The 136,075-nt window shown below is 42.0% G+C and overlaps 2 protein-coding genes and 2 long non-coding RNA genes across 7 annotated transcripts; 1 reads left to right on the top strand and 3 right to left on the bottom strand.

The window, feature by feature from the left end:
- Positions 1-766: 766 nt before the first annotated feature.
- On the bottom strand, positions 767-53,150 carry LOC103277779 (inactive dipeptidyl peptidase 10). Of its 2 annotated transcripts, none has more exons than XM_062970936.1 (26): positions 52,874-53,150; positions 41,216-41,330; positions 39,962-40,057; positions 37,769-37,863; positions 35,943-36,017; positions 34,157-34,209; positions 29,961-30,042; positions 28,539-28,659; positions 26,898-27,055; positions 25,290-25,387; positions 21,105-21,228; positions 18,689-18,727; positions 17,351-17,455; positions 17,011-17,102; positions 16,871-16,918; positions 13,514-13,632; positions 12,834-12,881; positions 11,570-11,668; positions 8,841-8,907; positions 7,948-8,142; positions 5,455-5,509; positions 4,205-4,304; positions 3,718-3,776; positions 1,868-1,940; positions 1,525-1,598; positions 767-1,368 (listed from the first exon to the last, which is right to left on the bottom strand). In XM_062970936.1, the coding sequence occupies exons 1-26, from the start codon at positions 52,907-52,909 to the stop codon at positions 1,228-1,230; spliced, it is 2,367 nt and encodes a 788-aa protein (XP_062827006.1). In that variant the 5' UTR covers positions 52,910-53,150; the 3' UTR covers positions 767-1,227. The 2 variants fall into 2 exon arrangements, with proteins under 2 accessions (XP_062827006.1, XP_062827005.1); XM_062970935.1 differs by having other exon boundaries at positions 17,351-17,458.
- LOC134296313 (uncharacterized) lies at positions 30,357-31,154 on the bottom strand. The gene is made up of 2 exons (XR_010003013.1): positions 30,969-31,154; positions 30,357-30,834 (listed from the first exon to the last, which is right to left on the bottom strand). It is a non-coding gene; the product is annotated as an uncharacterized LOC134296313 (long non-coding RNA).
- LOC134296314 (uncharacterized) lies at positions 32,305-33,061 on the top strand. The gene is made up of 2 exons (XR_010003015.1): positions 32,305-32,449; positions 32,584-33,061. It is a non-coding gene; the product is annotated as an uncharacterized LOC134296314 (long non-coding RNA).
- Positions 53,151-58,965: 5,815 nt separating the features above from the next.
- Positions 58,966-101,335, bottom strand: pan2 (poly(A) specific ribonuclease subunit PAN2). Of its 3 annotated transcripts, none has more exons than XM_008103995.3 (26): positions 101,228-101,335; positions 93,548-93,830; positions 91,896-92,065; positions 91,341-91,461; positions 90,291-90,368; positions 89,009-89,276; positions 88,447-88,789; positions 87,709-87,805; positions 86,847-86,966; positions 86,157-86,276; positions 85,931-86,059; positions 77,416-77,615; positions 75,787-75,926; positions 74,786-74,889; positions 74,392-74,490; positions 73,569-73,645; positions 71,871-72,012; positions 70,039-70,176; positions 69,765-69,824; positions 69,151-69,241; positions 65,463-65,620; positions 65,197-65,340; positions 61,504-61,683; positions 60,724-60,817; positions 60,122-60,319; positions 58,966-59,599 (listed from the first exon to the last, which is right to left on the bottom strand). In XM_008103995.3, exons 2-26 carry the CDS (start codon positions 93,815-93,817, stop codon positions 59,565-59,567), a joined length of 3,576 nt encoding a protein of 1,191 aa, XP_008102202.2. In that variant the 5' UTR covers positions 93,818-93,830; positions 101,228-101,335; the 3' UTR covers positions 58,966-59,564. The 3 variants fall into 3 exon arrangements, with proteins under 3 accessions (XP_008102202.2, XP_008102201.2, XP_003216988.2); XM_008103994.3 differs by having other exon boundaries at positions 75,787-75,929; XM_003216940.4 differs by having other exon boundaries at positions 75,787-75,929; positions 101,224-101,328.
- Positions 101,336-136,075: the final 34,740 nt, after the last annotated feature.

Consider the following 136,075-nt stretch of genomic DNA (forward strand, 5'->3'; position numbering starts at 1 on the left):
AATAAATACTTTTGAATATATATTTTTGGCTCTGCAATCCTGTGCCATTCAATGCAACAGAAGCTTATCTCAGCTCACCACATGTTAAGTTTCTGCTTGTTATGAAGTGTGCTTCTAGCACTCTGCTATATTTTGGTGGAACCCCAAGAAAGGGTTATGTTTTGAGTCTAACTGCTCGTAGATGCACAGCATTTTTAAACAGAGGCTGGATGGCCATTTGTCGGGGGTGTTTTGAATGCGATTTTCCTGCTGCTTGGAAGGGGGTTGGACTGGATGGCCCATGAGGTCTCTTCCAACTTTAGAAGTCTATGATTCTAAAGGAGCCTGGCAACCTTACTACTCCTTGCTTGTGGGACACAGTGTAGGAAAGAAAGATTTCTCCTTGAGGTCCTTGACAGGTCCAGTCAACAGATGCAGGGTTGAAGGAAGCAAGAAGGAAAAATCACCTATATTCAAAGCTGAGAAAAATGGATGAGGAATCTGGAACATGTGGACCTCAATGCCTTTCTCAGAAAAGCTAAATTTTACAACAGATATAGATACCATGAATGAGCAATTTGCATGTAAGTGCTTACATTATGTTACTTGTTCAGCTATCGCTCGTCACTTGGTTGAGCAAAGGAATGTGCAAAACACATGGCAAACGGAGGAGAAAACACAAACATACCTTGCCCACCAGAAATCCTGGGCAGTCCTACTCTGGGATTTTCCACAGACATTGTATGTAAACAAACAAGTTCTACAAACATGGGTTTTTGAAAAAATATGAATGTGGCAATATGCTGGATATTTTAATTCTACAATCAGTGCCCAATTGTGTGCTTTAACACAGTACCCACAGTAGTGCAAAATACAACCAAGACATGTCAGTACAGCAGGGGAAAAGCCATGGAAGATTGGCACTGGTTTGTCGCTCACATCCAGAGCCGGTCCAACAATGAGGCGAATTAAGCGGTCGCTTCAGGCACAAAACATACGGCGCAATCGAGACTGCTTTTTCTGTTGATTTGTTGTAAAACATGATGTTTTGGTGCTTAATTTGTAAAATCTTAATGCAATTTGATGTTTAATAGGCTTTTCCTTAATCCCTCCTTATTATCCAACATTTTCGCTTATCCAACACTTTTATTTTTCAGTGATTGGTTTGAAGGGGGGGGGGGGCGCCAAAATTCGGTACTTGAAAAGTACCTAGGGCTGGCTCTGCACACATCCCATATTGAGGAGCCACTAGGAATCCTCATCTTCATCTGTTAGCAAGTGATGATGTTTTGAATCCTCAAAGCAACTCTTAAAGAAGGAGTAGAGCGTCTGGCGAAGGTGATGCTTGCTCTGTTTTGAAACAAACACATGGCCTTCATCTGGATAGATCTGAGGGGAAAACACATCTTTGGTTAGGAGACCAAACCCAAGGAAGCCCTGCAGCTATGCCTCGGAGTTTCTCACCACTTACAGAAGTCAAGTGAGCAGGGGAAGGGGGGTTTCCAATTTTATCAAACCTATTTCTTCCTTTCCAATATTTCTTACCTGAGTGGTGTAGTTGGACCCTGCAGCTAGAAGCTGGACAAGAAGTTCAGCTGTATGTTGAAAATGAACTGTGGCTGCCAGAAGAAAGGGGGAAAATATGAGATGGCTAACACAACAAAGTATGGTCTGTGTGGTGGGAGGTAAACTACCTCTGTCCTTCCACACAGAAAAACAGAGAAGCATATTTATTTGTATCATTCATTCATATCCTCCTCTGGTGCCCAAACTTATCACACACACTCCCGCAATTTCGGAGATACCAACACTGGCATGATGCTATTGGTTGTGTGAGGGTGAATGAATGAGCCAAATGAGGATCAGCGCCTCTCTGTACAGTACTCACCATCACCAGTTCCATGCACAAGCAGGAATTTTCTCTCCTTGAGGCGGGCAGCTTCCTCCAAAACAGAGGCCACCTGGGAGGTGGAATGGAAAGAGGGAAGTATAAAGGAAGTGAGGAAAAGCAAATACCCCCACTTGCCTTTGGCTCTGCTCCCTGGGATTTTAACAGCAGCCTGACATGATGCAACAAGTTATACACTTTTTCCCATCATTCCAACTCAATTGAGGAAGAGGTCCCTTTTGATTCATGGCTTTAGAGTCAAGCTGCAGTTGAGTGCACAGGAACAGAAAAGTGAGGATGGGCTTAAAAAGAACTTAAAATCATAGAATCCTAGAGTTGGAAGAGATCTCGTGGACCATCCAGTCCAACCCCCTGCCAAGAAGCAGGAAAATCTCTTTCAAAGCACCCCCAACAGATGGCCATCCAGATTCTGCTTAAAAGCCCCCAAAGAAGGAGCCTCTACCACACTCCAGGGCAGAGAGTTCCACTGCTGAACAGTGCTCACAGTGAGGATGTTCTTCCTGATGTTCAGGTGGAATCTCCTTTCCTGTTGTTTGAATTCTTTGTTCCGCTTCCTAGTCTCCAGGGCAGTAGAAACAAGCTTGGTCCCTCCTCCCTATGACTTCTCCTCACATCTTGATACATGGCTATCATGTCTCCTATCAACCTTCTCTTCTGCAGGCTAAACATGTCCAGCTCTTTCAGCTGTCCTCATAGGGCTTGTTCTCCAGACCCTTGATCATTTTAGTCTCCCTCCTCTGGATGCTTTCCAGCTTGTCAACATCTCCCTTCAATTGCGGTGCCCAGAATTGGACACAGTGTGCTTCCAAGTGTGGTCTGACCAAGGCAGAATAGAGGAGTGGCATTATTTCCCTGGATCTAGACACTATACACTATACTGGAATCTGAACTTTGGACATCTTCTGTTTCTTCTCTCTCTCAAATAATGGGATCATATACTTTAGAGGCCATTGTGGCAAGCAGTTTGGGTGTTGGGCTACAACCCTGGAAAGCTTGGTTTGAATTCCTGCTCAGCCCTAAAAACCCACTGGGTGGCCTTGGACAAGTCACACACTCTTGGCTTGAGGGGGAAAAAACACCTGATGGGTCACCTTTGGGTTGCCATTACTGGGAAATGACTTGATGGCACACAAAAACAAAATGGAGCAAATATGGGTGACTTCCATCTCTTTTTGTTGGTGAGGTATTAAATATAAAAATAATAACCACTAAATAAATCTTTACAGTGCTAATAATTTAGGATTAATATTTTCTGCAAGTTAAGAGGCAAGTTGTATTGTTTCAGGTTGGAAATGAAAGGAATGCCATCAGCTTAATATTATTATACAGTACAGTCTCACTTATCCAACATAAATGGGCCAGCGAAAATGTTGGATAATAAGGAGAGATTAAGGAAAAGCCTATTAAATGTCAAATTACATTGATTTTACAAATTAAGCACCAAAACATCATGTTTTACAATAAACTGACAGAAAAAGCAGCGTAATACATGGTAACATTATGTAGTAATTACTGTATTTACGAATTTAGCACCAAAACATCACAATGTATTGAAAACATTGACTACAAACATATTGACTACTAAAAGGCAGACTGCATTGTATAATCCAGAACATTGGATAAGTGAATGTTGGATAAGTGAGACTCTACTGTATTCATATTGTCTTCACCAGCTGATACTGTTGCAGCAGAAATGTAGACTAGATTAGAGGCACCCAATTTGTGGTCAGGAGAAAAGGGCTTTCTGCTCCTGTTCCTTCAGAAAGCAAATGGGAAAGAGGAAGGGACCAAGAATCTGGAGACTTCTTTTGATAGCCATTTTTCCCTACCGTGTAGGCTGCTTCCTCCCGGGCTGGCGTTCCAAGGTAGCGTTCAGAGAAGGTGGCAGCTATGGCAGCAAACAGAAAGGAAGGGGTTGTTTTTTAGAGCTTCCCTGTTACAGTCATACAAAGCATAGCTGTATGTAAGAAAGGGAAGCTGGAGAATGTTCAATTTTGGACTTGATGATCTTATGGATTCTCTTCATTTATTAATGAGCATACTCCTTGTTTACTCTGCTGAATGGGACCCTGGATCCTCCAAATCCTTCACTTATGGTGGCACAATACAGAAAGCCCCAAAAGGGCTTAGATCCCAATCCCAAGGCAACCAAAGATGTTGTTCCCTCACCATTCCCTCCATTTCTCGTAGTGGTTCTAAATAAAGCAATATAGTAGTAGAATTTAAATAGACAGTAAAATCTACCCATCTGGGTTATCTTGGTACAGAATTCCAATTCCATTTAAAAAAATAATATGTGTCCTGGCAGTTACTTACTGTGGAAACGGAAACTGGTGATGGGTGCCACTGTTGCGCCACATTTAAAGAGATTTTCTGCTGCCGCCAGGAGCTTCAGTGCCAAAAAACCTCCATAGGCCTTTAAAAACAATTTATAATATGCTATTAATTTTTTGAATATTAAAAAAAACATTATTTTCAATATGGCATACAATGCTCTGAAATGAAACTCTTCAATTTCTCTTAAAGCTGGATCTACACTGCCCTATATCCCAAGATCCGATCCCAGATTATCAGCTTTGAAATTTCATAGAATCATAGAATAGTAGAGTTGGAAGAGACCTCATGGGCCATCCAGTCCAACCCCCCCCCCCCCCCCCCGCCAAGAAGCAGGAAATCGCATTCAAAGCACCCCCGACAGATGGCCATCCAGCCTCTGCTTAAAAGCCTCCAAGGAAGGAGCCTCCACCACAGCCCGGGGGAGAGAGTTCCACTGTCGAACAGCTCTCACAGTGAGGAAGTTCTTCCTGATGTTCAGGTGGAATCTCCTTTCCTGTAGTTTGAAATTTATTCCATGACTCTACATTGTCAAATAATCTGGGATAAGTAGATAATCTGGGATCAGATCCTGGGATATAGGGCGGTGTAGATCCAGCCTTAGTGCTTTCTTTCCCCCCAGTATTGCTGCTTTGTCCCAGTCAGGGATCTCAGTTGGATGAAGTTCCAGGCAAAGCAAAAGGTTCCAGTTTGGAACGTAGTTAATTCTTGTGGACTTTGAAAAAAAATTCCCCAAAAATAACTAGAGGGCCACATCTTGCTCACCCTTGGATTAGGTACTTTGACTTCAGAGTTATCATATATCTTGTACGTACTTGTAATCTCTTTTGAGGGTACTGTACTGGAAGATCTTCCATTTCAAAGTCACAATGTCTGGTGCCATTTTCTGTCAACAGAGCTCTGGCTGGCTGACTACTATCTTGTCTGAAAAGGACAATGTACCATTTCTTTCTCCAAATAAGGTCTCTGTGTTAAATGTAACTGGATGTGTGACTGGCAATGCCAGGTTTCCATGCTCAACTGATTTGAAAAGTTTATCATAGGCAAGATGGGCTGCCTGGTCCCAGAATGAAAGAACCCTCTAGATGTGGCTGGGCTATAAGTCACAACAGCTAGCAAAAGCATGGTGAGGAACGCTGAGAGTTGTAGTCCAACAGCAACAGGGAGAGTGCATCTTTCCAACCCTTGCTATAAAGAAAATACAGAAACGATTCCTTCGTCATAGAATTTACCTTTCCATAGACTGCTGTGCGCCTCTGATCCACATAAGGAAGTTGTAACAGCCATCTGTGGTGGGGCACAAATAGCATCAGGAGGACTTGTTAGTATCTCATCATGATTTCATACTCAGATTTTCCACATACCACCCAAGAGTTAGCGGCTCTCAAACTGTCTCATTTTGCTAAAAAAAAAAATCTAGAGAAGTCCAGTCACCCTCATGTTGTTGGACTACAATTCCCATCTCCCCTTACTATTGAGGGACCAGGTAAGGATGGAAAATACAGTCCAATGATAAGGGTATGTACCTTTCATTTTTTAAGTTTATTAGTATAAAAGTGCAGCAAATCAATGTGCCTGAGGCATGCTTTCTCTCTCACTCTCATTGCAACCTCTCCCCACTTCTCCAATTCTTTCCAATCTTTGTTATTATATCACAAAGGCAAGGAAGGCCTGAGACTCCTGTAATGGATCATCATCAGACACAATGTCTCAGTTTCTTCATCTGAAAACCCTCCCTCAAGTAACAGTAGGAAACTTCATTAAGGACACAGAGGGCCCAGCCTGACAGCCCTTAATGCGGGACTTCCTGCATCAAAAAGGGAGCTGTCCAGACAACGTTTCTGGAAACCATGAATTAATTTGGCACAAACCAGAAAAACCCTGGTTTGTGGCGAATTAATTTGATAGTGGGTTTATTCCGCATCTTCCAGAAAGGCACGGGATAACCTACTAGTTCCACTGTCTGGACTGCATGGGCTTTCTGGGGTGTGTGTGGACAGGCACCCAAGAACATTCACACTTTTTAAATGCGAATATTCCTGGGATAAATGCCTGTCTGAAAGCACCCAGAGAAATGACCAAAAATTAAAACCAGGCAACTGTGGTGGCTCTAAAAGTCATTACAGGCTTTCCTCTTGGAGCTTCATAGACTACCAAGGAATGGAAAAATAAAGAAGTGGACAGAAATCCCCTTCCAATTTTGAAAGTGGGTGCTTTTCTTCATTTTAAACAATACCAAGGTCTAAATTGGCAACCTGTTTAAAATGTTAACTGCCAGTCCAGGGGAGAAAATAGAACCCATGCCATTTGAATCGGGCACTTTCTTGTACATGGTGTCATCCTCAGTATCAAAAAGGGCGGACAGCCTCAGGGTGGGACATATGAGGGGCATTCATTAAAGATTTCTCCTGCCCCACTTCTGTTTATCACAGGATGCTGAAATTGCACATATGTAATGATTTAAGTCTCTATAGGTTTCATGCCAATTTACAGCTCAGAAGTGATAATGGTCTTGATTTTACAGGTGCTGAAGTGGTGTGAGATTTGATAATGGACCCAGTGGAATACAGAGTGATCATCAAGTTCCTTTACTTGGAAGGCCGCACACCAAAGGAAACGTTCTATAAAATGAAAGAGGTTTATGGTGATGATTCCCCATCATATGATGTAGTCAAGAACTGGTATCATCATTTCAAATGTGGTCAGACTTTGGTGCAAATAGTTCCAATTCCAGGGCAACCTCACTCTGCTATTGATGAACACACCATCCAGCAAGTTGAGGTCACCATTTTGGAAAATTGTTGTGTAACCATTCACCACCTAGCCCAAAATGTCAAGATTAGTGTGGGGTCCATGGAAAAAAATCATCCAAGACCATCTTCACATGAATAAGGTATCTGTTCGCTGGGTTTGCCGGCTGCTTGCACCTTTCCAGAAGCAGGAACAAGTCGAATGCTCTCAGGCTCTATTGACGATGTGCCATGGAAAACAGGAGGACTTTTTCAACAAGCTGGTGACACAGGATGAAAGCTGGGTCCATCACTATGATCCTGAGACTAAAGACAAGTCGATGCAATGGAAGCATCATGACTCACCGCCTCCAATGAAGGCTCGTGTCCAACACTCGGCAGGCAAGATCATGCTCACAGTATTTTGGGACCAGCACAGAGTAGTATTGATGGATTTCTTAGCAAAGGGTACCATGATCACTGGGGCATACTATGCTTCACTGCTGTGGAAATTGAAGGAGGCCATCAAAAGTGGCATGCTCACCAAAGGTGTCCGCCTTCTGCAAGACATTGCACCAGTTTACAACTCACATGTTGCCTAAATGGAAGCATGCTCCTGTGGCTTTGAAATTCTACCGCATTCCCCTTATTCACCTGACCTCACACCATCAGACTTCCACCTCTTTCCAAGAATGAAGTTATTTTTGAAAGACAAGCATTTTTCAGATGATGAGATTCTGATTTCCAAAGTCATAACGTGATTTTTGGAGCAACCCGTCAACTTCTGCAAGCAAGGTGTTTACAGTTGCTTAAAAAGATGGGAGAAGTGTTGTGTCACCTATGGAGAGAAGGACTAATAACTTGCCAAGTGTAATTGCTCTCAGTCCACAGGAAGTGGGTCAGGGGAAATCTTTAATGAATGCCCCTTGTATTAGTCCCTTGGACCAGCACTGCCATGCTGTGGCAACATGCAAACAGCACCTAAGGAGGACTTACTGCATCAATGCTATGTGGTCTTTCAAGTCCAAGGAGCCCAAATGGTGGCTGGCCTCATGCAAGAGCTTGAGCCCTTGGTTTCCAGAGCCCCGGCCATCAAAACGGACCACCACTGCACCCAAATAGCTGGAGAGGACCGTATCCCAATCGAGGTGGAATTCCTCAGTAGCCAACTGGCCTCCTAGGACTTCTGGCCTGTAAAAAAAGACAATCAGAGACTAGAATAAAGACTGAAGTCAGCCATTGATATGTCTGCACCTGAAATGGGAATTAACTATGCACACCCTCTTCATTACAGGCCTGGAGCTTTTATTTTTAATTTCATTTTTCCAGAGATGGACACCGGAAGCAAAGAATCAATAAATTATATGTATTATTCTGAGTTGTTGTATTCAGTGGTTCCAAATGTGTGGGTCCCCAGGTGTTTTGGCCTACAACTCCCAGAAATCCTAGCCAGTTTACCAGCTGATAGGATTTCTGGGAGTGGAAGGCCAAAACATCTGGGGACCCACAGGTTGAGAACCACTGTATTAGAAGGAGGAGGTGGACTAAACTGCCTCTTGATTTGGCATGTGTAGAAATCTCGTTGAGTTCAGTAGTGAAGCATCAAAGGAAATTTCCCCTTGTATCTTGAGATGTGAGCATTTGATGAGGTAAAACTGCTTTATTCATGCTCCATTCAGGTACAAGTAGCACCGCTGTTTGCAGGTTTTGGAGGAATGGATTTGGGGTTTCCTCATTTCCCTTCCTTCCTTGACCACCTTTGGATGGAGCAATCCAGAACTCAATTAGCTGGCTATCTTGCCTGCCAACAGGTTATGGACATGCAGCTGCAGGGGGTGGGATGAGGGCACAAGGGCCGGCAAGGCGAAGGAGTCAGGAAGCTCACTCACAGCATCAGCAGCAATGGGCAGAAGGTGCACTGTTGAGGTGGTGGCAGAGTCACACGCACAGGCAGGTCTGGGTTGTGGGAGAAAGGAGGAAAAGAACGGTCATTGTTGAATACGGGATGATCACCCACTAAGATTTTACCAATTTATCTTTGTGTTAGTGTTTCACAGGTGCCTACCCCTGTCTTAGTTCAAGTATGTTTAAGCCTCTGTGAATACCAACCATAAGTTGATGAAGCAGCCCTAACACATCTACTGGCCACTGCCCTTTATCATCACCTTGTGTTTCTGCACAGCTACTTCTCCAACAACAAAGGCATGGATACATCTCCATTTTATAAGCAGAATCATAGAGTTGGAAGAGACAGCAGGGGCCATCAAGTCCAACCCCCTGCCATGCAGAAAAGGCACAATCAAGGTACTCATGACAAATGGCCATCCAGCCTCTATTTAAAGACCTCCTAAGAAGGAGCTTCTGCCACACTCCAAGGCAGTGAGTTCCACTGTTTAACAGGTCTTACTGTCAGGAAGTTCTTCCTAATGTTCAGGTGGAATCTCCTTTCCTGTAATTTTAACCCAGCCAAAAACAAGCCTGATCCCTCTTCCTTCTTGTTAATACTGTATTATTATTTTATTGTATGACACAGCAAACAAGATAGATATGCTGGATTTCGTTTCACAAAATCACAAGTCGAAAACTTCCCAAGTGTCTAGGACTGTGTGATGTATTTTCGGATGATGCGCGCAGATCCCAGTAGGGTGGCCTTTTGCAGTTGACAGATCGTAATTTTGTCAATGTCTATTGTTTCCAAATGCCGGCTGAGATCTTTTGGCACGGCACCCAGTGTGCCCATCACCACCGGGACCACCTGCACTGGTTTCTGCCAGAGTCTTTGAAGTTCAATCTTGAGGTCCTGATAGCAGCTGAGTTTTTCCTGTTGTTTTTTGTCAATGCGACTGTCACCTGGGATGGCAACATCAATGGTCCAAACCTTTTTCTTTTCCACAACTGTGATGTCTGGTGTGTTGTGTTCCAGCTGTTGTATTGGACCACGCGTCAGACACTTCCCAAATATCTAGGGCTGTGTGATGTATCGGCGAATAATGCGTGATGATCCCAGTAAGGTGGCCTTCTGCAGCTGGCAGGTGGTAATTCTGTCAGCGCCAATTGTGTTCAAGTGCAGGCCAAGGTCTTTAGGCACTGCACCCAGTGTGCCGATCACCACTGGGACCACCTTGACTGGCTTGTGCCAGAGTCTTTGCAGTTCAATCTTTAAGTCCTCATATTGTGTCAGCTTTTCCAGTTGTTTCTCTTCAATTCTGCTGTCCCCTGGGATTGCAACATCGACAATCCATTCTTTGTTTTTTAACATGATTGTGAGGTCAGGAGTATTGTGCTCCAAAACCCTGTCTGTTTGAATTCGGAAGTCCCAGAGTAGCTTGACATGTTCATTCTCTGTAACTTTTTCTGGCTTGTGATCCCACCAGTTCTTTGTCGCAGGTAGATGGTACTTGTGGCACAAGTTCCAATGAATCATCTGAGCAATGGTGTTATGCCTCTGCTTGTAGTCTGTCTATTATTATTATTTTGTTTATTTATATCCCGCTTTTTCTCTCTAAACGGAGACTCAAAGCAGCTCACAACTTCAGGAGTGAAGGGCCTCTCCTGAAGATCTCAGGGCCAGGGCAGGTTTGAAGGTCTTCAGCCTTCTCTGCCAGGAGCCCCCAGTGGTGCAATGGGTTAAACCATTGTATCAGCTGCACTGCTGACTTGAGAGTTGGGTTGCTGACCTGAAGGTTGCCAGTTCAAATTCGGCGAGAGTGTGGATGAGCTCCCTCTGTCAGCTACAGCTCCTCATGCAGGGCCATGAGAGAAGCCTCCCACAAGGATGGTAAAATATCAAATGTCCTTGCAGACGGCCATTTCTTTCACACCAGAAACGACTTGCAGTTTCTCAAGTCATTCCTGACCCAAAAAAAGCCTTCTCTGCCAAAAGATGCTGATGTCTCAACAAACTACAAATCCCAGGAGAGCAGAGCCATGGCAATTACATTAGACAAGGCTTCCCTCAAACAGGAGCTCCAGAGCTCCCTTTTTGCTTTGGGCATCAACTCTCCTGTTTGGGTTTTGCAAATCCAAGACTGGTAGCTTCCTTGACTGAATCAGTCCAATTATTATGTGGTCTTCTTTTTTCCCCTACAGTCTTTTACTTTGCATTCGTCTCCAATGAATCACATTGTCTCATGATACTTCTGCAATCTAATAACCACAATCACCTCTGGTTCCAACGAGAGTTTGGGCTTGATTTCCTGCAGGAGGCACTTAGTTATCCTTTTGGCAGTCCATGGTATCTGCAGAACTCTCCACCAGAACCACATTTTAAATTCATCAATTTCCTTCTTGTCAGCTTTCTTCACTGTCCAACTTTCCCACGCCAGATATAAATTGTAAATATTTTGGCTTGAATGAGTCTGACCTTGGTTTTTAATTATATGCCTTTGAACTTGGCATTGAATATCCTATTCAAATTATCCCATCAACATAAAAATATATAAGAGTAAACCTGAAGACCTGTTCACATACATGACATTGCTTCAGGCTTGAATGTTATTAGTCTTATATTTTTACACTGCTCTGTGTATGATATCTAATTTGTATTATTTTAACTTGTCCAGGCACAGGACTAATCACAAAGTGTGTGTGTAAGATGAGACAGTGTTTGCATTCTCACCAAAACCAGCCAGCCGGTAAGTCCGGAATTCCACCAAAGGAGTCTCCTTATGAAGAAGTCCATCTTGCAAAGATTGGTTCTCTTCCAGGAGAAGGAAGTCTGTGCTCAGTTGGGAGGAAGAAGGGATAAGACTGAAATGACTACACTATGCAATAAAATTTGAATTTTTTTTCTGTTCCTGGTTTGAAAGTATTATTTCCTGTTTAATTGTGCAGTACAGTAGAGTCTCACTTATCCAACATAAACGGGCCGGCAGAACGTTGGATAAGCGAATATGTTGGATAATAAGGCGGGATTAAGGAAAAGCCTATTACACATCAAATTAGGTTATGATTTTACAAATTAAACACCAAAACATCACGTTTAACAACAAATTTGACAGAAAGAGTAGTTCAATACGCAGTAATGCTATGTAGTAATTACTGTATCTACGAATTTAGCAGCAAAATATCACGATGTATTGAAAGCATTCACTACAAAAATGCGTTGGATAATCCAGAACGTTGGATAAGCGAGTGTTGGATTAGTGAGACTCTACTGTACTTACTTTGGAAGTAGTTGTTCAACTCCAGAAACTTCGTTTTTGTGGCTGCCACAAACTATATTGAATTAGTTGAGACTATGAGATATTCATTGAAAAGCTATAGCACAAGGTGCTGCAGGATATCCCGCAAAAGCAAAGTTTTTGCAGTTTAATAAACTTTCCCCATGTTTTTATGATAGAACCAATTAGGAAATGACATTCATTACCCAGGAACAAAAATCATGCTGCAACATATTAATTTTATAGAGAAGCACATGGCAAAGTTAACTGAAATCAATACTTCCATTTATTATTTAAGTGGAAGACAAACTTGTCAATAGCTACTTCCTGACTTTCAGCCCTGCAGGTTATGAATTTTGACTGTCCTTTATTTCTGTTTTAAAAGACTGGCAATATCAGAATGATTAAATATGTCTGAAACAGAAATATATAACGTTTCACCGTATATTCACTTTTTCCCCGTGTCAGGAGCAACCTTTTACTACTACTCATTGAGCACCAACGTTTAAACGGGAGTTATTTATTTATTTATTTAAAACATTTCTATTCCACCCTTCTCACCCCGTAGGGAACACAGGGCCGAGCACAACATATATACGGCAAACATTCAATGCCGGAACATAAAATAAACCATAAATATACATAAACACTAAAATCAGTTATCTTCGCATTAAAACCATTATTTAAAATCATCCTTCTTTCTTTGGTACTAATACTCACCATGGGGATTTGCTGTGCAGTGAACAGAAACTTGAGGAATTGCAGGTCCTATTGAAAACCAGAAGGAAAGGAATGGAGGAGAAAACCCACATCAGAATGCAAACTGTTGGCCAGATATGCTCTTGAAAATTCCTTAATCATTTTGATATCCACAAGCATGTGGACAATTTCAACAGAAAGGAGGAAACCATGAAAATGAACAAAATCTGGCTCCCAGTTTTTAAAAAAAATCTAAAATCTGAACAGTAAATAAAGAACAACTCAGAAAACAGGAAATCCAGATAAGAAGCAATCAGGGCCAGCTTATGCCTCCCAACAAAGGATTCCCCAAGCAGGAAGAAGCCAGGCTTTGACGCTGCAAGGCTATTATATGCTAGTCAAGGTGGCCAATTGCAACATTCACATTTGCCTCAAACAAACAAGAGTTCTTTCTCCCACCCGGGACTTTCCACAGATATATAAATCTCATTTGCCTGGTTTCCAACAGACCTTGCAAACCTCTGAAGATGCCTGCCATAGATATGGGTGAAATATCAGGAGAGAATGCTTCTGGAACATGGCCATAGAGCCCGGAAAACATACAGCAACCCATTTTGATATTCCTTTTGTTAATTTTTTTAACAGAAATAGACATCAATGTATGATTCAGCATAGATATGTGTGCTGGCAAAACAACCCACCTTTGCAGAACAGTACAAAATGTTTCCTCTTGGGGCTGAAAAGGACATCTACAAAGGAGCAGCCGTGGCGCAAGGCACAGGTCACACAGGTGCGATTGGAGGTGCTGTCAAGGTCCACACTACTCAAGAAGAGGAGGAAGAGGAGAAGAAAAGGAAGCCCACATCAAGACTGCCCTCCTTTGTTTAAGGCCCTCCTATGTGGTGCCTGGATCACGAATACACTGGCCCCATCTACACAGGTGCTAAAATCTAGATGGAATCTGGCCCAAGGCTTCCCCTGGAGGAGAGGAATTTTTTTCTTGTCAGGAGTGACTTGAGAAACTGCAAGTTGCTTCTGGTGTGAGAGAATTGGCCGTTTGTAAGGATGTTGCCCAGGGGATGCCCAAATGTTTTTGATGTTTTACCATCCTTGCAGGAGGCTTCTCTCATGTCCCCGCATGGGGAGCTGGAGCTAACAGAGGGAGCTCATCCGTACTCTCCCCGGATTCAAACTGGTGACCTTCAGGTGATCAACCCAACCTTCAAGTCAGCAGTGCTGCCAGTACAAGGGTTTAACCCAGGGGTCCCCAAACTAAGGCCCGGGGGCTGGATGCGGCCCTCCAAGGTCATTTACCTGGCCCCCGCCCTCAGTTTTATAATATAATATTTTATATCAGTTTTAAGAATATAATACATTGTATATACATATAATATTGATAATAATATTATGTTATACAATATAATACTAATAATAACACCATATAATAATATTAATTATATGTTATATATTACATATTATATAATAGCATAGTGGTATAGTTCAATATAGTAATATATAATGCTAATATTGTGCTCTGCTAATAATATATTATATGATATATTGCCCTGGTGGTGGCGCAGTGTGTTAAAGCACTGAGCTGCTGAACTTGCATACCGAAAGGTCCTAGGTTCAAATCCCAGGAGCAGAATGAGCACCCGCTATTAGCCCCAGCTCCTGCCAACCTAGCAGTTCGAAAACATGCCAATGTGAGTAGATCAATAGGTACCGCTCCGGCGGGAAGGTAACGGCGCTCCATGCAGTCATGCCGGCCACATGACCTTGGAGGTGTCTACGGACAACGCCGGCTCTTCGGCTTAGAAATTGAGATGAGCACCAACCCCCAGAGTCGGTCACGACTGGACTTAACGTCAGGGGAAAACCTTTACCTTTAACCTATGTACATACAGCTGCTCTGAGTCCCCTTCGGGGTGAGAAGGTTGGGATATAAATGTAGTAAATAAATAATTAATTTTAGACTTAGGCTTGGCCAAAGTCTGAAATGACTTGAAGACACACAACAACAACAATCCTAATTAACTTGACTTTCTCATTGGCCAGTAGAAGGCCTACACTTTCCATTGAAATCATGGTAGGTTTATGTTGGTAAAAATTGTTTTAATTTTAAAATATTGTATTGTTCTTTCGTTGTTGTTGTTGTTGCACTACAAATAAGACATGTGCAATATGCATAGGAATTTGATTGTCTTTTTTTTCAAACGATAATTCGGCCCCTCAACAGTCTGAAGGATTATGGACCAGCCCTCTGCTTCAAAAGTTTGAGGACCCCTGGTTTAACCCATTACGCCACAGTGGACTCTAAAGGAGAGGATGATAGAGGAGGATGCAATTCCCTTTTAATGTCAATGGGTGTCAGCACAGTATCATTTACTTTACATCGCATCCCAGCATATTTCCTTCTCTGAAATAGGGCCCTGCACAGCCATGTAACCTATGTATCAAGGCAGATAATCCACAAAATCTGCTTTGAACTGGATTATCTGAGTCTACACTGCCATATAATCCTGTTTAATATGGATTTTATACAGCTGTGTGGAAGGGCCCATAGATGCTGTTTCTTGATGGCTGCTGCTGCTGCTGCTTCTTCTTCTTCGTCTTCTTCTTCTTCGTCTTCTTCTTCTTTGTCTTCTTCTTCTTTCCCTGATAACAACTACCTATCCATATCACACAAGGAAGGACTAACGTAAAGATGTGATTCCCTCCTATGCGCAGGTGGCAAGAGACTGGTGGTCAAATCTCATTCAGCCATGAGCGGAGTCCCTTTATGCAAGGCACTAATTCTCCAGCCTGTTTTCCCGTCTGCAAAAAGGGAGTTAGTCACAGAATCTTACTTCAGGTTGAAATTACAGTAGAGTCTCACTTATCCAAGACTCGCTTATCCAAGGTTCTGGATTATCCAATGCATTTTTGTACTCAATGTTTTCAATATATTGTGATATTTTGGTGCTAAATTCGTAAATACAGTAATTACAACATAACATTACTGGGTATTGAACTACTTTTTCTGTCAAATTTCTTGTATAACATGATGTTTTGGTGCTTAATTTGTAAAATCATAACCTAATTTAACGTTTAATAGGCTTTTCCTTAATCCCTCCTTATTATCCAAGATATTCACTTATCCAAGGTTCTGCCGGCCCATTTAGCTTGGATAAGTGAGACTCTACTGTATTGGGATTGCCAATCTTTTTTGTCAAGCACTTCTAAACTTGAAATTCGACAGTGAATTAATTCTTCTAGTGGCACCAGTTATGAAACTAAAACATCATCATCCACACCCAAAAGAAAGGGCCTGTGGCATGAGGAAACTCAAATGTTTGCCAAGTTTCCCTTTTTAGTCAAAGTTTTGGGAGAGACAAAGAGGGCAGGAAGGAATCAAAAAGCCCACTGAGGAATGTAATGGCTAAGGCACATTAGGGGGCCGGGCTGTGGCGCAGCTGTTGAGCAGCTGCCTTAAATCACTCTGACCATGAGGTCATGAGTTCGAGACCAGCCCGTGGCGGGGTGAGCACCCGTCAATTAAAAATAAAAAATAGCCCCTGCTCGTTGCTGACCTAGCAACCCGAAAGATACTTGCATCTATCAAGTAGGAGATAAGGTACCACTAAAGTGGGGAGGCAAGATTAACTAATTTACGACCTGGAATGAGGAAGTGCCGTCAGTGTGGATGATGAAGCAGCTGCTCCCCCCTGTGGCCAGAATCGAACATCCCCTCAGAAGAATGTTAACTTGCCTCTGTGTGTGTCTCTCAGTCTCTGTTTGATGTGTTTATGGGCATTGAATGTTTGCCCTTTGTGTGTTATAATGTGATCCGCCCTGAGTCCCCTTCGGGGTGAGAAGGGCGGAATATAAATACTGTAAATAAAATAAATAAAATAAATGTGGCGGTAGCAAATGGAATATTCCCAAAAATTGCATGCTTGGTTCATCGGCTGCAATCCTGATTAGAGACAACACACCACAACATTTTGATGCAGGTCCCATTCATGCGTTATATAAATTCCAAGTTCAATTCATAGGATGTGAACCAAAGAACTCACCTGTACAGATGTCTAGAGCTGGGTCTGTCTTCGGAACTCAGGAAATACCTAGGAACAAGAATGGGATCAGTCAGGAGCTGTTGGAGGAGCTGATCCAAAGCAAATGGGGAGGATTGATCATGGTCTTAGTGAATACTCACAGGCGCCTGCTGTGCTCATCATATGCCAGGATCCTGGTGACATCCCAGTTCCCAGAGGTCAGGAGACGCACACTGCTCTCTTTGCGGCTGGACTGGCGGGTGGTGGTGGTGAAGAAAAGGAATACGTTGAGACTTGCAATGTGTGTTCCCCAGAAAGTATGGGTGAGGTGGGCTTGGTTATTGCCACCCTCTTCTTTCTTAAACTGGCTCTGCTCCTGTGACTTTAGCAGTAGGGTCCAACTACATTTCTAAGCCATGGAAAGATTTGCCAGTTGCACTTCTGTGGAAGGAAGGGGGGAAGCTGCTGCTGACTCTGTGCAGCCAAGGGTGACTCACTCACCTGTGTAGAAAGCATTGTAATGTGGTAAAAATCCCCACGGGTGCCTTGCTTCACTGGCACAGGGAGAAACAGGGTTTCAGCATCTTCAGAAAAGACAGGCACTCCCTGCTGAGAGTACAAGAGAAAACCATGCTAACGGAACTAGGGGCTCTTTGATTGTAGGTGAACTATAAATCCCAGCAACTACAACTCCCAAATGTCAAGGTCTATTTTCCCTAAATCCCATCAGTGCTCTCTGGATGTAGGTGAACTACAACTCCCAAACTCAAGGTCAAGTCCCACCAAACCCTTCCAGTATTTCCTGTTGGTCATGGGAGTTCTGTGTGCCAAGCTTGGTTCAATTTCATCATTGGTGGAGTTCAGAATGCTCTTTGATTGTAGGCGAACTATACATCCCAGCAACTACAACTCCCAAATCACAAAATCATTCCCCTCTCCAACCCAACCAGTATTCAAATTTGGGCGTATCGGGTATTTGTGCCAAATTTGGTCCCGTGAATGAAAATACATCCTGCATATCAGATATTTACATTGCAATTCATAACAGTAGCAAAATGACAGTTACGAAGTAGCAACAAAAATAATTTTATGGTTGCGGGTCATCACAACATGAGGAACTGTATTAAGGGGTTGTGGCATTAGGAAGGATGGGAACCACTGCCTTAGAGGTTCTCATTCATGGAGTTGCCATAAATCGAAGCCAACTTCATGGCAAATAACAACAACACTAATACTAAGATACCCATTAATAGATAGGTTGCAGGAGCTATTGAAATCCTATATGAGGCACCAGAAATCTCTCTACAAAGAGGCATAAACATTTAGGTTAATCAATACTGCAATTTAGAAGTCATTTCTCAAATTGTCAAGTACTTGGCATAATCACCCCAGTGCCTGCAACACTTCTTGGCCACTAGTACAGGAAGTTGGGAACATGTTTGCTTCTAACCTTAAGAGTCCCAATAGAGCTGCCAAGGCCAGGCTGAACAGAATTAAGAGGCTGATCACATCACTTGTTGTTGAAAAAGGTCAAAGCCCTTTTTCTTATGAGTCTCAATGACAGCAGGCCAGAGAATCCAATAGGATTCCAGTTCTTACCTCTTGAACCTTGAACTAGCTGACCTCCATTATGAAAATAATAATTACTCTTGAGTGATTCATGTATGCCATAACATTCAAAATGAGTTTTGATCTACTGGGGGGAAAACACTTAATTAAAAACTAATTGATGCATTGATCATTTGGCTGACAGATGAACAATTTCCTGAACTGGAATGTAGGAAGATAACTGATTTGAATGAGTATAACAAAGGTGATGGAAGATATAAACCGTGTTACCTTCATATCCACCCAGATGTCCGATGTCAGTTTGTATTTCTAAGAAAAGAGGAAGTTATTAAAGCAATTCCTCCAGGAGAAAGAAAACAGGAAAAACAACACAATGGCACTGCATACAAAACACCACACAGAAAATGCCATACTGTTTTTGTTAAGCCTTGAATGACCATCTTTCAGGCCCATACAATGGCTACAGCCCAGTTTCACTGGAAGTGGAGAAAGCCTACAAATAGTGTAAGCTGTCAGAATCAGACAACTAGTTTGTGTTAAGTGTGAGAATATTAAAAATAGAGATAAAAAAGATAACTCTTCTTTGTTGAGAATCTCCACAGTTCAGGACTTCTCTATGCTAGAACTTCTATTGCTTTTTTCTAGTCAATATTATTGTTTTCTGTACTGAAATTATTATTTCATAATTTCTTCACAAATGAAATCAATGAATATTTCTTTCAATACTCTGCATAACCCAGTACAGTAGAGTCTCACTTATCCAAGCTAAACGGGCTGGCAGAACCTTGGATAAGCGAATATCTTGGATAATAAGGAGGGATTAAGGAAAAACCTATTAAACATCAAATTAGGTTATGATTTTACAAATTAAGCACCAAAACATCATGTTATACAACAAATTTGACAGAAAAAGTCATTCAATACACAGTAATGTTATGTTGTAATTACTGTATTTACGAATTTAGCACCAAAATATCATGATATATTGAAAATATTGACTACAAAAATGACTTGGATAATCCAGAACCTTGGATAAGTGAGTCTTTGATAAGTGAGACTCTACTGTATTTTAGATACTGACAGGCAAGAACTTCCAGGTTTTTGAGCAGAGATTGAACCCGGGGGCCTTTTGCATGCACAGTGTGTCTGTTTATCACTGAACTACACACTAACCTGGATTAAGTGTTTTTCCGAGTATGCTTTCTGACCTAGAAGTCCCTTCCTTCATGAGTTTTCTCTGTTACTTCACATTAAGGTTGCCAAGTCAAAATTATCCCAGAACTGATATTTTGGGACCAAAACCTGAGATATAGGGACAATCCCCTCTGATGTTACAGGAGGATCGCCCTGCTGACATTACAAGGAACAACCTAGTGTAGTGTCAACCAACATAATACCTAAAGCATCAAGTACAGTTACATAAATCATATCATTCAAATAAAAAAACACTAAAGACTTTATCACTGGAGGCTGCTAAAGCACAATTACGGCAGGATAAAATCACCTGTTGATGGAGTTGATCACATTATATTGTGGGTGACTTGTGATCGCATTGTACTTGAATTATGATTGGATGATTTCTTTTCATTGATAGGAAAACCTATTAATGTGGTGGTTCTCAACCTGTGGGTTCCCTGGTGTTTTGGTCTAAATTCCCAGAAATCCCAGCCAGTTTACAAGCTGTTGGGATTTCTGTGAGTTGAAGGCCAAAACATCTGGGGACCCACAGGTTGAGAACCACTGCATTAATGAATCCAATATCACTGTTGCTTGGCAATTCTTCCATGTGCAATACTTTCCTTCTGCTGCAGTCGCGATATTGTGAAGTGGAGAAAGATCTTGTGGGAATGATGAAACTGCACCGCTGCACAATTGTGCCAAAATAGAGGGTGAGCAAAGTAGAATAATAGGAAATAAACATGCTGGGTAGGCCAAACGTGAGTAGGAAGTGAGGCCATGCGGAAAATGGATTACAAGAATTCACATCCACGAAGTGCCAGCACCACACAACTATGCCAAGAGGTGAAAGAGAGTGTTCCAATAATGGTATAGGGTTGTTGTATGTTTTCTGGGCTGTATGGCCATGTTCTAGAAGTATTCTCTCCTGACGTTTCGCCCACATCTATGGCAGGCAACCTCAGAGGTTGTGAGGTATGGAGAAACTCAGCAAGGAAGGTTTATATATATCTGTGGAAAGTCCAGGGTGAGAGAAGAACTCTTTGTCAGTTGGAGGCCAGTGTGAATGTTGTGGTTAATCACCTTAATTAGCATTGAATAGCTTCATCTCCTGGCTTCTTCCTGCCTGGGGGCATCCTTTGTTCAGATATGGGCGAAATGTCAGGAGAGAATACTTCTAGAACATGGCCATACAGCCCGGAAAACATACAACAACCCTGTGATCCCGGCCATGAAAGCCTTCGACAACACAATAATGGTATACTTCTGTTTGCTTAAAAAACATTAATGTAATGAGGCAACAGGCTAGTGTGATAAAGTCCTTAGTAAAAGTCCTTCTCCTTCCCCCATAGTATGTAGACCCATAGTATGGGGGAAAGAGGAGCAATCTCAGCACTGGCATCCTGAGATTCCTCCTCCTCCCCCTGAGGAAATCCAAGCAACTTGCTCTTTCTCTAGCTTTCACTCTCTCTCATGCCTATCTCCTTGCTACCTTGTAACTCCAACATACCTCAGTACAAGTTCCTGCAGCAGCTTCACAAAGGCTCAACACAGACATGTTCTGAGGCCTGTTTAACCATCGCACAGCCAGCTGGGAATGAGTCACCCATTTTACCATAGTGATGTAGTATTCCCTGAGGAGTAAAAGGGCATGAGTGAGTGTGTGAAATACAAAGGTGGGTTAGAAGAGAAGCTCAAAAGAACCTTCATCTATCTAAATTATTTGGACAGCAGTTACTCAGGGTATCAACTTAGAAAAAATGCAAAGCAAAGATACAGAATGTGGCACGATGCCTGGCTTGGCAGCAGTACGTGTGAAAAGATCTTGGAGTCCTTGTGGACAAGTAAAATGTGGGCTAGACAAAACTACGGTTAGGTGGATCTGTAATTGGCTAAGCGAACGAACCCAAAGGGTGCTCACCAATGCGTCGTCTTCATCATGGAAAGAAGTGACAAGTGGAGTGCCACAGGGCTCCGTCCTGGGCCCAGTTCTGTTCAGCATCTTTATTAACGACTTAGACGAAGGGTTAGAAGGCACAATCATCAAGTTTGCAGATGACACCAAACTGGGAGGGATAGCTAACACTCCAGAAGACAGGAGCAGAATTCAAAACGATCTTGACAGACTAGAGAGATGGGCCGAAACTAACAAAATGAAGTTCAACAGGGACAAATGCAAGATACTTCACTTCGGCAGAAAAAATGGAAATCAAAGATACAGAATGGGGGACGCCTGGCTTGACAGCAGTGTGTGCGAAAAAGACCTTGGAGTCCTCGTGGACAACAAGTTAAACATGAGCCAACAATGTGATGCGGCAGCTAAAAAAGCCAATGGGATTCTGGCCTGCATCAATAGGGGAATAGCGTCTAGATCCAGGGAAGTTATGCTCCCCCTCTATTCTGCCTTGGTCAGACCACACCTGGAATACTGTGTCCAATTTTGGGCACCACAGTTGAAGGGAGATGTTGACAAGCTGGAAAGCGTCCAGAGGAGGGCGACTAAAATGATTAAGGGTCTGGAGAACAAGCCCTATGAGGAGCGGCTTAAAGAGCTGGGCATGTTTAGCCTGCAGAAGAGAAGGCTGAGAGGAGACATGATAGCCATGTACAAATACGTGAAGGGAAGTCATAGGGAGGAGGGAGCAAGCTTGTTTTCTGCTGCCCCGCAGACTAGGACACGGAACAATGGCTTCAAACTACAGGAAAGGAGATTCCACCTGAACATCAGGAAGAACTTCCTCACTGTGAGGGCTGTTCGACAGTGGAACTCTCTCCCCGGGGCCGTGGTGGAGGCTCCTTCCTTGGAGGCTTTTAAGCAGAGGCTGGATGGCCATCTGTCGGGGGTGCTTTGAATGCGATTTCCTGCTTCTTAGCAGGGGGTTGGACTAGATGGCCCATGTGGTCTCTTCCAACTCTACTATTCTATGATTCTATGATTCTAAGTTAAACAGGAGCAGAGCTGTAGCCAAGAGGGGGAGGTTAGGTGTTCAACCCGCCCCCCTGAAATTTGTCATTTTTTTTTAACTGGTTTATTCATGAATTTTGACTGATCAACCAAATCCCCATGAGTGTCCACTGAAGTTTATCTGTCTTGAGTGTCCACTGAAGTTTATTGATGGAGCCTGATTTCTAAATTATTTTGTGTTATGAAACTACTCTTCATGATTCGCTAAAAAAAAGTCCCCTCCCCCATTTTTTTTCTGGCTATGGCCCTGAACATGAGCAAACAATGTGATGCAGCAACTAAAAAAGCCAATGGGATTTTTGTCTGCATAAATAGGAGCCTAGTGTCTAGATCCAGAGAAATCATGCCCCCCCCCCCGTTCTGCCTTGATCAGACCACATCTGGAATACTATGTCCAATTCTGGGCACCGCAATTGAAAGGAGATGTTGACAAGCTGGAATGTGTCCAGAAGAGGGTGACTAAAATAATCAATGGCCTGGAGAACAAGCCCTATGAGGAGTGGCTTAGAGAACTGGGCATGTTTAGCCTGCGGAAGAGAAGACTGAGAGGAGACATGATGAGGGCCATGTATAACTATGTGAGGGGAAGTCATAGGGAGGAGGGAGCAAGCTTGTTTTCTGCTGCCCTGGACATGGAACAATGACTTCAAATTACAGGAAAGGAGATTCCACCTGAACATTAGGAATAACTTCCTCACTGTGAGAGCTGTTCAGCAGTGGAACTCTCTGCCCCAGTGTGTGGTAGAGGCTCCTTCATTGGAGGTTTTTAAGCAGAGGCTACACGGCCATCTGTCGAGGGTGCTTTGAATGAGGTTTTCCTGCTTCTTGCAGGGGGTTGGATTGGATGGCCCACAAAGTCTCTTCCGACTCTAGGATTCTATGATTCTATCCAGAATTTCTAACATTTCTTACTCTGTGCCTTTCTGGTGGGTGGCAGGCAGGATCTGCCTCTGATCTTGCACATTCTTCCCAGCAGAAAATGAGGAGATGCACCACATGCTCTTATATGTCATTACCCACTGTGAACGTTTGCTACCACTTAACATAGTATATTGTAGATGGAGTAAGCTTGTCTTCTAATGCTCCAGAGACAATATGGAGAAACGGATTAAAAATGTAGGAAAACTGATTCTACCTGAATATTAGGAAGAACTTTCTGACAGTAAGGCCGTTCAATAGTGAAAAATACTACCTTATAGTGTGGTGGGATTTCTTTCTCTGGAGGTTTTTTTTAGCAGAGGCTGCGGTGCTTTGATTACCGTATATATTCGAGTATAAGCCGACCCGAATATAAGCCGAGGCACCTAATTTTACCACAAAAAAACTGGGGAAACATTGACTCCAGTATAAGCCGAGGGTGGTAAATTTCAGAAATAAAAATAGATACCAATAAAATTACATTAATTGAGGCATCAGTAGGTTAAATGTTTTTGAATATTTACATAAGGCTCAAATTTAAGATAAGACTGTCCAGCTCTCATTAAATCATTATTCTCATCTTCTTCAATGAAAATGTGCATATGTATCCTTTTAATAATAATAGAGTAAAATAATACATGTAATAATAATAAAAATAATAATAAATACAGGAAAATAATACATATAATAATAAATAGAGTAAAATAATAAATGTAATAATAATAATAAGATCAGAGTGAAGTAGTAAATGTATTAATAATAATAAAATAGAGTAAAATAAATGTAATAGTAGCAACAATAATAGAGAAAAATAATAAATGTAATAATACCAATAATAATAGAGAAAAATAATAAATTACCATATATTCTTGGGTATAAGCTGACCCAAATATAAGCCAACTAGGACCCTCACCCGAGTATAAGCCGAGGGGGGCTTTTTCAGTATTAAAAAAAGGCTGAAAAACTAGGCTTATACTCAAGTATATACAGTATATGTTTTGTACTATAGAATGAGGTTGGAGTGGGTGGTCCTTGAGTCTCTTACAACTCTATAATCATATAATCCCACAATTCTATAAGAATATGAAATGCTTTCCCTACCTGTGGTTGGTTTTCTTAGCATTTTCAAAGTCACATTGATTTAGAGAATGGGATATTTATTTCACACAGAGACACAGACACAGTTTGAAAAAGCAACTAGACCTTGTTTTCTGGCTCCAGTGGATGCTACACAGCAGGAAAACCATTGCACCCCCTAAAGCTTTCTTCTCCTTATTTACTTTCTTTATATCCCATGCTTCTCCCAACACAGCACTCAAGGCTGGCCACATCAGTTTAGATTTCGACTCCTGCCATCCCTTATTATTATTGCTATAGTTCTATTTACAGTAGAGTCTCACTTATCCAACATTCTGGATTATCCAACGCATTTTTGTAGTCAATGTTTTCAATGCATTGTGATATTTTGGTGCTAAATTCGTAAATACAGTAATTACTACATAGTATTAATGTGTAATGAACTACTTTTTCTGTCAAATTTGTTGTATAATGATGTTTTGGTGCTTAATTTGTAAAATCATAACCTATTTTGATGTTTAATAGGCTTTTTCTTAATCTCTCCTTATTATTCAACATATTCACTTATCCAACATTTTGCTGGCCTGTTTATGTTGGATAAGTGAGACTCTACTGTATTTATATCCCATCTTTTTCCCATTTCGGTATTTATATCTGCTTACAATAATTTAAAAAGACGTCACTTAAAAAAAACACCAAATAGAATAGTTAAAGATAGAAACTGTCCCAGTTCACCTTCCCTGGAGGGGTTCAGGAGGGAGGAGCTCCAATGAGCGAAGCAGCCCAGAAAGATTCACCACGAAAAGCCGAACAGATGGGACGGGTTGGCCAGCCTGCGCAGAAAAAAGAAAACAACAGGAAAAAGAGGAAGCCAAGAAGATAGAAGGAAAATAAAGGCAAAACCTCAGGGTTTTAAAAACTGTCAAGGCAAAATAACATGAACTGTAATTAAAGCTTTAAAAATCACAAACAGTTAAGCCAGTGGTAGAACAGAAATCATATCCCTGTAGGGCTTTTTTGCTCAAACTGAGAAATATCACCAGATTATGTAAAACAGTTAACTGAGGCAGGGAGCCTATAGGGCAGCCACTCCCAAAACAATGATTTCCAGGTTCCTCAACTACATCTTCTCCAGGTACCATTACCAGTGATTATGGGGTTTAACACATCTAAAGAGCACATGCCTGATTATGGCTATGATAAGGGTCTGTTGAATTTGATACAACAGTGCTATGGAATTTGAAGAGGCACAAATTCGGGGCGGAAGGGGGAAAAGTGCTGCAAGGAAGGCATGTCAAGTAAATCCTTGTTGTGATCGCTTTCCATCTGGACATCAATGCACTCATTGTGAAAGACCATGTGGATCCTGAACAGTCACTTATGGACTCACTGCCAAAACTCTACCCTTGGAAGACAATCATATTCAGCCACGAGGGCTCCCAATGATGATGATGATGTTATACTGGATATGGATCAGCCCTCTTGGTGAGGTGTAAAGAAATGCAATTTTGGCAGTCCTGAATTAGATACAGAAAGGATATGTTGCTGGGAGTGGCAGTAGGATATGATCCTTGTATCCATGGGGAATATATTCTTGGACTTTGCATGGATATGGAAAACTGTGGATAACAGTTAACCCTATTGAAATGAAGAACTTCAGGCTCAAAAATGCCACAGAGTTGCACTGGAGGACCTTGAAAACACCTAGAGAAGAATATTTTGTCAAACATGGATAAATGAAGCCATGGGTACCTATCCCACAGATACGGGGGCTGTATTGTAGTGTAAAGATTATTAATAGTTCAAATGGTACAATTGCTCCAGGGCCCTTGCTGGCTGAGGGAGCCCAATGTCAAAAAGGAGGCATTGTCTGTGAAGAGCAAGTCTGGACAGGACTAGCCAATCACAATTGAGAAAATGTTATGTTTAGGAAGAAAGAGGTGGAAGGGATTTTTGGAGCTTGACTATGGAAATAGTGCAGAGATTTCATGTCCAATTTATTTGCTACATGACAAATCTTCTAAGAAGCACTTTTCCCCTACATAAACATCTCTAAAAATGGTGCGTGTCAGAATTGCAGGTATATCTTATGTATTTTTGTTGGTGGTGGTGGTACGGAAATTAGGGTGCTTTCCTGGTTCAATGGTATCTTACAATTGAAGAAATACAGTACTTCTTTCCTCTGCTATTCCTGTTGATCAAACATGCAGCATAAAAGGGCCCCTGATTTTGGAACGGCTCCAGGGCCCCAACCACATAAATCTGGACTTTCCTAGAAAGTGCACTTGTGAGAGATGTACAACCTCTTCTTTCCAGTTGGGTGGAAATGGGGGTTGGACCTACCTTCGGGTACGGGTAGTGCTGGCTGGCTGGGTAGTTTCCTCCCAGGAAGCGGGGCAGCTCCATCTTGGGAACCATGGAGTCATTGATGCTAAGATAAGCCAGCCAAACGCCATCAGGGGGGGAACACCAGTGCGCAGAGGCTGATTGCAGGATCTCCTCTTGGGAAGAAAGGGACACCCAGCATGAAAGCCATGTGGGAACCTCTCTGCTGAAATTCACCCACCCACTCATCCTAGGTAGATATACAGGATGGTCAGGCTGGAGAAAGGAACTCACTGGACAGTTTTTCTGTTGGTGGAGGTCTGGGGGACTTTGTACATTTCTCTGAGATTCTCTTCTGGATTCTAACATAAACTCTCTATCCAGCTAATTTATCCAGAGTTTTATATCTCTACAGACAGACCTTCTGCCTTAGGTTTTGTGCTGGAAGAAAGATAAGGTAACGGTAAAGATAAAGGTTTTCCCCTGACATTAAGTCTAGTCATGTCCGACTCTGGGGGTTGGTGCTCATCTCCATTTCTAAGCCGAAGAGCCACCGTTGTCTGTAGACACCTCCAAGGTCATGTGGCCAGCATGAATGCATGGAGCACTGTTACCTGCTGGAGTGGTACCTATTGATCTACTCACATTTACATGTTTTGAACTGCTAGGATGGCAGAAGCTGAGGCTAAGAGCGGGAGCTCACTCCACTCCCCGGATTCGAACTGGCGATCTTTTGGTCAGCAAGTTCAGCAGCTCAGCGGTTTAACCCGCTGTGTCACCAGTGGCTCCCGGAAGAAAGGTAGATATACTGAATAAATAAAAAAAATCTGCCATTGCTCCATCAATCTAATTATGGGATTGTTCAATAAACTCCAGCTATATAACTGTCTAATGTTGTATCTTTCAAGATTTCACAGATGAAAACCAGAAGACATTTGGCTAAGCCAGATCAGTGTCAAGATGACAAATTTTATTTCTGAGGAAGAACAGACAAGCTAGGAGAGGCCCAAGCATCATGTTTTTGCCTGGGTCCACAGGGAAGACTAAGATCCTACCAATTCCTCTCTTTGATGGGCTAATTGAGTGCAAACAACTTTTGCATTTTGAACTTAATTTGCAGCAGGTGAATCTTAGGACAAAGTGGCAGGATGAGAGAGAAGTAGGGAAAGTTTACAAATCAGTTGAAAAAGTGAGATTCTCCCTACCAAATGTGGACAATTGGAGGGTATTGGATGCTATTCATTACACTACAGAACATCTTATTTAACTATAATTAAACCAAATGAAACCTTGGCTCATGTATTGCTGAGTTCTTAAGAAACCTGCAGAAAGTATAAATTGACCCTGACTGGAGCAGTTCTGCTTCTTTTAACCACCACTTCAGATACACAGAGTTAAGGAGAGAGGAATCAAAGTGAGGTTTCTTCTATTACAATGTTCATTCGTGCTTTTTCTTATTAGAAATGACACATCACTTCTAGGACAAGCTTCCCTCAACTTGATGTCATCCCAATGTGTTAGAGTACGATCCTCATTATCCTCAGGCAGCATGGACATTTGGAGGTCACCTAAGCATCTTGAGGAAAGCTGCCCTAGATTGTTGTCTCAAGGTACCTGGCAAAATTAACATGGTCCCACATTTTTTTTGGTCTCATTCACCTTCATATAACCAGTCAGAAATCCCATTGAAGATAACTCCTTGGCGCCCAGATGAAGTGATCCGCTTGGCCCGACTGGTGACACCAGGTTGATAGTAAATGTCATTATCCAAAACAAATACCTAGGAATAGACAAAAGTCAGTACTATGAATGGATCAGCTCATCTGGATCATCTCCTTTTCCCAGACAATTGCTTCGCCAGGAAACTAATTCTTCAGTGTAGGAGAGCTCAAAGAATTTTTTTTTCTTCTCCAGTCATTTAGACCACTGCTTCTTAAACTGTGGGCCCCAACCCCAAATGGGGTCCTCTTTACTCAATGCTGGATTCATGAAAAAATTGGCAACAATAACACTTTTCCAAATGCCACCCAGTAGTTGTTTTAGACATTTATATAAATCTATAAGCAACAACGTGCAGCGTTTACAGTGAACTCTGCAGAAAATGCTTCAGCTGTTCTTCATAAAAAGGAAAATCAGTCTGTTTCGTGAGGCTTGCAAATGCTGATCTATCAATAAATGTTTGGTTTGTATACCTATACACTGGGATTGCATAAAAATGTCTTGGGCAGAAAGGGTTCACGGATGGAAAAGATTTAACAAGTTCTGATCTATTTGTAATAAAAAAAATAACATTTTCCAATCCTCTTCAAGACAAGGCTTGGAAAATGCTGTTTTAGGACAACAATTACCAGAATTCTAGGAGATATACTCCAAATTCTAGGAGATGTAGTCCAAAAATGTAATTATGTCAACCTCTGCCTCAGGGATGTATGGTCCCCCCCCCCCCAAAAAAAAATAAAATAAAGGCAAAGACATTCACTCAGTTATAGCAACTGAAGAGAAAAAAGGTAGGCTCAAGCACCAGAAAATATTTAAATAAAAATGGAGATAAGCGATAAAATATAAATATGACAAACATAACGGCTACATAACATGGGTATACTCTTTAATTTACTCATGCTGTTTATTGTTTGTTTTGTCAGTCTAATCACCTTGCAGTGAAATATTTACTGTTGCCATGCTTTCCTTTTGAAGCAGTTCCAAGCTGTATTATAGTGTCAGTATAGAAACACTTTCAGTTGCTTAGAAATGCCTAATGTACAGAGCACAGGGCTCACCAGAGAAGCCTTTGCCCAATGTCTCCTTGAACCTGGAGCCAGCCAGATGTCTAGAAGAAAGCAGTTGGCCAAAATGGATATCCCAGCCATCAATAAATAATTACAGCAGGCCCTCAGTATCCAGGACTGCCTGATAAGAACAGTGTGCTGGGTTTACTGGTTTGGGGAGAAAGCTCTCTCAGCTACTGGCTCTCTACAGGAACTTACAGGCTAAAGGTTTTTTAAAATGACTAATTAACCAGAGTAAGCTCCAGGTCAAGACAGCCTGTCTTAATAGAATGTAAAAAATGGAATGGATACCTACTAACTGATTATCCCGGGCTCCCCAGGCTGCATATTGTAGATGTGTTGTGTCTGCTTTAGGCAGGTCTGGGAGGCTGGTTTCTCTTGAAGAGAAAATAAATATTAGGCCACTTCCTTGCAAAAGAATTACTTGAAAGCATAGCAATCGGAATCAATATACTAGGACATCTTATGCTGCCCTCTGCTCCACTTTAATCAAGGCTCTATGGATCTGAGTTACATGTGAATGAGAAAGAGGAAAGGGGTAAAGAGGGAGGAGAAACAAACAAGGGATGTATATTTCTATCTGGCTAGAAATGAATCTTGCTATAAGAATGGGGTATATATATATATATATATATATATATATATATATATATATATGAAAAACAACAACTTAAATGTATATACTCTCGTGTAGGTTTTAGCGTGTGTATTGTGGTATGCTAGTATATAGAGTATTTTCTTTACAGTCCCAACCGGGTACTAACTTATTGTGAAACATATAAAGCAAAACACACATAAACCTCCAACTGAAAACAGTCCACAATTATGGTATATATACAATTATACAACCTTATTGAGTAACATATAAAGTAAAGCATACATCAAACTCAACGGAAAACAGTCCACAGCTGTTGTGTGTATGTAGAACAAAACTATGCAACGCGGTCTTAACAAGTAATCCCGGGTACACTGCCTCGTTTCGGGAAGTCCTTCTTCAGGTTGTTGTTATTTATGTAAGGTCTTAAATAGTCTTTTGATGTATGGTATTTTTCTTCTTACTGAGATTCTCAGAATCTTCTGCGGTATGTTGTGGATTTATTGCTGTCTCTTTAATCTTAATTACTTGCTTGGTCCTGCTTCAGTTCAAGGCTTTTCAATGTAGTCAATTTCTAAACATAAACATAGGTACATACTAATAATAACTATGATGGTTATACCAAAATAGATATGTATAAACACCCCATATGTTTTCCAATTCTTAATCTAGTACATAAAAGAGTTTACAAAAATACAATTGACTTACACGTCGTTACTCTTGCAGGGCTCTGTGTTTTTTCTCAAGTTGCAAGTGCCCTATGGCTTGCATGGTGAACTGAAATACTCAATTCACTAAAGATAACAGGTGAAATCAATCCTATCATTCAGTCCTTTGGGGAATACAGAGTTTAATTTAAAGGTCAAGAAAGACTCCCTTTGTAGAAGAAGTTTTTTATTGTCTCCAATTGTATCAGACCGGAAAATTGAGAAGATGTCATCAATGTATCGTCCATAATAGATCATGTCGGGAGATCTAGATTGTATGTGCTGTTGTAAATGAATTTTGTCTCAAGGTAGGCAACAAATAGGTTGGCAATAGATCTCCCCTGACATGATCCGGTCTGATACTGCAGCATCACATTTTAGAACATGGATTAATACCATACATGACCACATTAAATTTACAGATACATGTGACCGTAATAAGATCAATTTTTTAGATGTGTGTGTATTCAGGAAATCAAATAGACTTTACGTCAAAAACTACACCAAACCTACTGATAGAAACTCCTTATTACACTTTAACAGTTTCCACCATCACTCTTTGAAATCTAACTTACCATACAATCAACTATTAAGATTAAAACGCAACACCAGCCTACAGGAAGACTTCGAATTTATCATAGACCCCTTCAAACAGGCACTGAAGATGAGGGGATACCCTGAAAGAATTGTAGACTCAGCAGTCAAAAGAGCTCAAAGGGTCAATAGAAGTGTCCTACTACAAGAACAAACTAAGCCTAGTAAGGATCGTATCATCTGGCCACTTACACTCACACCACTATCATCCAAAATTAAGAATATCGTCAATAGACATTGGCATCTAATACACGAGATCCACGGCTGTGAAAAACCACCTATGGTAGCCCACAAAAGATCTAGAAATTTCAGAAACTTTCTAGTACATGCAGATCTCATTACTCCCACTACTACAGTAAGCCTAAACAAAAAAGGACATTATCCATGTGGCCATTGTAACTGTTGTAAGCAATCCCTAAGAACTCAAGATGATATATACCCCATACTCCATCTTCACATCACATTAAGACACTTTACTACATGTGCATCTGAAAATGTCATATATTTGATTATATGTCCATGTAAATTGTTATATGTAGGGATGACCTCTAGGGCATTGAGAACACGGATACAAGAACACAAATCCAGAATCAGGAATGGATGCACAGACTCTACTCTATACACACATTTTCAAGAAAAAGCTCATTCTGATGAGAGTTTTAAGTTCTTTGTAATAGAGAAGGTAAAACCCATTGGAGACAATAAAAGACTTCTACAAAGGGAGTCTTTCTGGACCTTTAAATTAAACTCTGTATTCCCCAAAGGACTGAATGATAGGATTGATTTCACCTGTTATCTTTAGTGAATTGAGTATTTCAGTTCACCATGCAAGCCATAGGGCACTTGCAACTTGAGAAAAAACACAGAGCCCTGCAAGAGTAACGACGTGTAAGTCAATTGTATTTTTGTAAACTCTTTTATGTACTAAATTAAGAATTGGAAAACATATGAGGTGTTTATACATATCTATTTTGGTATAACCATCATAGTTACTATTAGTATGTACCTATGTTTATGTTTAGAAATTGACTACATTGAAAAGCCTTGAACTGAAGCAGGACCAAGCAAGTAATTAAGATTAAAGAGACAGCAATAAATCCACAACATACCGCAGAAGATTCTGAGAATCTCAGTAAGAAGAAAAATACCATACATCAAAAGACTATTTAAGACCTTACATAAATAACAACAACCTGAAGAAGGACTTCCCGAAACGAGGCAGTGTACCCGGGATTACTTGTTAAGACCGCGTTGCATAGTTTTGTTCTACATACACACAACAGCTGTGGACTGTTTTCCGTTGAGTTTGATGTATGCTTTACTTTATATGTTACTCAATAAGGTTGTATAATTGTATATATACCATAATTGTGGACTGTTTTCAGTTGGAGGTTTATGTGTGTTTTGCTTTATATGTTTCACAATAAGTTAGTACCCGGTTGGGACTGTAAAGAAAATACTCTATATACTAGCATACCACAATACACACGCTAAAACCTACACGAGAGTATATACATTTAAGTTGTTGTTTTTCTAATATATATATATATATATACCATTCTTATAGCATTTTATATAGATATCTGTGCCCTATCGATAGAAATGAATCTTGCAAAGTAATCAAACATGCACATTTTTATTAACAGTTGCATCCACAACCATATCTTTATCCAGAATTTTAACAACCACAGCAGCTCTTGACTTGATCTTCTTTAAAAGTCTGCCTGAATAAAAAGGTTTTAGCCTGCCGCCAGAAGGACAGCAGGGAGGAGGCCATTCTGGCTTCCCTAGGAAGAAGGGTGTTAAGCCAACCTTAAGAAATGGGACCACAAAGTGGAGTCCACCACATGCGGGTATGGAAAAGCGCAAACAACAGACCACCTATTACAATGCAGCCTGAGCCCTGCCACATGCACAATGGAGGACCTTCTTATAGCAACACCAGAGGCACTCCAAGTGGCCAGCTACTGGGCAAAGGACATTTAGTAGAATGCCAAGTTTTTAACTTAACTTTAAATATATCACAAACAGGCCCGGCCCAACACGGCACGCTGGCCACGCCCCCGCGTTGGGCGCCACCTTCCCAGGGGCGCTATTGAGCCCCTGGGAGGCGGGGCCACACCTGACGGAGGCGGGGCCGTGTGACGCAGAGGCGTGGCCAGGTCTGGCCCCGCCTCCCGCGGGGCGCGCCATGGCGCAGCCAGGCCAGGGTGCACCCCATGGGGGGCGGGACCAGCCACGCCTCCCACGGCGCGCCCGCTGCAGCGGGAGTCCTTTCAGGCTGCGGCCTGGAAGAACTCCTGCCGCAGCTTGGCTGCGCCAGAGCGCGCCCCGCGGGAGGCGGGGCCACGTCTGGCTCTGCCTCCCGTGCCACGCACCCTGGCCCCGCCTCCCACGTTGGCCGCGCCACGGGAGGCGGGGCCGCCCGGCGTGGGAGGCGGGGTTAGGGCGTGGGAGGCAGGGCCAGTCCTGGCCACGCCTCCTGCTGCGCAGGGGAGGGGGCGCAAAAAATATTTGCATACCCCTTTAAATTTCCTCGGGCTGGTCCACAACTGCACCCTCAGTTTGCTTCTGATACATAAATAAATAGCCTACCTGGTGCCCACATTATAGATCAGGTAGCGAGCCATGAAAGAGTAGCGGAAAACCTACAGGCGAATAAAACAGAGAAAGATTGTGTTAGCGTCATATAGATAGACAGAAGGATATTAACATGTTGCCACTCCTAATGATGAATGGGTAGTATGCCATAGATTTGCTCCCCAAGAGGTTGTTACAGTAGAGTTGGTAGATAGGTTTTGGCCAAGGACTGATTGCTTTGGCTTTGGCAAGCCCCAATCCAGTCATTAACATACTTTGTTTGGTTCTAGCTACTTTTAGGGCTAAAATGACTCACTCTATTTACTCCAATGACTCCAATGATTCTTGGCATTCACTTAGGCGAGCTATGTGTCTTCATCGTGGTTGGCTTATGGTGATCCCATTAACTTCATAAGGTTTTCTTTGACAAGGTGGTTTTGCCAGTTTCTTCCTCAAAAATAGTCTTCAGCACCTCATATTCATTGTTGGTCATTTAGGCCCCTTCCACACAGCTGAATAAAATTCCACATTACCTGCTTTGAACTAGAATATATGGCAGTGTGGACTCAGATAACCCAGTTCAAAGCAGATATTGTGAGATGTGTTGTCGAAAGAGAAGCCATTGAAATTCACAAGCACGTGGACAACTTCAACAGAAAGAAGGAAACCATGAAAATGATCAAAATCTGGCTACAGTATTAAAAAAAACTCAAAAATCAGAACAGTAAATAAGAAGCAACACTCTGAAAACAGAGGAGTTCCAGACATGGGTACCAGGGGCAGCTAACGATTCTGAACAAAGGATTCCCCCAGGCAGGAAGAAGCCAAGAGATGAAGCTATTCAATGCTAATCAAGGTGATTAACTACAACATTCACACTGGCCTCCAACTGACAAAGAGTTTCTTCTCTCACCTTGGACTTTCCACAGATATATATAAACCTTCCTTGCTTAGTTTCTCCATACCTCACAACCTCTGAGGATGCCTGCCATAGATGTGGGCGAAACGTCAGAAGAGAATACTTCTAGAACATGGCCATACAGCCCGGAAAACATACAACAACCCTCAGATATTGTGGGATTTTCTGCCTTGATATTCTGGGTTATATGGCTGTGCAGTTAGTTCCTACAGGATGTAGAAATAACCACCAGCTGAGATGACTCAGGAGGATTAGAAAATGTTGTGAGGACAAAACTATTTGTGGTTAATAGACATGTTGGCTGTATGCAGCTCCCAGGTTTAAAGACGGTATATCTTTGGGTACTACTTGCCGAGGAACAACAGTTGCAGGTTTCTATTGTGCTTGTGTCCTACTTGTGTACTTTTCATAGTAATCTAGCTGCAAGAAACAGGATATTGGACTGGAGAGGCCTTTGATCTGACTCAGAAGGCTTCTTATTATGCATAGGCAGAAGATCATGCAGATCTCATCTTGTCGATATAACCAATATAGGAGCTCATGGTCTTATCCATAATTAAATGGCCAGGGATTGCTTGAGAAGCAAGATGAACTCCTCACAGTTGGCATGAAAAGGGCCCATCAAGCTGGTGCATCAGCATTTCTGTACATCCATCTGGTTCATTATTCTCCAAGACAAGAACAGGGGAAGGCAGCCAATTCAAGCCCTCACTGGCCCCTTCAAGCTTTTATGAGGGATATAAATCCTGACACTTTCTCAGAGGGTTATTGGCTTTGCAGAACTTCCAGAATCTCGGTGGTTTTTCTACAATGCACTTGCTTGCCCATTGGATGTGGAACAACCTGCCTGGAAAGCATGTGTGTATATCCCTTGTGGCTTACCTGCTGTACATCACAAGCCAAAAGCAGGAACTGCAGATCTGGAGATGGTTGGAAGTGGGAAGCTTTCAAAAAATGCTGCAGAAGAGCAAGGAAAGTGCAAGATAGGAAATGAATGGAGCATTTGGAAGGGAATGTTCATAAGATTAGACAATTGTAGCCCGTTTGAGACTAAGATTAATTATTTCGATGGCTTAGGCTTTCAGATGCTCAAAGACTGATAATCGGCAGCGTAAAGCAAAACCTGAAAGTAATGTGTTAAAAGTAACACAGTGAAGTAGTGGGTTAAAGCCTTGTGACTTGAAGGTTGGGTTGCTGACCTGAAGGCTGCCAGGTTCGAATCCCACCCGGGGAGAGCGTGGATGAGCTCCCTCTATCAGCTCCAGCTCCATGCGGGGAGCGCCGAGAGGCAGGGGCTGGGACACATCCTCCCACAAGGATGGTAAAAACATCAAAAACATCTGGGTGTCCCCTGGGCAACGTCCTTGCAGACGGCCAATTCTCTCACACCAGAAGTGACTCAGGTTGCTCCTGACATGAAAAAAAAAAGTAACACTGTTATTCACACAGGGCTTTTTATGTTTTACTAGCTTGGGTACCCACCAGTGACCAGGTTATTTGAAAAGGGCCTTGTTTGTTTTTTATTGTTAGATAATATCAGTTTGGTCATATATTATGCTATTTCTTAGAAAAAAAACCTCAGTTTTTGCTTTTGTTTTTTATGAATACTCCCATTAGAAAATGCATAAGGATGTGGGTGAACTACAATTCCCCAAAATCTTGGGTCAACCCTCCCAAAACTTCCCCAGTATTCACAGTTGGCCATGTTGGGTCTGTGTGCCAATTTGAGTCCAGATCTGTCATCAGATGGGTTCAGTGTTCTCTGAATACGGGTAAACTATAACTCCTGGATGTCAAGGACAATCATGTTGAAGTGGGAATGATTGTATATAGAGTTGTTTAAATGTAATTGAGTTATAGTGTTGCAATGTGAGCTGGAGATTGCATCATGTACTGTCTGCTGTCCACTATGCAAGTGTGTAAAGAGTTAACTGTGTATTGCATCAGACAGCAGAGGTGATTATAAATAGCTCCCTCTGTTATCTGTTCTGCCCTCTTCTCTCTGCCTCTCTGCACTCTGTCTGTATATATATCGTCTTGAGAGTTATCCGTTTGTTAATAAATCTTTTGTAGATAGCCAAACAGGCTTCAGCCTCTTTATTGGTGCCAGTGATTCTTCGTTGATCTTCTGCTACATGTGTTTTTATCCAAACCGCGCGCTCTGACAAATCACCCCAAACCCTATTGTTGGTGGGGTTCAGATTCCCAGTCCCTACAGCTCCTATAAATGAATGGTGAATTATCCCCCAAACCTCCCTCTCCAGTATGTTCAGTTGCTGATCCATTCCTCTGTGTGCCATAGAAAAGAGTAGGAGAGGGTTAAGGGAGAGGCAGTGGGCGGGGTCATGCAAATAGAGAGAGAAAGGGACACTGGGATGTGCTCGCTGTAACCTGCAATGTCCTGGGAGGGAGTGACTTGGTGGTTCCACAGCATTGGAAACTATAGCCTGTTTGTGGAGGCTGGAGACTTTCTGTTTGAGCGGCCACCTACGCCACATACACACATAGAGATTTTCACTTTTATTATGCATGTAGATTTTTAGTAATGTATTCAATTGTTATTATTTTTATCATTTTAACGTAAGTGATAATAACAGTCCCATTCAGGAGAGAGTAGGTAACTTTTACATGTTGTGCAAGATAATTTGCTTTCAATTTTTATAGGAACAACCTTGATAAATGGCTCCATAGTATCTTTTGGATCTCACCAGATTTCTGTCCTCCACCAAAAGGGTGCTGTTCTTTTGTCTCACATGCCACTTCGTCATAGTTCCTGTGTCACTTAGCACCACTAACTCATCATCTGCACAAATACAAAAAAGCACAAATTGGCTTTTGTTACTTATACTGTACCTGCATTGGTTACTTACTCTGAGCTAATCTTAACTAGAAAGTGTCATGTTCTAGTGCTTATGTGGGAAGCAGAGGTTCATGAAAAAGCAATAAACCATTTGTGATCAATAAGAAAGAAAATAAGGGAGGAATTTTCCTTCTCAGACCATCTCTACCGTTTATTTTTTGCTTTATCTAATACCTGGCTATGGATTCTAAGTCACTATTGTCCAGATTAAACTATGTTTTGAACAAAATGATGGATTCTGTAGTGTCTGATGGTGGTTGTTGTATTCCATCAGGTTAGGGAAAGCTGTTGAATGACAAGGAGCTATGGCTTCACACAGGAGAGTTGTCCTACTTGATATTTGTATTGCAAACCTGTGTTGCAAAAGTGTTTGGGTTGCCCATGAAAGGCTTTTTCACACTCCTCATCCAGTACACTCCTCGCTGCTATAGCTGGGTCAGGAATAATTAGGGCATTTGTTTATCAGTCCAAAAAACATTGAAAAGGATTCCTACAGATTTTTAAAAATTTGGAACAATATCCAACAAATACCCACAACAGTCTTGGCCTTTTGTTTAATGCCATGCAATTGGAGAAGCTGGGGTGCCATCTTGATATGTTTATGAGAAGTTCTTCAATTGAAAGGTTGGTAAAAATGACAATAGTCCATAATTATTGAATATTCCTCACAGTATGCAATCGTAGAATAATTTGTTGATAACTGCTCAATCACATAGTGTCATTGATTCCCTGAAGATATTTATTGAGTATCTCTTATCTAAAATGCTTGGTACCAGAAGTGCTTGGAATTTGGGATTTTAAATTTTTTTGGAATAATTGCATATGCATACATGCACGTAATGAGATATCTTGGAGATGGGACCCAAGTCTAAGCACAAAATTTATTCATATTTCATAAACCTGACAAATCTGAAGGTAATATTGTACACAATATTTTCAATATTTTGACACGTGAAACAAAGTTTGCATACATTGAACCACCAGGAAGTAAAGGTGTCACTATCTTAGTTACCTCAAGTTGACAATTTTGGATTTTGGAGTATTTTGGAATTCCAGATAAGGGATGCTCAACCTGTATAATGTGAACAAACAAACAAACAAACAAACCCTCTCCTTCTCGATGTATGATATGGCAATACTTGGGAAATGTGATACCACACAAATTAGTAATAACACTATGTAACAAAAATTGGGGGAAAAAAATCTGTTCCTGGTCTGAAATTGTTATTTCCTTTTTAATTGTGTGGCACTTACATTTAAAGTATTTGTTCTACTCCAGAAACTTCGTTTTTATAGCTGCCACAAACTATGTTGAATTGGTGGCGAGTCCATGAGATATTCATTGAAAAACTATAGCAAAATGTGCTGCAGGATGTCCTGCAAAAACAAGGTTTTTTGCAGTTTGATAAGCCTTTTCCATGTTATTATGATAGGACCAATTAAAAAACAACATTAATAACCCAGGAGCAAAAATCATGTTACATAGTGTTATTGCCTGTTGCAATTCCGGGCCGGGCGGTGGCACAGGCTGGTTAGTGGCCAGCTGCAATAAATCACTATGACGAAGAGGTCATGCGTTCGAGGCCAGCCCGTGTCAGAGTGAGCACCCGACCATTAAAATAAAAAATAGCCCTGCTCATTGTTGACCTAAGCAACCTGAAAGATAGTTGCATCTATCAAGTAGAAAATTTAGGTACCACTATGTGGGGAGGCTAATTTAACTAATTTACAACTCCATAAAAATTGTCCAGCAGCATTTGGAATGAGGAAGTCGGCATCACAGTGGATGATGAAGCAGCTGCTTCCCCTGTGGCCAGAATCGAGCATACCCTCAGGAAGCTGGAAGCTGGAGAAGGTTAAATTGCCTCTGTGTCTGTCTTTGTCTCTATGTTCATATGGCATTGAATGTTTGCCTTGTATGTGTACATTGTGATCCACCCTGAGTCCCCTTCGGGGTGAGAAGGGCAGAATATAAATACTGTAAATAAATAAATAATAAATAAATTCCGGCACTCACTGGGAAGGGAACAAGATGACATACCTGTCAGCCAATGCACCTTGGGGTGCTGAGGTTGGAATTCATCACTTTCCAGATCAGCAAGTGTCAGTGGGGTGCGGTAGCCCAGCGGAGGGTCTTCTAGACACAGACAGACAAACAAACAGGAATTACTAGCTGGGTCATCATATGCCCTGCACCCATATTGGATGCCTGTGTAGGAAATTCTGAGAGTTGTTGTACAAAATTGTAACTTGGAGTTCATACACCATACTTTTAAAACTCCAAACCCTAGTATTTCCCAGCTAGCCTGGCCACTGATCAAGTTGACATAAGGATTACGAGAGCGGCAATCTGAAACACAAGTTTTTCTAAATGCTGTTTTATCGTTGGGGTGGAAAAGGGAACCAGTTTTGCTTTTTCTTGTGTCCTTTAAAGCATATTTTACTGACTTTATGATAACGAAAGTATATTAAACATGTACATAACAAGCAACACAATTTGTCATTATATAGCAAATTTGCACATTTAACTGTTGTGGATTGACTATCATATTTCTAGGAATCTCTAGGACCTCCAGTGGTCAGTTTCTACCAGAAGGGAACCACAGAGTCACACTGGAGGATCCAGAGGTTATTAAGTAGATATTTTCTCAAGTTTAAAAAAGTTTTTTAATTCACCTTTCCACAATAGTCCTGCACCTCTAGACTGCAAAAGCAAAGGGGCAACTGTATTGCATAAGACTGGACAAATGCAGTCTTTCCCCTTTTCCATTAAGCTGAACTTTTGGAGAAAGGTTGCCGAACTGAGGAAGCCAATGTGGTGGAGTAGTTTGAGTGTTGGACTGGGATTCTGGAGACCGGCTTGAATTCCAGCTCAGTCATAGAAACCCATTTGATAACCTTGGGCAGGCCCAAACTCTCTCAACATCAGGAAAAGCCAATGTCCCTGTGAACAAATACTGTGGCTGGCAACATATTTTGAAAATGCATCTCATTTCAAAATCCAATGCTACCACTTATTTATTCTGTGTTTTTGAGTTAACTCTGACTTGTTTATCACATTGTTATTATATGCCTTCAAGTCAATTCTGATTTATTCCTAAGGGTTTTTTGGCAGTGGATTTCCATTGCCAGGTGGGAATTCTAATCCTGGTCTGCCTAAGACCCTGGGTCCTAGTTATACTCACATTACTGCATCTGGCTGATTGCATTAATCTATGATTTATGACTCTTTCTCAGGTCTCCCAGCTGGTTGCCACTTTTGCGGGTTCCCATTCAGCGGGTGTTGCCCTCTCACCTGGCGTGAGCATCAGGATGGCCACAATGATAATGGAGGCCAGCATGGCAACCACCAGCAGGGAAATCCCAATTCCTTTCCAGTTGCGAGGTGGAGAACGGTCGATGCCCATGTGCTGTGCAAGGAAGGGAAAGGGAGGAAAATAATGTAGATATTAAGGCATATTGTCTTGCTTATTGTTGAATGTAACAAAACAGAAAGAGGCCCAGTAACCACCAGGATGCAGACTGGGCTTATTTTTTCTGACTTATAAATGGGAGAGATATAACAGTTCCTGAAACATTAGCCAAGCTATCCCAATTGTATAAAAGTAGCCTGACTCTGACTTAGTCAAAAGATCTAGAAGTAATCAACTGCTTTATCTGCAAAATGCAACAAATTCCAAAATCCAGAAGCAGCAATAGCCCCAAAACATAATGCACAAACTGAGTATAGGTAAAGGTAAAGGTTTTCCCCTGACATTAAGTCCAGTCGTGTCCGACTCTGGGGGTTTGTGCTCATCTCCAATTCTAAACCGAAGAGCCAGTGTTGTCCGTAGACGCCTCCAAAGTCATGTGGCCAGCATGACTGAATGGAGCGCTGTTACCTTCCCGCCAGACGGGTACCTATTGATCTACTCACATTTGCATGTTTTTTAACTGCTAGGTTATCAGAAGCTGGGGCTAACAGCAGGAACTCACCCCACTCCCTGGATTCAAATCGCCGACCTTTTGGTCAGCAAATTCATCAGGTCAGTGGTTTAACCTGCTGCTACAGGCTGAGGATACCTTATCCAAAATGTTTGAAACTAGAAGTAATTTGGATTCTTCTTCCAGATTTTAGAATAGCTGCATTTGTATTTGCATACCTTGGAGATGGGACTCAAGACTCAAGTCTAAACATATATGAATTTTAGTTTAATTTTCAATCTATATATATAAAAGAGTGATGGCATCACGGCAATTCACAAAACAACAAAAGTACAGGCCCCCCAACCTCAAAATTTGACAACACAACCCATCATCCACGCCTCAAGGTTGATACAACAAAAAGAAAAGAAAAATAAAGTCCTAATTAGAGGGAGAGCAATAATTTTTTTATCCAATTGCTGCCAGTTTAGAGGGCTAATCTCTGCCCACTTGGTTGCCTAGCAACCAAGGGACAGCCAGGGTTCAGTTAGGGGACAGGCAGAGTTAGGCCTCACTTAGGTCTCTTCCACAGATTATCTAATTTGCACTGGATTATATGGCAGTGTAGACTCAAGGCCCTTCCACACAGCTATATAACCCATTTATAATCTTATATTATCTGCTTTGAACTGGATTATCTTGACTCCGCACTACCATATAATCCACTTCAGTGTGCATTTTATACAGCTGTGAAGAAGGGGCCTCATATAATCCAGTTCTGAGCAGATAATATAAGATTAGAAATATACAGTAGAGTCTCACTTATCCAACGTAAACAGGCCGGCAGGATAAGTGAATATGTTGGATAATAAGAAGGGATTCAGGAAAAGCCAATTAAACATCAAATTAGTAATCGTTATACAAATTAAGCACCAAAACATCATATTATACAACAAATTTGACAGAAAAAGTAGTTCCATGCGCAGTAATGCTATGTTGTAATTACAGTAGAGTCTCACTTATCCAACACTCGCTTATCCAACGTTCTGGATTATCCAACGCATTTTTGTAGTCAATGCTTTCAATATATCGTGATATTTTGGTGCTAAATTCATAAATACAGTAATTACTATATAGCATTACTGTGTACTGAACTACTTTTTCTGACAAATTTGTTGTCTAACATGATGTTTTGGTGCTTAATTTGTAAAATCATAACTTAATTTGATGTTTAATAGCGTTATCCTTAATTCCTCATTATCCAACATATTCGCTTATCCAACGTTCTGCCGGCCCGTTTATGTTGGATAAGTGAGACTCTACTGTACTGTATTTACAAATTTACCACTAAAATATCACAATGAATTTAAAACACTGACTACAAAAACATTGATTATGAAAAGGCAGACTGCATTGGATAATCCAGAACATTGTATAAGCGAATGTTGGATAAGTGAGATTCTTCTTTAATATGAAATAATTACTGGGATAGAATAATGCAGAACAATATAATCTCTAAAACCAGGACAGTAAATAAACAGGGGAATTCCACACAGGAAACAATCAGGGCCAGCTAACACCTCCCAACAAAGTATTCCCATCACCAAAGTCTGGCAAATCCTCTGTTTTCTCAGGGCCACAGACAGTAGAAGCACATAAAATATCGCAAAGGACACCACTCTGAAAACAAGGGAATTCCAGACAGGAAAGAATCAGGGCCAGCTAACACCTCCCAACAAAAAATTCACTCAGCGAGGAAACAGCCAGGCTTTAAAGCTGCAAGGCCATTACATCCTAATCATTTTTCCTAATTGCAGCATTCATACTTGCCTCCAACAGACAAAAAAAACCAATCAGAAATATTGTATATTCACAACCTTTAGGAAATAATATCCCCGGATGGCGCAGCGTGTTAAAGCGCTGAGCTGCTGAACTTCTGGACCGAAAGGCCGCAGGTTTGAATTGGGGAGCGGAGAGAGCCCCCACTGTTAGCTCCAGCTTCTGCCAACCCAGAAGTTCAAAAACATGCAAATGTGAGTGCATCAATAGGTACTGCTCCGGTGGGAAGGTAACGCCGCTCCATGCAGTCATCCCACATGACCTTGGAGGAGTCTACGGACAACGCCGGCTCTTCGGCTTAGAAATGGAGATGAGCACCAACCCCCAGAGTCACGACTGGACTTAACGTCAGGGGAAAACCTTGACCCTTGACCTTAACTACCACCAATTCCTCAATGCTTTATTTCCCATACCACCAGACTTCGCCACAGCAACGCGTGGCCGGGCACAGCTAGTACTTTTATAATTTACTGCTGGTTCAACAAGTGTTGTTCTATTTGTATCATGGATATAAGCTTTCAGACATCTGGAGGTCACTGGCCTACAAAATGACTAGACCCAATTTAATTTTTAATGTCTCTGTAAATTCTGTAAGAAACCCCAGCTTCTGCCAGCCTAGCTGTTCAAAAACAGGCAAATGTGAGTAGATCAATAGGTACCGCTTCGGCAGGAAGATAACAGTGCTCCATGCAGTCATGCCGGCCACATGATCTTGGAGGTGTCTACGGACAACACTGGCTCTTCAGTTTAAAAATGGAGATGAGCACCAACCCGCAGAGTCAGACATGACTAGACTTAATGTCAGGGGAAAACCTTTAGCTTTACCTTAAGTTACCATTTATCCATCAAACTTTGTCCTATCTCTCTCACTCCGTGATAGCATTCTAGATTGCAATTTTTGTTTCATCTGTAAAAGCCAAAGGGTAACAACAACAACAGCAACTGAGAAAGGCTAGCTCCCTTATTGATTCATATTCATAGAGCTTTTAACTAATTGTTTGGCACTGTTTCTGTTCTTTTCCCTCACTGGTATTTTCTACCTTAATTAAGAGATCACTTCAGAAAGCTGCCAAAGCTTTCTGGGTGGAATAGCAAGAAATGAACTGTTATCACAACTGATGCCACTGCCCTTTTTTGTGTTGATTTTCCTGCACCAAAATGGTGGGGTTAGGTCTCACTACAGAGGTGAAACACTAGGCAAGATACCCCTTGTTGTGTGTACATGAGAGTGAGTGCATGCAAGACCAGCATGCATTCACTCTCATGGACACACAATGAGGAGCATCTTCCATTCCTAGAATGGAAAAAAAAATGCCTCAGTGACCTCAAAAAAGCTCATTTTTGACGTCATGAAAAGAAGCATATTGCTTAACCCATTAATCGGATTGTCTGTTTTGGATACCAAAACACTCAACTCAGGCAAGAAAACCCAAACTCACTATAAATCTTATATCCGTCTGTACTTGCAGTGCAGAGTGTCTTCTGATGAGAGACTCATCTTTTCTTGCTCTAATCTTGAAGGGACCATAAGCCAGAAAATAGTAGACTTTTGCATATATAGCTTTGCCTCTGCTTATATATTAGCTTCATATAGACAATAAGCTCTTTATATGAGACAAAGTAACAAAGGACCTGTTCCCCTCCCTTTCTCTTCGAGCTGGTACCTTTCTCCAGAAAGTTCCAAGGACAGAAGCTAGTTCGAGTAAACAAGTGAGATCACAGACACCATTCTGTGCCAAAGAGGTGGGGAGGTGAAGAAGACCCTCAGTAATTGGTTAAGTTTAGATAAGCCGAGATATATATTCTTTGTTTACTACGCCATGCTTCGCGGCAGCCATTTGCAAGTACAAACCTTTTGGGGTGTACGGCTGTCCCGCCTTCTCATAGCTATGGTAAAAATAAACTTTGCTTTTGTACTCTCACAAGACTGGATTTTCTGTCTCATTGCCTCCTGTGCCAGAACTCCTTTTTGAGATAAATTGTCTTACAATCTGACTTTGCCCAACTATTTGATGGAAAGTCTAGACTAGTATCCTGGGGCTTTATGGAAGTCTGGATCATAGACTAGTATCCCAGGGCTTTATGGCAGTCTGGATCAGGTCCATTTCAAACCAAGGCCATGTCCAGACAAACCGTCTTCATTGCCCTTTCCATGCTGTGATCAGTATAGAAAAAGGGGATTGCTCTTCCCGTTGTCGCCACTCCTTCTTGCCAGCTGCAGAGTGAGTGCCTGGCCATTGCGGTCACATCTGTTGATGTAAGGATGGCGTTAGATCCCAGCCGCCTTTGGATTCTGAACTTGGTTCAGAAATGAACTTTGACCAGGATGAAGCTTACTCTGACTTTTCACCCAGTTCTCCTCCGAGTTCCTTCCAATTACAGACCCCAGCTGTGGATAGCTCCGAAGCTTCCTTAATTGGGAGAGATACTGATAACATTACTCCCGTGGAAGAACCAGATGTTCCAAGCTCCCCAGGGAATGTATCCTTTAACAGAAGACAGTTTTTGCAGTAACAAAGATCCCAGACACAGCAGCTTCGCAGGAGTCAACGTTTGGCATCTAGAGGGGTTACTGGATAGCAGATTGTTTTGGGAACCATTGGGGAGTTGGGTTCCCTTTGCTGTTATTAGATCCAACTTCTATAAAAGTGTCTTGCACTGTGAGCCAGTTGTGGTGTCAACGTAGCAACTTCACCGTTTCCAGTTCCCTGATTTTCAAGCCGAGTCTCATGCTTCCTGGCGGCCAAGCCAAGCCACGACTCCCGTTTTAATCCGGAGTGAATTCAGGTCCTTGCCTTGTTCCTGAATCCAGATTGCTTTTAGCTTCGTCTTTTGCCTGCCTTGAAATCCAAGACTTTCTAGTGACTGTGGACTTTGTTATTTACTCCTGCTTTCTTGTTGTTTCCCCACTCAAGAACTTTTCATCAGTTTTGAGCATGTTTCGGTTTCTGGACTTTGGACAATAATATTGGACATATCTCTTCAACGCTTTGGACTAATTCATACCATTCCTTAGAGGACTATTGCTCACTCATCCTTTCACTTATTCTTTCCTGAATTTATTATTGTTTTAATAAAGATATTATATGATTATTGGTCTCTGTTTGGTTTCCAGTGTTCAAGCTGCCTTGGGGCGCAACAGATGAGTTGATCTCTCTACTTCTTCCTGATAGCATGGGCATCCCATTCTGACAACAGACAAGGAGCTCCAAGGACAGCAACATAGAGGAAGAAGGTGGGGCAGATGCAGTCCCAGCCCATCTAGAAACAGGTCCCAAAATCAGCAGGTATATGTTGGATCCGGTGCTGTTCCTGGCCAGATTTATACCAGAGTAACTTCAGCTTAGAAATGGAGATGAGCACCAACCTGCAGAGTCGGATATGACTAGACTTAATGTCAGGGGAAAACCTTTACCTTAACCTAATTTGTGTAGACAGGGCCATGGTCAGGCTTTTTGTGGTCATCATTTGTTATTTAAGTTTATGCATTTTAATGTATTTGGCAGCCTAATGCAACAGCCCAGGCCCCAAACATATGCCACCACTGAGAAAGGGATGTGGAGGCTGCTGTGTCAAAGTGCTGCCCCATCTCATTTAGAGCTCTCTGTATTGACAGACTCACATTCAAATATTTAGTTCAGCCATAGAGGCTTTCAGTGACCCGGTGCTGGCTGATCTCTTTCAGCCTGACTATCCTCGTCTTCTTCAGAGGTAGGGCAGAAGAGGCAGATGGAAAAGTATTAAACACAAGTACACACAGTCCCTAAGTTACAAATAAGATGATTGTTCTTAAGTTTAATTTGTTTGTAAGCCAGAACAGTTATCTTTTTAAAGTGAAACTCCAGACATTTAGCTTTGAACAGCATAGGAAAGGAATAACACCCCTGTGGTGTTTGTTTTGCTGTCTGTGCCCCTGTTCATCTCACTTTCTGTCCCTTTGATAATTGCATTTTGAAAAATTTGGTTTGTTGTGGAAAGAAGACTTGGTGAGAAAGCTTCAGTAGAGACAGCTTTTCCCCATGATAACTTTCAAATAGTGGATTTCCCTTCAGAGGGATAGATTTCTGTCCGTTCCTGTTGTCTCACCCCTGTTCTTAACTAGGAGTTGTATGTCAGTCAGAAGTTTATAATTCAAGGACTGCCTGTACTGTATTTGTTCATGTATCATCATCTATGCATGTGGTGTTGTACTTGCTAAGATTGGTTGGACCAAGCAGTGTATAGTTTGAGCATTTGACCATGAGCTCTGGAAAATATGGTTTGAATCACCATTTGGCCATTGAAACTCATTGGGTAGCCTTGGGCAAGTCCCACTCTCTCAGCTTCAGAGGAAGGTAAACTCTCTCTGAATAAAGCTTGCTGAGAAACCCAAGATAAACTCAACACAATCTGGAAATGACTTAATGGCACTCAACAAAGGCCGTAAACAGTTGTTCTCACTTTGAAAGCAAGTGAATAACAGATTTCAAGCTGGCAGATGCTTGCTTCTTAATGTGGAGAGAGAAACATACATCTTCTCTTGGATGAGATTGGATTTAACCATAATAATAAATAACTAAAATTAAATCATAACAGTGAAGTGTTTCTGTTAATTCATTTTCAGACTTTGTGCCATACCCTTTTAACCATCAAGGACACTCAGAGACTTAACCATTATGCAGATTTTTTTTTCGCGTCAGGAGCGACTTGAGAAACTGCAAGTCGCTTCTGGTGTGAGAGAATTGGCCGTCTGCAAGGACATTGCCCAGGGGACGCCCGGATGTTTTTGATGTTTTACCATCCTTGTGGGAGGCTTCTCTCATGTCCCTGCATGGAACTGGAGCTGATAGAGGGAGCTCATCCGCGCTCTCCCCCGGTGGGATTTGAACCTGGCAGCTTTCAGATCAGCAAACCAACCTTCAAGTCACAAGGCTTTAATCCACTATACCACCAGGGCTCCATATTAGGCAGAATGAGGAAGCAAATTTGGTGTATCAAGGATAGAGTATCAAGGATATTGTTAATTTGTATTTGTGCAGTAAGTTTGTTGGCTTTGGGGAGTATGCGCATTGAACTGAATAGATGGCATCTCAGGGTGCATCAATATTGTAGAATCAGTACAGTGTGACACCACTTTAACTTGCCATGGCTCAATACTATGGAATCGTGGAAGTTGTAGTTTTACAAGGTCTTTAACCTTCTCTGTCAAATAATGCTTTGTCAAACTACAACTCCCATGGTTCCATAGCATTGATTCAGGGCAGCGAAAGTGGTGTCAAACTGCATTAGTTCGACACACAGATAGCAAAACATTTTGGGTCAGACTAGCAGATTGATAAGGAAGAAATCTAACAACACCGCAGAGACTCAGCTCCTTCTGATTTTATATCCAGTTTGAAGCTCCGCATCCAAAGATCATGTTGCTGCACAAAAGTTATACATACAAACACCTTCCATGAGTTTTCACATGCCACTGATTTGTCCTGACCTCATAATTCATACCCCTGTAATCTATTTTATTTTTAATCTTTTTCATGCTGCCCAGCAGCTCTACACATTATTTCAGGGCTGTATGTTTTGGAATACAGTAGCAACACTGAGGCCATGCTGAGCAGGATGGTCAGAAATGCACACAAAACATCTGGAGGACCAAAGATTTCTTACCTTTCTATTCTTTGATCCACATTGAATAAAATATATGTTCTTATTTCAGTATTACAAAATGGACACTTTTATTATCAGTAATATTTCTTTTAAACATATTTTATTAATGAAGCCCTTAGACAAAATATAAAAGCAGAAGCATGTTTGCATCCTTCATTCAGAATTCCAAAATCAAAAACACTCCAACATCCAAAACTGTCTACATAAGTGGCTGAGACAATCAACACCTTTGCTTTCTAATGGTTCAACATACCCACACTTTGTTTCATGCACATTGCTAAAATTCTGTATACAATTACTTTCAATATATATGTATAAGAAATACCATGGAATTTAATTTTTAGACTCAGGTCCAATCTCTGAGATATCTTATTATATGTGTATGCAAGGATTTCAAAATCCAAAATGTGGAACACTTATGATCCTAAGCATTTTGGATACAGGATACTGTATACAAGCATAGGATCTGACTGGATGGAAGCATGCTACAACTCAACCCACTTTATAATAAAATTATAACTATAATCTTGGCCGAAATAGTATGCATCAGGCAATTTTTGACCTGATAATTCCCTTAGCATAAATGTGATGTGTTTCTTAAATGGATTGGAACCAGAATGCCTTGGCTCAGGAGTTCTTCCTTGCCAGATGAAAGAGCATTCATGGCTTCTGTCTCAACAGCTGCAAGGCAACACTTTGAAACTGATGACATCCCTAATTTGGAATTCAAAAATCTGAAATCTTCCAAAACCTGATATTGTACACATGCGTGGATGAGATAGCAAGACCTTTGCTTTATGGTAGTTCAATGTCAGCAAACCTTGTTTGTGCGCAAAATGATTAAAAGTATTGTAAAAATTACCTCCAGGCAATGATGCATTTTGGAAAGAAGAGCACAAAGTCGTTTGCACAAACAGTATTTTCTCCCATAACAAAAGCCTGCTTGATTTCCCCTTTATAATTCTGGATTCCTGGCTCCGACAATGAACTTTGCTAATCAGTATGGTTTAATTTTATTCTCCCTTCCTCCGTGCTCCTTTTGCCATGGCAAATGAGGTGTACAACACCCCAGCAAAAAGACTAGAGGATTCTTACAAATCGTGGAGAAACAACAAATGCAGAGGGAATAACTGAAATCTTGTTTGACACCTTCACACACTCCTTGTCTGCTTTCCACTTTTTCATGAATTCAGGCAGCACCGCAGGTGTTCGTGCCATGTTTGTAAATGCCCTCCTATCTCACATCTGGAATAGCAAACTCATTCTCTGACATGAAATTCAGAAGGGACTCATACATGCACAAGATCATCAGGTTTGGAGGATGAACTCAATTTTCAGAACAGCCCCAATTTTTAGAAAAACAAAAAACTATGGAGAGGGGATTCTTGAGAAAAGACCCCCAAAATGACCAATTAGAACAGCGTTTCTCAACCTGGGGGTCGGGACCCCTGAAGTTGCGAGGGGGTATCACATATTTCTGATGGTCTTAGGAATCCCTTTGGCAGAGAAAGCTGGATGTAGGTGAACTACAACTCCATAACTCAAGATCAGTGCCCACCAAAACTTTCCAGTATTTTCTGTTGGTCATGGAAGTTCTGTGTGCCAAGTTTGGTTCAATTCCATCATTGGTAGAGTTCAGAATGCTCTTTGATTGTAGATGAACTACAAAGCCCAGCAACTGTAACTCCCAAATGGCAAATCAATCCCGCCAACCCCACCAGTATTTAAATTTGGGCATATCTGGTATTTGTGACAAATTTGATCCAGTGAATAAAAATGCATCCTGCATATCAGATATTTACATTACGATTCGTAACAGTTGCAAAATTATAGTTATGACATAGCAACGAAAATAATTGAATGGTTGGGGGTCACCACAACATGAGAAAATGTATTCAGGGGTTGAGGCATTAGGAAGGTTGAGAACCACTGAATTAGAAGATGATCATGCTCAGCCACTACATAATGTTGAGATAAGGAAAGAAAGTGAGAGGAAGACAATGTTGTACTCTAGAAAAGACCTTTCTTAATTTAATATCAAACCCTTACATTTTGTATCTCTATTATGTGGGGATGTAACCTCTTACTTCTAAAAATATTTTTTTCTGTTGTCTTCAAATAGGTTAATTTGCTATCACCATCTTCTGTCTATGGAAGTTCAAAAAACATGTGCAGCCTTCATTCTGAGGTGCTAGTTAAGCGTGCTGCTGCCTTCATTAGATCTATATGGTGAATAGCTGAGCTCTGAGCCATCCTGGCTGGCAGCGCTCAAGGATGCAGCTAAAGAGCATCGCCAAGTTTTTCCCACCTGCGGCAATGAGAGAGCTGCCCCCAGGCATCCTGGATTGCTGGTGTTAAAAAAGCTTCTTATGACCAAACTAGAACAGTTACATACACAATGGGATTTTGCAAAGAGCAACTACATCAACTTTGTAACACATAACATGTACACCTTAAAACATGTGTTGCAAGTATATGACCTGAGGATTGGATGCTGCTGTTTCGGGGAGGGTTGAGGTCCAGTGGAGATGACGGGATGTCCATGAACCTCTAGTATGATTCCCAAGAAAACAGCCATTCTATGAAATGGTTTCCCATATATAAACGTCCAAAGTCAAGCTTCATTTTTGGATATATATTTTGGGATGTGGGGAGATTTGTTGATACACATTCCATGGATATGGAGAGCCCACTGTTCTGAGCCAGCCCAATATAATCAGAAACCAAACAAATGTCCGTCCAGAATTTTTTTTAGCCTGATGCTCCCTCACTCTTTCTCCTCTCAGCCACAAGTGTACAGGAGTTCAATAATGAATCACAATTTATCTCCAAGCAAGAAGACCAATATACTAAATATAAGGTAAAGGTAAAGGTTTTACCCTGATGTTGAGTCCAGTCGTAACCGACTCTGGGGGGTTGGTGCTCATCTCCATTTCTAAGCTGAAGAGCTGGCGTTGTCCGTAGACACCTTCAAGGTCATGTGGCCAGCATGACTGCATGGAGCGCTGTTACCTTCCCGCCAGTGCGGTACCTATTGATCTACTCACATTTGCATGTTTTCGCACTGCTAGGTTGGCAGGAGCTGGGGCTAACAGCGGGCGCTCATTCCGCTCCCGGGATTTGAACCTGGGACCTTTTGGTCCGCAAGTTCAACAGCTCAGCGCTTTAACACACTGTGCCACCAGGGGCCCCCAATGACAAATATATCTAGAGCTAATCTCATGAGCTTGGATCTAGCCTCAGGATGTCCAGACAAAACGACACATGAAAAAAACCTAGTACTGTAGACCCAAAGCTTCTTTCTTAGAGCAAACTTGATTTCAAGCATCCTTTCCTGTCTAAATCAGCCTCTACTTTCTGAAAGCCCCTCTCTGCCTTTCTGCACACCCCACGGCCCCACAATCAGATGACGGCCCCTGAGAAGAGTGAAGGTGGCAAATGTCAGATAGGATGTCATAGTAGATTTGAAAACCCTGGTCAGAGCAATTGCTTTGAATACCTTGTTTCTTCTTCCAAAACTGTCTTACCTCTTAGAAAATCTTCATCAGGACAGATAATAAAAACTTACCAGGGCAGTATTCATGTTCTGATGAGCAGCAAGCATACTGAGGGTAGCTGAGAAGGAAAGTCCGGTGGGCAGGCAAGGAGTGGGCGGCCTCTTCTCTCCTCATCCCCAGGGGATTCCTCAGGTCTTCTTGCTTTGAGGAGCGGCACCTGGCACCCCGAGGCTGTAACCTAGCCCTCCCTGCAGAAATCCTCCTTTCTTTGCCAAACAGAGTCGAGGTACTGACCAATGCTAAAGAAGGAGGGGATCAATCAAGATGACAAGATGCAATCTGGGCTCCCTCAGCAAATATATATATATATATATATATATATATATATATATATATATATATATATATATATAATCCTGCCGATGGCTTGGCAGGGAGCTTGGCCAATTAAAGAGGATGGAAGGGAGAAAAAAAGGGAAAAATATGTCCGGGCAAGAACCCAGAATGTATGTTAACTGTTTAGGAGGATGTAATATTAAAAAGAAATTTATTTATTACAGAGGATTAATATTTTAGTGGTACCAGATCCTCAAACCTTCAAAGACATGGAAAATGCCACATAGTGTATCAAACCCAACTAGTGACTCAAAAATAGAATTATTCAGTCACTAGTTCCCACATCACCAGTAAGTCAAGTGAGGTCCAAATTCATCTGAAAATTATGCCAGTGCAATGCAGGAAGACAGGACATACCACAAGTTCCAGCCAGAAAAAAACCAACTCTCTGCACAACCACCTCTCAAGTCCCTTATGTATTAGACCTACAGTAGGAAAAGTGGCATTGCTTCTCAGTAGGGTATTGGTGTGTGTATGTGTAAATATCAAGTCACTCCACAAAATCATATATACTGGATAAGCAAAAATGTTGGATAATAAGAAGAGATTAAGGAAAAGCCTATTGAACGTCAAATTACGTTATGATTTTGCAAATCAAGCACCAAAACATCATGTTTTACAACAAATTGACAGAAAAAGCAGTTCAATACACGGTAAAGTTATGTAGTAATTACTGTATTTATGAATTTAGCACCAAAACATCGCAATGTATTAAAAACATTGACTACAAAAACATTGACTACTACAAAATTGACTACAAATAAAGATAGAATTGCATAAAATAAACTTACAGTAACAACATTGTCAGAAGTTAAATCTGCAAAAAGTTCAGCCTTTGTTGCCTAGAGAAACAGCTGTAGATCTGAGCAGGAGGCAGACTGCGTTGGATAATCCAGAACGTTGGATAAGTGAAGGTTGGATAAGTGAGACTCTACTGTACTTTCAAAGTAAGTACCACACAGTTAAACAGGAAACAATACTTTCAAACCAAGAACAGAAAGTGTTTCAAATTTTGTTACATAGTGTTATCAAGGTGACATTCTTTAAACAGTAACAGTGGTGCGCTACTTCTTAAAGGATTGACTAACAAGCAACAATTTGAAAAACTTTCTATGTTTTGACAAATTCCTAGTCTCTAAATGAGCTCAGAGGCACTCTGTTCTTTATTTCTATGTGACTTTTGCACCTGGCTTGAATTACTTCACTTTAGTAAAAAAAAAAATGTAGTGGATCCATCAAGTCTTAGTTCTACCCATCCCTGCCATACAATAATGGAGAATTACACTATATTAAAACTTTAAAACTTATAACCATAGAGATATAAGAAGAGGAAAATTAGGAAAGCATTGTTTTTCTTATCTGGCTTTGCACCATTGTGAATTTATGGACTTATTCTGCAGTCATGAAAAACTACTGATCTGAAAAAATATGACTAACTTCAGACAAAGTATGATCCCTTTTTCTTAGAATGAGCCTTCTCTGCTGGATGAGGTAGTCTTCTTCTCTGACCTGACTCTATCTCTGACCTGCCCAACCATGCGGGAAATGGGGATGCTGGAGTTTGGATTCATTTACATATGTTTGGGCAAAGCTGGTGTTTCCTGAAGGGTTTTTAATTCATCAAGTCACCTTAAAGAAGGAGGAAATTACTGCTGAGATAGATGTTCATTACGACAGTCATTTAACTGGGCACTTTGCTGTCAGGAAAAAAAGTATGTTATGATTGAAGGGATCACGGATGTGAGCCAACTCATAGGCCAATGCTGCCTCCTGGAAGGTAATTCATCAGACCTGTCATGGAAATTGAAGGGTCAGCTTCTTAATGAATAGGTGCCATTTCACAGTGCAACAAGAAACAAAGGAGTCTGCAATACATGTGGGGTAATAAAATCTGTCAAAAGGCTCTAGATCAGTACTGAGAATCCAGATGATGTTGGACAGCAACTCCCAGCATTCCTTCTCACTGTATTAGAATCATAGAATCGTAGAATCGTAGAGTTGGAAGAGACCTCATGGGCCATCCAGTCCAACCCCCTTCCAAGAAGCAGGAAAATTGCATTCAAAGCACCCCCGACAGATGGCCATCTAGTCTCTGCTTAAAAGCCTCCAAAGAAAGAGCCTCCACCACACTCCAAGGCAGAGAGTTCCACTACTGAACAGCTCTCAGTTCGGAAGGTGTTCCGAATGTTCAGGTGGAATTTCCTTTCCTGTAGTTTGAAGTCATTGTTCTGCATCCTAGTCTCCAGGGCAGCAGAAAACAAGCTTGCTCCCGTTTTGACATCCATTGAGCTGCACGATTCTTACCACAGACCTGGAGGAGTTGAAATATACGAGACTAGATCTGACCCAAGACATGTCTGCATTTCTCCCACTCCATACACAAAAAGAAACTGGAATAGTTGCTGAATCTGGGAATGATGCCCACCATGGCACATTTTAGGTATCAGCCTAGGCTACCCCAACATGGTAGGCTGTTTAGACCAAAGTATTCTCCTTTCAACACGCTTCTGCTGTCAATCTTTCTAAAAGGCCACTTCCCCTATGTCTTGTATCAGTTTCAGTGTTGGCCCAAAATTACAGAACATAGAGAGCAGTGTATAAGGGGACATTGAAGTAGAGCGGATTTCTATGTGAAAGGACAAAAAAGACAGATAAACTTGCAATCCTATTTACAAAAGCAAACCTTGCTCTTTCATACAGGCTGCTCAGAACATGCAGCTGTCACAAAGATATAGATCATGACCAATGATACATTAAAAATTAAAGAAATCAGAGACATTAATTTTTGGGCTAAGATTAGGGCTACCCAAATTCAAATCTCTCATCTTGTGCCTACCACACACTTTGCCTAGTATACATCACTGCCTTCTTAGATGTTTTAGAGGAAGGCCGATATGAATCAGAAGTACATAAAAGCTATACCACATGCAGTGGGAGTCACAATAGAACATAAAGACTAAAGCCCTGTATGTCCAGTTCTAACCAACCTGGCATGCTTATACATTGCCCCAAGTAAATGTTATTTGAGAATGGATCTCAGTTAGGTGCATATATTGGAGAGGAGACACAAGATCATTTATTTTGCATTTTAGACATTGAGCCAGGATAGAATCCTCATTAGATATGATAAATATGGTCTAATAATTGTCCTTTTACATTGAAATCCTCTCTACTTCAATGTCCCAATATACATCGCTCTCTCTATTCTATAGCATGCTCTAAAACATCAATCCCCAAGTCTACCTCAAAGCATCATGGGACATAATTGAAGACATGGCTTTTCCAATAAGCCTTTTGACCACATTTAGATTCTTTGCAAATATATATGAGTACCTTCAGATTCTTTAACAAGCACTTTACAAGACTGAGATCAATTACTGTTGTTTTTACCTGCAGCAATTGCTATAAAGGTAAAGGTTTTCCCCTGACGTTAAGTCCAGTCATGTCTGACTCTGGGGTGTGGTGCTCATCTCCATTTCTAAGCCGAAGAGCCGGCGTTGTCCGCAGACAACTCCAAGGTCATGTGGCCGGCATGACTGCATGGAGCGCCGTTACCTTCCCGCCGGAGCGGTACCTATTGATCTATTCACATTGGCATGTTTTCGAACTGCCAAGTTGGCAGGAGCTGGAGCTAACAGCGGCTGCTCACGCCGCTCCCGGGGTTTGAACCTGGGACCTTTCGGCCTCCAGCTCAGTGCTTTAACACACTTCGCCACCGGGGCTCCATATTGCTATATGTTACTGTTTTTAATCAGGGGGCACTGTGAAGTTTTGATGTTTTATGTTGGCTGCTTATTGTTTTATGTTCTTGTTTTTGCACTTTTTGTATTTTGCATGTTGCACCTTGAATGCTTTGTGAACCGCCCCAAGTCCTTCTGGAGATGATGGCAATAAAGTTTATTATTATTATTATTATTTATTATATTAGTTCTAGATTTTTTTGACACATAAAGACACTATGACATTGTTTCAGTGTGGAAGTCCTGTATAACATCCTGCCTTCAGTTTTAAGGAGCAAACAGAAGCTATTCAAGTACTGTAGTATAAAATATGGCATCTACTGTATATCTTGTAGGGTTGGCTTTGGAAGTGAGTCTTGTAAATTGGAAGTTTACTCGGATGTTTTGAACATCCGAAAGGGTTTCTAACATGGAGACGCGCGTCGGAAGTACCCTTTCGATTTTGAACCATTTGAAGCCATTGCTTGGAAGTAACTTGGTAGTAACTTGGAAGTCTTTGAAAGTATGACTCAGCTACCAGTGGACTCTCAACCAAGTCTGCTGGTTGGGAGGTGACGTCTGAAAAGGGCTTGCCTCCCGGCCAATGAGGGCTTACGTTTGAGGGAGGGGGTGGGGTTTTCAGAGCATTTGGTCACCATTCGGCTTGCAAAAGTTGACCGCATGGCCAGAAGGGCTCATTTTGGCTGGGGAAAGGGACAGTGGAGGCTGGGTGCTCTGCTGGCTGGCTGGCTTCTTGCTGGCTGGGTGCTTTTGTTTGAAGAAGGGGGGTGAAGAGAAGAAGGAATATGGAAGAGAGATTTTAGGAGACACAGAGAGAAAGAAGAAAGGGAGAAAGCTGGTTTTGAGTTTCCTAGGCTGTAAGATAGAGAGTTGCAAAAGCAAATCTCCTTTGTTTGTTGGGGCAGGCAAGGGAAGGGGGCTTTGTTTTTTCAATGACTGGGTGTTTGTCTTTTTAATTTGAATTTAAAATATTAGGAGGGAATTTGTGTAAATCAGTTTATCAGCTTTTAAAATCTGTGCCTGGCTAAATCAAAACGTCATTCTTTAGTTTGCTTTCTCTATTATTATTATTATTATTATTATTATTATTATCAACTTTTTGTTTGAAAACATTATTCCAATCCAACAGGGCGCCAAGCAAGGGCCCTACTGCTGTTAAGAGTTCCCTTCCCTTCCGTATTATATCCTTTAAGGCAATCAATTTCTTTCAATATTCCATAATTTTGGCTATTATTTTCAATTCCTTGAGATCAGTACATCACATAAACAAACAGAGAAATTCAAAGTTTTAATATTACACACTCCCACCTAGCCTAGGGAAGAAGGGAGTTGGCCTAGATGGCCCTTCGGGATTCCCTCCAATGTTAGGAATCTATGAAAATGAGGAAATGAGGAAAATGGTTTCTTCTTTTGGGTAATATGACAGAAATTCAATTTTTTAATAAAAAAGGTTCTGTCAAAACTTTAAAAATTTACCAAAAATTGGTAGATGTATGAATATGTCTGAAAGTTGGGGGGGGGGGATGTTCCCCTATGACCTTATGTCATTCTCTAGAAAATTCAAGGTGGTAGCTCTTCTATTTTTTTTTAAATGTACAGTATTTCCTAAATTCTTTTAAATATTCCCTAAAAATCAGTGGATCATCTAAATGTTCTGAAATTTGGTGTGCTAAGAATTCAGGATGTGTAGCAAGTTTCATCAGGATACCTAAAAAAATGAGGGCAAGAGAAGCCCCTGAAGTTTCCCCACTGCCAATGCTGTTTTCCCTATCATGTATACGTGCCCGCCTTTAATGAAGTACTTACGAAGATTCTGAAGTTTTATAAAGTTTCCAACATTTTACCTTCAAAATTCAGAAATGACTTTAGAAACAAAGCACCAGCGCTCCCTACTTTTGAACACAGTTTAGAACCATGTTTTTGGATTGCACATGCCTAATATCTTGTTTAGATTGACAAGGGACCTAAGATGCCCATGATTCAAAGTAAAACAAACAAACAAAAAACAGGCAAGGAAAAGGCAAGACTAAGTAGCACTAACAATGTTTTACAGCTTGATTATACTTCTAATACCATATGCTCACAATTCACATACCAAAAAAGGAAAATATTTAAAAGCCATGATGCTTCCATGGCAGTAGAGTCCAGCTCTAGATTGTTCCAGGGACAGCCCCCAGCTGGAAGAAAAAAAGATGATACCTGCAAGCTTTGTTAACAACACTAGCAGATATAGGAAGTGAGGATTTCTGGGTAGCTCACAGGTCTGCTTCACTCAGTTTTTATACAAAATATATGCTAGAACAGCTTGCACACATTGATGTAAAATCCCTCTCTTGCGCAGTATCATCTTCAGCATCCCAAATCCAAGGAAGCAGCACTTTCGATGTAACTGTGCCCCCATGTGGCTCACAAAGGGGATTATCACTTATTACTAGTTTTGAAGGATTTGGTCTGCAGTAATGCATGTGGTATTTTAGAAACCCAGACTGAAGCATCCCAGAAGAAGCCCCTTGGTCTCTGAGAAATATGTGGAGTGTTTTTGCTTCTGAGAAGATATTCTGTAATGTTCACCACTCAGGCAGCAGGTTTTCGGAAACTTCTTTAGTGAAGAAATGGCAGTCTTGGTTTAAAGAGATAGCACGGAAGAGAAAACAGCAGCACCTGTCACAGAAATGATGGAGATGCAGCATTGTGAGTCATAGAGAGACCACAGTCAGGACAACCACCTCAAAGAGAGAAGACAAACTACTTGCAGCTATAATCCACCTCTTAGCATCATACAGTGAAACAGAATAATACCAAGATTTGAGAGCCAGGTTTACAGGAAATCTTCCCAGGATGCTTCTGTGCTATCAATGCTTTTGTGGCAAAGAAGTCATTATCTACAAGAGGTGCTAAGCCTTAAAATCACAACCAAATTGTGCTCAAGCAAGAGACTGGTGCTCAGGACCTCTGTGTCTGATATCTATCCAACGTCATATTTTTTTAATATATGGAAATGTGCAAATGCAAAGATACACTAACAACATGCGCTGCCAGTTTCTCTAACACACAAGAACAGAAATGTATAAAAGCGATATGACTAGTAAACCTTTACATATAGATCAGCCATTGGAGCACATGGGGGGAAATGTGTATGGCCACATAGTACCAAAATTCAACAGGGAAGAAAAGGTTCCTTACTCTTGGGACTACTCTGGCCATCAGGTTCAGGCACCTTCCAGTCCATCTTCCTCCCTTTCTCATACAGGCTCTTGAGAACCTTACGGAAATCCTCAGGTTCTAACCCACCGCTGCTCAATCCCATATATTTCCTGTACAGCTGGAGGGCTGTGCGGGCATCTTCAATGCTGTCATGAGTCTCCCCTTGGATCTTCAGATCTTTGAGGAAAAGAAAAAGATTTACAGCACATGTAATACTGCATTGCCGACTTTCCTGGCTTTAGGAAAGAAGACCACCTTGAAGCTGGTACATTGGGATTATTGCTTGGGACATTACTCTTCATAAAATGTCAAATGCTGGAGATAAAACCCAATTATTAACCTATTCTAGAGATCCTCCCAATGTAGTGTCCTGCCAGAGTTCTCCAGTTTGTGCTCTACACATCCCAATCTCAATTACAGCACTTCAAGTGTCATTGAGAAATAAGAGTAGCTTGGTTCTGTAGAAATAGAAATAGTTGTGGGAAAACCTTGGCAGCTGTATCATTCTCTTGAGACAGAAAAGTCAAGCTAACTGGGAAACTGGCTAATATTAATCCTAACAACAGAATGTTTGTACTGACCCAGAAAATACCAGGCTAGGAAGCGTAACGAGATCATCCTCTTTCTGGGCATGTGGAACAAGTACACAGTGTCAATGACTTGGTCTCTGGGAACCTGTTGAGAAAGGCATGAACCGAGTATTAAGTTCTGTTGTCGCATAAGCACATAGTTCTGTAGCATAGGGTTGTAGCATTTGAACATTAGACTACAACTCTGGAAATCAGGATTCAAATCCACCCCACTCTCACTCAAAATGTCCCATTGCTGTCCATTACATCTCATTCACACGAGGTATTACAATGTGTATAAGTTTCATTTCTCATTTTATTATATCTAACCCTGTGATTTATACTTTTCACGTTCTATATCCCTATAATACGTGCTGTGACATTCAAACGTTCCCTTTCACCGCTGAGCGCATCAACAGCTAAATGTCCCTTCAGCTTGAGTCCGGTTGCATCATTAGCCATGGTGTCACTCATAGCTGTCTTCTGTGGTACCCCAGTTGCTTGTTGAGTGCCATCTGACCTGGGAGTTTCATCCTATGGCACTATCTCTTGATCCATTTTGGATTTCATACACCATCTGCATGTTTAAAGGTTGCCAAGCCTAGTTTTAGATTCTCCTTCCATGCAATTGTCTTGTATTTTATCACTTACTTTGCCCATTCATAATGAATTGCTCTTCTCTGTATTACTTCTTTTACACACACACACACAAGTAACCCTCTCCCTTTTTTTATTCAATCTAAGCAGCTGTGTGGCGAAAGTTGATGTTAAGATTTAAAAGGAAATAATCACCATGATATTGATGACCCTGAAATCTTTCTGCAACCCATGGCCCACAAACTTGACCCCAACGTCAATAAGAAAACGTAACTTCAGGTAGGTGGACTTGAGGGTGGTGAGGTGTTTGGAAGAAATTTTGGCATCTAGGTCCCCTGGCTTTATTCCTGAGTATTGAGTGAGGTAATCCACCACCTACAAGAATAAAGAAAGCTTGGTTACTGTGGTAATTATGCTTACTATAGTGAAGGAAAGAAATACTGCACTTCAGGAAGAGGAAAGAGGATATTCAGGCATTTTCAATCCTGCCACCCACTTCAATAAGCATGAGTTCTCAGAGGCTCTTCCTCTTCCCTTAAGCAGAGTCCCCTCCCATTGGGAAATATATATTACTAGCTGTGCCCAGCCACGCGTTGCTGTGGCTTAGTCTGGTGGTGTTGGTCACTCTACATTAGGTTGTATTGATGCTGTGACCTCCACCTTCTTTATACTCACATTAGTAGTAGTATTTGAAGTTTGTTACCTTCTTCAATTTTTGTGTTGATTGATAATTGCTTGAGATCCCTGTTGTCTTTGGTTTGTTGTTAGTTGTAATGTCTGATTTTGCTGAGTGCGGTTTATATTTTTATTGTGGTACAATAGTCTTTTTTGTTTTGCCTGTGTAGGTGTTTATTATTGTTGTTGTAGTAGTGGTCATGAAGGTTGGATAAGTTAGATGCTACTGTATTGTTTTTTGTAGGCCCAGTGTAGCACTGACTGGCCTCTCAGCCTCAGTGCCTGACTGTTTCTTGCCTGTGATGGTGTTGAGTCTTATTCTTGTTGTTGTTGTCATTGTTATTATTGTAATTGTTTTTTTGGAGGCCAAGTGTGAATGTAGGGATTGGGGAGGTGGATGAGTTGTGTTGTCAAATTTTGTATTTGTTATAGTCACAATGCGTTGTTGCGAGTTTTGTGGGTCCGGATTGTGGTTTTGTGGTGTGGTTGTGTTGCTACAACTGAGAGGCAAGGCTTTTGCATTGTTTTGCCAAGTTTTGTATTTCTGGGGCGTTTAGTTGTGTTATAGTCACGATGTGTTGTTGTGAGTTTTGTGGGTCCGGATTGTGGTTTTGTGGTGTAGTTGTGTTGTTACAACCGGGAGAAAAGGCTTTTGTGTTGTGTTGTCAAGTTTTATATTTCTGGGGCGTTTAGTTGTGTGCCAAGTTTCGTATTTCTGGGGCGTTTAGTTGTGTTGTTATAGTCACAATGCATTGTTGTGAGTTTTGTGGGTCCGGATTGTGGTTTTGTGGTGTGGTTGTGTTGTTACAACCGGGAGGCAAGGCTTTTGCGTTGTGTTGTCAAGTTTTATATTTCTGGGGCGTTTAGTTGTGTGCCAAGTTTCGTATTTCTGGGGCGTTTAGTTGTGTTGTTATAGTCATGATGCGTTGTTGTGAGTTTTATGGGTCCGGATTGTGGTTTTGTGGTGTGGTTGTGTTGTTACAACCTGGAGGGAAGGCTTTTGCGTTGTGTTGCCAAGTTTTGTATTTCTGGGGTGTTTAGTTGTGTTGTTATAGTCACGATGCGTTGTTGTGAGTTTTGTGGGTCCTGTGTGGTTTTGTGGTGTGGTTGTGTTGTTACAACTGGGAGGCAAGGCTTTTGCATTGTGTTGCCAAGTTTTGTATTTCTGGGGCGTTTAGTTGTGTTGTTATCGCATGATGCGTTGTTGTGAGTTTTGTGGGTCTGGATTGTGGTTTTGTGGTGTGGTTGTGTTGTTGTAACCTGGAGGCAAGCCTTTTGCATTGTGTTGCCAAATTTCGTATTTCTGGGATGTTTAGTTTTGTTGTTATAGTCACTGCGCAAACAACTTTATCATTTTATATATATAGATTTAACAAGGGAAAAAAGAAGCAATATTAGGAAGTGACGTAAGTTTAATGAAAACACCAAGCATTTGTTAAACTGCAATATGCTATGTGTGCCCTGGAGAAGTGAAGTTCCTTCTCTGGATAAAATGCAAATAAGACAAAGGAAGGAAAAGGGACAGAAAGGCAACTCTGCATTGTAATATGTGTGGTGAATCAGAAGCCGTGAGAGAAGATACAGAGCAGAGCTTGCAGACTCCCTGTTTTGGAGAATCCAGGAAATAGAACACTCTGTATATATTTCTGCCAGCTCTTGGCCAGTCTTGGGTCCTGCAGCACTCTTGCAATTTTTGCAGGCACATATAGCTCCTTTGTCCTTGATTAACTACAGTTATTAAGGAGGGAAGAAAGAAGCTATAAGGAAATCCTGCACATAAAGGAAGGGGTTTGGTGGACTTGGGAGAGTTGTGGAACAGTTTGCTTTGTCTATGAAGGAAGAACACTAACTAGAGAGGACTCTTTTCATGGAGTGATATAGAAAACCCTCCTGAAATCCTGTTTGAGTTGTTGCAGCCATCCCAGGGCATCCACTTTTTTCAGGTCACAGAAGGGCATAAAAGGGGGAGTGCAAGCTAGCTCGCTCTGAGCCTTTAGAAACAGGAGGAAAAGATATCTAAATTGGCCAATAGCTTTTTGATACCAAAGCTAGTTCTTCCAGTTCATTTTTCTTCTAGAATATTGTTTTCTCGAATATTGTTACACTCCACTGGTTGAAGAGGCCTGTGGTAGGGCAAAGGTAAGGAATGTGCATTCTCCCGAGGTTGAACTACAACTGCTGTCATTCTTGAACACAGGCCATGCTGGCCAGCAGTGATGATGGTTCCATACTCCCCATATACAGAGATACTAAGCTAACCTTTAAAGCGGGGGTCCCCAAACTAAGCCCCATGGCCAGATCCAGATCCAGCCCCACAAGATTGTTTACTTGATCCCCACTCTAAACTTTAGACTAACACTGCCACAGCCATTCGCACCCTGCAGCTACTGCCATCCTCTTCTTTCTCCTTAATTCTCTTTTCTGTACTGTTCCTTTCCTCTTTCTATCTCCCTCCAAAATTGAGATAATCCTCTCCATCCCCCCTCTTGCTTCTTAAATCTCCTCTCCTCGTTCTATCTCCTTCCCAAACAGAAGGATCCTCTCCACCCTCCTCTTGCTTAACTCCCCTTTCCTTTCTCCTTTTCTTGCTATTTCCCCCCAAAATGAAGGGAATCCTTTCCAGCCCATTCTTGCTTCCTCCATAGAATCATAGAATAGTTGGAAGAGACCTCATGGGCCATCCAGTCCAACCCCCTGCCAAGAAGCAGAACAGAAGAAGGGAGGAGGGAAGAAAGAAAAAGAAAAGGTAGGAAAAAGAGGGGGAAGGAAAAAAGGAAGAAAGGGAGGTAGGTAGGAAAAAGAGAGGGAAGGAATTCAGAAAGCGTAGCATAGTGGTTTGAACCTTAGACTGTGTCTCTGAGCCCACTGGGTGACTTTAGCCTAGTCACACTCTCTCAACCTCAGATGAAGACAAAGGCAAATTGGGACAAGAAAACTCTGTGATGGGATTGCCTTAGGGTTGCCCTAAGTCTGAAACAACTTGAAGGTACACAACAACAACAAACTATAGTCCGGCCCTGCAACAGTCTTTAGGACTGTGAACTGGTCCTCTGCTGAAAAAGCTTCAGGGCCCTTGCTTTAAAGTATATGGCAATAAAAGCATGTCTATTTCATAAAACATCTTAAATGAACAGAAATGTAAGACTAACTTCTCATCTTGTGCTTAAAGCACCAACATCACTTTCCCCAAGCTCTCACAGAGATTTTTCCTACCTGTTCTTGTGTGGAAATGTAATCATCGATAAAAGGGACCCCCTCATTGGGACCCTGTCCTCTGACGCAGGTAATCCTTGCCACGGACATCTGGCTGGGCTTAATGGTTGACTTGGTTCCGTCACTGCGAAGTTCAGCCTCTTCCTATTTTCAAAAGCAGGAACAGATGCATTTCTCAAAACTTATGCACAGAATAGTCAAAAGTTTAGGGATCTTCCTATCCTTCCTTGGCCCCTTTCTCCTCTCTCCCTCCGTGCAATGCGTACCTCATTGAGAGTGACAAACTCGGCATCCAGTCCCACCAGGTCTCCTGCCTGCGGCATCTCATTCAGCATGAGTGGGATAAAAGTGGCATGACATTTCCGCTGTTTGCGGGCGAGGGAGGCTTCAGCGAGCAGCACGCTAGCCTCAATAGGGTTCTTGACTGAAAGAAGGACAAGAAATGTGATCAGTTGGTTTACTCCATCGAGGAATGCCTATGGAGACTACATTCTTAGGAATAAGTGGGGGACTCCCATTTTTGCTGTGGGACGGGCCAAAAGAGAAGGCCACACAGGAAGGGATTCCTTTAATATACTAATTAGACTTGATTTCCAAAAGCTCTACACCAGGTGGAAAAGGTCAGCTATTTAGGACTACATGAGGACAAAGGGGAATAGGACTTTTCACAGAGAACCTGCTGAAATTATACTCAGCTAGAAGATTTACAGTACACAATGTGAGCTAGTTAGAGGATTTACCACACTCCATAGCAGCACTTAAGAGGAAGGATTTTCCTATTACGACATGTCTATAACAAGGGTATATCGACACTAAAGTTAATAACTCCAACTCACACCGCATGAGAAGTTGACCCAAATAAGTTTGGTGGTATGTAAAGCAAGGTTAGAAGTACACCAATACCACTTCATATTTCCATTGTTCCAGGCACATTCATTTCTGACAGAATTGCAGGAAATGTTTCTGAGAATCTGTCAGCAGCTGTACAGGAATGGAATAGCCAGGACTTAAGGGGTTGTTGTGTAGCACCTAAACTCAGCCCTCCTTTTACTGACTTCCATTTCACAATGTGCTCAAATGTTGTGCAAGTGCACCTGGACTTGAAGCAGCAAAGGGTTTCACCTCCAAAACAGCGTTTTTGGGTCCCTGTCTGAATGCACTCTACACTGACAGATTCTTTCTGCCGTATCATGATGAGCAGTCTGTTTCACTTCCTTCTGACTTCAGCATACTTCCTTTCACTTTCTTCCCTTGATCTTTGTGGTATGTGACTACCTCACAGCAACTTTTCTTCTAAGACTCACACCTCCTTTGTGGGGAAATTCCTAAAATTCTGGTACAAGGTGGGTCTCACCAGAATTTCCTTCTAAGTCAGTTTTCAACATTTGGCAAAAGAGAGAAGAGAAAGGCAACAGAGAATGTTAAAAACTGGGAGCACAGGAGGCAAATGGAAAGGATGGGACTGGAAATGATCAGTGCTGGGTAATTTCAAAAAGGATAAAACATTTGAGAGAACAAGAACAAATGTTATACACTGACAAAAATAAAAGTTTGACAAATGAAATTAAGATGCTATATGCACAACTGTCTATGCTGATGACAACTGAGTGAGAAAAGAAAATGCTCTACACAAAACAGGAAAAAATTGAATCAACCAACAGCACAGGAAAATGACTGGCATACAGACTGAGAAAAGAAAAAGAGAAAAAAATGATCATGGGAACACAAGATGGGAATGAGCTAGCAACAAATAATGGAAGAATATTAACTATGGATTTCAGTACAAGAAAAAATATTAATGAAAGATGGATAATATATCAGGATTTATTGAAATGGGAGAGCGGCCAACCTAATTTCAAAACAAGGGAAGATCTGATGGTAGAGGGATGAAATATGACTTGGGACTGGGAAAAAACAATTGTGGGAAAGATATAAAATGGATTTAAAACTATTTGGCTTTGAACAAAATAGAAGTGAATTTGCGTTACAGTTTTTTGTTTCGTGTCAGGAGCGACTTGAGAAACTGCAATTCACTTCTGGTGTGAAAGAACTGGCCATCTGCAAGGACGTTGCCCAGGGGATGCCCGGGTATTTGATGTTTTTTATCATTCTTGTGGGAGACTTCTCTCATGTTCCTGCATGGAGCTGGAGCTGATAGAGGAAGCTCATCCATTATGTGTTAATGATGACCATTTAACTGGTAAAATGTATGAATATTTATTGAAAATAGAAATGGAAAAAGAAATAATTGAAGAATGTATGGTTAAATGGACACAGATTTTGGCTATAATATAGAGAAGTGGGAAAATGTGGCAGAAGGGACTTAAATTTACACTAAATGTTTAAATGGCATTTAACAACCTCCCCCCACCCCCAGATGCAATAAGAAATGTTGGAAGTGTGAATTCCATGAAGGTTCCTATTATCATATGTGGTAGACTTGCAAAAAGGCCAAAAAAATCTGGAAACAAATTTATGAGATAATCCTAGAAATCTTTAAAACAAGAATCAATTACAAACTAGAACTTACATTATTAGGACTATTGGATGATGAAATAAAAAAGAACATGAAATAATACTGCAGTACATGCTTACAGCAGCAAGAATTTCATATGTTCAAAAATGAAAAACTACAGTTACCAACTGTAGAAAATTGGACAGTAAAGACTGAACAGTAAAGATGTGGGAAATAACAGAAATGGGCAAGTTGACTATGCAGTTGAGGGATAATTTTTCTTAGAAAAATTAAAATATTTTTACCAATATAAATGTGAGGGAAAGATATTATGTATAGAGTAGCAATATGTTGAGATATTTGTTTGCCAATGTTAAAATAAGCAGAAGTAAACTATTTGTGGGACATAAGGTAGAAGGAAAAATACTAAATAATAGAGAAACGAATAAAAGGAAAGAAAATCCACTTTTAAAATCAATTTATGTATATATGTTTTAGTTTAAACTTATATATGAGCAGAACAGAGAGATATCTTACGTAGTTTGATGTGTCTTGGTTGTTAGGTATGTTTGTGTTTATGGATGCGTAAGTATTGTTGTATATTTATTTGTGTCTTTTGTTCTGTTCAAAATCGTAATTAAAAATATTGGTGGGCGGAGGGAAGCTTTTTGAGTAGAGTAGTAGAGCAAATGACCTTCAGCAATTACAGGAGCAGAGTCCAGCTTTAAAAGTTATAAGACTTTATTGAAAGAACTAGATTTCTATATTGGAAAATAAGGGCCTAGCACAGTGGTTCTCCACTGTGGGTCCTCAGATGTTTTGGTCTTCAACTCCCAGAAATCCTAATAGCTGGTAACCTGGCTGGGATTTCTGCAAGTTGTAAGCCAAAATGCTTGGGGCCCACAGGTTGAGAATCACTGGCCTAGCATCTAATTATTTAGCTCTCTGCAGACAGCTTTGTCTCTCTTCATGCTCACAGAAGAACAAAATGGAGGACTCAGGCGCTTGCCATATGGCTAAAAACTTTGAATAGGAAGAGGTGTGTCCTTGAGAAGTATCAGTCTAACAAACAGAAATAGGAGAAAAGGATGGGGGGGCAGACAGAAGGCAATAGGGAAAGGGGTTTCCTTGTCAGTTAACTCATCTGCCTATCTATTGTGCAGAATGTGATTGGGTTCCAACAATCAGCACAGATTCACAGTCTATTATAAGCAAGAAAACCCCCCACACATTTCCCCCTTCTTAACTGAAGGTTTAAACACTGGGGGGGGGGGGATTCCCCCAGACTGTATAAAGGCCACCCCCCAGGCCTGTGTCTGTTTTTGCTGCCCGTGCTGTTGCACTTACCAGTGCACTATTGAAATTTGGAGGCAAGCTAGCAGAAGGGAAGAGATACATTACATATTGATAGCATGCTTGAACTTGGCTATTTTGAACCAAATGACTGCTCTTGCTCCATCCATGTAATCAAAGGCACACATGCAGATAGATTCACTCACTGGTTAAATTGTACTTGGAGTGGAGGTTCCTCCGTACATAATAAAGGATAGCAGGCACCTTCCAGCTCATGTCAAATTGTACAGCCTCACACTGCAAATCCAAAAGGAAACATCAAATAAAGAATAAACATCAAAATGGGAGCACCGCGAGTTGAGTGTATGCATCATTGAGTTTGTGAGATTAGAAGAAGAAAGGGGGAACAGAGCAAAATTCCCAAATAATGTATTGCAAAAAGCCCATGGTAGGGCCCAAGTAACAGCTTGGCATAGAGAAGTCTTCATGGCATAAATTATGGTTCCTGGGATCTAGTTTACCTGCTTTGGTATGATATTATATCTCTTTTTTTACAACAGGATTAATAGTGACATTTCCTTCCTTCCTATTGTTACTGCATACTGATTAATTATGCTTGCTTTATTCTCCCATGATAAAAAGAAGGTTGAATTAGTTTGACATTAATGTACATAGTACTATTTGCTATCATAGGTAATTCAGGACAGGATCCGATGCCTGATCTCAACAGCTGAGAAATGTAGCTTGATGAGATTTTAAAAACCAAGTTTTTTACAAATTGAAAAAAAATCAAGAATATAAAGTGTTCTGGTCTTCTTACCTTGTCCACAGGCTCAATGAGAAAATCATTGAAGAGGTACCATTGCTGGTGTGTAACACCCTGGGCAAACAGAAGGAGAGGAGAATTGTGTATCAGTGGCTGCCATTTTCATCCCCAGACAACATCACAGTTGAACAGTGAAGACTACCTGTAGCCAAGGTGGCTTAACACAACAGAAGAAGAGCCAGAGATTCTCCTATTGTTTATACAACAGTGATGAGAGGCCTGGAGATGGAAACAGCATAGGGATTTTTTATTCTTTTAATTAACTCACCTCTTTTCTTTGGTGGTAGGTTTCCCCCACTTTGATGTGTCCCACCAGGCTGCCCCCAGTGCGGGAGTCCAGAATGTGCACAACAGTTGCCATGAGGTCATACACATATGTTGACTCCTGATCTTCCAAGATGCTCAGCTGCAAAAAGGAAAATGAGCCCATCAAAAAATGAGAGTTAAAATGAGAGTTAAAAATTTGATTTTTTCAGCAGGCATTTAATAACGTTTACACAGTAACCAGAACTGATTGCCAATCACTTAGCACTTTATATCTACATTCTGTGTATTCAGCTGGGTAGTAATATTGATTTCATGGATCTTTTAACTGATTCTATTTTAATAGAAGTTATTTTATCCAATTTATGTATCTAGTTGATGTAATGTTAGTATTGATTTCATGTTGATGCATTTTATTTTATGTATTATGTATTTTATATATGGCATCTTTGTATGCTATTTTGTAAGCCGCCCCAAGTCCTTATGGGAGATGATGGTGAGTATAAATAAAGTATCATCATCCTCATCATCATCATCAACAATGGGATCTGATATCTGAGCAGCTTAAGTATAAATTACACACACATATACATATACACTCACACAGGATGGGAATGGGCAGACTCAACCGACACCATTCTTCCCAACAGTGCAACACATGTACTCATGCACACAGGCAACAGTGTATATGGACAGACTAAGCTGCCAAATAATCCCCTCCCAAAAAGGAGTGAAAAACTGCAGAACTCTTTAATAATCCCACAGTTAATCCCCATCTTGATATTAATGAAATAGTGTATTCAATATAAAATGCTATTAAAAATAGAAAACAAGACTACTGCCCAAGTTTCTGTTCCACCTAAAGATTTTCATCTATATCCCCTGAGGTATAGACTAACCCACATCTCTCTTGTAGCATCATTTTTGTAAAAAAAAAAAGAGAGAGAGAGAGAAAGAAAGAATAGAATGTTAAAAGTACAACACATGGATGTTATCTACTCTCTTTTATTGTTCTCAAGAATCCCTTGCAGCCTGACTGGGTCTATTCAGATTCATAGCTGCAATTTGAGAAAAGGGAACTCTCTTGGAGGAATACCGTAACTCTTTATTGGACAAGCATGACCAGGTTTTGCTTTCCTCCTGAAGTGCAGGCCTTCTTTTCATATTCCTATATATAGGAATTCTACTCTCACATTTACATTACCTCAGTTTTCCCTACACCAAATAATTTCTTCCACTTTTCTCTCAGTTTTTATCTGTTTAACGCTTCATTTAATTGTTTTTAATTTTTGTATTTGGTGTGTTTTTAAATTTATCGGGCTGTGTCATGTTATTGCAAGCTGTCTTGAGTCCACACAGGGAGAAAGGCAGGGTATAATAATAATAAATAATTCATGGAAATGATGTGATATAAAACCACATACTATAGAGATGCACAGTAAACACACAACTAGCAGAATTTTGGCTACTTGTTTTTGTTATTTTACATTTGTTTCGTACAATTTATGAACCCTTCATTGACACCAACACACACGACTCACTGTTCAAACACTAAACTTAGTTCAGATATTACTTAGGCATAGCTGATTCCCTCTGAAAGGGAGCAGAACTGGGTTAGATCCCACGGCCAAAGCTACTATGTGAAAACATTGCCAAACATTTTACTTTTGTAAAGTGCTGTTTACTTTTACAAAAGTTTACTTTTGATTTTGTTGTAAGCTGCCCCAAGTCCTTATGGAAAGGGGGCGGGATATAAATAAAGCTTGTTGTTGTTGTTGTTGTTATTATTATTATTATTATTATTATTATTATTATTATTATTATTATTATCATTACTTCAGCACTTTCATCCCAGTTGTAAACCTCCAGCTCCTTGTTCTTGGAGAGCTTCATCTTAATGGAATAAGGAATCCATATGTTCTTCAGCTCTTCAATGGAGGTATAAGAATGGCCCCCCTCAGCTCCTCCCAATTCATTCCTGAGAACAAAGTAAATACAAGTACAAACAGTACCAAAAAGGTTGTAAGAAATTACAACAAACAAACATAGGCTTCCACAGTCAATTTTGAAGCTTTCTGAGAGTTAATTAGAACCAACATGGAGAAACCAAAGAGATGAGCCTGAAAATTTCCAGAACAAATGTATTATTCGTGTTATCATCTATCTGATGTCTACTTCCTATGCAACATTTTACTTTTCTGGAGGAAACATCTAAGACAGAAAATGTAATATCGAAGTGCAAAACCATCCATATATTTTACAGGCAAGAATTAAAATGGGAGTAGTAATATATAACTCGCCCTTCAGACATTAGTGGACTGCAATTCTCAGAATTCCTCACTGCTAGTTAGGGCCACTAGGACTTAAATAATAAATACATGAAAATAAAATCCCATACATCCTGAGTTAAAAGCAAGACTGGATAGGGAGGAATTCGTTTGTTTTTTTGTAAAATAAGGGAACCACTTTATGAAGTATAGGCATGATGTTGAAGGTTAGTCCCATGTCCAGTCAGGTTAAGGTGCTCTAGGAAATGGAAAAGGATGCTTTTGTCTCATATCTATTTTACAGAAGGCAAGTGTGCTCTTGCTCTGATTTTTGAAGTCACAATATATTAAGGCAGCCTGATAATTTGGGGCTGTGTAGAAATTGGCATTTGCTCCTATAGTTACTATTGATAGTCATGAATTTCACAACCTGAAGTTAAGGTCTAGCTCAGAGCACTGGGCACTCAGGCTTTAAATGCATTTTAATTTAAAGTCAAGGGAGTACTCAACATTGTCCATCATAATCAGTATGACTCTGTAGCATGAACTTCTGTGATTGAGTATTTGTATCAGTCCTGGCCAAAGCCTGTCCTTCTATCTTTGTTTCAGCAAAACCAATTGCTCTCCTAAATAGCAAGTTGGATAATACATATTCTGAGTGTGGATTTTGGTACATCCATTATATCCAACCATGAATAAACAAGACATAAATTTTCATTTCAACTATGCCTTTAAATACAGATGACTCATTTGCAAATATGCAACCATGATCAAATTGTGAAGTAACGAAATATCATGAAATTAATTATTTCAGGAATAATATTATTCCACCATATAAGCAGACTGATGACACTACAAACAGATTGAGTCTCCATGGGAAGAAAAGCAGGGTATAAATAAAGTGAATAAATAAAACATTAAAAATGATTTCTTATTTTTATTTTGTAGCTATGCTCACAAGAAAATTCACACCAAATAATCCTGTTCAAAGTTTTCTACAGCATGTTAGTTCAGACTATAATGCTATATGAAACCTAATACAATAATTGTTCAGTCTACACTGCTGCAGTTTCTATTTTCAATGTGGTTCATGCCTTAATATAAGCAAGACTGGAAAAGAATGATATTGCCATTTGCTTTAAACAATGTATATAGGGGCTTTATAGGGATAAGGCCAGAATCTGACTGGAGAAAATACAGCTTTTCTTTTCCCAGGGTAACAAACAATTAGTACATATATAAGCCAGTCTACAATGTAAATGCTTACCATTCCCCAAGAGATGTTTCTCTACTGGTGGGGAGTTCCAGGCCGCCTTTCTTCATCATCAACTTCTTAAAAGAATACTATTAAGAAAAGATGTACCAAAATAAATGTACACTCAAATGCTTGGTAACTTATTCAACACAAGATCTTTTCTAATTCTCCAGGCCAGTTTCAGAAGATTGGGAAAAGGAGCTGAATAAGATGCCATACTTGGTACATGACACATGACAGAAAGCAAAGGCACACTTTACCTCTTCTTTCCCCTGCCTTCAACAGCACTAGCAACTCAATGGGCCAAAATAGATATAGCCAGTCACAAGTGCATTTGGTGTTTCGGGGTTTTTTTTGGAAACTGGCCACATATTAGCTTAACTGCTTTAATGTGGGATTCACCCTAAGAGCAGGAAGTGCCAGGAGAGCGGATTTCTTATTTGGGGAGGGGATAAGGGGACTTCAACATCCACAGGGGGGAAATCTGACAAAGTGTTTTCTGACTGAGCTCCTACTCAGGGCCGGTCCAACAATGAGGCGAATTAAGCGGTTGCTTTGCAAAACATACGGGGGCGCAGTTGAGACTGCTTTTACTGTTGATTTCTTGTAAAACATGATGTTTTGGTGCTTAATTTGTAAAATCTTAATGTAATTTGATGTTTAATAGGCTTTTTCTTAATCCCTCCTTATTATCCAACATTTTCGCTTATCCAATGCTTTTATTTTTCAGTGATTGGTTTGGGGGGGCGGCAAAATTCTGTTCGCCTACACTTGAAAAATACCTAGGGCCGGCTCTGCTCTATACTGCACAATTAATCCATGTACTTATCTATACCTCTGCTTGCATCTTCCAAAATTCTGCCTCCTTGGAACTGTTCACTTCACAGTTAATGACCAAAACGTCAGGCAAGCAGCGGATATTGCGGGTCTGGACCTTGAACAGCAGAGAAAGAAGGAACTTGATGTAAGGATAAGGGGCAAAGATAAATATTAGGACTACCACTGCGGCTTTATTTGAGACCACACTGCCTGATCAGACAAATGATCCTTTAAGAAATCTTCTGGATATAACAAATGGAGCACTACATTTTTCAGAGAAATCAGTATCAGAGATCAAAACAAGCAGATATAAAATGACATTTCCTAGTTGGAACTTTATTGTCCTATCTATGACATCAGTTAGAATTTTAACTTCAAAAGCATAATGGAGGTTTTGCCTCCTGGCTTACCGTGGGTTGGTACTTTTCACAATTCTCACACCAGGCCTGAGTGTTCTGTTCCAGACAAATGCTCCTTTTCAAGATCTGAGCAAAGTCATAATCTTTGATATTATCTGGAAAGACAGCAAGAAAAAAAGTGTAACCTTCATTACTACAAAAAATTAAATCAGGAAGTAACATCTAACCAGCCAGAAAAACATCATGAAGAAAAATCTGGGTTAGTAGAGATCAACTGCTGATCATGAAGGCCCAATGATATCAAGAAACAGTTGACCAGACTCAGTGACAAGCATGAGTCCCCTCAGATATAAATAAAGTTAATTATTAATTTATAAATAGGACTCTAATTTACCCAAGGGGTTAACATTAAATAAATACAGCCCAAATAAGTAAATAAAGAGCAGTAGACTTAGACTCAAGAAACCTGGACTCACAAGTCCCACAAGAAATCTGAGTGGGTTTTCTTCAACACTTTTATAGTTCCTCTGCAGATAAGATAGGGAAATATAATTATAAAACTATATAGGATTATTCTGAGATATCTAGGACAATATCTGCAAAGCAATGTCTGCAATTAAATAATCAAAAGCCCCCTATATACATTATTAAATGTTGATCCTTAGCATTTAAAGTTAACATACCACAAGACACCTGATCACTTCTTATCTTGATTGTCAGGCTGTACTCAGACAGATACAGTATTATAAAAGCAAGAAAGTCACAGCTTTCCTAACTACCATGTGCAATGTTCTTCTAAGGTATGTGATGCAAAAACGGAGGTTTTTCAAATTTCTAAATAAATGTATTCTATCACATCTTGAGAAGCCTAACTTCAAACTGATTTTAAATCCAAGTTGTTCCAGTCTCATAAGCCTGGAAAGACCAAGTGGAAAGCCACAAGAGGCTTGTTGGAGCTGCCGTGCTAGTTTTCCCAGGTTTCAAAGACAAACCCCACTCTGCTATTCACTCCATACTTCATCTGTTCTTCTATTAATCTGCAAACTTCATACCATTACTTTCTGGATAGGAGAGAGTAAAAAGGAGTGTTGAAGATACTCGGACTGTCTCTTTGCCACAACGACACATGCTGCAGTTCTCCACTTCACAGCTGAAAAGCTGCCCAATGACTGAGTCCCCTGAGGACCCAAAGCTACTGGAAGAAACAAGACTATTTTAAGCAGAGCCTTAATCAGACATTCAGAAGATTAATGCTGAATTGCATAAAAGGCAATAAACAATAAGCACAAGCTGTAATTTAAAAATCCTCTTTAAATGAGGTCATGTATCTACTGTAAGATACTTAGTCAAACACATTTATCAATTGTAACTTATTACAGAAAAGGTACCCAAAATACATACACCTGTATCTGCTTATAATTCTGATTTTTTGCAATGTTTTCAAAAATTGTATACACTATTTAACAGGATTAAAGAATCTCATACCAGAGAAGTGTCACAAAATTAGAAGACAAACTTTTGAAGCTCTGTGCTTCAAAAATGCAATCACTTCACAGCTGCGCAGAGATGACATTTTGAACACCTTACATAAAACTGCAATTTAAGATGGAATTTGTAACTCCTGACTAAATCATCATTATAACATTTATTTTTTAATATAAATGTATTTACTTAGCCTTCAAATAATCACCATCGTTACTATTAGTTGTTAAAAGGTTTGTTTTTTTGGTGGGAGGATACCCTGCATTATATTAAAAATTATCAGTCCACTCTTAAATTAAACAAAATATTCCTAAGAAGTTGTTCGATGTGGTCACCTGTTGTTCTGTTGTTTGCAAACAATCGAACAACAAAAATGTATATGTTGATGAAAACATTTCAAAGATGAAAAATTGCTTGAACTGAATTACCTGTCCATTACAAAAGAAACCACTGAGCTTACATTACATAGTAGACTGGTAACCAAAAGCATTCAACTTTTTCAGAGCATTGCAGTAAATTTAATGATATATTTAGTCTTTGATGCTATTGAGATGTCATATAAATGGGATAAATTCTTGTTTTATCCCTGAAATACATTTATATAACACTCCAACAGAGTCCAATGAAAAAGGACTACATTATATTTATATAGCATGACAATTATGCTGTAATCAGCTCTCAAATTTAAGATTACTATTTTATATTTATATAGCAATACCACTTTATGTTGCAACCAATTGTTTGTGGTTATGGGATCAGAAAGCAGTTAGGTGACATTCTTATTTGGTAAGAAATGTTTGCCATTGTTTTTGTTTTATCAAAGTTATTCATGTAAGATAAGTGGAGGGTTTGCCACTTTTAATTTAATGTGGTACTCTATTTCAGGTGCAACCAAAGATAAGTTCTTCCACAGCTTTCCCAGTTTGCTACTTTGATAATGGAATCTATACCAGTCTAATAGTTTAAGAACATATTTAATATTTCTACCTTTGTCCTTGAACCCGAGTGTCATTAAATCTGTATATCTGAAACTAATCTTGTTTTGTGATACTATTTTAAAGTTAGTCAGATATGAAACAGCATGTGTTGGTAGATTCTTCAAATTTGGAATAAGGCAAAAACCACCATGAACTGTGTAATCTTAATCCACTCATAGTACTGAAATGAGGTCAGAATGGATGGATAAAAATGTTTAATACCTGCTGCCAATACCCCGGTAAGCCTGAGGGCCTTCCTGCTCTTGAGTTTCCTGGTGAAGCTGGGTCAGAATAAAACGGTTCCAACTCTGAATCAATCTCCCTAAATTCACTTTTCCTGTAGCCTCATCTGAATCAGCCAAGATTAGTCCCAAAGCAGCTGCCTCTGGAATGGTGCGGAAGGCACGCAAAAAGTTACTACCCTGAAACAGAAGAAAGGAATGGACATTGGTTTACATTGAGCTAAAATACTGACTGGTCTGAAATCCCCCGCAAAAACCTCATCTCATGATAGTTGTGTGCCCTTCTCATAGGTATGTTAGGTGTTGTTTGGTAGCCTTTATCCCAGCACTGATGTCATGAACCCAAAAATAAGGTTGAAAGTGGGCAAAGAGTGGGAGACCGATTCAGATGAACTGCAAAGGAAGTAGAAGAAACCCTTCTCTTCCTCAACATTGACACAGGAGGGGAGAATTCCAAACTCTAATACTGAGTTTACCATAGCCCTTTGAAAATAAATGTCTATTCATGAAAAAGAGCCCTTTGTGAATAGGCAGGCAGGGCTTTAAGCAGAAAATACCTTTGCCTTAAAGGATTGCTTGAAACAAACTGAAAAATTGAGCTGCTTTTTTTGGAGAGAGAAAAAAAAAAACAAAGGAGAAGGAAGAATTCAACTTTCATCAAAGGCAAAGCTTCCCAAACTATGTTGGAACACACAAGTGTGTCACCTGAAATATGTCCCCGTTTTTTCCACCCCCACAAGCAAAGGCTGTCTGGAAGGAAGGCACAATCAAAGCCCCCCACCCCACCCAGACAGGTAGCCATCCAGCCTCCATTTAAAAATATCCAGAGAGATTAAATCACTACAGAACCAGAATGCTGGTGCTGTTCAAGCATTAGTACTATTATAACTCTTATAATTTGTACAATATGTTGATTAAGTTGCAATAATTACCACTAAAATGGATACGTCTCTAAATAAGAAATCTGTTGACAATGTTGTTTGTGGTGAAGCACATGGAGTGGCTATAAAGGAAACTGCATAGGAATCAACAGTAGCACATAAGAAGAGCACAGGAAAAAAAATCCAAACTTTGTTCATACAGTAAAGACTATATGAAACTTACTTATATTATATTTATATACAATTACAGTATATATATGTACACATATATGACATTTTCTATATTACATGTAAAATATTTATAATACATTGTATGAAACTCTTATAAGAGTTTGGTTTAACCTATAGGTGGAGAGTAAAATTTAATTATCATGACGTGAAAGGACGCAGGTCTCATAAGCGTGTCACCAACATGGAAAGTTTAGAAAGCTATGATCTAAGGGCTTAGGATAAACAGGAAACAAATATCTCTCACTCTGCATGAGAGCCCCCCCACCCAAGTCAGCAACGAAAGAAAATTGAATTGGAATAGGATGAGTTTGAATGTCCCATAACACAAAACGGAAAATTTCCTTTTTCATCTCCTGGGAGTGCTCTATCAAGGTCAGCTATGTATGTGTACCAGGGACGGTTACCTACAGGGGAAGAGGCAGGTCAATTCCATCATACAAACATACGCAACTTCAGTCCAGGTTATTTGTAACACTGTATCTGAACCTGTCAGAAATTTATAGTCATCTGGGGAGGGCTTCTCTCTGTTCCACCACCCTCTCAAGCACACTTGGTGGCTGCTCTCAGACTGTGGAACACCCTCCCAAAAGAGACCAGAATGGACCCATCCCTGCTGGCTTTCCATAAGCAGGTTAAGACATATATTTGCCATCAGGCATTTGGGTGGGATTCTGAAGGGATTGTGAGTTTTAAATGTAATTTTTGCTGTATTTATTATATCTTAATTGTATTTTAACTTTATATCCACACAGTACTATTTGGGTTTTTTTTTAAAAAAATGTATTTGTTTTGTTTTAAACTGTGATCAGATTGTGTGGTTGTTAAGCCATCTTGAGTCCCCACAGGAAGAAAGAGGGGATATAAAGGAAGTCAATGTTTTAAAAAATCGTATACAAGTTACACTAGCCTGACTATGTCCCCAAATAGGTTTAAGGGTGTTATGATTGAGCCTCATGGCTCTGCTTCTGGCAGACGTGGACGTAAGACTCCTCGAGAGTCAGATACTCTCGAGGAGCGAGAAAGAAAGAGGCTGCGAGATATCTTTGCAGAACCATCTGACGAAGAGTCTTTTAAGGGGTTCACGGAGAGAATGGAGGAAGAGCTGGTTAGCTCGGAAGAGGATGAGATGGATTGGACTCGGGTAAGGGAGGAGTTGGGTGCCACTGGCAATAATGGGATGGAAGATGAATGGGGACCTTCAGGATTAGACCCATGGACAAGCTGGAGGGATGGGACGGGATCCACAGCTGGGGATGCTGTGGGGCGTAGTCAGAGGTGTTCCAGCTCTGATGAGGAAAGTGATGAGGAAACGCCCGGGTTAAGGAGGGCAGCTGATAGTGATGAGGATTTGTAACTGGCATAAAACTGGCTGATACGTAAGTTGTTTTGGAATTTGGGTTCAGACGGCGGGAGGAATTGTGTGGGCTTTTGTTTGTGCAAAACCTCTGCTTAATCTCAATAGCTTTGACCTTCCGTCGTCTTCTTGACGGACGCCATCTGCTACTCTGGATTTACGGACTGAAAACTGACTACGGGCTCGCTTTCTCCTATTGGACTTGGAAAACTGCAAACGTCTGATTCTGCCTCTCGACCTTCGGAACGAACTGGGACTACGCTACTGCTTCAATCCTTGGCTGCTGAGTTTGTATTGGAAATTTGCCTTGCTGTGTGAAGGAGTGACTCCTAGTTACTCAAAACATAGTGCTGGCAGCAGAGAGGCATCTGCTGCCAATTAGTTGCATTCTTTTGAACTCTTTGTTTCCCAGCTTCTGTTTGTTTATCCCCAGGCTGAAGCAAGCTGTTTTGATTTTACCCGGATTAAATTCCGGTTTAATCCGGTTTATCTTTTGAACGTTTTTCTTGCCCCTTTTGTTTTTAAAGGCTAAAGTTGCCTTGCCCTTGTCTTTTACGGGCATTTTGAGTTCTGTAAATCCAATAAACTCTGTTATCTTTGATCTTGTGGCGTTCTGTCCTTGACAGATTGCCCAACGCCATAAAAAAGTTTACTGCAGTAATAAATCTCGTCAGGAAGACGATGGATGAGTTAAAGGCTAAGTTTGACCAATTACAGGCGGCCTTTAATGTCAGTCAAGCAGCCCATGCTGTTAAAGGACATGTTTTGACCCCTGAACGCTTTGACGGATCCAGGTGCAAACTGCCAACTTTTTTGGCACAAGTTGAGCTTTATTTTTCTCAGCTCAGTGCTCATGCTTACCCTACGGACACTAGCAAGGTGGCATTTATTTTGAGTTTGTTGACTGGTCCTGCAGGACAATGGGCCACCAATTTGATTTTGGGAAATGACCCAGTCAAAGACAATTTGAATAATTTCAAGAAGCTTCTAACTGACACTTTTGGGGATCCCCTCCGTACGGAGAATGCTGGGTGGGCTCTGTATCGGTTGAAACAGGGAAAGGGGACTGATTTGGATTACTTAAATAAGTTTAATTTGTACCGTCACCAGCTGGATTGGGGGGAAAATGCATTCATGCTTTTGTTTACTGCTGGTTTAAGTGATTACCTCCAGGACGAATTGGCACGCTTGGAGCCGGCTGAAAATTGGGATGCCTTAGTAGCTAAAGTGCTGCGTTTGGACGCCAGGTTCGAGTCCCGTAAGCACTCAAAAGCAATGTGTGCGCCACCTATGCATGTAACCAAGGCACCTGTGGTGATGGGGGAAGAGCCTATGGAGCTTGGGGTCTTTAAAAAGCTGTCTACTGAAGAAAAGAACCGTAGGAGGCAGCTGGGGTTGTGTTTGTACTGTGGGAATGCTGGGCATTTTGCCAAAAACTGTAATGTGAAACCTTCCCAGCTGTCAGGAAAAGGCCAGCCCTAGTGCGACGTGAGTCCAACGCATTAGGGCTTCTAAAGCAGTCAGCTGAGGGGAAGAAGCATGTTTTCGTACCCATTACGTTATCTGTTGGGGGAAAGGAACTTGTTTCTACTTTGGCACTGCTGGACTCAGGGGCTACGGTCTCTTACGTAGATATTGAGTTTGCTAGGAAGCATGGCATTCCTATAGTGCGCAAGGCATGCGACGTGTGGGTGGAAGGTGCGGATGGGAGACTATTGGAGACTGGGGTGGTTAACCATGAGACCTCAGCAGTAATGTGGGAAGTGCAGGGAGTAACGGGAACGTTTGTGTGGGATATTACGAGCTTGCCCAGATACGATGTGATCTTGGGGATGGATTGGCTAGCCGTAGTAAATCCACAAGTGGATTGGGTGGCACGTAAGCTGACCTTAAAGAGGCAGGGTTGTTGTATTCTGAATACTACTCAGCCTGATATGGAGGGAGTGCCTGATGAGTATGGGGAGTTCGCTGATGTATTCTGTAAAAAGGAAGCGGAGAAGTTACCGCCGCATAGGCCGTATGATTGCGCCATTAAACTAGCGGAAGGTGCAAGATTGCCAGCGGGAAGGCTGTACGCCTTGACTGTACCGGAAAGGCAAGCTTTACGAGAGTTCCTAGATGAGAATTTAGCCAAGGGGTTTATTCGCCCATCTAGCTCTCCAACTGCGGCGCCGGTATTCTTTGTGGCCAAGAAGACTGGGGACCTTAGGTTGGTTTGCGACTATCGTATCCTTAACAAATACACCATTCGGGATAGGTACCCGCTACCTTTAATCTCGGAACTGCTATCAAGGGTGCAAGGGGCTAAGGTCTTTACCAAACTTGACCTGCGGGGGGCATATAACTTAATCAGAATACGGGAAGGTGATGAATGGAAGACGGCATTTAACACGTGTTTCGGATGCCACGAGTTCCGAGTCATGCCTTTCGGACTTTGCAATGCGCCCGCGGTCTTCCAGAGGTTCATAAACGATGTGTTTAGGGACCTAATTGATCAATTTGTGGTAGTTTATTTGGATGATATCTTGATTTTTTCTAAGGACGAGAAAGAACATCGTCAGCATGTCAAGCAGGTTCTGCACCGCCTGCGGGCTAGTGGGCTCTTCGCCAAGGCTTCCAAGTGCGTCTTTCATGTGCCTGAAGTGGAGTTCCTAGGTCATGTAGTGTCAGGTAGGGAACTTAAAATGGACCCACATAAGGTTGACGCAGTCAACTCATGGCAGGAGCTCAAGACCAAGAAGGATGTGCAAAGGTTCTTAGGGTTCGCTAATTACTACCGGGAGTTTATCCCGAATTTTGCCAAGCTCACGGTGCCTTTGACGCAGCTCCTGCATAAGAAACAGCCATTTGTGTGGGGGCGGGAAGCTCACGACGCGTTTTTGCAACTAAAATCTAGCTTTCAATCAGGCAACATACTAACACACCCTGATGTAGACAAACCGTTCGTGGTAGAAGCGGACGCTTCTAGCTACGCGTTGGGGGCTGTATTGTCTCAGAAAGATTCTTCAGGGACCTTGCGTCCCTGTGGATTTTATTCGCGGCAACTAACACCATTTGAGCAGAACTATACCATATGGGAGAAGGAGTTGTTGGCGATTAAGGTGGCGTTTGAGGTGTGGCGGCACTGGCTAGAAGGGGCGCGACACCAAATCGTGGTCAGGTCTGATCATAAGAATTTGGAGCACTTGCAAACAGCTAAAAAGTTAAACCAGCGTCAAATCCGATGGGCTTTGTTTTTCTCCAGGTTTAACTTCAAGGTGCAATTTGTGGAAGGGAAGGCAAACTTGCGGGCCGATGCCTTGTCCCGCAAGCCGGAGTTTAAGACCAATGAGCAGGTAGTATGTCAAACCATCTTGCCTACTGCCTCTCTATGTGTTGTAGATAATGAGCCCGGGTTACATGACCAGATCATTGAGGCTCAAAGAGAAGATGTGTGGACTCAGGAACAACTCATGCTGTTGTCAGCAGGTAACCGTACAATACTGCCTCACCTACAAGACCAAGACGGAGTATTGGTACGCAGGGGGCAGGTCTATGTACCAGTGGGGGCCCTCAGGTTAGAGGTAATTAGAGCCCACCATGATGAACCCATGGCTGGGCACTTTGGCAGATTCAAGACCGTGCAGCTCATTACCAGGAGCTACTGGTGGCCAAAGATGCGGCAAGACATTCTGCGCTTTTGTGACAGCTGCGCTGTTTGCCAGCAGAGTAAGACGCCTGTGGGGCGCCCTAGAGGGTTGTTGTCGTCTCTACCTGTTCCTGAGAGGCCATGGCAAATCATTTCCATGGATTTCATTTCAGATTTGCCTAAGTCTGGGGGTTATACTTGTATTTGGGTGGTGGTGGATTTATTTAGCAAGCTGGCTCATTTTATTCCTTGTTCGACCATTCCGGCGGCCCCTACGTTGGCCTTATTGTTTACTAAGCACATCTACCGTTTGCACGGAGCTCCTGAGGTGATTATTTCGGATAGGGCTCCACAATTTGTGTCACGCTTTTGGAAACACTTCCATGAGTGCTTAGGTACTAAGTTAAACGTCTCTTCAGTGTTTCATCCGCAAACGGATGGTCAGTCGGAACGGGTTAATGGGCTCTTAGAGCAATATTTACGTTGTTTTTGTTTAGATCAACCCACTGCTTGGGTGAAGTGGCTACCGGTGGCGGAGTTTGCTTACAACAATGCGGTGCACACGTCTAGTCAGCATACGCCATTTGAACTGACTTATGGTTTTCACCCACGGGGAGGTGTGGCGCCGTCGACCAATGTGGTCTCTTCTGACCCTGTGTACCGCTCCTCGGAAATGGCTGCGTTGCATGATGTTGCCCGTCGCTTACTGTTGGAAGCTAAGGCAACGCAAAAGACTCAGGCCGATCGCCGCAGGCAGGCAGGGGAGGAGTTGGAAGAAGGGGATTTGGTGTGGTTGTCTTCCAAGCATATTAAACAGGCTGGGGGAAAGTTTGCGCCTCGGTATTTGGGTCCCTTTCCTATAGTTAAAAAGATCTCTTCCGTTGCGTTTCGTTTGCGTTTACCGTCTAGTTTAAAGGTCCATCCAGTGTTCCATCATTCGCTGTTGAAATTGGATACCTCCAGTCGTCGTAATGCTATAGCGGAGGATATCACTGCCACCTCTCCGCCTTCGGGGGAGGAGGCCTTTGTGAGAGGGGATAGTGTTATGATTGAGCCTCATGGCTCTGCTTCTGGCAGACGTGGACGTAAGACTCCTCGAGAGTCAGATACTCTCGAGGAGCGAGAAAGAAAGAGGCTGCGAGATATCTTTGCAGAACCATCTGACAAAGAGTCTTTTAAGGGGTTCACGGAGAGAATGGAGGAAGAGCTGGTTAGCTCGGAAGAGGATGAGATGGATTGGACTCGGGTAAGGGAGGAGTTGGGTGCCACTGGCAATAATGGGATGGAAGATGAATGGGGACCTTCAGGATTAGACCCATGGACAAGCTGGAGGGATGGGACGGGATCCACAGCTGGGGATGCTGTGGGGCGTAGTCAGAGGTGTTCCAGCTCTGATGAGGAAAGTGATGAGGAAACGCCCGGGTTAAGGAGGGCAGCTGATAGTGATGAGGATTTGTAACTGGCATAAAATGAGGCTTGGGAGCAATTGCAAATTGCGTTGGGCAAGGTAATCTGGACGAACGCTTGGGATCTGTGTGGGACGCTTTCCTGAAGACTGGTGTGTTTTCGTGTGCTGATACGTAAGTTGTTTTGGAATTTGGGTTCAGACGGCGGGAGGAATTGTGTGGGCTTTTGTTTGTGCAAAACCTCTGCTTAATCTCAATAGCTTTGACCTTCCGTCGTCTTCTTGACGGACGCCATCTGCTACTCTGGATTTACGAACTGAAAACTGACTACGGGCTCGCTTTCTCCTATTGGACTTGGAAAACTGCAAACGTCTGATTCTGCCTCTCGACCTTCGGAACGAACTGGGACTACGCTACTGCTTCAATCCTTGGCTGCTGAGTTTGTATTGGAAATTTGCCTTGCTGTGTGAAGGAGTGACTCCTAGTTACTCAAAACATAGTGCTGGCAGCAGAGAGGCATCTGCTGCCAATTAGTTGCATTCTTTTGAACTCTTTGTTTCCCAGCTTCTGTTTGTTTATCCCCAGGCTGAAGCAAGCTGTTTTGATTTTACCCGGATTAAATTCCGGTTTAATCCGGTTTATCTTTTGAACGTTTTTCTTGCCCCTTTTGTTTTTAAAGGCTAAAGTTGCCTTGCCCTTGTCTTTTACGGGCATTTTGAGTTCTGTAAATCCAATAAACTCTGTTATCTTTGATCTTGTGGCGTTCTGTCCTTGACAAAGGGTGACTGCATATCAATTAAATGGGAGACAAGAAGTAATATGACTCTTGATGGAGCAATGATCCCAGCTTCTGCAAAACGGTCACCATGGCCTGACAAGGAAGGCTACTGCAGCTCCAGATGCAAGATACAGCTATGTAGGTGTTCAACTTATTCTTACCACTAAATTGCATCTGCCAAAATTCTATATGGTTCCTTTGTTCTACCAGTCTTTACCTGACAAGGATCTCCCCTAGACAAGTCCAGCATGTGGAATAAGAACCCCAGTTCACAGCTCAGGCAAAACTCCTTCTGGCACAAATGATTCTGGACCAAGCATCGGACAGGCTCTAAGAAATAAAGGACCTAGAAAAAGAAACAGTAGATAGAGAAGACTGAAGTTGTTTGAATAACGAAGAACCTGTACAAAGCTATCAAACAGAAACAATAAAATTGTGTTTACCTGGATCATGCAGTTGCAGTAAGCATTAGGAATGTGGGGCTCCAGGCCTGCAAAGAGAGTCTTATTGTAATGTTTGAAGTCAAAGTCTTCAAGGCCCAGCTTGGAATACTTGATTGTGACCTTAGTAAAACAAACCAGAAAATGTTATTGAGTGATAATGTATTATTAACACTTGGGCAGCATCATTTAGTAAGCTACGTAATAGTGAGAGAATTCAATAGCTTGTGAAACTATTGAAACATGCCTTACTTTTTCACACTAACAAGAGCATATCTGATTTTCAGATCCTAATCTGGGAAGATACTAAGATGAGAATTCATGTTTCAGTACATTTCTTACGGCTCATATCACAGAAAGTTGCAAAACTAACATCAAATTCTACAGTAGTTCTCCATTAGCTTTTCTTGCTCCCTAATTTGAAAAAAGAAAATAACTTATTCTGCTTGGATTAGACTATGATAAGATTCCTACATTTTACTAATCCTGGTTTAGTAAGCGTTATGATACAAAATAGAGATTGAATAATACTGTAGATATAATTTATTGTGTGGATAAGGTGGGACCCTGCAAGGCATGTTGCAAATAAAGCAGCATTTCATGACATGCTGCTTTCTTCTGAAAATCTTCCTATCTGCTGATACTTTCCTCTGTAAAACCTTTAATCATCTAAGAAAGCTGGGGAAAACACACCTTCCTGTATTTCTTTGCCACCATGTAGATATGTGGTTCCTCTTCTCGTCCAATAGGGGATTCAGGGACCTGGCTGAAATTGTCAAATTCATTGTCAAGCTCTTTAAGCCGATAGGGAATCTGCAAAAGAGAGGAGCATACTAGCCTTCATTGAGAGTTTGCAGACCACATCCATTCTCACTTTATAGTTTCTAAAGCAAAGGTGATGCACACACTAGAAGGAGGGGTGATTTAAGAACAGCATATGGACCCACTTCAACCCTATCAAATGTATTTCCCCCTACTATGTGACTCAAATGTACATAATATATTATGAATAATTACATATCCAGAATATTTAGCTACCTTCTACCTTATACAACAGATACAGTACAAAGTTTACTAATCCAATTTTACTGTAGCATGTTCTTATAGGTCAAATAGACAAGGTATATGTTATTGACAACAAACAGTAAGCCAATGCTCACAAATTTACAGGATGTGCTTATTCTTTAAGTTAATTAACATCCACAAGGATGCATAGGTGAAACTATACGGCTTGTCTTAAAATATAAAACATGTTCTATTCCAGTGCAAACTTAGGTTTTAAGATAAAAGTCCTATCCTCCTCCTTTCTTTCTTCAATCTAAAACAAGAATGAGGAACATGTGGTCCTTCAAACATTGTGGAATTGCAACTCCCATCAGCCCTAGCTAGCACAGACAAAGGGCAAATGACAGTTGTGTTCCAGCAATCTCTGGAGAGATGAACCACCAGTGCACCTGACATCATGTAGACATTTAGTAATACATCAAACCACCACCCAGAAATGCAGCTCTCAAAGTCCTGAACAAGACAAAGTTGCCAGCTGCCCGACAGCTACCTGATTTCGGAGCTTTGTTCTGGGGTTTGGAGCATATCCAATGAAGCCAACTTTTTTCATGGTACGAAGGATCTCTGGGTCAACTGGTGGGGCTCGTCTACAAAACAAAATTAAGACAACTTTCAAGTTCTGCTGGATAATGCACGGTTCCCCTCAAGAGTACTGCAAATCCTCAAAGGAATACAGGGCTTTATTATAGTACATTCCCTTCCAAATGTTGCAGAGATACCCATTATATTATATAAACAGACCACTGTCTATTTTAGTTTCTAGCACAACTTGTCATACAACAGAATCCAATTGGTAAGCACGACTTGTCATACAACAAAATCCAACTGGCAGTTTATGAAAAGTTGTTCAAATCAATAAAAACTAAATGAAGAATTGATATAATGTAAGAGCATCATAAATAATAGAGTCCAAGCCAAAAAAAAAAAAGGTTTTGGTTATGGGAAAGCAGATGGCGACTGGTACATGGCATATGTTCTGTATTTCAAAAACTAGAACTGACAGGGTAAAGCAGGTTTCATTTTTGGAAACAGCAAGTCAAATATACCCAGAAACAGAGCTAACATTTGAAGCACCAATGTGTGTTAGCCAGTGTATTAAGACAGTATTGATATTAGTAAGGAGGACAAGAAAAGAAAGGAGAGATTCACTGAACAGCACCAACACATCTTTCAAACAACTCTTTAAAGACCTATTGTTTTCCTCAGACCTCCTGTTGTAAGGAATTACCTGGGGGCAGGGGCTGAGTTTGCAGCTGACCAGTCTGATAATAGTGTTTCAGTGGTCAATGGCACAGGAATGAGTGACAAGGGCATGAGATCTTGATTCCAGTCAAGATGGGGCAAAGAGTCCACAATACAAGGCAAGGCAAAGTCAGTCTCCCGGGAGTAGGCATTGAAGGTGATTTCTGGGGAATCGGCCCATAGATGGACACAGCCTTCGGAGTCTCCAAAGACCATGGCTTGCTTGCTGGCCGACACATCAAAGCTCATGATCAGCTGGCCCACTGTATTTACATGGAAGATGTCAGCAGGGTTGGCCAATCCAGTGGGCTCACAGAACTGGCACTGACCTAAGTGAGACAAAAGATAAAAGCAAAAAGAAAAGAAACACATTCTCTTTCCAAAGCTTTAAAGCAAACACTGAATGCTATGAACTCAAAGCAAAACCATTCCTTTACACTGAGGTTAATTATTTCAGAAGCTCTGATGTTGAAAAAATGAGACCTCCGTGGTTCCAGTAAGTCCACCAGCAGAATTTGAGGACAGAAATCATCTGCTCAGTGACCTACCTGTTTGGGAGATGATGGCCAAACGTGACGTGTAGGTAGGAATGAACTTCAGAAACAGAGGGTCAATGTGGACCTGTAAAGGTGTGATGGCTCGCAGCATGCGCAGATCATATACTTTGAGGAAACGATCACAGGCAAGGCCATTCATTCGACTGGAGAAACCACAGGTCACCAGTAGGTTGCCATGAACATCAAAATCTGAAAGACTTCCTGAGTAGGCATCAAACTCATGCTCTACAGCAAAGGTACGGAGGTCCCGTAAGGACACCTAATTTTAAAAAATCAGTAGAAACTCCATGAGAGAAGTTTAAAAGACATGAGAAATTCAACAGCATAGAATGAATTAGCATTGTCTCTTTCTCTATTTGCTTGTGTGAAATCTAGGTATCAGATATCTAGGTGTTGGGCTCCATACTGTCCTATCAGAACTGGAGTGGGATGAAATTTTGTTAGGTGAAGCCACTCCATAGTCAGCCCAGGGAATACAGAAAATGGGGGTGAGACAACAGCAACTCCTCTTGTTAATGAAGAGGACAAACACAAGGCAAGAGTACATAGGCAAGAAATTAAATACCCTCCAACAAGTCATACAGCATTCATGGTTCCCCATTATCACTTCTAAGATTTCAAGACAAGAAAAAGTACATTAGACTGGTCTGAAGGGCAGACTCTGTTGTAGTGCAGCATGGCACCTCAAGGTCTCCCCAGAGGGAAGGCAAAATTAAGAACTGACAGAAAATTTAGTCCAATCTGATTTTTTATAATAAGGCAGGTAAAGTAGCAGAAGCAGACTTAGATGCCGAATGGAGCAGTTGCTCCTTTGTTCTTGTAGCATGTAATTCCAATCTGTGTTCTGAATATTTTCATAGCCTGACAGCTCTCCTTAAGCTCTAAAAATCACACTACAGAGCAGCCCTTCAGTTTAGTCTGCAATCTGAGAAATGCAAGCTGCACACAATACAAGTTGTGGTGAAGATGATACTAGTATCAGATTCTAATATACAGTTATATACAGCAGGTGGATCTGAAATGAACAATGTTAAAATATGGAGAAATGCTCTAATCAATTTTTGATCTACCAAAAAAAATGCACAAACGACTGTAGTTATATTTAGTGCTTTGTGGCATTTGAGCATGTTTCCCCCCTAAAGGATTAGCATACAAATGTCTTGATTGGTCCTTTGGACTGAAATACTGATTTTTTCATAACACCTCAATATGGTCCCTCTCACTGTATGACTGTGAAACATCCAGGGAGCTGAGATAAGGTTGCTAGTAATACCTTTCCTGATGTGTGACCACAGAAGAAGAAACGGTTTGACTGTCTCATGATAGTAACTCCAGGCACTTCCACTGTGTACTAAAATAAACACATAAGAAATGAAGTAAGATCTGGACAGAGACAAAATGAATATACAGCAGCTTTGCAGGGAATGGGAAATTATGGTACTATAACTCAGTCAAGCTATTATTCCATCCTCACAGATCTACTGGCCAGCAGAGACAGGACAGTATAAGAAAATTATCAATACATAAAGGTGTCACATCTGCCTGGAGGCTCAGTTATATCTGTAAAAACCATCGTGCAGTTCTGGGGCCACTTTTACTGATGTCGGGCCCTGAAATAGGGCAGGATGGAGGCAGATTTGTATTGACTGAAATCAATGCCCTTCAAAGTCTCTGAAGGCCTCTCGAAATTATGGAAATTAAAACTGGTTTCATTTTTTTTGTTTAAAAATGGAAAAGTTAAACACTAATTCTTCCCTACCCTTCCTTGGCCAGCATAAGTAGGGCTGTGGAGCTGGAAAACGATTCACTACTTCCTTCTCACTATCAATTTAGGATAGCAATCCTTGACAGCATATTGCTAACATCTCACTTTGGTTCTGAAATGCCAACATTTTGTTCCAATTATTTTCTTTTTTCCTTAATTTTCATATATTAAAAATGTTGATAGCAAAATGAGACACACATCAATTTTTTTTAAAAAAAAATTGGAGTGCAAAAATACTTTTGAAATGTTTATAACAGGAACTGAGAATATATGACAACATCACAATAATAACCAAGTTGGTGAAGAAAGATATACCTAACAATATTTGTTGGGAAGTTTTCTTCTTGTATTTTTACTCCAGATTATCAATTTCAGTCATGAAGTTCTACTAAAACTTCATTAGCTGCACACTCATGAATTTATAGATATCGTTGTGTAAAGATCATCTTTGTGTAAAGACTAGGATGTCCAACATTTTCTCTTACAACTGCTTGACTTCTAAATAACCAAAACCAATGCCAGAAATAACACCCAAATCCATGATAAGTAGCATTATACCTTCTGGGTCTCTTGTACTGTGTTGAGATCTATCTCTATCACATGGCTGGTGAGCCCCCCAACAAGCAAGGTGCTAGGATCAGTCAGCAGAAGACTGTGCATATCTTCGCTCTCGTCCATGCTACAGGAGAGAGAAAAATGGAGAAGTGAGGATTAATTATGATGTAATGTCTCCCTCTCATCAGTAACTTACCCAATTTACTTCGTACACAGACATGCAAAGAAATTACACCACATCATTATGTCATTAAAATGTTCAGGCTCATCCTAGCAGCTGTGTTGAAATTTGACAAAATTCTTCTTTAGGAAAGACAGGATATGAATGATTTCACACATCTCAAACCTACACCAGAATCTTTCAAATATAGCTTATGCTGTCAAAGAACTTAACACATCAGATAAATGATTAAAGATGGAAATCTTTCATTATGTTTCTAAATGTGCCCACTCTTCCAGTAAGCCAAGTAGATGAAAAACATTGATAGAATCCAATTAGTATCTCATAGTTTTCAAAGACAACTTCCAACCAGTGTTAAGTTAGTGAAAAGCACTTACAGGTAATCAAAGATTATAAGACCACCTCTGGAATTATATTTGAGATTATTTTTGGTCAGAAAGAGCACCCCATTCTCCAGGCTCTGGATCTGTCGAATGTCATCACTGCTATGCACCTGAAATGAGGAATAGCGTTCCAAGGCTGGGCCGAAGAAAGAGGTGGCATGACCCTGAAAAAGAGGAAAGCTAGTTATATTCACTTCTGATTAGATCTGTAAACACACACATCCTGCCCTGGAAGGGACTGTGGAAAAACAGAGATGGTCACGTCATGTAAAGGGGCCCCCGGGTAAACATTCGCCTTCAATGACCCATCTTCCTTACTATACAGTTCATCTCATTTAGTTGCCACGAGACTTCCTGCTTTGGTCTACAGTTTACACACCAAGTTACCAACCACAGCTTGCTTTTTCCTCTAATGTACAAGTTTCAGTTCTGGCAATTATAACAAGTACATAGAATAATCTGAATGTGGAAACAATTCATTAATTCATCTAATTTCATCAAAACTGAGCCTCAAAGCACCTGGATACACAATTCATTTTAAAATGATTTAAAACTGTTTAATATGTATTCCCTGTTTTTAATCAAATGGTAGTCAATGTGACTAGCTGCACTACCTTACAAAGAAATATACAAAATGAAAATGAAATACCATGGAAAAGTCTCATTCCAAAAACTAATTATCTTCTACTAATTCAAAGAAAACTTCAGGAAGTGAATGCTGCTGCTTACTGATTCATGGTACAGTCCCTGAAATGGCAGGACAAAGTGGAATGAAAGGTCATTTAGACAGCAAAAGGAGAAAGCGCTCTGAAAGAGCAAATATTCAATTTAGTTATGAAAGTAGCTGAAAGATAAATATGGATATGACAAGCTATTCAAAGGTTTGAAAGGCAATGATTTGAGTATTTGTTTACCATAAAAGAGTTTTTTTTCCCTTTGCTGTAAATAACAATTACAGTATACAGTGTTCCCTTACTACTTTGCAGTTCACTTTTTGCGGATTCGCTGTTTCGCGGTTTTTCAATAAACTCTAAAAGACTATTATAAATCATAAAAAATACAATGTACAGCCTGAGGAAGGGAGGAAGTAGAAGCCGAAGGGAGGGAAAAGGAGCCCAAGCGGTAACGGGAGGAGAAGAAGGCAATTTATCAACACACTATTGGTTGATAAAGACTTAAAATAGTGTATAACTACTAAAATCATGTATAAATATTAAAATAAATATAGCGTCCCTACTTTGCGGATTTTCACTTATTGCAGGTGGTTCTGGAACCTAACCCCAGCAATAAGTGAGCGAACACTGTATAACTAAGAATATTGTTTTAAAAATAAAACAAGCTGAAAATCTTAGTATTTAAACAGGACCCTACAAGCTAGGAAACATCATACTGTAATATTTTTAAAGAAAAAAAACTTTCAAGCTGCCCACCAAGACAGTCAGGTCACAAATGTAGTATTCTTTTTACGAACAGAAAATGACAGAGCATAAAACACAGTGTCTTGGAATTCATTGAAGTTAAAATCAGATTCATTAGGTTGTACATCATGCTATTACTCCAAACCTTTTAATGTTAATTAAAGATGTTTAACAAAGCCGTTTCATTCCAGTTAGATAAATCACAGACATACGCTAAGAACCACTTACCCCATGGTTTCCAACCCAGAGCATTTCTTCATGGAGGTCGAAGTGTGAGAAGGAGACAGGGACACCCACTTCAGAGACAACAGTGTGGAGCTCTGAGTACATGCCCTCCATGATGTGCACTGAATCGGGGACAGGGATGCCCTCCAGGGGTACCCCTTCTGGATCCAGCTCCACATTCTGGAGAAGGCTAGGGTTGAGGTGAGGATCCAAGGCAGGATGGAGGGCAGGCACGTACTCTGCAAGAGCTGGGTCAAGGGTTTCAAAATTCATGGTGGAGGTTTACCTATAAGACAGAGAAAGAATTCATGAAGCTACTCTTCACTGCTTGTAGGAAACAGAAAGAATTCCTACTATAATGATAGCCATGGGAGGAATTTCTTATTAGGATTAAATATTTTGGAAAAAATTATGAGAGTGCTTTTATCAGACAACGTTGATGATCATGTCCATTGACATATTCAGAATGAATGACCTTCCAACAATGAGATATTATTCAGTCATTGGTGAGGGAGAGGATATTATACAAAAAAAAATTACAACCACTTCTCAGAGCTTAAAACGTCAACAGAAGCAATACCATAATATAGTGTGTATAGAAGTGGCGAAGTGTGTTAAAGCACTGAGCAGCTGAACTTGCAGACCAAAAGGTCCCAGGTTCAAATCCCAGGAGCGGAGTGAGCGCCTGCTGTTGCTCCAGCTTCTGCCAACCTAGCAGTTCGAAAGCATGCCTATGTGAGTAGATCAATAGGTACCACTCTGGCGGGAAGGTAACGGCGCTCCATGCACTCATGCCGGCCACATGACCTTGGAGGTGTCTATGGACAACGCTGGCTCTTTGGCTTAGAAATGGAGATGAGCACTAACCCCCAGAGTCAGACATGACTGGACTTAATGTCAGGGGAAAACCTTTACCTTAAACATGATATTAGTAACCAATGTACACAATGTTAATCTCCTTTCACAGGGGAATGTAAAATCTAAGTCTCACTTTCAATCACAACATCCTGACATATACTCTACTTTCCTTGTGATCTAGCATTTCCAGTGTCCTTCCATTTTTCATATCTTAATCAATTCTCTTAATGCTCTTTAACTAAAAGCAAAATAATATCCAGATCAAATAAGTTAATATAATAGTTTAATTTGCTTTTAATGTTCACTTTTATATGTTTTAACTGCATTTTTAATGTGTTAGCTGCCTTGAAGCAGGATATAAAGTTAATAGTAATAATAATACTCAAATGTAAAGTCCTACTAAATTCAGTGGTACTTACTTTCTGGTAAATGAATGTAGGTAAAGGTAAAAGTTTTCCCCTGACGTTAAGTCTAGGGGAGATGGTGCTCATCTCCATTGCTAAGCTGAAGAGCCGGCACTGTCCATAGACACCTCCAAGGTCATGTGACCAGCATGATTGCATGGAGCACCATTACCTTCCTGCCAGAGCGGTACCTATTGATCTACTCACATTTGCATGTTTTCTAACTGCTAGGTTAGCAGAAGCTGATCCTAACAGCAAGAGCTGTCCCTGCTCCCTGGATTCGAACCATCAACCTTTTGGTCAGCAAGTTCAGCAGCTCAGTGGTTTAACAGGCTGCACCGCTGGGGGCTCCGGTTAATGTAAGATTCCTAAATAGCTTTTCTCAGTTTAAATATTACATGATTTAGTCTAGAATACAAGCTCTTTTGAAATGATGTATTTCCTATTTGTACGAACTTCCTAGATGGAGTAGTCTTTCTTGTTTCAAGGGTTACTTCAGTTGTCACAAAGAGCATGAAAAACTAAATTGTAGAATTCAGGACTAATGAGAAATATGGGATACTCTTGTTGAAAGAGGTGAAAGAAGATGCTGGGCCCAGGTTTGGATACGTTTTGAAAATGTGTGCATACAGTACAGTAGTCAGGTACCATTATGTATCCCTTCAGATAACCAGTGCTGAAAGAAAACTGCCAGAATGCTATGATACCTTTTAATGCATTTTAAGAATCAAGGGCACCTACTCAAGGAAGAAGCTATTGGCTACTATAGGATTGTTCTTTTGGCCTTGATGCATGAACACCGATAGAGGATCAAAAATGGGTGCATGGATTCCACTCCATATACACATTTTCACAAGAAATCCCATTCCTGTGACAGTTTTAAGTGTTTTGCATTAGAGAAAGAAAAATCCCGTAGAGACACAAAAAGGTTTCTTGCACAAAGGGAGACCAACTGGTCATTCAAACTTGATTCTGTATTCCCTCAAGGGTTAAATGATATACTTGATTTCACCTGCTACCTATAGGTTAGCTTGGTATTTTAGGACAAGCAGTAGATTATCTGGTGCTTGCAATTGTAACATTTGAATACAACCATGCACAGCCCAACCACATGTAAGTCTACATTCTCTCACAATATGTTGATATTATGTATATATCATAGGGGGTGCTTTCTGCATGTCTATTTTGGTGTTTTCAAGTTAAATTTGTTTTTCTTTTCTTTTCCTATGTTTACAGTACAGGAGTACTGATGCACTGAGAAATCCCAGACAGGGCCGGCCGGAGATATTTTTTGATGTAAAGCGGGGGTGCTGAAAAGCGCCCCCGCCACCGGCGCCCTGGCCCCGCCCAGCGTGCCCTGGCCCCGCCTCCCACGCTGCGTGGGAGGCGGGGCCAGGGCGAATAGTGAGGGGGCGGGGCCAGAGTTGGCCCCGCCCCCGTGCCCTGGCCCCGCCTCCCACGCAGCGTGGGAGGCGGGGCCAGGGCACGCTGGGCGGGGGGGGCGGGGCCAGAGTTGGCCCCGCCTCCCACGCTACCCCCGCTCGCCCGTCTGGCCTTTTGTAGCAGGCCAGATTTCAGCGGAGGTTCCTCCAGGCCGCAATCGCGGCCTGGAGAAACCTCCGCTGAGTCTGGCCTGCTACAAAAGGCCAGACGGGCGAGCGGGGGTAGCGTGGGAGGCGGGGCCAGCTCTGACGCTGCTCCCCCGCCCAGCGTGCCCTGGCCCCGCCTCCCACGCATCGTGGGAGGCGGGGCCAGGGCACGCTGGGCGGGGGGGGCGGCGTCAGAGCTGGCCCCGCCTCCCACGCAATCGCGGCCTGGAGAAACCTCCGCTGAGTCTGGCCTGCTACAAAAGGCCAGACGGGCGAGCGGGGGTAGCGTGGGAGGCGGGGCCAGCTCTGACGCCGCTCCCCCCCCCCGCCCAGCGTGCCTTGGCCCCGCCTCCCACGCTGCGTGGGAGGCAGGGCCAAGGCACGCTGGGCGGGGGGGGAGCGGCGTCAGAGCTGGCCCCGCCTCCCACGCTACTCCCGCTCGCCCGTCTGGCCTTTTCTAGCAGGCCAGACGGGCCAGGGCGCACTGGGCGGGAGGCGGGGCACCGTCAGGGCGGTGCCCCGCCTCCCGCCCAGCCTGACGGCGCCCCCCCGGGCCTGCGCCCGAGGCGGCGGCGTCAGGTGCCTCATTAGTGGGGCCGGCCCTGATCCCAGAAGAGCCATTTACACACAACAAACTAGAGACTTTCATGTACTTTTCTAAATATACTAAGGAAGAACCATACCTGAAGAAGGAGATACCGAAACAAGGACTATGTACCTAGGATTACCTTGTTGTGTTTACTCTTGAACTACAAGATACCACCGTTATTATCCTTGTTGAACTCTTGAATACCACCTGTATCAGTACAGTGAATATATACGGACTTTAAATCATCTATTATTGACAGAAAAAGGGTTGATATATGTTCTTGTGTGACTTATACCAATATGCATTTGTTATAGTTGATCTTGTTATAAGAGTACCCTGTCAGGACATTGTACAAGCAGGATACCTGTTTTCTTTTCACATTAATAGAATCATAAATACGTATAAGGTAGTGTGAATACTTATATGTGAATTATTTTCTTAAAAACCTCTGTTTCCGTATTACACCACTTGACTTTTCATATCTTGACTCTTTTCAAGCAGCAGTTGTAGGGATAGGTTCTGCTGAAGTATGAATAAATAATTTGTTTACATATTGCAGATGCAAAAGAATGAATTTTGATATGCTAATGGTAGAAGCCATCAGAGAAGCCTGCCTATTTTGTTTCTCCATAGTTTATTGCTCTACATTTATCTCCTTTCCACCAGGAAGTACAGCAGGCTCTCAGTTAACTGGAATTCAAGCAACCGGAAACTACCAAAAAGCAACTATGATATAATTAGCATCATCAAAACCTGGGGGGACGAGTCTTGTGATTGGAATGTAAGAACAGAGAGTTATTACCAATTTCTGAAAATCAGACCAAACAGGGAGGATCATTATATATCAAGGATGTTTACACCTGTGAGGAGGTCCATAAGATAAACTCTGGAAGCCAAGCAAAAAACAACCAACGAAATCCATTAATATTACTATTTTTAAATGTGATAGTAAAGGGAGATTTTAACAACCCTGATATTTGTTGGAAGACAAACTCTGCAAAGAATATCAGGTCTAACACATTCCTCACTTATCTTGCAGACCATGTCAGAGGAGTCTTCTTTTTGAAAAGGGGAATGGTTACTCTTTTGTACTGCAAAGTAAATGCTTGAGGTCATTTGTAGCAGACAATTGGAACACTCATCCTCCCACATACATTGTTGGGTTGTAGCTTTAAATTCCTCACCACTGCCTAGCCATTCTGTTTTAGAGGTGCAAAAAAGAAAAGAAAAAAAAGAAAAGAGGAAGACCCAGCTATCAAGTCTTGGAAACTGCTTCCTACAGTTAGTTTCCAGTAACCACACATCATTTATTTCGTCATTGACAGAAACTATAATGGAAATGTAACCCGCAAAAAAGGAAGAGCAAAATTGCTTTGACCTCCTAAACCTGGAATCCTAAAAATACTACATAAAGAATTTAATACACAGAATACTTGCTACCATATGAACACGTATCAGGGTCTGCCAGACCTTCTATCTATTATATGAACACTAGTCTGAGATTAACTTTGAAGTTAATCTCCTTTTCTTCTTTGATAATGAGATAAAACCCCAATACAATGCCTTCAGCCTATAGGGTATGTTTATCCTGCAGAAGAGAAGGCTGAGGAGACATGAGAGTCATATATAAATGTATGAAAGGATGTCATAAGGAAGAGGGAGCATGCTTGTTTTCTGCCGTCTTAGAGACTAGGACTGTAATGGGTTCTAATGACAGGAAAGGAGATGCCACCTGAACATCAGGAAGAACTTTCTGACCGTGAGAGCTGTTCAACAGTGGAACTCTCTGCCTTAGAGTGTGGTGGAAGCTCCTTCCTTTGAGGAAGCCTTTTAAACAGAGGCTAGATGGCCATCTGTCAGGAGTGCTTTGATTGTACTTTTCCTGCATGGTTCTCTTACCAACTCTTATGATTCTACAACTCATTGCCTACAAAAGTTACAGGGTGAATCAGCACCCTGATCCAGAGAATGCAAATGCTACGCGGGTGAGTCCAAAAGTAATGCCTCCATCATCATAAAAACGTTAGGAATGAACATATAACAGCAGAAGTTGCTACAGATCATTGCCTGAACTATCCTCTGCACAAAACTACCGTTCAACATCGTCACCATCAATTTGTACACATTTGTGCCATCGTTTAACCCAGGCATCAAAACCATTTTGGAAAAATTCAGGGTCTTGATTTGTGACCCATGATTGCAAAGCTGTTGTAATGTCATTGAATCTGAAACCATGTAGGTTGTCTTTCAGAGGTCCAAATAAGTAAGTCAGGAGGGCCAAATCAGGGCAGTAGTATGTGTGGGGCACTGACCAGCCCATTTTTGAAGTCACCTGGGTTGTGAAAAATGATGTGTGGACGTACATTACTGTGATGAAGCTTGATGAAACATATCTTTTAGTGGTCTCTTCTTTCTTATAGCCTCCTTAGGTTTCTTAAGTGTGGTTACATAGGTTTCGCTATTGATTGTGCACTCCCACACACAACCTAGGCGATTGCAAAAATAGGCTGGTGAGTAGTGCTAAAGAGCAGGGTTGGGCAACTGGAAACTTGGGGGATATATTACTCCCCCCCCCCCCAAAAAAAAAGAAAAAGAAAAGAAATATGGAAGGCTTCCCCCATTACTCGTTCCCCTAAAAAGATTTGCCTTCAAATGTTGTAAACATGAACAAAAGTATTTCCTTTTTCCAAAAAGACCCAAAGAGGCAGAATTCTCAAAATATAATAGAAGCACTCCGCACAGCATTTGAGGGCACCTTTTTAAATGGGAAAAATGGCAGGGACCTCTAGACGGGAGGGAAATGCCCTCCACATCCTCTAGACCAGAGAGGATTTTGGGGGTAATGTGTTGTCGAAGGCTTTCGTGGCCAGAATCACTGGACTGCTGTGAGTTTTCCGGACAGTATGGCCATATTCCAGAAGCATTTTTTCCTGACGCTTCGCCCACATCTAAGGCAGGCATCCTCAGAGGTTGTGAGGTTCGTTGGAAAATAAACAAGTGGGGTTTATTTATTTGTGGAAAGTCCAGGGTGAGAGAAAGAACTCTTGTCTGTTTGAGGCAAGTGTGAATGTTTCAGTTGGCCAGCTTGATTAGCACTGAATAGCCCTTCAAGGTCTAGCTGTTTCCTGCCTGGGGGAATCCTTTGTTCGGAGGTGTTAGCTGGCTGTGATTGATTCCTATCTGGAATTCCCGTCTTCTGAGTGTTGTTCTTTATTTACTGTCACAATTTTAGAATTTTTTAATACTGGTAGCCAGGAAACGGTATAGGTTTTCCCCTGACATTAAGTCTAGTCATGTCCGAATGTGGGGGTTGATACTCATCTCCATTTCTAAGCTGAAGAGCCAGCATTGTTCGTAGACACTTCCAATGTCATGTGGTCTGCATGGCTGCATGGAGCACTGTTACCTTCCCGCCGGAGCGGTACCTATTGATCTATTCACATTTGCATGTTTTCAAACTGCTAGGTTGGGAAAAGCTGGGGCTAACAGTGGGAGCTCACCCCGCTCCCCGGATTCAAACTGCCGACCTTTTGGTCAGCAAGTGCAACAGCTCAGCTGTTTAACCCGTTGGACCATCGGCGGCTCCTGTCTGGTAACCAGTATTAAACCATAAAAATGAACAAAATCTGGTTACCAGTATTAAAGAACTCTAAAATCAGGTCAGTAAATAAAGAAAACAGAGAAATTCCAGACAGGAAACAATCAGCACCAGCTAACACATCCCAAGAAAGGATTCCCTCAGGCAGGAAGCAGCCAGGCCTTGAAAACTAAAGGCTATTCAATGCTAATCAAGATGGCCAATTGCAGCATTCACACTTGCCACAGGCAGACAAGTTTTTTCTCCCACCCTGGACATTCCAGATATATAAACCCCACTTGCCTAGTTTCCAACAGACCTCACAATCTGTGAGGGTGCCTGCCATAGAGGCAGGCGAAACGTCAGGAGAGAATGCTTCTGGAATATGGCCACACAGTCCAAAGAACGCACAGCAAGCCATTTTGGGGGCTTTAAACGCGGATCCCACAAAGGCCTGCCTCTGACCCCGACAAGTGAGGAGGAAGTGAGGTGGCGGGCAACATCCCCGGAACCAGTGGCTCCATCCATAACACTGGCGGTAGTTTGAGGCCAAAACAGCCCACACGTTCTGGCTCCCAACAACGCCCATGAAAAACAACTCTGCTCCCGCCCCCCTCTCAACTATCCGCAGGCCATTGTCGGGAAGGCGAGAGAGGGGTTACCCACAATCCTTTGCTCTTCCGGGTTCCCAGCCGCCACCGCCGCTATGGCAACCACAGTCCTCCTCGTTCCATCTCTCTCTCCTTCAGCGCAACTCAGCAACAAGGAGAGGGGCGTTGATTCCGACCAATCCCTGAGCGTCGTATGGGAAAAGCATCCAATCAGAGCTGACCTTTCTTTTTTACGCGAAGGGCGCTACATGATTAACGGAAGGACGGGATTCTGAAAGGGACAAAAAGCTTGGCGGGTGTTGCTTTGTTTAAAAATGCTTCTGCGGTGGAAAGGGGAAGGGAAGTTCGCATGACTTGTTTACAAGTCACGAAGAAAGACGACGCCCTAGTTTTGCACGGTGGCCAATCAGCGAGTGTCCTTTTCGCGCCGCGGGCCCGTCTTATTTCTTCATGGCTTCTCCCAAAACGCGTACTTTTCCGTCGCCGTGAATCAGCGCAGCCGCCTGCAGGAACACGCGGCGAATTTCCTTTTGCGTAACGGGGCCAGAAGCTGCCTGAAATTCCCACAATCCAGCGTCCTTGGAAAAGCTCTCCTATTTGCGTTGAGCGTTTGTGTTTTTTGTTGTTCGTTTGTGAGAGAAACGGCTTTAAAAGGCCAAGCCAAGATGTGAAATTCATGCTGCTTGACGGCCCTTTTCCTTAATCCCTCCTTATTGTCCAACATTTTCGCTTATCCAACATTCTGCCAGCCCATTTATGTTGGATAAGTGAGACTCTGCAGTAGTTTGAAGAGTGAATTTGATTAGATAAATAATCTTAGCCTTAGAAATCAATTGAAGAAACTGTCAGAAGAGAAGGGTTGCCACAAACACCACCAAATGGCAGCAATGTGGTGGAGGCTCCTTTGGAGGCTTTTAAATAGAGGCCGGATGGCCATCTGTCGAGGGTGCTTTGAATGTGATTTTCCTGCTTCTTGGCAGGGGATCGGACTGGATGGCTCATGAGGTCTCTTCCAACTCTAGGATCCTGTGATTCTAGGATTCAATAAATAACCCAGCACTTCCTTAGATATGCAAAAGAGAATCAATTGAAGCTCTGGGAATGTCAAGCCAAGGAACTCACACAGGTGAAAAGACAATAAACCCTAAAATCAAGTCTTAGATGTAAGACAGTTCAAACAAAAATAGTTTTTGATGAATTGGACCAAATGAGTACCTCAAAGGAAGAGAAAAGGATATATTAAATTACTTTAATCGGGAAATTGTTAAGCTGATTTGATAAACAACTAATCAAAGGCACCATAGGAGTTTTGTTCCTGCAAAACTATAAGAATCTCATATGAAACCTCATTCGGAATGGTGCTTTCAGAGCGATCACCCACAGCTTTGTTTTAAAGCAGTGGTTCTCTACCTATGGTAGCTCCCAGAAATCCTAACAGCTGGTAAACTGGCTGGGATTTCTAGGAGTTGTGGGCTAAAACACCCAGGGATCTACAGGTTGAGAACAACTGTTTTAAAATAAATCTGTATTTCATCTCACCCCTGAGCCTCATTGGGAAACTGGCTTCGGAGATTAAAAGGGGCAACACAACCTAGCCTTTTTGCAATGGTCAGGAATCCCAGGAGTTGGAGGCCCAAACTGCTGGAGGGCCGCAAATGGAGAAGGCCTGATGCTGGTGGACCCATGGTCAGGAACTTTTCCTGTATGGATGTATATTCAAGTCACCTGTTGATCTATTGCTACCCCATGAATTTTTTAGGGTTTCCTTAGGCAAGGAGTGTGCAGAGATGATTTTGCCTTGGCACACATCCCTAATCCCCTTTTAAAATCCATCTAATTTAATTAAAATTACCACACAGGGTGACACTAAATGCCATAAAGGTACAGACAGTCCCAAAGTTACGAACAAGATACGTTCTGTAGGTTTGTTCTTAAGTTGAATTTGTAAGTGAGAACAGACATATTTTAAGTGTATAGCGTAGGGAAGGACTAACACCCCTGTGGGGTGCTTTGCTGTCTGTGCCCCTGTTCAGAAGATTTCACCTCACTTTCTGCCCCTGTGATAATTAGATTTTGAAAAATTTGGCTTGTTGTGGAAACAAGGATTGGTGAAAAAGCCACCTTTTCCCCACAGTAATAGCTCTTTTCAGGAATGAGTTTTGCTTCCGAGGGGTAGATTTCTCTTAATTTCTGTCGTCTCACCTCCGTTCTTATCTATGAGTCATTTGTAAGTTGGATGTTTTCAACTCGGGGACTGCCTGTATATGTTGTATGAAGCAGTGGTTTGAGCCATGGATTACAGCTGTGGAAACCAGAGTTTGATTCCCTTCTCAGTCAATAGAGACCTTTCAGATGATCTTGGGAAAATTACATACTCTCAGTCCCAGAAAACTGCCAAGTCGGAAATGACTTGAAGGCATAGAACAACAATGAAATCATACTTTCCAGATTCTATCATACAATGTTTTAATCGGTTGTCCTTTACCTTCTCTCATAGTTCTAGAAACAGTTATCTTTATCACCTTCTCTATATGTAGCATGAAGAAAGTTCCCAATGGAAATGAAAAAAAAATCAAGCTTTTACACTTGTGTATTTATATTATTGTTGGTTGCTTTGAGCCTTTTCTTAAGAAAGAAAAATATAATAATAATAATTTTTATCCTGCCTTATCTCCCCAGGGGGGCTCGAGATGGTTTACAACAAAAAATTGGCAAACATTCAATGCCAGAATACAAAAAGCAGAATATAAAAAATAATAAATGAAATAAATGTAAAGTTTTCAAAGCATGAGACATCAAAGAAGTTAAGGAATTCAAGGGCACATTTTGCTATATTTTTGTGGCTCTTCCCAGGCCACTTTAGGCTCAGGAGAGACTTTTTTAATAATGAAAAGTGAATGGGAGTAAATCCCTGTTCATGTCTTTTTTAAAAAAACAAGGCCTTTACTGGATCTAAATTGGCCCAAGGATCCCAAAACATAGTGAAAATTCCCTTCACACCCCCATAATATATTTTGGAATAAAGAAAATGGGTTTTTTTTTTTACAACCCTGGTGGGGCCCAAGAACTACTCTTTGTCCATTTCTGCCCCTGAAAAAAACCCTTGACAGAAAGTTAGGGATCTGTCCAAAGAAGACTGACCACAAACTGAGAAGAAAATAGAATGTAGTAGCCAGGGACAGTAGGATGAAGAGATATTTACATTTATTTTCATATAAGCACAAGTGTGCAAACAGTGTCTTGCAGGCAACAGTTAATCAAGGTCTGTTGAAGTAGCAGATGTCTTGATGGAATTACCGTAAGAGTGATTTCTAGTTTGTCATATCCCTTACACTTGTTTGTGTGATGATGCAGTCCCGTAGGAATTTTCTACCTATAGTCGTGCTTTACTTAGGCCAGCCTTTTGTTACGTTACTGAGTAGTATTTTCCACATCCCAGTTGATCACAAATATGGAAAAATAGAAGTTAACATTCAGAGATACAACTTAGTAAACAATGATTACTAACCCTTTTGCCCACATATATCTGAAATTACTAAGACAGTTGTTTGTGGTTTAGAGAAAAAAAAACAAGTGGAGGAAAATCCAAACTTTGTTCTCATTTTGTCCTTTAAAGTGAACTAGAGAGGGGTTTCTTTCTAAATATGAGACCACCTATATCTACCAATAAGATCATTTACTGTACACAATGTCTGCTTTTCCACGTGTCTGTGTGTATGTAAATATATACACACATGTACATACATACATTTTTACTTAATTGCAGTATTTTACTGCACTTGATTCTAGGTAAGTAAGTGGACCAAAATATTTTAATTTGGAGTGCTTCTTCAAGGTCTCTGCCATTGCACTTCTCTGTACTCCATTTTTTCTTCTCCCACTCTTTTCAGCTGTCAGTATTTTATATGAAAATACTAGACTCGGGCACCTTCTACACTACCATATAATCTAGTTCAAAGCAGATGGACTGGAAAATCCAGAAAATTAGAATCATCGGAGGTAAATTTCAGGAAAAATGGTCATGATCAAAAACAAAGATGGCAAGGACCTAACAGAAGCTGAAAAGATCAAGAGAAGGTGGCAAGACTATACAGAAGATCTGTATAGAAAGATAATATTGAGGATAGCTTTGACAGTGGGGTGAGTGAATTAGAACCAGACATCCTCAGGAGTGAGGCTGAATGGGCCTTAAGAAGCATTGCTAATAACAAAGCTGCAGGAGACAACGGGATCCCAGCTGAACTGTTTATTATCTCGAAAGTGATGCTGTCAAGGTGATGCATCCCATATGCCAGGAAATATACAAAACACAAGAATGGACATCAAATTGGAAAAAATCAATTTATATCCCCATACTAAAAGATGGGAAATGCTAATGAATGCTCAAACTTTTGTACAGTGGCACTTATTTCACATGCCAGTAAGGCAATGTTAAAGATCCTACAAGGTTGACTCAAGTAATATATGGAGCAAGAGTTGCCAGATGTACAAACTGTTTAGAAAAGGCAGAGGAATGAGAGACCAAATTGCCAATATCCGCTGGATAATGGAGGAAGCCAGAGAGTTTCAGAAAAAAACATCTATTTCTGCTTTATTGGCTATTCTAAAGCCTTTGACTGTGTGGATCATAATAAATTGTGGCAAGTTCTTGGTGGTATGGAGATACTAAGTCACCTTGTCTGTCTCCTGAGGAATCTGTATAACAACCAAGTAGCAACAGTAAGAACAGATCACGGAATAATAGACTGATTCAAGATTGGGAAAGGAGTACAGCAGGGCTGTATACTCTCACCCTACCTATTCAACTTGTATGCAGAACACATCATGCGATATGCGGGCCTGATGAATCCAAGGCTGGAGTTAAAATTGCTGGAAGAAACATCAACAACCTTAGATATGCAGATGATACCTGATGGCTGAAAGCGAGGAATTGCTGAGGAGCCTTATAAACCAAGGTGAAAGAAGAAAGTGCAAAAGCTGTGTCGCAGTTAAACATCAAGAAAACCAAGATTATGGCAACCAGACTGATTGATAACTGGCAAACAGAGAGAAAAAAACATGTATTTCTAGGTGCAAAGATTACTGCAGTATAGATCCAGCCTTAGTGGGTGATCTATGGAAGGAACTGAACAGAATGTGTGTCCCTGTTGGGTCTGCAGGATCTTTCAATGGATTTCAATACCTTTGAAATTAAGACAGTACATTTGAGCTTCCAATAGAAAGACATTCCTCACCCAGGATGCTACAGGTGAGAAGGGCCTTCCCACGTCCATACACAATGCATTAATCCTACTAGTAGGACACAGAGAAAGGTCCTTCCAGCAGGGCCGGCCGGAGATATTTTTTGATGTAAAGCGGGGGTGCTGAAAAGCGCCCCCGCCACCGGCGCCCTGGCCCCGCCCAGCGTGCCCTGGCCCCGCCTCCCACGCTGCGTGGGAGGCGGGGCCAGGGCGAATAGTGAGGGGGCGGGGCCAGAGTTGGCCCCGCCCCCGTGCCCTGGCCCCGCCTCCCACGCAGCGTGGGAGGCGGGGCCAGGGCACGCTGGGCGGGGGGGCGGGGCCAGAGTTGGCCCCGCCTCCCACGCTACCCCCGCTCGCCCGTCTGGCCTTTTGTAGCAGGCCAGACTCAGCGGAGGTTTCTCCAGGCCGCGATTGCGGCCTGGAGGAACCTCCGCTGAGTCTGGCCTGCTACAAAAGGCCAGACGGGCGAGCGGGGGTAACGTGGGAGGCGGGGCCAGCTCTGACGCCGCTCCCCCCCCCCCGCCCAGCGTGCCTTGGCCCTGCCTCCCACGCAACGTGGGAGGCGGGGCCAGGGCACGCTGGGCGGGGGGGGCGGCGTCAGAGCTGGCCCCGCCTCCCACGTTACCCCCGCTCGCCCGTCTGGCCTTGTGTAGCAGGCCAGACTTAGCGGAGGTTTCTCCAGGCCGCGATTGCGGCCTGGAGGAACCTCCGCTGAGTCTGGCCTGCTACACAAGGCCAGACGGGCGAGCGGGGGTAACGTGGGAGGCGGGGCCAGCTCTGACGCCGCTCCCCCCCCCGCCCAGCGTGCCTTGGCCCTGCCTCCCATGCAACGTGGGAGGCGGGGCCAGGGCACGCTGGGCGGGGGGGCGGCGTCAGAGCTGGCCCCGCCTCCCACGTTACCCCCGCTCGCCCGTCTGGCCTTGTGTAGCAGGCCAGACTTAGCGGAGGTTTCTCCAGGCCGCGATTGCGGCCTGGAGGAACCTCCGCTGAGTCTGGCCTGCTACACAAGGCCAGACGGGCGAGCGGGGGTAACGTGGGAGGCGGGGCCAGCTCTGACGCCGCTCCCCCCCCCCGGCCCAGCGTGCCTTGGCCCTGCCTCCCACGCAACGTGGGAGGCGGGGCCAGGGCACGCTGGGCGGGGGGGGCGGCGTCAGAGCTGGCCCCGCCTCCCACGTTACCCCCGCTCGCCCGTCTGGCCTGCTACAAAAGGCCAGACGGGCGAGCGGGAGTAGCGTGGGAGGCGGGGCCAGCTCTGACGCCGCTCCCCCCCCCGCCCAGCGTGCCTTGGCCCCGCCTCCCACGCTGCGTGGGAGGCAGGGCCAAGGCACGCTGGGCGGGGGGGGGGGGAGCGGCGTCAGAGCTGGCCCCGCCTCCCACGCTACTCCCGCTCGCCCGTCTGGCCTTTTCTAGCAGGCCAGACGGGCCAGGGCGCACTGGGCGGGAGGCGGGGCACCGTCAGGGCGGTGCCCCGCCTCCCGCCCAGCCTGACGGCGCCCCCCCGGGCCTGCGCCCGAGGCGGCGGCGTCAGCTGCCGCATGAGTGGGGCCGGCCCTGCCTTCCAGCCAGCCTCAGGGAGTTTATTGAGGTTCCAAGTCTTGATGGCTTTAAGTGTCATCAGATGGTCCTTGAATTCAGACTGGTAGCATTTGAGCACCTTTTGGGACACTCTTTTACCTATTGTTTTTGAAGACAAAGGATGTATGGTGATGTAACTAAGAATGAGGAACATGTGGATTGCATCACTACCATTACCATCATTCTGTGTTTGAGTTCTGACTCAACACTACAGCCAGTAGCTTCCATCCCCACAAGCCTAGTATTTAATTCCCTTTCCACAAAATGTGGATTCATTTTCAGGTTTTTTGCCTCTGCAAATGTCATCCACCTACCTCCTTTCCTCAAGTTTCTGTTGAGAAAAGTAAAACTATACACAGGGAAGTTGGTTTACTATAGCCTATCTTTTCATCATAACAAAAGGTTGATGCAATTTATGCAAACAGTATAGCAATAGAGCAGGATAGAATGCTTCCAGTACTCAGATAGACATATGCTTAAAATAGAATTACACTTTAATCTGAATGTTATATATTCTATATTCTGTTCTATTTATATAAATAAAAATGAAAATATGTTTGTATGTATGAATATTATCTATCTAGTATTTTCTAAAATGGCTCCCACTTCCAGAGAACAATTTGACTCCCACCGACAATGGATCGGACCAGACTTGGCATACAGACACCCCCACCCACGAGAAACAGATATTACTGGCAGGATTTGGGGGGAATTGACCCTGGATGATGGGAGTTGTACATCCTAATGCGAAGTGCACTGTGAACCCAATCAATGATGGAACTGGATCAAACATGCCACACATAATGTTGTGGATAGCAAGAGTGAAGGGCCAGTGTTGGAGTTGGAGCTGGAGTCCAGCAGCTCCCTCAGCCAGGTTTAGAAGAAGAGCATATAGAGATAGCTACCACTTAGCCTGTAGAACAAGTACAAGCAAGCTCTTCTGAGCAGGCAGAGAAAGGGTTAAGTGTCCCAGCTTTTATGGACTTGCAAAGTAAGAAGGCCCAGCTTCGCAGGTTCTCTAGATTAGCAAAGAAATGAGCTAGCAATAGATAACACCCGAGAACCTAGCATATAAGGAGCTCAAGTGTGGCATCTTGTTGCTGGCAGCAATGACAGTTTTTTGGATTGTTGTTTATTTCTGGACCTCAAACTGTTGCTTATTTCTGGACTTATTCTTGGACTTTGGCTTTCGGATTTGGGATTAACCTTGGACTCTAGACTCTTGGATTCAGCTATTGATCTTGAAACAGACTTTATCAGCTTCTCCGGTGTGTTACCCTGCTGTTTTTGCCTCTCGGCTGGACTATTTGGTTTGAATTTGGACTGTTTCATAACTCCCCTCTTGTAAATGGGGTTGAGGCATGTGATACATACCTGTTGTGACGGGGGAGGTGACCTTAGATGTTGAGAGCTGTAGTTCACTAACAATCAAAGAGCACTCTGAACCCAACTGACAATAGATTTGGACCAATCTTTGCATATATACCCATCATTGGGTTTAAGAGGAATTGACTCAGGTTGATGGGAGTTATAGTTCACCTCACATCCAGAGAGCCCTGTGATTCACACCAGCAATAGATCTGGACTAAATTTGGTACAAATATCCAACATGACCAACTTTAAATACTTGTGGTGTTTGGGGAGAATTGACCCAGGATGATGGCGGTTGTAGTTCACCCATATCCTTATGCATTTTCTAATTAGACAGTTCATAAAACCCAAAGCCAAACAATGACTACTTCGAATATTTATCATTGCAAAAGACCTAATAGGGGCATCGCTGGATACCTAAGCTAGTTTAAAATAAATGAAAAATCTGGGAGAAGTCATCCATCTGCGAGTATGCAGTAGGCTTGTGTATTCCATTTCTGCTATCCGGATTTCAGGGGACCTGCATATCCATTTTCACACGCCTCCTGAAAGTGGCCAGCCAAATAGTCGTTTTCAGTCCGCAGCCGGAAAATGCAGCTAGATCTGGCCCATTGGCAGCAATGGGGGGGGGGGATTTCAGGGGCTCCCTTTTCAGAACTACTGTGGATGAAAATGGCCATACTTGGAGGACACATCTACCACTGCTGGCCCACCAAGTTTCAGAATGTTTGGGTGATCCCCTGATTTTTAGGATTTTTTTTTCTTTCTAGAAATAATATCTTCTTTAAAAAATTCCCAAATGATAGGATTGGGAATCGATAAGGAACCATTTTTATGAAAGGTGTAAAGCTAATAATGGGATTGATATCTTAAATTAGATACTTGATGCTGGTGATGCTGTCTAAATATTAAATACATTGATTGAAGCCAACAATATATATTCTATAAATAAATATGACAAACAATAAAGTATTATGTAGTAAGGTTTGCAGCAAGAATACAATAGAGAATTGGAATATCTAATTCTAACTAATCAATGGCCATTGCTTTTAATATCTGTAACTATAAAAATGCTTTTCTTGATGTCTTGGTTTTTAGGCCTGTTCCTAGGTTTATTTGGGGCACTGATTCAGAATATTGCATAGAACACAACAGCTCTAGTTTTTAAGATATACAGTAGTTATGATTTTCTGTGGGCGAGCAGGTGACAACTAGTCCACATCATACATTCTATATCTCAAAAACTAAATCTAATAGCGGAAAATTCGTGTAATTTTTGTAATCAGTAGGTCAAATATACCCAGAAACAGGTCTAATATTTGAGGTACTAAAGTGTGTGTTGGACTGTGTTGTCGAAGGCTTTCATGGCCGGGATCACAGGGTTGTTGTATGTCTTTCGGGCTGTGTGGCCATGTTCCAGAAGCATTCTCTCCTGACGTTTCGCCCACATCTATGGCAGGCATCCTCAGAGGTTGTGAGGTATGGAGAAAACTAGTTGTGAGGTATGGAGAAAACTAATTAGTTTTCTCCATACCTCACAACCTCTGAGGATGCCTGCCATAGATGTGGGCGAAACGTCAGGAGAGAATGCTTCTGGAACATGGCCACACAGCCCGAAAGACATACAACAACCCTGTGTGTTGGACTGTGTTATCAGAGAATGGAGACTTAGAAAGGAAAATGTGGCTCTTGGTAGTTGTGTAAAAAAAGATTGTATATGTTTATCTTTAATTTATATACTGCTTTCCGTTTTTGAAAAACATAAAGCAGTTCCCAATTTTTTAAAAAATCAGATACACTTAAACAGAAGCTAAAATGATGAAACAATAAAAGCATTCATTAAAAACCAGGAGGAATTGATATGGTCTAAACAGATGGAAGGATGACTAGAAAAATACCTGGATAAATAGAGGGATCACTTGATAGCTGAAGCAACAAATATTAAAAGCTTTCCTAATTTCAACAGGGAGTCCATTCCACATAGTGAAAGCCACAACAAAGAAGACAAGATGTTGTAATCGCTTTACTCATTATGGTCTGGCAGATTTTAATAACTTTAAAGTTCAAGGCAAGGTATGAGCGAGAGATGGGTGGCTGTGACATTGGGAAATGCCAGGCAAGTAGACCACAAAGATTCCAACTCGGCTGAACTTGTCCTCTGTTTAGACTTATCCAGTCTTGCCAGAATGCAATGCTGACATTGCAAGGTTTGTTCTGTCTCCAGCTATTGTCAAGAGGTGTGGTGTGAGGCAAAGATAGGAGTGAAAGGCATATGTTCTCCACTTTCACTGAGACATTGGTGAGGCATGTTGGAAATCAACAATACTCTGCACAAGCAACAGTACCTTATAGTGGGGGTGCGGAAAATTAGTAGATAGAGATTGAAGTCTCTAAGGGCAGAGGTGTTCAACCTATTGGCTTCCCTAGGCACCATTGGAAGAAGAATTGCCTTGGGGCTGCACATAAAATCCACTAAAGATGGTTGATGAGCAAAAAAAATTCTGTGCAAAGTTTTCATGATAGGAGAATGCACAAAAATGTATAGACTTCCTACAAAAGAGACAACACTTCAATTCCCGAATGTACTAAAGCTATCAAATGTTAGAAGAATTAGAGAAGGCACCACAGACAAGCAAAAAAAGTTCTTGCATAATAATCCTAATGAGGCGCTAAGCAGATTTTCTGACCAAACTGATTGTAATTATAATGCAAATTGCAGATAGTGTCAGTAACTTCCTCCGATTATTCCATTCCATTGTCATCTACATAGTTTGCACACAAAAACCACACAATTGAGTTATTAAAAAATTACAAAATCTCATGTTTTAGGCAAGTTTACAGTTTTGTGTTGAGCTGCATTCATAGTTGTCCTGGACCAGATGTGGCCCATGGGTCGCACATTAAACAAGCCTGTCCTAGGTGTCCTGGGTTCTTCTTTCCTTCTCTGGTTATATATCCTGCTCCTGCTGAGAGTGACATAGACTTAGGCTTGCATTGTCTTTTTTCAATTTTCTTTTCGTCCCTGGAACTTTTCACATGTTTCCCAGGATGTAGCCAGGCTAGGATTAGGATCAGTACCTTTTTCTATCAGTAATGTTGTTGTTTATTCATTCAGTTGCTTCCGACTCCACATGGCCCCGTGGACCAGCCCAGCCCAGAGCTTCCTGTCTGCCGTGGCCACCCTCGGCTCCTTCAAGGTTGAGCCAGTCACTTCAAGGATACCATTCATCCACCTTGCCCTTGGTCATCCCCTCTTCCTTTTCCTTCCATTTTCCCAGCATCATTATCTTCTCCAAGTTTTCTTGTCTTCTCATTATGTGGCCATTATGATTCTCTTTATTAAGATAAACCCATTAGATGAGTATTGGGTTTATCTTAATAAAGATAACATTAAACATTAACTATGAACACTCTTGCTCCTTGCCATCTCACAGTCTTACAGCTGTTAAGTTTTCTCTGGTAGTAAGACATCCACTGTGAAACATCAGCAGCAGGAGAAGGATAGAAGAGTAAACTTAAAATAAATGTTAGTTGAGCTAGGAGAACTCATAGTTGAAAGCACAGAATGACACAGAAGTGACCCAAGAATAATTATATGATTCAACAGTAGCAAAGAGTAAAGTCAGCTCAAGATGCATGAAGGGAGTGGATCTCCATGTGATCAAAACTGTGTTGCTTTTGAAAGGCTGTATTTGGCATCTACACTACCATATAATCTAGATTATCAAATCAGATAATCTGCACTATCTGCTTTGAGCTGGATTATCTGAGTCTACACTGCCATATAATCCATTTCAAAGCAGATAATCTGGATTTTATATGACAGCGTTAGAAGGGGCCTTTTAAGAACAGTAAATGTATTGATTTATATGCAGAAAAACAGATAAGCTCTCTAGAACCAGCCTATGTATGTTATATATTTTGAACAAAGTGAAAATGGCCAAATGGGGAACACTTGGAAGCTACTATGAAGACCAAAGTTCAGAAAAGTCACCTTTGTTCCAAGTGTTGTGAGGTTTCCATCTGCCAGAAATCCCCCACCAGATTGGCTCTGAGGACCCACTTTGAGTAAATTAGGAAGCAGCCAGTTCTAGGATGCTCTCATGAATGACAAATGTAGGGTTTTTTTTCTCTCCTCCTGGCAGAGTGTTGAATCAACACTTTATGAAATCCTAAGTCCAACCTGGTCTCCTATACATCATCTCTTCTCCTAAATCTGTCTATTCTACTCCCATAGTTAGCATCATTCCTTTATCAACACAGAGACCCCAGCATGGTTCCTGTCCTTTCTGTAGTGTCTTTTTTGGTTTCTTATTTAATAAATGCAAATGTCTCCAGCTTTCCTTTACATTTTACATTAACATGAGTATAGTAATCATAAGGATGGGGCGGGGTGATATACTAACATAGCCACTTCCTCTTTCATAAAATGTATCTGTTCATTACATGTATATCGGCCTTTCATCTGGTTAACTCAACAAAATCTATGGCTTTCCTTCCCATTTTTATCCTCACAGAAACAACTACTGGATTAGATCAGGATGAAAGAAACTAGCAGCTCTCCAGAGCTGGCTACTTTCCGAATGCCAGAGTCACCCAGTGAATTTCATGACTCAATGGAAGTGAGGACTTTATCTCCCGAGTCCATCCAGATGTGGAAATCATATAGCCCTCCAAATGTTGAGCTGCAATTCCCAGAATTCCTCACTATTGACTGCGCTGGCTAGGGCTGCCACTTAAGAGATGCAGTCCCACCCTCTCCTAGTCCAGCACTTATACCACAACACATACTTCCTCCTATATGCATACAAATACATGTACAGTAGAGTCTCACTTATCCAAGCCTCGCTTATCCAAGCCATTTTTGTAGTCAATGTTTTCAATATATCGTGATATTTTGGTGCTAAATTTGTAAATACAGTAATTACAGCATAACATTACTGTAAAACCATAACCTAATTTGATATTTAATAGGCTTTTCCTTAATCTCTCCTTATTATCCAAGATATTCGCTTATCCAAGCTTCTGCCGGCCCGTTTAGCTTGGATAAGTGAGACTCTACTGTATGACCATATCTATGTGTGTGTGTCCATGCACACTGTGTATATAAAAAGCATGACCTGTAAAAATAAAGTCTAGAAGTCTAGAAGTCAGTCAAGGGGAGGGCTATTTATGAGACTCCAAGTGGGGAGGGGAGAGCAAGCATACTCAGCACATGGCAGTGTAGTACACATGTACGGGCGAGGGAGAGTATGTGGGACTGGAGGGAGGCTCATGCCAGCGAGTCTCTTAAGGCAGCGGGAAGCACCCGTGCGATGTAGGACTGAGAGTGGCCCAGCAGCATCAGGAGGAGGAGCAGCAGCAGAAGCAGTTTAGGTAATTTGTAATGCTATTTATTAGGGGAAAGCCAGTCTTTCCTTTCTTAAAAAAAATTAATGCTTTCATTAGAACATGCATAAGAATGTGGGTGAACTACAACTCCCAGAATCGTGGGTCAATCCTCCCTAAATCCTACCAATATTCACAGTTGGCCATGTTGGGTCTGTGTGCCATGTTTGGTGGGTTCAGTACTCTTTGGATGCAGGTGAACTACAACTCCCATATGCTAAGGTCAGTCACCCCCAAACCCTGCCATGTTGGGTATGTGTGCCCAGTTTGGTTCAGATCCATCATCAGTGGGGGTCACAAGGTTCTCTGGATGCAGGGAGAATTACAGTTACCATCATGTTGGGTCAGTCCCCTCCCCCCCCCCCCCAAACTCCACCAGTATTCAAAGTTGGTCATATTGGATATTTGTGCCAAGTTTGGTCGAGATCCGCCAGTTGGGTGCACATTGCTTTGTTGATGTGAGTGAACTGTAGCTCCCAAGCTCTGAGGACAATCCCCTCAAAATCCCACCAGTATTCAAAGTTTGGCATGTTGTGTATGTGTGGCAGTTTGGTACAGAGTGTTCTCTGAGAGTTGGTGAACTCCCTGAATTCAAAAACAGCCCCACCAACCCAATCAGTATTCAATGTTGGCCATGTAGGTAGTGTGCCAAATTTGGTGCAGATTCATTGTGGACTGGGTTCAAAGTGCTCTTTGATTGTAGGTTGACTATAAAACTCAGCAACTACAACTCCCAAATGACAAAATCAAACTCTCTCCCCCCCCCCCTCCCCCCCGTACTCAAATTTGGACGTATCCGGTATTTGTGCCAAATTTGGTCCAGTGAATGAAAATACATCCTTCATATCAGATATTTGCATTACGATTCATAACAGTGGCAAAATGAAAGTTATGAAGTAGCAACGAAAATAATTTTATGGTTGGGGGTGACCACAACATGAGGAACTGTATTAAGGGGCGTGACATTAGGAAAATTGAGAACCATTGTATAAACGATCATGGCAGGATTTCTTAAACCAGTCGATGTGTACTAACAGTTTTTGAAAGAGAGGTTTTCCTTCCTTTATCCCTTTTGCATATTTAAAATGGTCTGGAGTGTTCTGCTCTTGACTTTTAGTCAAACTAGAAAGACTGGGTTATAGCACTATATATAGCACTATAGCACAATATTACCATACAATATGTATTTTTTAAAAGACGCTGGTGATGTTGGGGGTGAGAGATCTTTCTGATCTGCACCAATTTAGCAATGTGGTTAATTGAGGAAGATTAAATCCCCATATGTCCTAGACCCATTATAGTTTGTTTTTTTAAAGAGAGTCATTAAAAGCAGAAGTGCCATTTGAACTCCGAAGAAGATGACAAATGTCTGGGTTAACAAAAAAATAAGAATGTGATTCATGGCGGACTTTTATAAAGGTATTTCCCCCAACCAATAAATGTTTTTCCCTGTAAACTATGTTGTCCCAGTCCAATTAGCACTATTAGCAAGATAAATAGTAGAATAAATAGCTCTTTACTCTGAGCTATTTTTCAACTCCTAGGTAAACCCTTGTTCACTGCTCACTAAACACAAGTTAGAATTTCCTGAACTTGACACGCCCTCCCACTTGGATCCTCTATTTTTAGCCTGTTCTAGATCGGAGTTTCAGTAATATGAGTAAGGCAGAGTTTGCAGGAATTCCACTTTGTATCATCACAGCTACAATCTTCCAATCCTACTTTAACCTAAAACTCATTTTTAAATGTTAGAAACGTCAGTGCTTCTAATGATTCCAAACACAGAGCTGTAAGATAAGACTGGGGACAGAAGGCAGCCCAAGGTTCCTCACAAGCAAAATGATGTGGAGGAGCAACTCTCCCCCCACAAAAAATAATACGGCAGCAGCAGCAGCTTATACAATACCTTCACCTTCTTCATCACCACCTTCAAAGCCAGTCTTTTCCCCAAAACTAGAACTCAAAACTGTATACAGCACTTGAAACAAGTACAAATAAACACACCAGTAGATAAAAATGTACAGGAGAAACAAATTAAAGTGTCGTTAATCAATAAGCATTAAAAGGAAAGAATAGCAACACGGTACATTATTGAAAGTCCGTATAGTCATATATTTGAAGCACTGTTGTAATGGATTCTGGCTTTGCAATGATTTTTTTGAGTACTAAGAAATTGAGAACTAAGAAATTATCTTCGCTTTCCACCATAGGATTGCCTTGAACCTTCTGATTGCAACCTGTGCAAGATGTGAATGTAGTAATGATGCACTCCTAGCATCAATATACCTATTGCTATAAGCTGTCTCTGTTGTGATGCAAAGTATGGTGGGGGGGGGGGGGGTAGCTTGGTCCTGAGTGAGCAGTTAAGCTTTCCAGTCCATACTCCAGGAAATAATGCCCGGCTGCTCACTGGAGGGAAGGATATTAGAGGAAAAGATGAAGTACTTTGGCCACATCATGAGAAGACAGGAAAGCTTGAAAAAGATCATGATGTTGGGGAAAATGGAAGGAAAAAGGAAGAGAGGCCGACCAAGGACAAAATGGATGGATGGTATCCTTGAAGTGACTGGCTTGACCTTGAAGGAACTGGGGGAGGCGACGGCAGACAGGAAGCTCTAGCGTGGGCTGGTCCATGAGGTCACAAAGAGTCGGAAGCGACTGAAGGAATAAACAAAAACAACAAGCTTTGCAAAAGAAGTGCTACATCTGCTTTGTTGATACTGAACAATGCAGCTGCCTTCAATCTGTGGCTCCTTGAAGACATGGCAATGGAGTGACTGTAGTTCACATTTTACTATTGAAGGGAGGTGATTTGTATTAAATATGAACCAACCCCCTGTATGACATACAGTAGAGTCTCACTTATCCAACATAAACTGGCCGGCAGAATGTTGGATAAGTGAATATGTTGGATAATAAGAATTAAGGAAAAGCCTATTAAACATCAAATTAGGTTATGATTTTACAAATTAAGCACCAAAACATCATGTTATACAACAAATTTTACAGAAAAAGTAGTTCAATGTGCAGTAATGCTATGTAGTAATTACTGTATTTAAGAATTTAGCACCAAAATATCACGATGTTTTGAAAACATTGACTACAAAAATATGTTGGATAATCCAGAATGTTGGATAAGTGAGACTCTACTGTAGTTTGATTCCAGCAGGCTTTCTTGGTTTAAGGCTGTTTGTTGTAAAGTTATATCACCTGGATTTTTCTCTCTTTGGGTGAAGCAAGAGCTAAAGCAAAGCTTCTTTCAAGATTATGTGATTTAGGTGGTTAGGATCTATTGTCAGTGGCATCTCAATTCTGCACTCCTTTCTCCTTAGACGTCTTCATACCAAATAAGGGAACAGGAAGACCAATGGTTCTCTACGACATTCTATATTGTAGTGGATAAGAATAGCGTTTCACTTCCAGTAGCTTGTGTGAACTTGCTGCCTTCTGTCTCATTTCCTGGAAGGTTCACACTCTGCCGATTCGGATTCCAGTCTCTTTGAATTAGCAGGTTGAATATGCTACTGTATAACACTGCTCTATCTCTTGCCTGTGACTGTTTTATTATCTTGATTATTGCTCTATATATGTAATACATATTTACTATACTGATGCTACCCGTTAAAGAGGGAGGCTCCCCAGAAGTCTAATAGTAATCACCAAACTGCCTAAACATCCAAAATCCCCTAGTGTAGGAAAGATACCAGAACAGAACATATATTTCCCTTTGTGAGAACTCTCCTTTCTCACCAAGGATTGAGCAGCAATACAAACCTATTGTAATTTTTGCTGTTTTGCAATGGAGCACTCTGGATTGCAAGGTTCCCATGAGAAGTCGGCACTCATCACAGTCAGGTTGATGAAAAATGCATGCTGATCCTTTTGTGTGTGTGTGTGTGTGTCAGGAGCAACCAGAGTTGCTTCTGGAGTGAGAGAATTGGCCATCTGCAAGGACGTTGCCCAGGAGACGCCCAGATGTTTTGATGTTTTACCATCCTTGTGGGAGGCTTCTCTCATGTCCCCGCATGGAGCTGGAGCTGATAGAGGGAGCTCATCCACGCTCTCCCCGGGTGGGATTCGAACCTGGCAGCCTTCAGGTCAGCAACCCAACCTTCAAGTCACAAGGCTTTTATCCCCTAGGCCACCGGAGGCTCCTCATGCTGATCCTGACTGATGCCTTAATTCAAAGCACAGTTTTCCAATCACCTTCAATGAAAGTACGTTCTGGAAGTATATTCTGCATTGGCATAATTACACAGGCAGGTGAAGCACAATAGCACCAGAATAATAGCACCCCATTGGTGTCTGATCACATGACATTGTTGCTGTTCTGTTTTTGTCAAATGGAAGACTATTTTTAAAATGATTTATATTATCAACTCCTTTCCAGCCTCTGTCATGCTATGATGTGTAGTGCAAAAGTTGAATTATGCCATTAAACCCTTTTGGGGTGGCCAGAAAGGGCCTACTTTTGTGAGGGATCCAGCCCCTTTCCCCAAACTCTGTTGCTAGAATAGCATAATGCCATGGTGTGTGCGTGTATGTGTGTGTATCTATATCTATATATCACAAATTGTGCTGTTCTAGGATCGGGCGGAAGAAGAACACAAGAGAGAAGCCAGGAGTTCTTGACTCTGGCTTATTCCCTTCCTTGTAGGGATCATGCTTGCACTTTCTTCCGCAGTGCCATGACTGGGGAAGAATGAGGGGAGGAGGGAAAGACCTGTCCTTCTCTAAGGACCCCCAACTAGTTTTTGATTGGCACTGTGCTCAGCCTTCCTCCATCCCCATCCCTTCTCTAAAAGAAACAATAAAAGAGATAAAGATAATGTTGCAAGGTGTAGTAGGCAGGCAGTCTCTGTTTGAGAATATTTTGGCACTAGCAGACACTGTAATCTCAGAATGACTCCGAAGATGTGAAAGAAAAAACAACAATCCTGACTGCTTAACATTTTTTTCAGACAATCGTTGGAGGAGAGCAGCCTCATGTGATAAAACTCTAAGCCAGTGGTTCTGAACCTGTGGGTCCCCAGATGTTTTGACCTTCAACTCTCAGAAATCCTAACAGCTGGTAAACTGGCTGGGATTTCTGGAAGTTGTAAGCCAAAACACCCGGGGACCCACAGGATGAGAACCACTGCTCTAAGCTAATTCCTGACGCATATAGGTGTTTACACAAGCTCCTTCTTTCTCCTGAAAAGACTCACAAGGGGTAACCATACACTTCACAGGAGGTCCTGAGATTCTGGCATGCCTTGCCATCTCGTGCTCCTTTGGCCACGGGGTTATCCAATAGTGGTCCAAGGACCACCTGAGAAACCAAGGAAACTGGTGTGGGCCTACTGGTCTTCCTGTTCCCTTCTTGAGTATGAATATGTCTAAGGTTTGATTCTGCTGGGATTATTTGCTTCACATGCTCTTCTTTAACTAGGGCTGAAGCTTCAACATCACTGGAAGACCACAGATGTCAATGAACTGCAACTTATGCCCACCTTGGAAACTGCCCTTTATCTGATCAAGCAAGGAATTTCTTACATTATTTAATCCCTTGCAAAATGTTCTAAGTCATATCCTATGGGAGAAAACATGGAGGCAGTGAAACCAGTACAATTTGAGCCGTGATCATAAAAGTTATTTTTAGCATGGTGATCTTCCTGTGTTTATTTTGAGCTGACATATTCTTTTGTAACACAGAATGAAGCAATAGAAGGCTATTCCTAGTAGTTTTGGCTAAAGGTGTTGTGGTTAATTATGAGGTAATTATTTTGTTCCCTTCCCTCTCATCGTCTTTCTTTGTGTGTGTCATCCACTCTTATGTTTTCAAACAAAGAGGACACATGGAGAGGCAGTGTTGCAATTGGCCCGTGGGACAGTGAAATGTGTCATATGAATTTCATAGCTATGTGCAGTACCTTTCGATGCAATATGGGATGATTTAGGAAAATAGGAAAGGTTTAGGTTTCACTTAACTCTCTTGGGAATCTCCACCAGGCCAATCTGGTAACCAGCAAGTTGGGCCTAAGAGCAACCAGGCAAAATCATTAAGGTCATCCACAGGTCATTCTGCAAAGACAATGTGTCACAAATAAACATGCCTCTTCATTCTTGCTGTCCCCACAATAGCATCACAGATCCCACTGAAAGCATCCCCGCTCTACATAGCATAGTGTGTCAATCAGGTATTGTCAAAACTATTTTTAATTAATAATATTAGTACTGCGAAAATTTGCAAGATGAACTAAATGCAAAAGTAAGTACAGTGGGTGAATGAAGGAGAGATATTCATCCTTTACCTTTGCTTCTCCATTTCCTCATTATTAGTCTTTCATTATTAGTCTTTCTTCTTCAGCCAAGGTATTAATAAGCCCCCAGTGACGCAGCAGATTAAATTGCTGAGCTGCTGAACTTACTGACCAAAAGGTCAGTGTCCAGGGAACAGGGTGAGCTCCCGCTGTTAGTCCCAGCTTCTGTCAACCTAGCAATTCAAAAACATGTAAATGTGGGTACAGTAAATTCTCATTTATCCAACACTCGCTTATCCAACATAAACTGGCCGGCAGAACGTTGGATAAGCGAATATGTTGGATAATAAGGAGAGATTAAGAAAAAGCCTATTAAACATCAAAATAGGTTATGATTTTACAAATTAAGCACCAAAACATCATGTTATACAACAAATTTGACAGAAAAAGTAGTTAAATACGCAGTAATGCTGACGTCGGACTTAGCGCGGACACCAGATCGATAACAATGCTATGCAGTAATTACTGTATTTATGAATTTAGCACCAAAATATCATGATGTATTGAAAACATTGACTACAAAAATGCATTGGATAATCCAGAACGTTGGATAAGCGAGTGGATAAGTGAGACTCTACTGTATATGCACTTCACTACTTGATATGTGTCTCACTGCTTAACTGTAATGGTAGGTGGACGAATTCCCCAAATTCTTTCTGTCAAGCCCTTCAGTAGTACAAGAAGTTGTATATACCATATCTATATTTATGGTGACACTGTTGAGTGATTTTAGCTCTGCTAAAACTGTGGTCTCGGGGGCCTGGCATGTCTAACTTCTCAGAAGGCCAAATGAGACACAGATGAGCCGAAGGCAAAAAGCGGAAGTATTTATTTTCAGTGGCCAAAGAGGATGTCAGTGGAGAAAGCACTCTAAAGTATGGACATACTGCAAATGCAAACATAGAGCATTTTATTTCATTTGACAGTTATTCAAGAAATCCACACCAGATCCTGACTGGTTCAGAAACTGTCCAGCTAGGATCTGCATCCTGAGTGGCTCAGGACTCCATCCAATGTTATCGCTGGTTGGCTCTTTGTGGTGGCTGGAAATGTAATAAATGTCAGCTCATTTATTGATCTGCCTCTGATATAATATAAGATTATATAATAATAATATAATAAAACTTTATTTCTATTCCTCTCTATCTCCCCGAAGGGACTCAGTGAGGCGTGTGATCAGAAGGGAATGTGGTGTGGCACTGGGCAATGGCTCATGATGATCTTAATGATATGACTCTGCTGGAAACAATAGAGTTTTTTGAACTAACACAGTAGGTGCTCTATTGAACTAACACAGTAGGTGCTTGAAGATGATGACCATTTCAATGGGTGCTGTATGGATGGTTTGGGACATAGGAGATGGTTCATTCCCACAGATAGCCCCGATCATATTAGGAAGGAAGAGGAAACAGATCCTGGAGCTCTGACAAATTCATTGTGTGCTCCCCTTAAGTCTCCCAGTTCATTGTGAGGGGATTATGGAAACTGGAGGGAAAGTTACCTGTGGTCCAGGTGTGTTAGGCAACATTCCAAAGACAATTCATGAGAGGAGTTACTGTAGGACAAAGGCTCACTGTATATCGCAATGGAGCCTCCTTTTATTATTTAAATATAATTCATAATTTGTGGTTCAGTTTCTCAATATCAACACACACACACAATCCAGATAAAGGACCTCTTCACACATGCTGCAGGTATTGCCATGCATAATGGTCAACATGGCCGTCTCTGGCAGGGGGAACCCATCACCCCACGTCCCGCATTTCCCAACTCACTTGTTGCCCCATCCCATGTGGGGAAGCGTCGACCACCCTGCTTCCCCCTGTTGAACACACAACTCCTCCCGTATTGCCACTGTGGCAGCATGTGCTGCTTCCTCAGTTTTAAGATGGAGCCCTGCCAAAAGTAGTTCAACTATGTGGGATGGGAGCCAATGGGTTTCAGCGTAAAACTGTAGAGGAAGCAGCGCACGCTGCCAAAAGACACAGCATCTGATGAGGTTGTATTTCTGTAGGTCTTTTTTCAGATGTTATGTCAGGACCTATTCACCAGCTCCTCACGCAGCCTCCCCAATTCTCCTCTCCCCAAGCCCTGGGGGAGATTACTATGGCTGGGCAATAATGGGGGGAAGGGAGGGAGGTAACCTAGACTGTAACCAGGGCCGGCCCAACACGGAGGCCACCTGAGGCAGCTGCTTCGGGCGCAGGTCCCCAGGGGCACCGTCAAGCTTCCCCCCCCCCCCAGCAGGGACCATGGGCTCGCTCGCCGGCGAACAGGAAGGCCTGTTCGGCAACGAGTGAGCTCTCCCACTGCAGCATGGCCGGCTGGGCAAGGCCAGCCAGGCCAGGGCGCACTGGGCAGGAGGCAGGGCACCGTCAGGGTAATGCCCCGCCTCCCGCCAAGCGCGCCCTGGCCCCGCCTCCCACGCTGCGCAAGAGGCGGGGTCAGGGCGAGCAGCGCGGGAGGCGGGGCCAGGGTTGGCTCTGCCTCCCACGCTGCTCGCCCTGGCTCGGCTGCTGTTGCCTAGCTGGCCAGGCTGCAGAGGAAGTCCCCCCCCCCCCGCTTAACGTGTAAATTTATCTCGGGCCGGCCCTGACTGTAACCCATCCCAGCTGAAATTTTCCAGACAAAAGAATCATAGAATCATAGAATAGTAGAGTTGGAAGAGACCTCATGGTCCATCTAGTCCAACCCCCCCGCTAAGAAGCAGGAAATCACATTCAAAGCACCCCCAACATATGGCCATCCAGCCTCTGCTTAAAACCCTCCAAAGAAGGAGCCTCCACCACAGTCCGGGGCAGAGAGTTCCACTGCCGAACAGCCCTCACAGTGAGGAAGTTCTTCCTGATGTTCAGGTGGAATCGCCTTTCCTGTAGTTTGAAGCCATTGTTCAGCGTCCTAGTCTGCAGGGCAGCAGAAAACAAGCTTGCTCCCTCCTCCCTTTGACTTCCCCTCACATATTTGTACATGGCTATCATGTCTCCTCTCAGCCTTCTCTTTTGCAGGCTAAACATGCCCAACTCTTTAAGGCGCTCCTCATAGGGCTTGTTCTCCAGACCCTTAATCGTTTTAGTCGCCCTCCTCTGGACGTTTTCCAGCTTGTCAACATCTCCCTTCAACTCTAGTGCCCAAAATTGGACACAGTATTCCAGGTGTGGTCTGACCAAGGCAGAATAGAGGGGGAGCATGACTTCCCTGGATCTAGATGCTATACCCCTATTGATGCAGGCAAGAATCCCGTTGGCTTTTTTAGCTGCCGCATCACATTGTTGGCTCATGTTTAACTTGTTGTCCACGAGGACTCCAAGGTCTTTTTCGCACACACTGCTGTCAAGTCAGGTGTCCCCCATTCTGTATCTTTGCATTCCAAGAAGAGAAATTCATTTATTCTAGGGAGTAGCCTCCATTTTATTCCTCTAACTGAAGAAGTGCAGAATGGCAAGGCTGTGGTATGTGTTGCTTTGTTGCCTCCCCTTTCCCCAAACATCATCTGGAGTCCATCCAAGAATGACACTTTATGCCTGAGTTTCTCTTTGTGTTTGGGAGCATGTCTCAACTGGTTTTTCTAAGAATTTCCTTCAGTCCATGCCAGTTCCTTTCTAAGATCTCTGGGCTTCTCTTCCCCACTCGGTGCCTTTGCTTTTCTACTCCTCGCAATAACAGCACAAACTCCCAGTAGAGGGGGAGCCCCATGGTGACATTCATGGAGATGAAGTAATCTGCCTGCGGTCTGTTGGTCAGGATGTGGTGGAGAGAAGTGAGGTGCGAATGCCTGTCTGACAACAAGGACAGACAGTCAAATGTTTTAGGAAAGCCAAAGGGGATAAAAGGAGCATTTCCATAGAAGTTAACCACTTGCCACCTGTCACTGCTTTGTCACTCTCTCTGCTCATGCCCCCTCCCCATTTTGTTATCTTTTCTTCCACTGCTCCACAGGCTGGCCAATCAGGAGGAAGAGCAGGAAACTTATGAAAAGGGACAAAGTCAGTGTATAAAGACCTATGTGTATAAAGATGTCTGCTTGTGAATGTATCTTTACACTTATACCCTTCAAGCACCTATGCTGTACAAGTGTCCCTTTTGTGCAAATTGAATAAAGCCTCTGTCATTTGCCTTCATCCTGGTGAGTATCTCCATTCCTGATCCCTGGTTCGTTCCCCTCTGCGATTAGCGAAGCTTGCCAAGCATCTCTCGCTTTCCACGGGACATTGAATATTGGAAATAACTGCACCCAGTCTCTGGGCACAAATCCCTTTGGAAATAAATGGCAATCATAACCTTATTGAAAAGAAAAAATGATGTCATATCCATTTGGCAAATGTGAATCTCCATAAACTACAAAAATATATTTGGTTAGCAGAGGATGGTTGTTTCTTTGAAGTTGAAATTGCAGTTGCAGTTGCCCAAAAGATATACACTCCTTGAAACCTTAGTTTAAAATATGCACTTAAAATAAATCAGACATTTAAAAAAACGAAGTCTTCTTTGAAAAATAGCATATCTTGTTTACTCACAAACATCTTGTATTAATTCACCATACAGACACATTTCTTATTTAAGTTCAGTTATAGATAGGATGTAGTTATCTCTGTGTTGAGTATACAGGGTATCATTCTTAATCAATAGTTCATATTTAGGTATAGTTGTACTCACTGAGGTCCATAAGTCATAGTTCTCTACTGAAGCCAAACAGCAACATGCATCCACCTCCACAGAGGTGTGTTGCAAACATGCATCCACCTCCATGGAGGTGTGATGAAAACATGGATCCACCTCCACTGGGGTGTAATGGGAGACTGACTACAAAATGGAGTCCTGGGTCTGTACATGCTCAGTACAATCACATGTCTATAACATCTCCCACACCAAAGAGATACAGTCAAACTGGCAAATCAACATACACAAAGAATAGAGGTTACCAAATATATATATTAACAAAGGAATAGTGAAAGGTTTGGGAGGTTGCTATTTTCAACATAGAAATCCTCCAAATTTTGGCATCAGAAGGAAGGAGGGAATGGAGAATGGCTATCCATGTAGAGAGGGAAAGCTATGGAATTGGTTCATTGACTTCTGGCAGATCCGCATCAATATGCCAAGGAAAAAATGGAAACAAAGAGACAGACAGGAGATGTGGCTGCTACAAGGAAGCAGGAGCCCTAATGGAGGCATACGTTGTATCCCTTTGTCTGTTTCATTGTTCCTAATGGAAGAGGAGAGACCAGCTGATCTTTATTATGGCGCTAACCCTTTACAATTCTTTGCAGCCCTGCCACCTGTCATGGCCTCTGTTCAGGGATCGCTTTGTCTGGGACGTTTTGGGTCTAGGGAAGCCAGTAGTGGGTGACCCCACTGTCTGATCCACTGTGTCCCTGCTAATGCCTGGATCCATGTTTGGTGCGCTTTGTCCAGGGCTGGGTCAAAACTGGTGATCGGTGCCCTGATGTGTATGGAGAAAGGGGATGGTCATTGCCGAGATTCTGAATAAATGAATGTACAATAACTGTCTTAAATAACTGCTGACTGAAAGGTCGGTGGTTCAAATCCGTGGAGTAGGGTGAGCTCCTGTCTGTCAGCTCCAGCTTCCCATGCGGGGACATGAGAGAAGCCTACCACAGGATGGTAAAGCATCCGTGTGTCCCTTGGGCAACGTCCTTGCTGACGGCCAATTCTCTCACACCAGAAGCAACTTGCAGTTTCTCAAATCGCTCTTGACCCAAAAAACAAAACAAAAAAAAACCCTGTGTTATTCTGTGGCCAGAGTGCCTGGGGCACAGGTCATTCTGTGGCACACACACTAAAAGGTGTGTCAGGATACTCTCCCAGATGTTTATTTCTTGACAACGTCTTAAGATACAGAAACAAGGAGTACTTTTCATGTGTGATACGCTCTTACATTTATTTTCCAGTTGCACAGAGTCCTCTAACATTAAAAGAAAGTGCAGTTAAACTAAGCAAGAGGAAGAGAAGCAAAACCTGTTCAGTATTGTGGCATTAAATAGAAATTCCACCTTGTTGCCTTTGTTTCCTCTACTTGGATCTACATGCTACCTTTATTGGGCATGAGATCCCATCATCAAAATGCTTGCTGTAGCCATCGTATTTAGGGAAGGGGAGAGAGAGGAAATGAGAGAGTAGGGAGAAGAAGCGGGGAAAGGAACAGTCATCAAACATGGTGGCATGGAGTAAACCCGTTGAGGATTGTAGACAGGTGACTATGTTCTTTTTCAGGATAATCTCTTCCACTCCTTCAGACTATCAGACCCTAGTGTGGTGGGATTTCCAAAGCAACGATAAGGAGTAGCTTAAATTTGGTGTGGACAAGCAGCTTTTAGCAAGTCTGTGTTCTATCTATAGATTTAGTTAGTCATATATTTCTCTGTAAAATTAACATACCATATTGCCTACATGCATAAATAACACGACACTCCCATTTCTACCTTTAGAAAGGGCCCACACCCAAAACTAGAGGATCCCCCCATCCTGTCTTGCTTGGTCCCTTTAAAAGGGAACTATTTGCACCCATCATGTAGGGGGTGTCCCTTATAATAAATACACCAAATGGGTTCTGCTTCTCTTCCTCTTGCTTAGCTTAATAAATAAGGGACAGCAGCCAGCCTTGTAAGGGATGAACTTTCCAGCCTCATGATAAGATGTGCTTACCAAGAGTAGTTCCCACTGGGCAGGATCAGTCCTTATTGGGTTGTTTTGACATCCGCCACCATCTCCCATTCCAGCTTATTTCATTTCAAAATATATTTCCTAATGAGATCAAACCAAGGACTCCCTGCGTTCAACCTAATCTGACCTGCAGCAGGGAGTTCCACGGATCTGGAAAAGCCCTGTTGAGCCAACAACCATAAAGTGTGCACCCAGCAGCAGCCTCAATGAGCCTGGATCGCCTTTTCTTCTGCTTCTTCCTCCAACCCTAACATTGTAACAAATCCCAAATAAAAGTAACATTTTTATTAATTTTCTTCTCTCCTGGTGATACTATGTGTCTCTTCACTGACTCTTTCCCTTTCCTAACCATACTGTGTCACTGATACTAGCCCCCTAACACACAGACCTTTCCTTTCCTGAGCCGCGAGAAGCCACCGGCAAGCCAAACCTGTGTTTCCTTGAACCGTGGTTACTGGGACTTATTGGACCCGGTATCCACGGGTCAATGGATCGGCACCAATTTGGCATAATATCTTCCTAGACTAATTCTAAGACTAACTGCTATCTCATTTCTGCACTTTGGACTCCTACGGTCCGGGAAATAACCATTATTCCAAGGATTCAAATTTAAAGGGAAGAACAGCTGATTGTGAACCACGGCTCTCCGCCGCTGCACTGCTCTCACCGTTCACCCGCCGCCGCCCAAGGAATTTGGACTCCATAATGAACTCAATGGAGTCCTCCCCGATGTTCCCCAGGACCCCAGGCCATGATCAGAGCTTTCATTGAACTTCCTCGGGACTTTGGCCAACCTCGCCAAGTTATATGGAGACTTTTGGGACCTTTTGTCTCCTGGATCTCTTATTTTCCTATGTGATTTATGAACTTATCCTGGACTTTCTTGGTGGGTGGGATGGGTTGATATGATCTCCTCCTTCATGAATGTATCCCTCACATGTCTCCCTTTCCTCATGTCCCCTACATGAACTATAGAAATATGAAATGCCACCTTTGTGCGACCCCAGCACTTCCAGCCCTCAGGGGAAGCTTTCTCATTTCCAAGGGTAAATAATACCTTAACAAAAGGACTCCACCAAAAACTCCTTGCATGGACAGAAACAATGAGCATCCCTTCCAGGCATTGGAGCAGGGCCACTTGGAGGAGATGTCCCCCCTGGTGATCTTGTCACATTCCAATGAGGGACAATCCGCCTTCAGAAAGCTAAGATTGTCCCAAACTGCTTCTTTTTTTATCACCCTGGTCGAAACTGTCAACCAGATCTTGCCTAATTGTTTCCATATCTAGTCTTTAGAAAAACTGGATCCTGGTGGCCACGTCAGACCATTTACACAATTGGAAATAATCTCTAGCTGGCTTGAGGACCCCTGGAGGGTTACTGCCAGCTGTCAGACACACATTAAGACATTTAATCCATTCAAAATTCAATTCCCAGTTCTTTGTCTCCCGCTCGAACCGCCTCCTCTCTCCTGATTGGCCAAAAGGCCGAAGTGGCACTGGATTTCTGATTGGCTGAGGCGCCCATGCCTCCTTTCCAGCTGATGATGACGACCAATCAGTGCAGAGCCAGCAGAGGGGGGTGGGAGCGGGAAATTCAAAGCTGACCGCCCTGTTTTTTGGCTATATAATGTATTGTGAAGTGTTGTATGGTATGTCTGCTTGACGAATTATCGCGGTTTGACATCCTTTCCAGCTGGATCGCAATAAACGACTCGGTGGCATTTTCTTCAAGCTCTGGTGAAATTTATTTGGGAATCGCAGGGGAAATTCTTGGCATAAAAGGCTCTCTTTTTCTTGCCAGGGCACCGGACCCTTTTCCTTCAACGGGTCTGCGGGCTCACTCCCTTCGGATGAGTCCCTCCAAATTCTAGCTCGACTTCACTATTTCTGTAAATGTATGAGCCCCCGCAGCTTTCTTGTGTATGGATTGGTTCTACATGTTTGGTTCTACATAGATCCATGCTTGCAGAATGTGTTTTCTCTGGGGATATGCAAGTGAAATGTACATTGAAATGCCAAGGAGCTGATCCTGATAATCTTCTCAGGTATTTCCCCAGCCTGCTACGAGATTCCCCCTTTTTACCCAGTTTTTTATGTTTGTGCTCACATCGTTCTTCAAAATGCTTGTTCTTCTTTTTTATGCTCCCTAAATATGCCAATATATGTTGTCGAAGGCTTTCATGGCTGGAATCACTGTGTTGCTGTGAGTTTTTCAGGCTGTATGCCTTTCAGCTTCAACGCTTGGCTGATTCCTGTCTGGGGGAATCCTTTGTTGGGAGGTATTAGTTGGCCCTGACTGTTTCCTGTCTGGAATTTCCCTGTTTGCTGGGTGTTGTTCTTTATTTACTGCCCTGATTTTAGAGTTCTTTAATACTGGAAGCCAGATTTTGTTCATTTTCATGGTTTAATACTGGCTACCAGTATTTTAAAAATCTAAAATTAGGACAGTAAATAAAAAACAGCACTCAGAAAACAGAGGAATTCCCAACAGGAAACCATCAGGACCAGCTGACACCTCCAACAAAGGATTCCCCCCCAGGCAGGAAGCAGCCAGGCTTTGAAGCTTCAAAGCTATTCAATGCTAATCAAGGTGATCAATTGCAACATTCACATCTGCCTCAAGCAGGGAAGAGTTCTTTCTCCCACCCTGGACTTTCCACAGATATATACATTTCACTAGCCTAGTTTCCAATACACCTCCCAATCTCTGAGGGTGCCTGCCACAGATGTGGGCGAAACATCAGGAGAGAATGCTTCTGGAACATTCTGGAAAATTCACAGTAACCCAAGCCAATATGTCTTTCTTATGCATGAATGTCACCACCATGTGGAAATATTGGACTCTCTTATCACATTTTAGTCAATGTAAATCTATGTATTCATATATGTGTGTGTGTTTTTATTGAGCATTTTCCAATGTTTACAATACAAGAAGGGGGAAAGGGAAAGCAGGAAAGATTAGTCAATTTGTGTATTCTTAGCTAAAAGAATAAGTTGATAGACAGATAGATAGATATATTAGTCTTTTGGCCATATCAATGGTAAAAGACAAAAGACAAAGACCCAGACACTAAAAAATCCCAAGAATGCATGGAAAAGATGCATATCAGGACAATGGCCAGAGTGCCTGGGACACAATGGAATTAGATATGGATATTACCAACTACCTAATTTTAATTCCTGCATAAGTAAATCCATTTACAAAGAGGTAACTTCCACACAGGATTCCATCCCTTAATTTGGCATGATATCGCTCTTGGAATTAGAAGTGTTTGGCTGGGGGATTCTGGGAGCTGTCATCCATAAATGATTCTAATGCACTTTATCTATTTACGAATTTGTTACTCATAATGTGCACCTTGCTTATCCACTATTGCAACCTCATTGTTTTTAATTTGATGTTTTAATCCTGTGTTGTGTTTTTTCGCCTATTGTGTATATTTTATTATTGGTCTTTGTTGTTGTCCTTTGATGTTTCAAATTTTATCATCGCCTGTATTTTGATTTTGCTGTAAGCCGCCCTGAGTCCCCTTCGGGGGAGATGGAGGCAGGATATAAATAAACTTATTATTATTATTGACACAACGACGTTGTATGACACAGCAAACAAGATAGATATGCTGGATTTCGTTTCACAAAACCACAAGTCGAACACTTCCCAAGTGTCTAGGACTGTGTGATGTATTTTCGGATGATGCGTGCAGATCCCAGTAGGGTGGCCTTTTGCAGTTGGCAGATCGTAATTTTGTCAATGTCTATTGTTTCCAAATGCCGGCTGAGATCTTTTGGCACGGCACCCAGTGTGCCCATCACCACCGGGACCACCTGCACTGGTTTCTGCCAGAGTCTTTGAAGTTCAATCTTGAGGTCCTGATAGCGGCTGGGTTTTTCCTGTTGTTTTTCATCAATGCGACTGTCACCTGGGATGGCAACATCAATGATCCAAACCTTTTTCTTTTCCACAACTGTGATGTCTGGTGTGTTGTGTTCCAGAACTTTGTCAGTCTGGATTCGGAAGTCCCACAGTATCTTTGCGTGTTGTTGTTGTTGTTGTTGTTGTTGTTGTTATTATTATTATTATTATTATTATTATTATTATTATTATTATTATTATTATTATGGAACATTCCTTCAGAAATAAAGAAAGCAATGATGCCACTGTTCTAGTACACTGATTTCTTGGGTCTACATCTGCTTAGTTTCATCAAGACAATCAGAAGTTCCCAGGCTGTTAATTCTTGCTCTAATGTTTTTTTTAAAAACTGAAAATACATGTAGATGGTGCCAATTCTGGACAGGTGGGATTTCAAGTGTTATTTCAGCATAGTTTCAATGTGTTGTTATGTGCTGAGAGGCACTGTGGAAATAGATGACGTTCAACATACATAATTGGCTAGTTTCACTGCAACATTCTTTGTGGTTTCATCACCATGGAAAGTAGGTATTTAGTTAGCATGGCAATTCCTGAACTCACATCAAGGCATATTGTAATGCTGCAAGAAAAGAATTAGGGTATCAGGAAATTTATTATTTTTATTAGTAAAGGACATCCATGACTTTTGGTTTGCCTTCTTCAGAGAAATGAGCTCTCGGCTGAGATTAAATTTAGACTCTTTCATACTACAAGGGTGAATAACATATATAACCTCTAGTTTTAGGTCTATTTTGTCCTCTTGATGTCCGTAGCGCCAGCTTCCAAATTGATTTGAACCCGCAGCGGAGAGTTCCGCAGATCCATCACCAAAGGAACAGAGCGGGACCGCAGCAGACTATTATTAAAAGATCTTTTTTTCTTCACTTTCCCCTTCCCTGAACTATGTAACAAATCCCCCCAATAAAAGTAGCATTCATTTTTAACAGTAACACTCTCTATCTGGTTATTTTGTGTTTTTCCCTGACTCCTTCTTTTGCACGCAATCCCCCCCCCCCCTCTCTCTCTAACCCGTCCGACCTTTAAACTCTGGCTGAGGCTTCCCCACCATAGGTTAATACGGCGGACGATACAAATTGGCTCATATCTTTATCAAAATTACCCCTAGCACGCTCTTCTTTTAGTTCTAACCCTTCCTAAGGCTCCTGACCCAAGGACCACCAGCGGAACCAAAATCGGTCCAGTTCTCGGCACCTCATCAGCTGACTGTCAAACGGAACCGACTGCTCTTTTCAAGCCAGACTGCTCTTTTCCAGCCTTATCCTGGACTTTCCTCTCCCCGCGACCCGCGGGATGGTTTTAAGAGATCACTGGTCCCTTTCTGTGAACTGTGGATGGGGGATCGCTCTCCCGCTGGGGAGACATAGTTCTCCAAGGACCTTCACCCTCTCTACAGCTGCCAGGAGGGTGCCTGGACGGGCACCCTCCACGTTTCATTCACACCTTCATAATTTTATGAATGAGAAGAACACTCTTCCCCAGACCTACCCCTGAACTTATGAAATCCTATACTTCCAAAGACTGCAACTCACATGTACCTCTTCCCCATGCTATTTCTATGAATTCCTTCCACCACAGATGAACTCTTTTCCCAATGTATCCGTGAATTTTCATATTCTATGTACCTGGACACCCTCATGAATCACTGTTATATGAATTTCTAATCGTTGGGCTAACTTCATGAATTGTAAAATCATGCTGCTAAAACTCCACTTTTATGAATTTCCATGCTGAGTTCTCCAGATGTTATGAACTTCGTTCTTATCAAATATTTTCAATTGTTTATATCATTCATGATTCCCCTTTATGCAATGTAATTCACTTTTATGGATTCTCCCTTATTTCCATGAAATCTATCTGTCTGCCTATATGTATTTGTACTCTTTGGGATCCCCGGAAAATATGTATTTTTCCCAGCATGGTTTATATTCCAACTTTATTTTATTTTTTCATTTTATTTCATATAATTGTCAAGTCATGAAATCAAATAGGAAATATTTTGAACTCAACCTGAACCCCAGAACCTATCCCATTTCCTATGACCCAGGCTTCCCTTCCCAAAAACAAAAGGATAATCTGCCCCCGCTAAACCCAATCAAATTCAGATTGCATGGACAATATAGGGCTTGAGTCGCCGAATTCGGAGTGTTGACCTAAAGGTGATTCGCCCCAAGGCAAACATTGTCATATCTCACTAAACCTAATCAAATTCAGATTGCATGGACAATATAGGGCTTGAGTCGCCGAATTCGGAGTGTTGTCCTAAAGGTGATTCGCCTCAAGGCAAACATTGTCATAGCTCACCCAAAGGAAAATCCAGGACGCCTCAGGAAGGCGCCCTGCAGAGCCTGTCAATATGGCTCATCACCACCCATCTTTACTTCCACCTCTGACACCCCAAGGCATATCTAAAATCTGTATACGTTACAGAAACCCGGACACCCTTGATTGCTGCCATTAATCTCTTTAGAAATCGGTCTAGCAGGACTTAATCCGACAGTTCCTGCCCTGTCACCCCATTGTTTCAATAACTCCCGCCTTCTCTTTCCTGATTGGCCCGAGTAGAGACAAAAGGCAGCTTCCTATTGGGCCAACGGAGCAAGGCGGGAAACGAAAGCCCGCCTCGTTCAACCTTCTAGCCTATCAACAATCAGATGGGCGGGGGAGCGGGGCGGGAAATTCAAAGGGCTGTCAGACTGAAATTTTGTATAAATATGGCTTTATTTTGATTATATGGTACCCTAGTAGACCGAATGATCACTACTAGAGTCCTCTTCAGCTGAATTGCTCAATAAAGACTCCTTGGCGGATTTTCCTTCAACTTTGGCGGACCTTCTTCATTTCGGCTTCAGGTTGTATTGCGGCTCATATTTTCCTATTGGCTCCGCCAAGGTCCGTTCTCTCAGGACCGGATCGGGTCTCTCCTTAAGGGCCCGATCCCCTAAAATGCGGTCGACAACACTCTCACTTAATAAAAGTAAACAATGAATGTGCCACTAGGTTTAAGTACATCGGGCTTGGCCTCATGTATGCTGTCCCAAGTCCCTTCAGGGAGATGGTGGTGGGGTATAAGAATCAAGTTGTTATTATTATTATTATTATTATTATTATTATTATTATTATTATTATTTTATGACACAGCAAACAAGATAGATATGCTGGATTTCGTATCACAAAATCACAAGTCAAACACTTCCCAAGCGTTTAGGACTGTGTGGTGTATTTTCAGATGATGTGTGCAGATCCCAGTAGGGTGGACTTTTGCAGTTGGCAGATCGTATTATTATTATTATTATTATTATTATTATTATTATTATTATTATTATTACCTCAGCAGTTCTGAAGTTTGGAGAATGTAAAATGTATTGCTTTCTTACAAGATAAGTTTTTTACTTTTCAGGGCTTTATTTGAGGCTGGATATACACTGTCCTACAGGAGCCGTGGTGGCACAATGGCTTGAACCAGTGTTCGCAATCTGTGGGCAGAGCCGGCCCTAGGTATTTTTCAAGTGTAGGCGAACAGAATTTTGGCGCCCCCCCCCCCCCAAACCAATCACTGAAAAATAAAAGTGTTGGATAAGCGAAAATGTTGGATAATAAGGAAAGATAAAGGAAAAGCCTATTAAACATCAAATTACATTATGATTTTACAAATTAAGCACCAAAACATCATGTTTTACAACAAATCAATAGAAAAAGCAGTTCAATACATGGTAATGTTATGTAGGAATTACTATATTTGCGAATTTAGCACTAAACCTTGAACAGGGATATAGGGCAGTGTGGATTTAGATAACCCAGATAGCCCTCAGTATTAAAAAAAACCCTCTAAAATCAGGAAAATAAATAAAGAACAACACTCTGAAAACAGAAGAAATCCAGACAGTAAACAATCAGGGACAGCTAACACCTCCCAAAAAAAAGATTCTCCCAGGCAAGAAGAAGCCAGGCCTTGAAGCCACAGGGCCATTAAACGCTAATCAAGGTGATTAATTACAACATTCACACCTGCTTCAAAGAAAAGTTCTTTCTCCCACCCTGGACCTTCTACAGATATATAAACCCCACATACCTAGCTTCCAAGTTCCCACAGACCTCACAATCTCTGAAGGCCCCAAAGGTGGGCTCCCGTGGTGCGAAGGTGGGTCTGCGCTGGCCGGAAAGCCCAGCACAGGCACCAGGAGGCCCAGCGTGGCCGCCGGAAGGCCCAAAAGAGAAGGAGGTGGAGAGTGGTGCCCTCCTCCCAGGACGATGGCGCCCCTGGGACGATGGCGCCACAGGCAAGTGCCTAGTTCGCCTTATGGTTGGACCGCCTCTGTCTGTGGGTCCCCAGATTTTCCCTGACTTACCATCAGAATTTAGGAAATCTCCTTTTACAGACCACACTTGGCAATGTTGACTGAGGCATATTCAA

The sequence above is a fragment of the Anolis carolinensis genome, chromosome 2 (genome assembly GCF_035594765.1).
Source record: "Anolis carolinensis isolate JA03-04 chromosome 2, rAnoCar3.1.pri, whole genome shotgun sequence".
NCBI lineage: Eukaryota > Metazoa > Chordata > Lepidosauria > Squamata > Dactyloidae > Anolis > Anolis carolinensis.

Excerpts from the sequence above, each read along its gene's own strand:
- LOC103277779 (XM_062970935.1), bottom strand. The coding sequence starts at position 52,909 with ATGCTTGCTGCTCATCAGAACATGAATACTGCCCTG. Across the intron at positions 37,864-39,961 it reads CAAGGTGCATTGGCTGACAG|ATGATGAGTTAGTGGTGCTA; the intron begins GTATGTCATCTT and ends GTATTTGTGCAG. Across the intron at positions 36,018-37,768 it reads TGGTGGAGGACAGAAATCTG|CATTTTTTGAAAGCTTCCCA; the intron begins GTGAGATCCAAA and ends GCTCTTCTGCAG.
- pan2 (XM_008103994.3), bottom strand. The coding sequence starts at position 93,817 with ATGAATTTTGAAACCCTTGACCCAGCTCTTGCAGAGTACGTGCCTGCC. Across the intron at positions 65,621-69,150 it reads CTCCAAGTACAATTTAACCA|TCAAGAACCCTATTGAGGCT; the intron begins GTGAGTGAATCT and ends TCCTTCTTTCAG. Across the intron at positions 60,320-60,723 it reads CCTAGCCTGGTATTTTCTGG|ATCTGAAGATCCAAGGGGAG; the intron begins GTCAGTACAAAC and ends TTTTCCTCAAAG.